General features: G+C 42.3%; 3 protein-coding genes across 3 annotated transcripts in view; 1 reads left to right on the forward strand and 2 right to left on the reverse strand.

The window, feature by feature from the left end:
- The window catches only part of arid4a (AT rich interactive domain 4A (RBP1-like)), a 22,195-nt gene extending 3,798 nt beyond the window's left edge, over nt 1-18,397 (reverse strand). Inside the window, exons 1-20 of the mRNA XM_024437045.2 lie at nt 17,782-18,397; nt 16,768-16,815; nt 16,301-16,411; nt 15,008-15,073; nt 14,373-14,463; nt 14,097-14,176; nt 13,877-13,974; nt 13,390-13,522; nt 12,941-13,020; nt 12,663-12,739; nt 11,691-11,887; nt 8,736-8,808; nt 8,103-8,197; nt 7,610-7,707; nt 7,101-7,350; nt 6,560-6,813; nt 2,509-2,673; nt 1,785-2,053; nt 1,441-1,509; nt 1-1,121 (exon numbers count right to left, since the gene is read on the reverse strand). The exon at nt 1-1,121 is cut by the window's left edge and continues 196 nt beyond it. Of these exons, the coding sequence (XP_024292813.1) occupies nt 1-1,121; nt 1,441-1,509; nt 1,785-2,053; nt 2,509-2,673; nt 6,560-6,813; nt 7,101-7,350; nt 7,610-7,707; nt 8,103-8,197; nt 8,736-8,808; nt 11,691-11,887; nt 12,663-12,739; nt 12,941-13,020; nt 13,390-13,522; nt 13,877-13,974; nt 14,097-14,176; nt 14,373-14,463; nt 15,008-15,073; nt 16,301-16,411; nt 16,768-16,773 (3,333 nt within the window). The 5' untranslated portion in view covers nt 16,774-16,815; nt 17,782-18,397. The remainder of the gene's footprint in view (nt 1,122-1,440; nt 1,510-1,784; nt 2,054-2,508; nt 2,674-6,559; nt 6,814-7,100; nt 7,351-7,609; nt 7,708-8,102; nt 8,198-8,735; nt 8,809-11,690; nt 11,888-12,662; nt 12,740-12,940; nt 13,021-13,389; nt 13,523-13,876; nt 13,975-14,096; nt 14,177-14,372; nt 14,464-15,007; nt 15,074-16,300; nt 16,412-16,767; nt 16,816-17,781) is intronic.
- A 1,663-nt stretch (nt 18,398-20,060) lies between these two features.
- Nucleotides 20,061-35,542, reverse strand: psma3 (proteasome 20S subunit alpha 3). The gene is made up of 10 exons (XM_024437046.2): nt 35,402-35,542; nt 33,506-33,588; nt 33,279-33,402; nt 29,926-30,027; nt 29,341-29,487; nt 28,508-28,573; nt 28,371-28,417; nt 28,182-28,249; nt 26,344-26,408; nt 20,061-20,280 (listed from the first exon to the last, which is right to left on the reverse strand). Exons 1-10 carry the CDS (start codon nt 35,420-35,422, stop codon nt 20,236-20,238), a joined length of 768 nt encoding a protein of 255 aa, XP_024292814.1. The 5' UTR covers nt 35,423-35,542; the 3' UTR covers nt 20,061-20,235.
- Nucleotides 35,543-36,028: 486 nt separating this feature from the next.
- On the forward strand, nt 36,029-114,958 carry mipol1 (mirror-image polydactyly 1). The gene is given in 15 exon segments (XM_024437047.2): nt 36,029-36,182; nt 50,124-50,215; nt 61,325-61,412; nt 62,386-62,465; nt 70,501-70,771; nt 73,982-74,120; nt 75,102-75,207; nt 78,795-78,924; nt 84,191-84,224; nt 84,679-84,743; nt 84,745-84,847; nt 89,435-89,542; nt 94,417-94,520; nt 103,340-103,594; nt 113,997-114,958. Coding segments are annotated over 14 exon segments (1,560 nt in total). The 5' UTR covers nt 36,029-36,182; nt 50,124-50,205; the 3' UTR covers nt 114,064-114,958.
- Nucleotides 114,959-120,544: the final 5,586 nt, after the last annotated feature.

The raw sequence follows: 120,544 nt of genomic DNA on the forward strand, positions 1-120,544 counted from the left end.
GGGGGAGAAGACCCGTGGAGGAGCAGCGCCCCCCGAGGACAGAGGAGGGTTGTTGTGGGTCTGGTGGGAGGAGGCATTGGACGGAGGGGGAGCATGGACCTTCCCTTGACTCATCATCATTAGGAGGTCTTCTGCTAAGGTCTTGTCCTTCTCATCCAGGTCGTCCAGATCCACCTCGTGACAGACCAGGGCCTCAGGGCCGATCTGGGGCATCACCTCCTCCTCAACCCCCGAGGCTAGCTGCTCCGACCTGGGTCGACCTCCTGCTTCACCTCCCTCTCCTAGACCTTGACACTGCACCTCCGGAGTGAGGGCAGGCATCTCTGTTTTACCCTTTGCTGGCGTCAGGCGCTCCTCGCCTCTCTGTCCCCCCGCCTCCAGCCTCCACTCTGGCGAGTCAGCGGGCCGTCTGGCTGGCGACGCCATCTTGGTCGTCTCTTCCATCCTGTCCAGACGCACCTTCTTGTCCGGCGTCCTCTGCTCAGTGGCTTTACGCTTGGCCACACCTCGCTCCTCCCTGCAGATCTCCTCCTCCGTGGCTGAGTCTGTGTCAGAGTCCATGGTGGGAAGGTCGGGGATGCTGGGAATGTGCTCAGCTGGGAGACAATGAAGGACCACCATGGGCTCATCCTGCCTGTTCAGGGTGCGCGGGCAGGGAGACGACTCGGTCTCAGTGTTGTTGGGAGTGGTGATGGTGGTTTTGGTGGGCGTTTCAGAACCAGTGTCGTTGTTGGGGTTCCTCTCTGGCTCGCGAACGTTACTTCTACGTGCTGCTTTAGACCTGGGGGATTTCGGGGTAGGGGGGTCCTCCTCCTTAGTTCTGTCGGGTTCAGGAGTCATGGGGGGCACCTGGGGCTGCTCCTCAGCCTTCTCCTGCTCCCTCCTCTCAGGGAGCGTGTCCTCCTGCTGCTCCTTCTCCTGAGGGCTGCTGGGGGGCTGGTCCTGGGCTGTGACCTGGGCTGCAGCGGCGGCTGCTGCCTCTGCTCTTCCTCTCTCCACCCTCCGGTCCTCCTCCTCCTCCTGCTTACGGGCCGTGGCGGGGTCCGTCCTCTCCGCCCACGCAGGCTTCTTCTCAGGAGAATCCTCTGACTCACTGTCCTCTGACGAGTTCCCCGATTCTTCTACCAGAAGTAGAGAGGGGGGTCATCAAGGGTTAGCTTGCATCCATCAAAAGTCCAGGCTTCAACCCTTAAAATAACAATTACTTCCCAAACACCAAGGGTGTTCTGCAGTTTTCCCAGACAGATTAATTGTAGTCCTGGACTCAAAATCAATCTCCACTGAAAAGGGCTTCATAGTCCAGGACTAAGTTTAATCGGTGTCTGGTAAAACCAGCCTCACATGGCCAGAAACGCCCTCTAATCATTCTTAGATGTGGACTATCATAGTTATCCTAATTAAACTAGTGACTATACTGCATCTAGAGGCATGTTGACCTACCATTGGAGGTAGAATCCCTGTCCGAGTCATACATCCCAGAGGTTGTTCTTGTGCGTCGGCGAGGGGTACCTGTTTACACAGACCGACAGACAAATCAAATCAATAGATTCACTATTCTACATGACAGACAACGATATCAGTTCTATATAATAATACATTTCGGTCTGAACATTGTATAAGATAGCAGCCTGCTGAACGAGCCCCACGGTCTTACCCTCTCCATAATACTGATGATCGGTGCAGATTAAAGTGAGGAGGAGAAAAGGAAGCCAAGGTTCAAGATGCACCCATGCATGGTGTCATGTTACATGCTGGTACCTAAGTACAGGTGTCGGGTCTCTTACCCTCTCCGTTGGGCAGGGCTGATACATCAGATTTGCTCTTGCTGCTGGAGCGCCCCTCACTGCTGGGGGTCTTGGAGACGCTGCGGTTGGCGCTGGCGGAGGTGGTTCTAAGAAGAGGGCGACCTCGCTTCAAGCCACACAGCTTCCCCTGCTTGTCATCCTCCTTCTCGCCTTCCTCTTTATTCTTCACTTTCTTTTTCTGTTTCTTTTTTGTTCCGCCCTTGTCGACAGGCCAGATTATCCGGTCTGCTTTGACCCACTCATCATACCTAGAGGGGAAATTAAGCCATTAACCCTATAGCTAGACCCACTCATCATACCTAGAGGGGAAATTAAGCCATTAACCCTAGAACTAGACACACTCATCTCTCAGTTTATACATATTTTTATTTATTTTACTAGGCAAGTCAGTTAAGAACAAATTCTTATTTTCAATGACAGCCTAGGAACAGTGGGTTAACTGCCTGTTCAGGGGCAGAACGACAGATTTGTACCTTGTCAGCTCGGAGGTTTGAACTTGCAACCTTCCGGTTACTAGTCCAACGCTCTAACCACATACAATAAACATACTAGCAAAATATTACATTTAAAGTCAGTCACTTCAAAAACAGATAAAGGTGGAAAAGTAATACTGAAAATACTGCTGTGATCAAGACAGCGAATCATAAAATCCCTATCAACGCTTTCAGGTGGGTGAAAATGGAGGTATGCGTCCGTGGGTTACCTGACGTTCCAGCCGTAGTAGTGAACTAGGTAGAGGACATCTCCTCCATCATCGTTCTCTGCCTTCTTGATGTTGGCCTCGTAGATCTTTTGGGTCTTCCCTCGACCGTACTTTACCTTCACCTTAGTCCCTGTTACGGAGTCTTCAGAGTCTTCGTCCTCACCCCTGTCCCCCCCACACACACACGGTTAAAGGCTGTCCCTGAGAGCCTTCAAATCTTACGGTGCACAGTCACAAAAATAAAGCTATCTAACATCCAAAAGCAGGTTATTAAAACACTGCCAATACTGTGGTGTATTAACTAGGAACCAAACTGGGAGGGATTAAACTGAACTTTTGAAACTTTGTTGCAAATGTTTTCAGCTGCATAACATTCTGCTAGTTTTCTACAACGTGCACTAATGAATGCACACCTACTTCAAAGTTTGTTCAACATAAATGGAGCAGCTGAGCTGACCTCTGTCCACAAAGATGCAAAAGCCCAGGGTTCTGATGGAAAGGAGTAGAACACATTGCTTTACCCTGATAGTGCAACTAAGTAGCTTGGCATATGCAGAAATTGCACCGCCATTTCCTGGTTGCTAAAACTCTTAGTTCACCTAATTTCAGTTTGTGACAAAATAAGCTAGTATAGTGTAGAGCAGGTATTCCCAAACTGGGGTATGTACACGCAATGTCATCGGGGGTACGCAAAATAAATATGTGATTCACATTTTAATTAAAATAAAAATATTTTTTTCCCCTTCACCTTTTCAAACAGTCAATTTATATTTTCCAATGGGGCTATACATTTGGGTAAGGTTTTTTCTCTCCCCCCCTCACCTGTGTAGCCTCGTTTCAATGCCAAAATAAAATTAAACCATCTAGTGTTAAGCTAAACAACACAATATTAAATAAAAGGTAGCCTAGTGAAATAATGAACATCCAATCACATTAACTTTTACTCTCTCATGGAAATTCCACTAACGTTCCGTATGTAGCTGCTGCTCTTGTTGGTATCTGTACATATGGCGCAAAAGCCATGACAGGGGAGTGGTAACGCACGTGCCAGCAGTTGCTCCCGATGCCACTTGGGTACACTGCAGCATCCACCGAGAGGCTCTTGCTGCCAAGGGAATGCCTGACAGCTTGAAAGACGTTTTGGACGCTACAGTGAAAATGGTTAACTTTGTTAAAGCAAGGCCACTGAACTCTCGTGTATTTTCTGCACTATGCAATGATATGGGCAGCGACCATGTAACGCTTTTACAACATACAGAAGAAGTGTGCTGGTTATCAAGGGGCAAAGTATTGACATGTTTTTTTATTTTTACATTGAGAAACGAGCTTAAAGTTCTTTACTGACCATAATATTCACTTGTCTGACCGCTTGCATGATGACGAGTTTCTCACACGACTGGCGTATCAGAGTGATGTTTATTCCCCTCACCCTGAATGATCTGAATCTAGGATTACAGGGACTCTCCAACTATAGTCAATGTGCGGGACAAAATTGAGGCTATGCTTTAAGAAGTTGGAGCTCTTCTCTGTCTGCATTAACAAGGACAACACACAGGTCTTTCCATCATTGTATGATTTTGTGTGTGCAAATTAACTCAAGCTTACAGACAATGTCAAATGTGATATAGCGATGCACCTGAGTGATTTGGGTGCACAATTACACAGGTACTTTCCCGAAACGGATGACACAAACTGGATTCGTTATCTCTTTCAGGCCCTGCCTCCAGCCCACTTACTGATATCTGAACAAGAGAGCCTCATCAAAATTGCAACAAGCGGCTCTGTGAAAATTGTATTTAATCTGAAGCTACTGCCAGATTTCTGGATTGGGCTGCGCTCAGAGTATCCTGCCTTGGCAAATCGCACTGTGAAGACACTGATACCCTTGAAAACACGTACCTATGTGAGAGTGGATTCTCGGCCCTCGCGAGCATGAAAACTAAATACAGGCAGACTGTGTGGGAAATTCTTTAAAAGACCCTCTCCAATACCACCAAACATTGCAGAGTTTGGTGTGCTTGAAAGGATGCACATTTCTCATTAACCTGTGGTGAGTTATTCACAATTTGATGAACAAATAAGGTTTAATATGTAAGATGGTTAAATAAAGAGCAAAATTATTGATTATTATTATTTGTGCCCTGGTCCTATAAGAGCTCTATGTCACTTCCCACGAGCCGGTTTGTGACAAATTCGCTCATTCTTATGTTTAAATCATGTATTGTGTGTGGCAGGCTTACAATGATGGCAAAAAACAACATTTGGACTATAAAAAGTTTTGGAAACCACTGGTGTAGCGAATCATTGTACCATCTAAAACTGCTGTGAAATATATTTTGCATAACAGAAAAAATATTTTTTTAGCTGTGATGCTGGTGTACAATACTGAAGACTTAAGTTGGCGCCCCCCTTGGGTTCGTGCCTGGGGGAGATCTTCATGGGCTATACTCTGCCTTGTCTCAGGATAGTAGGTTGATGGTTGAAGATATCCCTCTAGTGGTGTGGGGGCTGTGTATTTGGCAAAGTGGGTGGGGTTATATCGTGCCTGTTTGGCCCTGTCTGGGGGTATTGTCGGACAGGGCCACAGTGTCTCCCGACCCCTCCTGTCTCAGCCTCCAGTATTTATGTTGCAACAGTTTGTGTTTCGGGGGGCTAGGGTCAGTCTGTTATATCTGGAGTATTTCTCCTGTCTTATCCAGTGTCCTGTGTCAATTTAAGTATGCTCACTCTCTCTCTCCCTGAGCCCTAGGACTATGCCTCAGGACTACCTGGCCTGATGATTCCTTGCGGTCCCCAGTCCACCTGGTCATGCTGCTGCTCCAGTTTCAACTGTTCTGCCTGGGGTTAAGGAACCCTGATCTGTTCACCGGACGTGCTATCTTGTCCCAGACCTGCTGTTTTGGACTCTCTCTCTACCGTACCTGCTGTCTCTAACTCTGAATGATTGGCTATGAAAAGCCAACTGACATTTATTTGGTGCTGACCAGTTGCACCCTCTACAACCACTGTGATTTATTATTTGACCCTGCTGGTCATCTATAAACATTTGAACATCTTGGCCATGTTCTGATATAATCTCCACCCGGCAGTCAGAAGAGGACTGGCCACCCCTCAGAGCCTGGATCCTCTCTAGGTTTCCTCCTAGGTTCTGGCCTTTCTAGGGAGTTTTTCCTAGCCACCATGCTTCTACATCTGCATTGCTTGCAGTTTGGGGTTTTAGGCTGGGTTTCTGTACAGCACTTTGAGATATCAGCTGATGTAAGAAGGGCATTATAAAAAAAAAGATTGATGAACATGAAGCATAGAAATAGCACACACAAAACAGGTCTACCGCTTCTTAGACTTGCTTTCAAGTAGAATGATAGAAATGTGAGTTATAGATCTATGTGAAATTGGTCAGGTCCCCCAGAAAGTTACACATTGCCACTTTAAGGGTTTTCTACAGACCCCCTTTCCGTGATCTAACAAGAGTCCTAAAACAATACCCTTGGGCTCACTGTAGAGCCATCCGAACAAGGCCCTCAAACTCAGTGAAGAAGCTCTTCAGTCAGTACTACAAGCACTACTCCAATTTCACGATAGAAATTGGTCATATTCATTAGTTCACACAGTAGCAAACCGTTTTACAACAAAGATGTGAGTTTCTTATTGGACAAGTTCAGATAATCCCTCCACATTTCAGTCAGTTTGCTTCCTAGTAAATATGACCACTAGCTCTGCACGTTACAGCAACAACAAAAAAACTGCAGCACTGCCATCCAATAGGAAACCAATCCTGAAACATGACATCACAAGACTTCAGCAAGTATGTGAAACCACACTGATTGTAATCACATTCCTCCTGTTTGTGTGTTACACAATTCATGACATTCTAGGTCGGTTCAATGGCCACATCCTGACAAGTACAAAATAGAGGAACATGAGAAGATGAACATTTGGCATCTAATAGACTTGATGCCCTGAGGTGACATTTAATTACATAATCTTAAACATTCCATGAATTCTATCACCATTTATTTTACACTGATAGTTCATTAACATTCAACTGTACCTTTCTCCGACTCTCCTCTCGCTGTCTTCCTCATCCTCCAACTCCTCCTCATCCTCAGACTCCTCCAGGCGTCGGCTGCGTCTGTTCCCCGGGGTGTCCCCTCCATCTGACCTGCTGCCATCTCTCGGACCTCCAGTCTCCTCTCCGCTGGTCTCCCCCACACCACTCTGCTCCTCCTTCTCTTTGATCTTCTCCAGCTTTGAGGGCTCCTTCACCTCAGCTTTGATCGGGGTCACAGTGCACCGTCTCCTCCCCTGAGATAAAGAAGAAAGTAAAGTGATTAGTGTCTGTAGAGGAGGAACCCTAGGCTGTATTTCCTCTATTCTTCGCATCCTCCCTCCGGGGCTCCTTCTCAAAACGCATTGAAAGAAGATCCGAGGAAAGAAACAGTAGAACGCTATCTCAATAAAAGAGAACCTACCCTGGTCACACTGACTGACCATGAAACTGAACAGGATTTCAATCTAACAGAGTCCAAAATTGAATTGTCTTCAGTGTCATGTACAAATTACAACAAACAAAAAAAACAACTCTTACTAACCCTGGGAGAAGAGACATCTTTGTCGCTCTCGCTCCCCGACTCTACCTCCTCCTGGGCAGGCTTGTCCTCCATGGCCGCAGCAGACTCAGTTTTGACGGATGGTGTTGGGCCCTGGCACTCCTTCACCTCAGGGATTTGGGCGGCCTTCTCTTCTGTCTGGGACTGGGGAGCTGGCGGATCCTCGCTGTGGTGGATGGTCCTGAAGACGATGCAGGCTGAGCGACAGTACTCCTCGAAGCCATACAAGTACCTACACACAATGTATTAGCACTCCCTCAAGCACAGTAGACATCACTCACAACACTTAGAAACAATCTTGGTGCATAAAAACAGAAATCAATCAAATCTATTTATAAAGACTTTTTTACAGCAACATATTTCACAAGTGCTTCACAGTAATCTGGCCTAAAATACCGTTTGAAGCACAGAAAATTACTCAACAGCTTCAAAAGAAAGAACCATCTGGTAAAGAGAATTTGTAAGTCTGAGTGAAGTGATCAAACACCTACTTTCTATAGGCAGTCTTCACATTGTAGGAGGCAGCAGAGTTTAGGACAGGAATGCCAAGGTCTATGTAGATTTGTTTCCACACAGATCCACTTTCAATCTGCAAAAAAACACCATCACAATAACCATTCATGTAGGCTACTCTATTTCAAAAATATATTCAACAAAAGAAAGAGAGGTACTGAGACAAAACGCTACCAACATCACTTGATCGAGCGAGTCAAAATTGTTAAGTCGTTTTTGCAGGTCTGTTTTCTTTGCCCTCATAGCAGCCGACGTGCAAAACACCAGCCAGACAGACACCCCTTGACCTTGACAGTCCACTAAAAAGCTACACACTGCAATTTTTCTTACAGAGGTGCAGGAGAGGCAATGCAAAGCTGGAGAGAACAGGTTGTTCACATTAGACGACGAGACCAGACAGTCTGCCTGCCGCTGCAGTGAAGAGGACTCAGAAGAGGGAGGGAGAGCAAGCTGTAGAGATGATGCACTCACTTTGTCACAGCCCCCCTGGTGGTAGACTAGCCTGAAGAGCTTGAAGAGGTTCAGATCCTTGTAGCCGAGCACAGGAGGCTTGTTAATTGGCGTCCCTGAGGACGAAAGGATGAGAAGAGCAGAGTGACGTTACACAGAGGAAAAGTAGCCCATTTTAGGGCATTGAAAAAAATCACAGGAGGATCCTTTTTATTTCATGGGTTGTCGTTGAATGAGTGATTAGAATGTATTGGGTTACAAAGACCTACAGAGAAATCAAATGAAAGATGGATGGGGAATTCAGAGCCAGGCCAGGTAGTGTGTGCGTGCAGTAAATTTGTGTGTGCAGTAAGTCATGAAAGTTCGCCAATTATTTCCCATTCTCCCTGACGTGTGCACTTATTCACTCTCTCAAGGATGTAAAAGCACTGGATTGGTGTGGAGAGTGTAAGAAATATGGTGGACATCAATCCAATGGTTTCAAACTCTTGTGGGTTAGTGAGTGAGGTAATGCACAATTCAGGGTTGCATCCCAAAATGGTACCCTATTCCCTATATAGTCCCTGGTCAAAAGTAGGGCACTATATAGGGAATAGGATGCAATTTGGGACGTAGACAGGCTGGAAGATAAATGGGACAGGGCTGAAGGCTCACCTCGATCCTCCATGAACTTATACAGCTGCTGCAGGAAGTGATCCCTCTCCTCTGGGTCCGCCTCATCCTCAGGCTGCAGGAAACATACACCTTGGTTATATAGGCAAATTAGACATGAACTGACAATTACTTATAATAGCCATTATCCTTCATTGAGTGTGCTGCTAATTTGACACGGTCTCGACAAAAACACACGAGTCAAAATATCAACGAAACTAACCTGGTAAAAAGGTAACTGTTTTATTTTTATGATAAAGACAAAAACCATTGTCAGAATCTCTACTGACTAGTCTAGCAGAGTACACAAGGTGACATGCAAGCAGCCAGTCTTGACATAACTAATACATTCCCGTAGCAGTAGCAATGCTACTAGAGCAGAGGAAGATTTCATGTATGCCAAGGCCAGTAGTCAGTCAGGTGCTGAGATTATTTTGAGCTCATGCTTCGCCTCTGAAGTCGTTGCACATTCTGTTATTTGTCAAGCAAAGTCACTTGGGCAAAACAACTTAGTGTGGGTTAAATTCAAGGACAGATTTAATGGTTAAATATATTTAACACTCACTCACTTAAATAGGTAATCCGAAAGCCAAGAGAAACATGTCATCATAACTTCCGATGAATCATATTGTACGGTGTGTTACCTATTCACAGCATCCAGGACCATAGATATGACTCCCTATGTACAGTCCCTTCATAAAGTATTCAGACCCCTGGACTCTCTCCACATTTTGTTACGTTACAGACTTAATCTTAAATGAAGAAAATATATATTCAAAAGTCCTAAGAAATCTACACACAATACCCCATAATTACAAAGCGAAAACAGTTTTTTTCTAAGATTTTTGCAAAATCCATGCATGAGATCAAAGGAATTGTCCGTAGAGCACCGAGACAGGATTGTGTCAAGGCTCAGATCTAGGGAAGGGTACCAAAATATTTCTGCAGCATTGAAGGTTCCCGAAAACAGTGGCCTCCATCATTCATAATTGGAAGAAGTTTGGAACCACCAAGACTCTTCCTATAGCTGGCCGCCCCTCCAAACTGAGCAATTGTGGGAGAAGAGCCTTGGTCGGGTATGTGACCAAGAACCCGATGGTCAATGACAGAGCTCCAGAGTTTGTCTGTGGAGATGGGAGAACCTTCCAGAAGGGCAACCATCTCTGCAGCACTCCACCAATCAGGCCTTTATGGTAGAGTGGCCAGACAGAATCCACTCCTCAGTGTAAGGCACATGGACAGTCCACTTGGAGTTTGCCAAAAGGCACCTAAGGAATCTGACCATGAGAAACAAGATTCTCTGGTCTGATGAAACCAACATTGAACTCTTTGGCCTGAATGCCAAGCGTCACATCTGGAGGTAACCTGGCACCGGTGAAGCATGGGGGTGGCAGCATGCTGTGGGGATGGTTTTCAGCGGCAGGATCTAGGAGACTAGTCAGGATCGAGGCAAAGATGAACGGAGCAAAGTACAAAGAGATCCTTGATGAAGTCCTGAGCACTCTGGAGCAGGTTATCAGACTGGGCCGAATGTTCACCTTCCAACAGGACAACGACCCTAATCACACAGCCAAGACAACGCAGGAGTGGTTTCAGGACAAGTCTCTGAATGTCCTAGAGTGGCCCAGCCAGAGCCCGGACTTGAACCCGATCGAACATCTCTGGAGAGACCTGAAAATAGCTGTGCAGCGACGCTCCCCATCCAACCTGACAGAGCTTAAGAGGATCTGCAGAGAAGAATAGGAGAAACTGCCCAAATGCTACAAGCTTGGCACATCTGTGTCATACCCAAGAAGACTCGAGGCTGCAATCGCTGCCAAAGGTGTTTCAACAAAGTACTGAGTAAAGGGTCTGAATACTTATGTAAATGTGATTTTAGTTTTTTTAATTTCTAAAAAACAGTTTTTGCTTTGTCATTATGGGGTATCGTGTGTAGATTGATGAGGGGAAAAAAATTATAATCCATACAAAATGTGGAAAAAGTCAAGGTCTGAATACTTTCCTGAATGCACTGTACATATATTACTAAACAGATACAGTACACTGAAGTCTAAAATGGAGGAACTAGAAAGGAAAATCAACATGCCATTGTAATCTATGTAGGCTGTGATATGTAATGTGTGAATTATACCTTGACTGACAAAGTGCCCCAGACACAAGCAAATACACAGTGAAGTGAACCAATTTCACTCATGAGAAGCAAAGCCTTTATGACAAGCAGCAGAGGTAGAAAGAACTCGAGTCAGGAGCCTCCACTGGCTCTCAGCCAATCCCCACAGTCCCTCTCTAAAACGATAGGAAGTAGCTGCCAGTTGCTATGGGAACAGTGTCTGAAACCACACGAATGGCCATTTGTCCCAAACTCTGGGAGCAGAAAGAACCATTGTTGTTCCGGAGGAAGGGGCTTTCCCACACACTGGGACTAAGTCCCAAATGGCACCCTATTCCCTATGGGCCCTGGTCAAAAGTAGTACACTAAGAGGGAATAGGGTACCATTTGGGACACACCCAGGGTCTATTGGGAGTCTGGCTCAATCAAGGTGGCTCAGTAGCCACAAGATGTCAGAAAGGGAATGCAATGAATGCATGGTGCCAAGCCAACATCATTCTCAGAGCAGGTGAGGTCACTACAATACACAGCTGAGTTTACATTACTGAGAGCCGGCCCTCAGATAAAGCTTATCACGACAAAATGAATATGCAGCAAAGAGAGGGATAAATTCCTTTCCCTCTCCATAAATGTGTAGCTATTCAAGCAGGTTGTAGTGGTCATTGTTAGTAGAGTATAACACAGGTCAGTAAACAGTCAACACTCGATAAGCTACTGCCTTGTCAAAACTGATAGAAAGACTTTGTTTATGAATATATAAAGGCTCTGGCCTAATCTGCATCTAAAAGGAAAGTGACTTACATGTAGTCTTAAAATATCCCTCCAGACTAAAACAGTGTTCTTCTTACCTCATCATTGGCATCTTCCTTCTCCTCCTCCTCCTCCTTCTCCTCCTCCTCCTCCTCATCATCGTCATCGTCGTCACTCTCCTTTCCTTCTGTGTCCTCCTCGTCACTGCCGGAGGATTCTAAAATCTCACTCATGTCCATCTTCCAACTGTCAGGAACTACCTTGGTCTTGAGGAAATGCACTGCCCCATCCAACCCTGAGAGTAGCCAGAAAAAGGGTACTTTCACACATAGTTCAAATCAGACTTAGATTATGTTACGTTGTTGTTGTTGTTGTCGTCGTCCGTCTCCCCCCCCCCCCATCTGGTCCAGTCGGTTTCACATTGCTAAATGTCCAAACAAAACCACGAGTTCATGCAAGTCATTTGTTTCTTGAAGAAAATCAAGTTCAATCCATCTATGATTACCAAGAAGCATAACTTGTCGCAAACTTCATATTACTTTCGCTTTGGTCTTCCAACAACATTCGGGAGGGAACAGCCACAATAGCCACTCTAACTGGGATGTGAATAGCCTATATCCCCGGTATAGCCTGGATACGATCACAAAATGCGCGGCTACTCACAGAATGTTTCAGAGATAAAGTAATGGTACTACATGCGTTTTATCAAATGCACGCAGTCAAACAACCAATAATACTCCTTGGTTATTTTCCTGTTTGGTTCGGACTGCGTTCTCACCTGCAGCGAACCACACTACGGTAAGAATGGAATCGGACTGAGACCACCTTTTTTGAGCAAACCACAGTGAGTTGTTTAGTGCGCATAGTGTTCACACCAGTCCAAACGAACTGAACTAAGGGTGGAAAATGCGCCAGAGTTTGGAAAAACCACTCCAAACCAATTTGGTGAAAGACCCCTAAGGAAAGAGTTAGGCCTACAGGTCAATTACATCTCAATTCAGTTGAACATAATACCATTCATTTTTTGAACTTACTGGAAGTGTCGAGCTCCCTAGGTGAGCCAGCCTTACCTTTCCTCGGTGAGAACTCAGCTTTAGAGATGCTGTCCATGTTCACTTCATGGATCTCCTTTCTTGCCACAGTGTGACTGAAAAACAACAAACATCTAAATGTACATTCAGATTTAATTTTTTTAAGTACCAATTCTGAGAAGACTTCAACAGCAATTTACATTATACATGTGTATTTACATTGCATGGCAGGGCAAACATATACCAAGACATGTTGGTAAATTAACTGGGAATTCTTGAAAACTGTATGATGTAAAAGTAGGATGCACAACACTTACAATTTGGAGTCTGCAAATGATCTGACTAAACATTGGTCCTTCTTGACTGTCAAGTCATCATTGCAGCTGGGTGATATCACCTAGACAGAAACAATAAAGAACAGCTAGGAACAATCATACAACAAGTGCCAAAGGTCTTGGAGGGTTTTTGACCATTTTGCTTTCAGTTTCACAAGGAGTTGTTTTTCAGGTGGTTGTATGAACAGAACTAACATCTCCATGACACTTCTCAATTAGCAGGTAGGACAAGTGTAGCTGAATGTGAAAGATTGAAACTTCCCTGATCTGCATAACTCTAACTTGTCAATGGCTGCTAAGGTCAAAGGCCATTTAATTATACCATACATATTGAGAGCAAGAGAGAAAGTGAAAGAGAGCAGGACAGAAAGTGAACGAGAGCTGAGAAAGAAACAGCATGTGTAACTGGGGCTGTGCAGGTTGTGACTCACCAGGGCCAGGTACCAGGATGTCCGCTCTGTCCCAGTCTGAACACTGGCCACTTTACCCATCAGGTCATCGTTTAGCCTCCTCCTGTCCTCATTGTCATCTTCACTGGAAGACGACTCCTTGTCATCGTCCGCACTGAGGAGTTGAACAACAGGACTCCCCATCAGAACAGAATCGTTACAGGTCAGAAGCTATAATCCGTCTCCGTCAAAATATTTAGTCTCAGTCAAAAGCTTCTACAGAGCTCTATAGAAGCTCAACGCTGTATCAATCACAAAGGCCTATATGGGCCTATATATCGTGCTATGTTGTTGTATATAAATGACCATGTCTGAATGTATGCAGGCAGAGCATTTAAAGAAGCATGCTTGCTATAGATTAAAATCATACTGGTGAATGTAAGAGTTAATGCTTAAGTCATAAAACTGTATCTAAAGCAAAGAACGGTGTGGTTCCCTATAGCCAAAAGTAAAAGAATTGTCAACTTACTGAGCCTGAGATGACCTCCTCCCTCCGCGGTTTCCCTTCTTCCCGATGACGGGGGTGCCAAAGTGCTCTGGGTTGGTTAGGGGCAGTTGGTCCAATGTCTAGATGTGAGGGAGAGGTGAAAGGAGGGGGCTTAATCAATGTGTTAACGTGTAACATAACAGAGAGGCCAGCAAATCAAATGGCTAAGAAAAGAGTCAGGTCAGAATACTAGTCCCTTTACCTCACTCTCAGCAAAATGTCTTTCTCCCTTCAGACACAGTGACGTCCTGCGGAGTGTCTTCTCATCCCCATCGTCAAACACTGGAACAGATGAAAAACAGCGCCCCTTGCAAAAGTTACACCAAAATATGAGACTTCATAAAGACAAATAGTTATTAACCATTAGGCAAGTTGAGAGAAAAAGGGGGAAATGCAACCAACAAAGACATACAGCCACCCATTAATTAACTGAAGAGCATGCATTGTATATTAGTTTGGGTGTTGTTGCTGTACTTGCCCACTGTGTACCAACTGGCGTCTGTGAGTTTGTTGATGGTTGCCTCACTGCAGATCCCCTCTGCACTCTTCACCTCCACTGTGGAGCCCACCTGCAAAAGGAAACAAAGGGATGAGACTGAGACACCTCATACATTCTGCTCTTTTACTCCCATTTCAACAAGAACTCAAAACAGCAAAAGTTAAGAGACTTCCCCTAAATAAAGAACAACGTGCCTGAGCAGAGTGAAAGCCTATCACATATGTTCAAACAATGAAAGGGGAACCACAGCGCTTCGAAAACATCAGAAAAGAAAAACTGAGGCCATTTTGAACCGTCGGGGAACCATTGATGCTTACAATTGTTGAAAAACAGGTGATCAGTGTGCTTGGCCAGAGCATTAGTCACATGACCATTACAATTAGGTAATATACATAAGCTTTATGTCAACAATACCCAATATGTACCCAACTGTCCCTGTTCTATATACTACTGTCACAAGCACAGCACCATTGTTGTATCCGACAGATCAGATCTTAGAATTATGTGATTAACAGATTATTTATTCTGAGAACCAAAAGGACACTGAGGGCCTAACTAATATTTTCCTTATCTTCCTGTGACAAGTTTGGTGGTGCCAGTTAGTTCCAACTTACCCTTAATGGTCCTTTCACTTGATCATCTTGAACAACTTGCGAGGTGGTGTCTCCTTTGACCATTACCTAGGGAGAGACAAAGAAATAGAATGAATGAGATAAGAAGTTCAGTCAAGGTGAAATAATTCAGTTGTGTAACAGACAAAACTCTTCCCTTCCTGACCTGTCCCCAAAGTACTTTAGATTAACTCATGTATTCAGGGGCTACACATGGCAGTGCTGGAGGACTACGATACAGTAGTAGGTTTGTGCTTATAGTATAACCAGGGAATGGTGCATTCACTTGCAAACTCACTGTTTCCTCATTGTTCACATCAGTTATTTATTTAACTAAGCAAGTCAGTTAAGAACAAATTCTTATTTCAAATGACGGCCTACGTTTAATGTGGAGAAAGTTCAATGGGGCTACCTACCATGCCCCATGAAACAATCAGTCAAGGGAACTCTGACCTTGTGACAATCATAATGGAAGTGACAAAGGCGAATAATGGAGGAGGAGGTCAGGTCACAATGTTGCTACCTGGTGATTGGTGGGGGATCATCTGGTCTTGAAACAAAAACCATCATCAACTAGAAGCAGATTCACCAGTTCACTAACTCCACATTTTCACAATGTGTTTTGAATACAAAACTTAAATTCCTAGTCCTATCCATAGCTCAAAAACATACAAAACAAGAGTTGGCTAATCGAATGTCCAAGCATTATCAGTCCCTATTTAATGTACATTCGTGTGTATTACCAAATGTTAAAGCCAACAGATTAGGTTAGTAATTGAATACAAACTACCTGCTGATTAACAGCAGAATATCCAAACATTCCAGTATTGCCTGTGTTTGTTGTGTTATGATTATGTCATGACTAAATTCACTCTTTTTGAGTGTGTACCTGGTACTATGTAGGCTGTTACAGACTGCCTAATGCTTTATAAAACAAACTGAGGAAAACTGTTCATAGAACAAGTCTCTACTTGAAAGATGCCACTGGCAGACACTAATATCTAGATACGAGAGAAGACGGGGTTCTTTTGCAGCAAAACTGTCACCCGAAACTGGACAATCAGTTTGTCTATATAAACAACATATTGTTATAATATGTGGACATCAACATTTGCTGACATAATGGACCATTCCACGTACTACCTTGTTTGATTAGTGTCATTGTCCCAAATGACACACTACCTATATAATGCACTACTTTTGACCACAACCCTATGTGTCCTGGTCAGAAGTAGTGCACTATAAAAGGTAATAGGCTGCCATTGGGGTGGAGCCATTGTTGTGTGGTGCTCTTACCTTAACCTTCACCATCCGTTTAACAGTCTTGATTTTTGCCTCACAGAAGGCACCTCTGTATTTGGCACTGACCTCCGTCCCCACGGTCAGATAGGCAGGCTCGTTTGCTGCCTGTGAGAAAAACAAATGTGCCATAACATGCATCATTGTACTTACTTCGGAACAAAACAGTTCGGCCACTATTAAATTAAATGTCCATGAAGCATGAACTTGTAACACCCATCATATGCCACATAAACATGAAGTTGCATTTTTCATCTAAATATCTTGTTCAGGAAGAGGTGGTGGTGATGCCTAGATTAAAACGTGGGAACATTTAAATGAATTGTGAAACATTATATGCCTGGCATATTCAAGTTGACATGTTGTTGCCAACCATATACAGTTGACCCTGTCTCTTTGCAAGCTAAGTGAAAGAGGCGTCGGCTTCACTCCTGTTTTCAACTGAGGTTAGCAAAGTGACTTACCTTCATCGTAGACTATTTGAGGGAGTCCAGCTCGATTGGTTTTGATTGCTGTAAAACAATTTAGTAATAGCAGATTATTAAAGACTTGTCAGAATAGCTATAAACGGGAACAAATTAATAAATATACTAGCTAACAAACTAGCTAGCTACTTAACGCATTCTTTTCAAGCTCGATGCAGCCGCCCCCTCCCTCCAGATGTACAAAAATGTGTAGCTAGCTAGTTTTCACTGTATGCTGATTGTTAAAGTAGACCTCAAATAATTAGTCGAAAGCTTTTTTAACAAAGAGGACGTTGCACATAGACAAGAAGAATAATGCGTGTTTCTTCCCGCTTGCCTCGCAATCTGACTGTGTGTGTCACGTCGCCATCATAGCTCGCCGTGCTGCACCATGTCAGGCTGGTGGTTCATTCCAAACTGCTTGAAATAACGTTACAAAGAACATCTGTCTCTAAAATGTGTGCCACACAGTCATCTTAAACAAGGTTGTTTAAGTAAAACAGAATATATAAAACATATCGGCAGTCTTTGTGAAAATAAGGAAAGACAGAATATTTCCCTCAACTCGGGAGCTAAATTTAGCTACCTAGCTAACTTCACCATACTAAGGTTAGCTAGCTAAGAACAGTTTATCGATATGGCGATTTAAACCGCCTTGCTAGTCATTGAGTTTGTCAGCTAGCTAGTTCCGGCATAACATTTCAAACGGTGGTTCTCTTTCGGATAAACGAGAAGCAGGTAGTTCGCGACGATAAAACAAAAAGTATCAGGACAACAATTATTTATTTATTATACAGTTTCACAAAAGGCGCATACATTTCTTCACTGCAAAAACAAGCCGACTGGTCACTGCCATTCAATTCCTTACGGTCTAATCTTGCAAGACAAAAATAAAGAGACATTGAGCTAAGTGTCGTCCGTATTTAACAAAACGGGTGTCACCTTGATCTAAATAGCTTGAACTGTTTGTAATTCATTTGAGAGGAATATTAGCTCATATTTTTTTATACTTACTGCAACGACCCGACTGCTCACCACTTGCTAGAGTTGCAAAGCAATACACGAAGAATAAGCTTGATCCGAAGCTGTGTTTCTCGAAATCAGATTGGCTGCCATGACAGTCGTGGTCAAATCGCAGAAATGTGATTGGTCAACACATGCTTCAAATGCTATAGGACATAACTAATCTGTATTTATGGTTGGTAGAGATGAAATCGGCTCTTTGAGGGAAAAGTTGCCATTGGTCCTCATATACTTGGCTTTTTAATCTTCCAGAACACCCCACGATGGAAATATGATTGGCTTTACCTATCTCTACCCAAGCCTTTCGCTGGTTAGACATATTTTACAATGGACCGCCTATTTTCGACACTGGCTGGAAGCTTCCTTGTCACTCCTAAGGATGGAAATGGACTGTATGTGAAAACACGTGCCATTTCTACACACTCGTTGGATGGTGCTGGCGGTGACTCCTATTTGAACTAAGGAGTTACTAGCTATGTAGTAGTGTGCTGGGGATAGAATGCGATACGAGTTAAATACACAAGATCGATTTGTTTGTGGTCGAGGGCAATGGCGCCGTGTACATGTTTGTAGGACGTCAGCGGGCAAGTTGGTTTACGTAACCGGAAACATGTGCAGGTAAAAGCGGTCCTCGTTATCCGGCTTTTTGGGAAGTCCCTACCCCATTGAAGTTGACATTTTAAATGGTTAGGCTTATGGTAGAGTTTCTAAACATACTGTATTGTCTTTCGTTATGGATAAGGTTAGGGTATGGACGTCCCAACGATCCCGGATAGCACTGACCAGAAAAGCTAGTGAAGTGATTGCTGTCAAATCACTTCACTAACTTGGCTAAGGCCATAGCATGAATTTATCCGAGACAGCATGGCATGTGTTCTTCATCAAATGTACAGATGAGATGAGCTAAATCAGATTCAAGACACTGTATTATCGTCAGGTCTTATGTATTTAGTCTCAAGTGTATCCAAGGATGGAATGGAGAGGAATGGTAGCCAGAGGTGGCGGTCTATGGTAAGGTCAATGTGGAGACTACTGCCCTTCTGGAGTCACTGAACTCATGTCTTAGTTGAAACATCACACTGTGCACTGAAATTGTCTTTGTTCTTACACAACTGGCACCACCAGTAGAAGGATCAAGTAGTAGTAGTCTTGTAAATAATACCTCAAGGACTAAATACATATTAGAGGTCGACCGATTAATTAGGGCCGATTTCAAGTTTATAGCAATCGGAAAAATGTATTTTATACCTTTTATTTAACTAGGCAAGTCAGTTAACACATTCTTATTTTCAATGACTGCCTAGGAACGGTAGGTTAACTGCCTTGTTCAGGGTCAGAACGACAGATTTCCACCTTGTCAGCTCGGGGAATCAATCTTGCAACCTTACAGTTAACTAGCCCAACGCAATAACGACCTGCCTCTCTCGTTGCACTCCACAAGGAGGCTGCCTGTTACGCGAATGCAGTAAGCCAAGGTAAGTTGCTAGCTAGCATTAAACTTATCTTATAAAAAACAATCAATCATAATCACTAGTTAACTGCACATGGTTGATTAGATTACTAGATATTATCTAGCGTGTCCTGCGTTGCATATAATCTGACTAAGCATACAAGTATCTAAATTGACTGAGTGGTGGTAGGCAGAAGCAGGCACCTAAACATTCATTCAAACAGCACTTTTGTGCGTTTTGCCAGCAGCTTTTCATTGTGCGCCAAGCATTGCGCTGTTTATGACTTAAAGCCTATTAACTCCCGAGATGAGGCTGGTGTAACCGAAGTGAAATGGCTAGCTAGCGTGCACTAGTAGTGTTTCAAACTTCACTTGCTCTGAGCCTTCTAGTAGTTCTTCCCCTTGCTCTGCAAGGGTAACGCTGCTTCGATGGTGGCTGTTGTGTTGCTGGTTCGAGCCCAGGGAGGAGCGAGGAGAGGGACGGAAGCTAATACTTGTTACACTGGCAATAAAGTGCCTATAAGAACATCTAATAGTCAAAGGTTAATGAAATACAAATGGTATAGAGGGAAATAGTCCTATAATTCCTATAGTAACTACAACCTAAAACGTCTTACCTGGGAATATTGAAGACTCATGTTAAAAGGAACCACCAGCTTTCATATGTTCTGAGCAAGGAACTGAAACGTTAGCTTTCTTACATATTGCGTCTTTGCATGATTTACGTGAGGCTAAATTGATGTATTATATTAAAGTGTTCATTCAGTATTGTTGTAATTGTGATTATTAAAAATCAATAAAAACAAATTAGTTTAGTATAAACAGTGCTCATCCACTTTTATTTCAAAGCTGTGTAATCCATCAAACCAAATGGGAAAGAAATGGCATGAATGGTCCATTAACTACAAAACATACAAAATAATTTCCGTCTGTTTCTTGTAGAGCTGTCCTGTCCGTAGGTGTGTGTGACAAGTGAAGAAACCGCAGAATTGAGTTTACATGTTGTCTTCTTCAGAGTCATCCTCCTCCTCCAAAGAATCCTATGGTGGAAGCAATAAGCATTGTGAATCAGACACCAGAAAGACAGACTAATGTTACCACGATAGCAGAAATGACTTCAATACCAGATTTAGTCAACCCCCCCCCCCCAAAAAAGTGCAGTTTTTTGAAGAGGTTCTGCCCAGTTGGCATAGGCTACAGTGCATTCATAAAGTATTCAGACCCCTTTACTTTTTCCACATTTTGTTACATTATGGTCTTACTCTAAAATTGATTAATTTATTTTCTGGGGCGGCAGGGTAGCCTAGTGAGCGTTGGACTAGTAACCGGAAGGTTGTGAGTTCAAACCCCCGAGCTGTCAAGGTACAAATCTGTCGTTCTGCCCCTGAACAGGCAGTTAACCCACTGTTCCTAGGCCGTCATTGAAAATAAGAATGTGTTCTTAACTGACTTGCCTGGTTAAATAAAGGTTAAAAAAAATAAAATAAATATCAATGACACCAAGATTGAACTCTTTGTCCTGAATGCCAAGCATCACATTTTTAGGAAACCTGGCACCAAACCTACAGTGACGCATGGTGCTGGCAGCGTCATGCTGTGGGATGTTTTTTAGGGGAAGGGACTGGGAGACTAGTCAGGATTGAGGGAAAGATGAACAGAGCAAAATACAGAGAGATCCTTGATAAAAACATGCTCCAGAGCACTCAAGCCAGCAGACTGGGGGGGAAGGTTCACCTTCCAGCAGGACAACAACCCTGGACACACAGCCAAGAGAAAGCAGGAGTGGCTTCGGGACAAGTCTCTTAATGTCCTTGAGGGGCGCAGCCAGAGCCTGGCCTTGAACCCGATTGAACATCTCTGGAGAGACCTGAAAATAGCTGTGCAGCGACTCTTATCCAACCTGACAGAGCTTGAGAGGATCTGCAGAGAAGAATAGGAGAAACTCCCCAAATACAGATGTGCCAAGCTTGTAGAGTCATACCCAAGAAGACTCGAAGCTGTACTCGCTGTCAATGGTGCTTCAACAAATTAGGAGGTCTGAATACTTATGTAAATGTCAGTTTATTTTTAATAACATTTTTAAAAGAATGTCAACCTATTTTTGCTTTGTCATTATGGGGATCCAGACGGGTAACGTTAGGCTAGTCTACAGTCGTGGCCAAAAGATTTCAGAATGACATTCATTTCCACAAAGCTTGCTGCTTCAGTGTCTTTAGATATTTTTGTCAGATGTTACTATGGAATACTGAAGTATAATTACAAGCATTTCATAAGTGTCAAAGGCTTTTGACAATTACATGAAGTTGATGCAGAGTCAATATTTGCAGAGTCAAAAAAATACCCTTTTTCCAAGACCTCTGCAATCCGCCCTGGCATGCTGTCAATTAACTTCTGGGCCACATCCTGACTGATGGCAGCCCATTCTTGCATATTCAATGCTTGGAGTTTGTCAGAATTTGTGGGTTTCTGTTTGTCCAACTGCCTCTTGAGGATTGACCACAAGTTCTCAATGGGATTAAGGTCTGGGGAGTTTCCTGGCCATGGACCCAAAATGTCAATGTTTTGTTCCCCGAGCCACTTAGTTATCACCTTTGCCTTATGGCAAGGTGCTCCGTCATGCTGGTAAAGGCATTGTTCGTCACCAAACTGTTCCTGGATGGTTGTGAGAAGTTGCTCTCGGAGGATATCTTGGTACCATTCTTTATTCATGGCTGTGTTAGGCAAAATTGTGAGTGAGCCCACTCCATTGGCTGAGAAGCAACCCCACAAATAAATGGTCTCAGGATGCTTTACTGTTGGCATGACACAGGACTGATGGTAGCGCTCACCTTGTCTTCTCTGGGGGAAAAAAGCTTGTCCGGATGCCCCAAACAATCGGAAAGGGGATTCAGAGAAAATTACTTTACCCCAGTCCTCAGCAGTCCAATCCCTGTACCTTTTGCAGAATATCAGTCTGTCCCTGATGTTTTTCCTGGAGAGAAATGGCCTCTTTGCTGCTCTTCTTGACACAAGGCCATCCTCACTGTGCGTGCAGATGCGCTCACACCTGCCTGCTGCCATTCCTGAGCAAGCTCTGTACTGGTGGTGCCCTGATCCCGCAGCTGAATCAACTTTGGGAGACGGTCCTGGCGCTTGCTGGACTTTCTTGGGTACTCTGAAGCCGTCTTCACAACAATTGAACCACTCCTTGAAGTTCTTGATGATCTGATAAATGGTTGATTTAGGTGCAATCTTACTGGCAGCAATATCCTTGCCTGTGAAGCCCTTTTTGTGCAAAGCAATGACGGCACGCGTTTCCTTGCAGGTAACCATGGCTGACAGAGGAAGAACAATGATTCCAAGCACCACCCTCCTTTTGAAGCATCCAGTCTGTTATTCAAACTCAATCAGCATGACAGAGTGATCTCCAGCCTTGTCAACACTCACACCTGTGTTAACGAGAAAAATCACTGACATGTCAGCTGGTCCTTTTGTGGCAGGGCTGAAATGCTGTGGAAATGTTTTTTTGGGATGCATGGCAAAGAGGGACTTTGCAATTAATTGCAATTCATCTGATCACTCTTCATAACATTCTGTAATATATGCAAATTGCCAACTGAGGCGCAGACTTGGAAAATTAATATTTGTCATTCTCAACTTTTGGCCACGACTGTACATGAGATTAAGAGCGAGAATTAAAAGAGCGAGAATACTTGCATTTGTAAAACATCAGTTAAGCGTCTGTCACCAGAATCAGACCCACAATGTTTATTGGAAAGGAGCATCTAGATCACTATGCACTTACCACCCTGTGAAGTTCATAGTTTTTCATCTGTAGCCTAATAAAGTGCATGGTTTCCCTAGTTGTAGTGGGAGGACCACACCCCATAACATCGCGTGACTCCATGCTTACTTCGATATGATGGTTATTCTATCAATATTTGCACATAAAGGAGTTCCCACTGCCATCACAATTTTACCGACAAAAACATCCCACAATGTCGCATGAAAACATGGTTAATGATTACAAAAAAATCTGGTAACGGGTTAATTTTTATGGTAATCAGATACTTTTGAAAAACTAGATTAAAGGATGTTGCGAAAAAGTTGACACCTTTGTTTTCTCAATGACATTCAAATCAGCATTGAAAAAAAGGTGTACGTTTTCCCCCCACCTGAGCGAGCCTGACCACAAGTCAGAGACCACTATGATGACACACATGTATTTGATGGCTCATGGGAAATGAGCAGGAATAGACTTTCGTAGGCTACAGTCCAAGCCATGTCTTCCAATGTTACGACTACTGTCGGCATCAAAATATTATTCAACTTGAATAAACGCTATGAGCTATGGACAACAGCAGTGGTGTAGAATTCGGGCGATATGGATAACTTATTATTGGCATCTGCATATTGCATTGATGTGAATCATACTGCTGCTCTCTCTTTAAGCTATTTGCGCCTTACAGATTGTGGATGGCTGTTCAACCCAATAATGGTTGAATTGAAGTTTAAATTGCCTATGAATCACTTTGTGACCAGTGGATAACCAGGGGGAAATGCACTCTTGCAACAGCTGCAGATCCCAGCCTATGGAATGCAAGTTTGAGGGAGTTCACTTCTAAACTCCTCTGTGGTATTGTGCTCCATACCGTCAGGAAAAAATGTTCAATTTTAAAAGACCCCGAGTGGGGCTTTTATTGAGCAATCGAATTCATGCTGATAAAGTAATAATAATAATCCATAGGAAGTGTTTGAATTTCGCCAGACACAACAGGAACCACGTCATATACAAGAAGTTGACTCAAGTTAGCCAAAAAGCACCTGGATGATCATTAAGACTCTTGGAAGAATGTTCTATGGACATATGAGTCAAAAGTATAACTTTTTTGACAACATGGGTCCCAGTATGCCTGGCGAAAACAAAACTACATTCCACAGTAAGAACCTTATACCAAAGGTCAAGCATGGTGGTGGTCTATCAGAATACAGGAGAATGACAGGCCATCCGTCTGTGAGCTGAAGCACAGCAGCAAGACAATGATCCAACACACACGATTAAGTCTACATGAAAATGTCTAAAAAGCAACAAATTTGGCTATTATTATTATTATTATTATTTATTATTGCGTTTACTTGAAAGCTACCTACACAAATAGCTAGCTAGAACAAAGTGTTAATAAGAAATTCATTTAAAAAGATTAAAAGCAATACAAATAAGTTATCCAGTAGGCATCTACTGAGGGAGCTAAGAGCTGTAGTCAAAGTCCAAACCTAATCCCAATTGAGATTGGGCAGTTCATGCTTGAAAACCCACAAATGTCACTAAGTTAAAGCAGTTCTGCATGGAAGAGTGGGCCAAAATACCTCTACTGCGATGTGAGACACTGATCAACAACTACTACAGGACGCGTTTGGTTGGAGTCATTACAGCTAAAGGTGACAACCAGTTAAGTGTAAGGGGGAAATTAATTTTCCACACGGGCATTGGATGTTGCTTAACTTTGTTTATGAAATAAGTATGTCATTGTTCTTACTTGTTCACTCAGGTTCCCTTTATCTAATATTAGGTTTTGGTTGAAGATCTGATAACATCCAGTATCAAAAATGTGGAGAAAATTAGAAAGGGTTCAAATACAGTGCTGTGAAAATGTAAACTAACATTTATTTATCCTGCAATATTGGTAATTAATTTTTGTCTTCCTCTAATGCCTCTTAAGGGGAAAGTAAGCAGATTACATTCAAAGTTTGGGTAGTCCAAAAGTTGTTACTGATTACAATTTTGCACAGGTAACTTGTAACTAACTGACTACATCTAGAAAGTAACGTACCCAACCCTTCTAACGGCTACACAAAGTGGTCAACATATTCACACCCAGACAGGCATTCCTGTGCCGATGCTTCTTCAGAAAGCTGCAGGATACAAACACTGATGCATTCTGTTATAGTCTTGTAATCATTTGTCCAAATTTATCATATTTTCTAATAAGTTTAACACATTTAGCTCATTTTCAAACGTGAGACATTTGATAGAATTTGTTCCTTTCGCTTCTAATACCCAACCGTTTTTCTTATTATAGTTTCGGTACGCTGTGCAACACTAACAGATACTGTATGATGGTGGTTTAGTGAACCACGCTCGTGTGATGAGTAACCTTGCCTGGGACCTGAAGACTAGTTAGCTCCCTGGGCTAAAACCTAGGATTTAGCTCAGAAGGCTAACAGTCTTGTGGCGCACAGGAAACCCGAGTTCGATCCATAGACATACAGTGCCTTCAGAAAGTGATTCTTTCTGGGTAAGTCTCTAAGAGCTTTACACACCTGGTTTGTACAATATTTGCACATTATTCCTTTTAAATTCAAACTCTTAAGTTGGTTGTTGATCACTGCTGGATTTTCCCCAAACATAACGCATTCTATTCAGGGCATGAAGTTCATTTCTTTGCTCTGTTAATTAGCATAGTATTGTGGAGTAATTACAATGTTGTGTATCCATCCTCAGTTCTCCCATCACAGCCAATAAACTAACTGTTTTAAAGTCACCATTGGCCTCATGTTGAAATCCCCGAGCAGTTTCCTTCCTCTCCGGCTACCGAGTTAACGGAAGGACGCCAGTATCATTCTAGTGACTGGGTGTAATTGATACACCATCCAAAGTATAATCAATTACTTTACCATGCTCAAAAGGGATATATTCAATGTCTGCTTTTTTTACCCATCTACCCTTGTTTGCAAGGCATTGGAAAACCTCCCTGGTCTGTGGTTGAATCTGTTTGAAATTCAGTGCTCAACCTTATAATTATCTGTATGTGTACAGTATAGAGATGAGGAAGTCATTCAAAAAATATATGTTAAACACCATTATTGCACACAGAGTGCGTCCATGCAACTTATCATGTGAGTTAAACACATTTTTACTCAACTTATTTAGGCTCGTCATAAAAGGTGTTGAATACTTAGACTGATTATGGGGTATTGTGTGTAGGCCAATGACACACTCAATTTATTCCATTTTACATTCAGTTTGTAACCATAAAATGTGGAAAGAATACTTTGAAGGTACTGTTGTTTTGAACCCAGGTCACAGAAATGCCATGCAACAAACTGGTTGTCGTGGTACATACCTTAGCATACTTCTCTGCCTCCACCCTGATGTCTTTAGGAACCAGCTCGTGCTTTCCATTTGTCACTGGTGAAGGGAAATGAAGGTCATAAGTTATGCACAACATTGACTTGACTGGATCGGGCGACTGGATCGGGCGATGGCCCGTCACGTAGCTGGCCATGACTGCACATGCATGCAATATATCACTTTGTTATGAGCTGGGTTAACTTTCAGATTTGAGTGGAACACTGCTCACGCCAGGGTTTCCGTTACAAAAATGAGGCGCCGGACATTTGACCGGCATAATTTTAATTTAGCGGACATTTAAGAAATTTACCAGACCCTTTTGGATTGGGTGCATAACCTGATTAGGGCATCCACCCACGGTGCCCAGAATGACATTTCGATTATGGTAATTCATATTAACAGAACGTGCAAGTCAGGATGCAACAATTCCTTCTTACCAAATTCTGACACGCACTTTGATGTGACACAGGCGACACATGGGCTGGCGTGAGGCAGGAGCAGTGATAATGAAAGGCAGTACTAGCCATTGTCCCAAATGGCCCTCTATTCCATATAATGCACTCCTTTTGAACAGAGCCCTATGGGGCCCTGGTTAAAAGTAGTGCACTTCATTAGGTAAAAGGGTGGTATTTAGGACATAGGTATCGTAATACCTGTCCACATTTACTTTTCCTCAGCCAACAAGACCAGTAACAAACAGCGAAATCACTAGCCTATCTCAATCTGCTATCCCCCATAGTAGAAAAGTTGACCTATTCTATTGGTCAGCTTTTTGATAAAGAAATAGCCTATTCCAAAACAGACTCTGGGACAGTTGTGGGATGATAGGTCCCAAATTCACACAACCAATAGGCATAGGCTACATAAAAGAAAATAGAGGGGAAAAAGGAATGAGTGACACAACAGATCAGAATGTTTAGCTTAATGTTGATGAACCATTATTTCTTCACATAAGTACAGCAATGCGCACAAGCGCAAATGTTCATTCCATAATGCAATTAGCAGGAAATCACAGTTATCAAAAGCTCACTGCACATGCCGTCGATTTCATGTGACATATGAAAATATATTTTAGAAATTTAGAGAGAGGGGTGGTTAAATATGCAACTACTAGCATGGGTTGCTAATATGACTAGAAGTGTGCCTTTGGCTCCTGGACAATGAAAGAAAGTTTATATAAAATAATTGCTTCCACAGATAGTCTGATTTTGGCTAGGCTACTTTGAAGCCAGGTAAGACATGCCTCATATGTAGTAAAATGTTCAGGTTTCAAACAATTAAGTATATGTTTTGAAAATGCAAAGCGGTGTGTGACAAGCTGATGATGCCTGCCTTTAGCCCCCCTGCCTTCAGAACAGCCTCAATTCATCAGGACATGGACTCTACAAGGTCTCAAAACATTCCACAGGGATGCTGGCACATGTTGACTCCAATGCTTCACACAGTTGTGTCAAGTTGGCTGGATTGTCCTTTGTGTGGTGGACCATTCTTGTTACAAACGGAAACCTGTTGAGCGTTAAACCCAGCATCGTTGCAGTTCTTGGCAGAAACTGGTGTACCTGGCACCTACTACCATAACCCGTTCAAAGTCACTTAAATAATCCGTCTTTCCCATTTACCATCTGAATGGCACACAATCCTGGTCTCAATTGTCTCAAGGCTTAAAAAAATCCTTCTTTAACCCGTCTCCTCCCCTTCATCTACACTGATTGAAGTGGATTTAACAAGTGACATCAATAAGGGATCATAGCTTTCACCTGGACAGTCTGTCACGGAAAGAGCAGGTGTCTGTTTTGTACACTCAGTGTATATAAGAGAAAGCTGCATTACCTTCTCCAACCCAGCTGAGTTCCAACTCGAACGCTTTGTCTTTCACTTCATCGTGTACAATGTAGATTCTACAAACACCAAAAATACAACAGTACATATGAGTAATACACAGTGCCTTGATTGAAGGCTATTTATGAGAACGAGCAACAGTAGGTGTATTCCTTTAATAATAAAAAAATTTAAACTTACATTTTGGCCACCTCTTTTACCAACTCCCTGCAGGTCATGTCTTTCATCTGTTGATGGCAATGACATACAAAGATAAACAATGAAGATATTCCCATGTTTTATGAAATTGGACAACTTGGCTAAATTAATATTCTTACCTGAAGCTTTTCAATTTCTGTCTTGGCGGCTTGCTTGGCTTTTCCAATAGCACATCCCCAGTAACCCTTAATAAAACAAACATTTCAGTGGCTAACATTTTCACAACAATGATACACATTTCACATCACTTTGAGGCTGCAAGACAACATATAGAGATGGTAAAACAAACATTCCCTTCTGAGAATACATTGCAAATTTCCAAACACCTTAAAAGGTCAATCTTTTTAATCTTACTATTTAAATCCTTTCTGGGTAACAATGAAGTACTTTCAATTAAAATGGTAAAAAATAAAATTTCTCAAGCAAGAATTTTGCTAGGACTGTCTGGGGAGGGAAAAACAGAATACTAACTTATTGGTAGAAAGGTTTTGAACCCTTTCTTATTGGTCTATTCACTAATTTACCGCATGGTGATGTCACCATGGTAGGCCAAAACTCGATAACACCAAAACGTGCTGAAAGCTCATGCAGTCTTTTCAATCAGCTCTTACACTAAAAGGGCATTATAATTTTCACAATATTATTCTAACCTGTATGAAAATGTGATTTTCCTGTGTTTTATATATACACATTTTTGATTTTCCTGTGTTTTATATATACATTTTTGACTGCACTGGGGCCTTTATATGGCAATTTTCCCAGACCCAGATTAAACCTAGTCGAGGAGTAAACCACATGCTCATTGTAAAATCTCCATTGAGAATGCCCCTTACTCCTAGACTAGTCTTAATCTAGATTCGGGAAACCAGCCCTAAGAGTGTAGTGTGACAACAGTAAGTTAATGACATTAGACAACAGTTAGTTTAGTGATAAACACCCAAACCTAACTCACAAATGAGATTCCAGAGGGATCAACCATGTACAGCTGAGGACCATCATCTTGATCGTAAGAGCCCAAGATGAAGCTGCATCCAAACGGCCGCACGGCACTGTATAGTGTGTAGGCATGAACGTACATGGCCACTCTCTCTGAGAGATACTGTAAAGAGAGATTATATGCAATTCAAAGAATATATGACTGTCCATAGGATTTAGGGACAAAGCAATTCAGAATGTCGCCAAAATAGGTCAGCATAGTCACAGTTAACCAGTTGAATCAGGCGTGGTAGTCCTGTAATGGAATATATGGGGCGGCAGGGTAGCCTAGTGGTTAGAGCGTTAGACTAGTAACCGGAAGGTTGAAAGTTCAAACCCCCGAGCTGACAAGGTACAAATCGGTTGTTCTGCCCCTGAACAGGCAGTTAACCCACAGTTCCTAGGCCGTCATTGAAAATAAGAATTTGTTCTTAACTGACTTGCCTAGTTAAATAAAGGTAAAATAAAAATAAATAAATATCAAATATGTGGAACTGACAGGGTAACCAAGGAGGAGTTTGAGGGAAACACTGATGAATAGCAACAGAATTATTTGTTTTACCTTCAGTGGGATGTTGTGTCCATAGTTGGATCTGAAGTTGGAGGCCTCCTCTCTGGCCACCTCAGACAGGGATCGAGCATCAGCCAGTAGTCCAGCCACTGCCTATGGGTAAGAAAGTTAAAGGTAGATTCAGCAATGCACAAAGTAAACAGCAGAATCAGGACTACTTCCACAACAACTAAGAGTGTTAGGCTTGATGCTTAACTTCTCCAGTGTTATGGTCCAGCAGCAATCATGTGGCAGCAGCATGAAACACATTCTTGGCCATACCAGATAGAGTGCATCACGCTTATCTGCAATATCTGTGGTGCTCGTGGCAACGTTGTATAATCGCTGAGTCTCATTTTAATGAGTTAAAGGCAGGTTCAAATGTTATTCGCCCTTTCTATGAGATGAACTGCTTTAAAAACAGGTGAACCCAAAAAAACTCTGGTTGAAAACTGTCTGTTGCATTGATATTCGATATTAGTCAGAAACATTGACACAACTGTAGAAATTGACTACAAAGTGTTAACAGCATAATTTGTCAAAGTCAGTACCTTCCAAAACAAGAGATTTGCGAGATTTATGGAAGCTGTTCCATTCCTAGATCCATTTCGATCATATGTAACCGGTGTGAAATTGCTAGCGGTGCACGCTCGGAGACTTTGAATTAGTCGTTTTCCTTGCTCTGCAACTCTATTCAATCGTACGGCAGAAACTAGACAGACAGACCTGCCCACATTACACAGCGCCTCATACTTGTTTAGATAAGACAACGCGTCACCAATGTTGTGTTGAAAGTAAGGTTGAGTGCTATTACAATAGCATCGTCTATTTACGATGATTGACAGCATTCGTAGATTGTGACGACGTTGTGATGTGACACACGATGGTTTAGCCTATTTGAACTTGACTGGCGCCCCACAGTAAAGAACAGTCTCGCAGCACACAAGTGACATTAAGAGTAATTAGCCTATTTCAATAAAAATGTTATACAGAACGCAAGAGAGGAATGTAGGCTAGACAAAGCGAGAAATTATACCAAAGCATCTCCTTCTGTTGGATGCATGGGCTATAGCCTTTTTTTATAATGGATACTCCTTAACCATCTTGTGTTTCTATTCGATAGGCTCCAACAGACATGGCGCCAACAGATATGGTCACCCTGTTCCAACTTCGCAGTATTTTGTGTGTGTTATTTCGGATTATTTGCTCAGAACATTTCTAGCATTATTACCTATAGCCGAAAATAACTTTTGGATATTAGATCAGCAGTCACTCACCAGCATTTTGACCAAAAATGAGACATTCCTGAATTGGATCCTATGTTCGTACCACCGCCCCCTAAAAGCAAATATGAGGAAAATGCAACCAAAGCTTTATCAACACATCGCCTGCGCAACTCGCTCATCAAGAAATCTTGACCATTGCTACTCCCCCACCCCACCTTTGGCAAATCCAATCACGCCTCCATTCTGCTACTTCCTTCGCTCCTGCGAGCTCTCGTTCTCCGCGGCCGACGTGAAGACATTTAACCGTGTTAAGCCTCGCAAGGCTGCTGGCCCAAACGGCATCCATAGCCACATCCTTAGATTATGTGCAGACCAGCTGGCTGAAGTGTTTACGGACATATTCAATCTCTCCCTATCCCAGTCTGTAGTCCCCATTTCTGTTATCATGAAGTGCTTTGAGAGACTAGTTAAGGATCAAACATCCACCTTACCCGACACCCTAGACCCACTACAATTCACATACCACCCCAACAGATCCATTGGGAAGTGGTGTGGGCGGAGTGGTGCCAGGAAAAAAATGAAGGAGATGATTGTGGACTTCAGGAGACAGCATGCCCCCATCCACGTGGGTAGCAGTGGAGGGTGAAAAGCATCAAGTTTATCTGCATGCCCATCACTGACAAACTGAAATAACCCATCCACACAGATAGTGTAGTGAAGCGCAACAGTGCCTCTTCAACCTCAGAAGGCTGAACAATTCAGCTTGGTAGGACCAAAGACCTTCGCAAACATCTACAGGCGTGCCATTGAGAGCATCCTGTTGGACTGCATCACTGCCTGGTACGGCTACAGCACCGGACGCAACCGCCTCTCCAGAGGGTGGTGCGTGTGGTCAGCCCAAACGCATCACCGGGGGCACACTGCCTGCCCTCCAGGACATCTACAACGTTATTTCCCAAATATTCTAGCCTATGAAGATTCTCCACTAAAGTTGTGGCTTTCAAAAATAACAACAATGAAAGTCTCAATCACAGCTTTATTATAGAAATAATATTGTTCTATTATTTTGCAGGGCAAATAAGCAATTATTACCAGTTCTAAAGACAGACTGATTCTATCCAGCCCATGTCACTACAGTACGATAGCCCGTTCCTCAGACAGTCACTGCTCCATCACAGAGCGCCACACAGACACACTCAAACCTCCAGACTCTATGCCACTCGCCAGTGACTTGATAAGCGGATTTAGTTAACGTGGCCTGCCTGCTCAATGTGCTACTAGCTAGCTTCATTGACAAACAGATTAAACTAGTTTGTGATTTTGGGCAATGATAAACCGTGTGTTTGACAGCTTTCTGAAGTTGTAGAAATGTTGTCAGAAATAAGGGAAGCAGCGGCCGCGTCGATAGTGTCAGGATTGCAGTACTAGGTAGTTTTCATGCACATTTAACTAGAGATACTGCCCCAAATACTTTTAGCTAGATGTAAAATTGCACAACTAAGACCTTTGACAAAAACCTCAATTTATTACAGATTTCTTGATTTTTCTTAGATTCATTCTGACCATTTTGAGAGTGAAATTTTTCTACCATGAGTCAAGAGGGCCAAACATATCACACCCAACCACATCCCCAATACCCAAATCCAGTTTTTCTTAATGAGCAGCAGAATTCAGTCCCCCTCTAAGATCTTTCGAGATTAATATATGGGGTTGACAACGTCATGACAAATGCCCAGAGGTAAAAGTCTGTATTATTGTCACTCTGATCAGTCAGATAGCTAGCAACATTGACTAGAAGCTGGTGTGTGGTTAATTGTAGAAGGCTTGTTTCAGCTAGCTGTATTTTGTTCTTGATACCATCTCCTGTTTTGAAGTGTTTAGTCGCTTGTCACGTCTATGCTAATGTAGCTAGGGTTAGCCAGCTAGCCAACCAATAACTAACAAAACAAGTGCATTAAGTAAATGTTTTTATGTTTTCAATAAAGATTTACAGACAAGCTCAGAAATATAGCTTACATGTTGTCAATAATCCTTTGATTATAAGACACCCCATCTGTTTTTTTGGTTATGTGTGCATCAGTTGTTGGTCAACATTCTACCCGTAATTACACTATGGATGTGGTCTGGATGAATACATACCATTCCTACGTGACGGTCAACATTGAAGATGCGCTTGTTTGAGCCTTGTTCATAAAGTTTGGAGAGAATCAATTTCTCAACACCGAACACAACCCCATCCTTGCATCGGATCCCAATTGCTGTGCTGTAAGGAGAAAGAACAAGAACCAACAAATTGAGACACTTGGGTTATTTTCCATCATGTGTGTACTGCATTGAAAACACTCAAACAGGGAAGGATAATATACCTGCTGTTTTCTACTGCCTTCATGGCATATTCCACCTGGAATACCCTTCCATCAGGTGAAAAGGTGGAGGCAGACAAGTCATACTAGAAAAGGAAAGAGTTTTAGATGTTATATTTTGAAGGCCACCGCTGTTGAGATAACATAGCTACACTTGTGATTGACAGGAACTGCCAGACTTCATACCTTTACATCAAGCTAACCAAACTCAAGGGTGTCAATTTTCAAAATTTTAGCTAGCAAAAACCATGGAAGTAGCTTCATGATAGGCCTGAATGTTAACCCACGACTGTGTGGCCACGCACGACTCCAACACCATCATCAAGTTTGCTGCCGACATGATGGTGGTAGGCCTGATCACCGGCGACGATGAGTCAGCCTACAGGGAGGAGGTCAGTGACCTGGCAGTGGGGTGCCGAAGCAACAACCTCTCCCTCAATGTCAGCAAGACCAAGGAGCTGATCATGGACAGGAAACGAGGGAGGGGGGGGGGCACACCCCCATCCACAGGGCGGTAGTGGAGCAGGTAGAGAACTTCCAAGTACCTCTGTGTCCAAATCACTAAAGACTTAAAAATGGTCCAAACACAGTCATGAAGGCGGCGCGACAGTGCCACTTCCCCCTCAGGAGGTTGAATAAGTTTGGTATGGGCCCTCCTGGAAATGTTTTACAGCTGTCCTAGTGAGATCATATTGACTGGCTGCATCCCTACTTGGTATGGCGCTAGAGGATTGAACGGACAGCCCAGTACATCACTGGTGCGGAGCTCCCTGCCAGCGGGGACCTCTATATCAGGCAGTGTGAAAAGAAGGCCTGGAAAATCCTCAAAGACCCCAACCACCCATCCATAGTCTATTTTCTCTGCTGCCTCACTGCAAGAGGTACCGGTGCATCAAATCTGACACAACAGGCTCTTGAACAGCTTCTATCCACAAGCAATACAAATGATAAAATAGCTACACTGACCGTGTTAACCTTGTATCTTCATTTACCTTTTATTTCAATATTTTGCACCGTCTATGCACACTCACAGGGCCCTACACACTCATTCACATATAATATGCACATACATGACTCTACACACCTGCAAGATGCTGCTACTCTTATATCCTGTTGCCTTGTCCCTATACATATCTACCTCCATCACTCCAGTATCCCGGCACATGTAAATATGGTACTGGAACTGACTTAAATATTTCCTGTTTCCTGATTTCCTGCTTAATTACTTACTTCATTGCGTATCTCATATTTAATATTCCTCGTGTGCTTTTTTTCTAGTAATATATTGTTATTGATTATTGCACTGTTGAGTTTTGAGTTTGCAATTAAGACATTTGTGCATGTGACATTACAATTTGAGTAATCGCATTTTTACATTACAGGTGCCAGCGCGTCTTTCTAGCTTTTTAAAAGATTAAAGAACTTGTAAATATCATGTTGTGAAATAAAACATTTGTTTAGTGATAGGAGAGCAACCAATACCCAACACCATTTGGTTGAATTTGTTTCAATTTCGATTTAGTTTAACCAGCATTGCTAATTTAGCTAGCAAGCTGCCGTACAAGTGAGTCAGCAGGCATGACAACTAGTTAGCTTGCTAGTTCTGTAGTGAAATAACTAACGTTACTTAGGTAGGCATCAGTAACCAATGTAAAATGTGTTTCACTCTACATATGATTATAGATCTTAAACGAATGACGTAATTTAATGTGTTATTGGTTATCTACTACTGTAAAACCTAAAACTACCACAGAGCACCCAGAGTTAGCTAACATTAGCAAGTTGGCTAACTTTGTTGCTAACTTGTCCAAGAATGAGCCGGTGCTAAAAAGTTAACCAAACCTTTCGTTTGGTAGCATACAAATGTATAACGAGCAGTATCTTAGCTATCAAACTTACCCCAGTTCCTATTGAACTCATTGTGTTAAAAACTCCTTTATAACAACTCCGTCTGATGTGTTTCAGCACATCCCAGTCATTCACCAACCAACAAGAAAATGCCTTTACGTACAACAGCAGCCGCACTGAACATGCAAAAATACTGCCACCTCCTGTGGTGGAGTGTAATCGCAGCGGGAGAGGTGGAAGTGCACAACTCATCATAAACATCTACATGAACATTTTATACACTAGTCATACTCATTTTAAAATACTATAGTCTTCAATGTTTAACCTAATTTCAAAATGAAGAGATTTAATCGGTAATACGTTGGTAAACAAACTATGTCGTTCCTAGGCTGGCCTAGAATTGGTTCTTAACTGATTTGACTAGTTAAATAAAGGTTAAATATCTATGTATATTTTTTAAAGTTCAGCAGTTAACTTGCCATCAATTCTGGCTACATTTCCACCTGCAAAGGGCCCTAATCTATAACAGAAGGGTGTGTTTCCGTGTGTTTCTTTACATTCATACATTTAATTCAGTTCCTTCTCTTTTCTCAACATTCGTGGGAGAAGTATGTGTATTGATGTTTATGAATGATTTAGTGGAGCTAATCATCGACTGCTCCCTGGTGGACAAAAGTTATACAATAACAAAATTCCACTTGGATTGTAAACTTCCTCAATCCACAGAAACCACTGTAAACACTGTAGCGAGTTGCTATCAGTTGCGTAAATACTTAAATAGGTTTTTATTGGCACAGATAAACTGGTCTCTGGTCACATTTCTGATTGTGTGGTAAGTGATTCAACAATGTAACGCTATACTGTCTTGTGAAAAGAAAAGTTACATGGTCAGCTAGCTACATTAGCTATTTTTCAATGAAGTTAGCTAGCTAGCTTTGCTTGTTAACTTTAGCTTGATAGCTACCTAGTTTAACCTTGGGGGTGGATCTTTGCTTGACACTCGCGGCTGAGAAAGCAGCATATTCATTTATGATATTTGTACACGTGGCGAATGTTTTTAGATTCGAAATGTGTGCAAAACTTTGATTAAGAACAAGATAGCCACACTAACTCAAAGTTAGGGTTTGGCTATAGCTTCCATGTCAACTATTTGACATATTTTAGGCATGCCACAGCAAATATAGGTATAGGGGTATAATATGCTTGTTATAATACTGCATCGCATAACGTTATTTGGCTGTCAAGAAAGTGTACAATACAAATGGTATCTGATTTCTATAATGTAGCCTAGTCAACTTGAGTTTGGGCAGCAAAACAATGTTGTGCGATGCATTTAGGACTGTACAAAATAAGATATGTTATGGTATGAATCCCTACTTCAGTATGTGAACCCCTCAAACACAGACCAGACTGTTATTTTAGTGGGAAAAAAGTAGGGTGCATAATAGCGATGTACTAGGACATCATTGTTTACTCAGGGAGATTGTTCAATATTGACTTCGAAATTGGACGTCTATGCATTAGGAGTTCAGCAAATGCCTTCAAAACCGGCCACTAAGGGAAACAGTTGGCCCTATTACCATCAAGTAGACTTGGGTTTTGCTAGGGTGTTGTGGGCAGGGATGGTGGGTGTAAGGGATGGGTGTAATCCCATGACTCTGGATCATGCATGGTGGACACAGTTTTTTGTTATAGCCCTATCCAATAACTCTGGATCAGAAGGTTGTGTGTTTGATCCCAGTGGTGGACACTGTTTATTTTATTTTATGTTTTAACCCTATCCCAAACGTTCACCCATACCTTAGCTTCTCTAGGGTATGCGTCCCACCTGGCCAACATCCAGTGAGATTGCAGAGCGCCAAATTCAAATACAGAAATACTCATTATAATAATTCAGAAAAGATACAACTATTTTACATAGCTTTAAAGATTAACTTCTTGTGAATCCAACCACGGTGTCAGATTTAAAAAATGCTTTATGGCGAAAGCATACCTTACGATTATTTGAGAACATAGCCCAGCAGACAAATTATTACAAACAGTAACCAGCCAAGTATAAGAGTTACACAAGTCAGAAATAGAGATACAATTAATCACTTACCTTTGATGACAATCATATGGTTGCACTCAGAAGACATTCATTTATTCAATAAATGTTCCTTTTGTTCGATAAAGTGTCTTTATATCCAAAAACCTCCGTTTTGTTCGCGTGTCTTCTTCAGTAATCCACAGGCTCAAATGCAGTCACAACAGGCAGACAAAAAATCCAAATAGTATCCGTAAAGTTCGTAGAAACATTTCAAACGATGTTCATAATCAATCTTCAGGTTGTTTTTAGCCTAAATAATCGATCATATTTCAACCGGACAATAACGTCGTCAATATAAAAGGTTAACAAGAAAGGCACTCTCTCGGTCGCGCGCATGAAAAAGCTCTGTGACACGGCAGGGTCCACTCATTCAGACTGCTCTTACTCCCTAATTTTTCAGAATACAAGCCTAAAACAATTTCTAAAGACTGTTGACATCTAGTGGAAGGCATATGAACTGAAATTTGAGTCCTAAGTCAATGGATACTGTAATGGCATTGAATAGAAAACTACAACAACAAAGAAATCTTACTTCCTGAATGGATTTTTCTCAGGTTTTCACCTGCCAAATCAGTTATGTTATACTCACAGACACTATTTTAACCGTTTTGGAAACATTCGAGTGTTTTCTATCCAAATATACCAATTTTATGCATATCCTATCTTCTGGTCCTGAGTAGAAGGCAGTTTAATTTGGGCACGCTTTTCATCCAAAATTCCAAATGCTGCCCCCTACCCTGGAGAAGTTAACCATTCGGAAGGAGTGCCTACACTTAACCCTTAAATAGGAAGTTTACCTAAAATCCAACATTTCCCAAGTGATTCCATACATTGAAACCAGTTAGGTGGAGTTTACCTTCTCCCCCTCCCTCTCCGTGCAGTCTAGAACTGGAAAGCTGAGGAGAAAAAAATGGGTCACGTGACGTGTCATTGTGCACTGCTAGCTCTGATCCGTTGTCAGTCGAAGAGCAATTGAGAAATCTACGAATTGTTGAACAATTCTTTGTTTTATTGAAAGCCATATGCTTTCAATAAATCAAAACAATTCTTTGTTTTTTTGAAAGCCGTATGCTTTCAATAAAACAAAGAATTTGTCCACAATTCGTGGATTTCTCGATTGCTCTAGCGACTCCTTGTGGCAGTCTGGGCGCCTGCGAGTTGATGACGGTAGTCAGTTGAATGGTGTTTCCTCTGACACATTGGTGCGGCTGATTTCCGGGTTAAGCAAGCAGTATGTTAAGAAGTAGGCAGCTAGTCGTGTCATGTTTCGGAGGATGCGTGTCTCGACCTTCGCCTCTCCCAAGCCCATTGAGGAGTTGCAGCAATGAGACAAGGTCTAGAAATTAGTGAGACAATTGGGTAAAATCTACAAAAATCAGCTTCTTGATATGCCATACCTGTCAGGCAAAGGATAAATGTTCACTAACAGGGATGTGCACAGAATTTGAGAGAAAGAAGCTTTTTGTGCGTATGGAACATTTCAGGGATCTTTTATTTCAGCCTATGAAACATGGGACCAACCTTTTACATGTGCGTTTACATTTTTGTTCAGTATAAATTGGCCTGTGTGTATTTTTATTAGTCATCATGTATCTTATTTATCCAACACAACTATCACACGCGCACAGGATACAGAGCCTATTTTGAGAGCGATTTCTCCTGAAGCTCCTCAGCTGGTTGCTGCTGGAGTAAAACAGGTGCTTTTATAAGCCCATTCATTGTGCAAAAATTCTAAATGCAATTGTGGGTTAAAAACAGTTTTGGTGCACAATTAAAAATATCTACAATTTTTATTTATCAACTTGTAATTGAAGCGCACCTCCCATTCCCCTTTCAAGTGCAGGCAACAGGCTATCAGCGCGCCACTCACCACTTTACAATGTGAGCTGGAGGCAGTATGCATTTTGAAAACATAATTGTTTGAAACCTGAATGTTTTATTTCATATTATTATCATATTATGAGGCATGCCTTACCTTGCTTCAAAGTAGGCAATAGGCAAAATCCCACCATGGAAACACGGAGGCAATTATTTTTATAAAGACTTCATAGGCGGAGTGTGAGTTTCAATTTTGAGGAAACGTACCATTTATCCTTCCGTTTCTCTAGTTTTGCATGCCAGTTTTGAATTTTCATATGCACATTTTCATGGAACAGTTTAATTTCAATAATAACGTTTTTGATTATCAAAATCATTGTCATGTGGTTAATTATAAAAATAGAAATGAAAATGATAAAAAGGTCAAAGTCAACTAATGCGAGATCACCAGCCTCTGCCATATGAACACATTGATACATCGTGATCCATTGTTGGCTAAAGAAATGAGCGCATGGAACTCATAGCCTATAGGCCAATGCAGCAGTAGGCCTATAACTTTCATTGCTCTTTCACACCAAGGATTGATGATTATCGAGGGGTGTATTGGGTGAAAAGATTTTTCAAATAGCTTACTGTGATGAACAATAGTTTTAATATATTATCATTCGTAATGGATGTTAAACACTTAAATGCATTTCCGCGCAGCAGGCCAGGTACTTCTATGCTTGCTCAGGCGTGTGCATTCTCTCAATGTTATCAGGACAGAGAAACCAGACACGTGCTCATTGCTCACATGGAGCACTCCAAACAAAAGACAACGAAAAAATGTATGATGATTAGGGATGCACAATATATCGGTGAACATATCGGAATCAGACTATATTAGCTAAAAATGACAACATCGCCACCACTACTATCAGTAGCAGTCAAAGCTGTACAAAAAAGTTGGCCACGAATGATGTGTTTACAATACCGAGTTGGTGGGAAAGGATTATTTTCGACCGCAACTTCTGGGGTAGCTAGCTTTAGCTTGGCACCTTAGCTAGCACCAATACAACCAGCCTTAAAACAATGACCAGTAGAAACTGCAGTCATTTTCATTATTCTTAGCAATGATTTAGGAATCCTTGTGAGTAAGTACAGTGGGGCAAAAAAGTATTTAGTCAGCCACCAATTGTGCAAGTTCTCCCACTTAAAAAGATGAGAGAGGCCTGTAATTTTCTTCATAGGTACACTTCAACTATGACAGACAAAATGAGAAAAAAAATCTAGAAAATCACATTGTAGGATTTAAGTATTTGGTCAATAACAAAAGTTTATCTCAATACTTTGTTATATACCCTTTGTTGGCAATGACAGAGGTCAAATGTTTTCTGTAAGTCTTCACAAGGTTTTCACACACTGTTGCTGGTATTCTGGCCCATTCCTCCATGCAGATCTCCTCTAGAGCAGTGATGTTTTGGGGCTGTTGCTGGGCAACACGGACTTTCAACTCCCTCCAAAGATTTTCTATGGGGTTGAGATCTGGAGACTGGCTAGGCCACTCCAGGACCTTGAAATGCTTCTTACGAAGCCACTCCTTCGTTGCCCGGGCGGTGAGTTTGGGATCATTGTCATGCTGAAAGACCCAGCCACGTTTCATCTTCAATGCCCTTGCTGATGGAGGGAGGTTTTTACTCAAAATCTCACGATACATGGCCCCATTCTTTCCTTTACACGGATCAGTCGTCCTGGTCCCTTTGCAGAAAAACAGCCCCAAAGCATGATGTTTCCACCCCCATGCTTCACAGTAGGTATGGTGTTCTTTGGATGCAACTCAGCATTCTTTGTCCTCCAAACACGACGAGTTTTTACCAAAAAGTTATATTTTGGTTTCATCTGACCATATGACATTCTCCAAATCTTCTTCTGGATCATCCAAATGCTCTCTAGCAAACTTCAGACGGGCCTGGACATGTACTGGCTTAAGCAGGGGGACATGTCTGGCACTGCAGGATTTGAGTCCCTGGCGGCGTAGTGTGTTACTGATGGTAGACTTTGTTACTTTGGTCCCATCTCTCTGTAGGTCATTCACTAGGTCCCCCCGTGTGGTTCTGGGATTTTTGCTCATCATTTTGACCCCACGGGGTGAGATCTTGCGTGGAGCCCCAGATCGAGGGAGATTATCAGTGGTCTTGTGTGTCTTCTATTTCCTAATAATTGCTCCCACAGTTGATTTCTTCAAACCAAGCTGTTTACCTATTGCAGATTCAGTCTTCCCAGCCTGGTGCAGGTCTACAATTTTGTTTCTGGTGTCCTTTGACAGCTCTTTGGTCTTGGCCATAGTGGAGTTTGGAGTGTGACTGTTTGAGGTTGTGTACAGGTGTCTTTTATACTGATAACATGTTCAAACAGGTGCCATTAATACAGGTAACGAGTGGAGGACAGAGGAGCCTCTTAAAGAAGAAGTTACAGGTCTGTGAGAGCCAGAAATCTTGCTTGTTTGTAGGTGACCAAATACTTATTTTCCACCATAATTTGGAAATAAATTCATTAAAAATCCTACAATGTGATTTTCTGGAATTGTTTTTCACATTTTGTCTGTCATAGTTGAAGTGTACATATGATGAAAATTACAGGCCTCTATCATCTTTTTAAGTGGGAGAACTTGCACAATTGGTGGCTGACTAAATACTTTTTTGCCCCACTGTATTAGCTAGGTAGCCACTTGTTGTTTGCCTATTGAAATTCAACTTCAGTTCATGAAATTAAATAGATAGCCAGCTACTTAACCCTGTTGCCCAAAGCTAAAGTTATAAGCAGCCAGCTAGCTTCATCTGGCTAGTGAGGTCCTACCAGTCTGGGTTATGTGTTGTGAAGTTAGCCAAAATAAGGATTAGGCACAATAGTGGAATTTGTGGTTTGCCTTCAAAATAAAAGTACCTCTTTGAAAGTGATGCAGAAGGTTACAATTGGTGGAATCATGACATTTTTAGACTAGATAATGTTACACAAGGTTGGAATGTGAAGCAATGAAATGGGGTATCGGTCTACTCGGTGACACCCACAGAACACAACTGTGAAGAATTTACGCAAATATTAGCGTTGTAGCTCTTATTGGCAGGACTGTGACTTTGTGAAATCACTATTGTGTGTATTGACATTGATATTGCACTGTACAGCTTTACCTAAGGATTGGGGATCAATGAAATGGGGTATCAGTCTACTCAATACCCAATATATTTTTTCCCAATGTCCTCCTCAGAGTTATCATACTCTAAAACATCCAGGCAGTATTGTTTTTCTTCGGGAATAGTGTTCAATACACATAAGTTGACAATAAATGTGGCTCAATTCACAGTTGCTTCAGTTGCATAATAGCTACTATGCTAATGTACTCTGGGTGTCACTGAGTAGACTGATACCCCATGTCATTGAGCCACAATCCATAGGTAAGGCTGTACAGTGAAATAAGTATGTCCCCAATGCAATTCTAAAGTCTAATACATCCAGTGTGATTTCAACAGATTTTTGTCAAATTAACAAATTATTATCTTTTGTTGATTTTATATAACAACATTCCAACCTTGTTTAGCATGATCTATTCAATTCTGGCATAATTCTACTATTTGTTGTCATTTGCATCACTGTCAATGATATGCTTTTATTTTGAAGGCGAACCACAAAGTCCACTATGGTGGCTAACTTCACATAGATGGGTCCGACCACCATTAATCAAATACGAACTGTCTTATAAATTAGGGTTATTTTAGATGATGACACCTATCTATATAGTAGGCCAGCTAACTATAGCTACTGAAACAGATGATGTCGTTTTGCTATGTTTTTGGGGAAGAACATTGTTTGCATCCATGAGCGAGCTAGCTTTTTTATGACCAGCACTGTAGGTGCGCGATAAAACTTTACCAGCATCATAGCATACGTATCGATGAATCGTTGTGACATATGAAATACGAGTAATAGTGTAATCAATGTGTAATAACTATGAAAAAAATGAATGAACGCATTAAATTATTATTTGACGTGCAGTCATATTCAGGTCCTGATTGGTCAACAAGCTTATTTGACACGTCAAATAGTATTATTTGACACGCAAAGACTCAAACAGCTTTCCATAGTATGAAAGATCCTGGTTGAGAATGAAACAACTGAAGAAATTAACAACGAAACAGCACATCAAGTATGTGAAAGAAATAGGTTTTGATTATGTTTTACTGGTAATGGGGACATACGTAAATGCCAACAAAATAACTTTTTGGTGTGTGTAACCTTTATTTAACGAGGCAAGTCAGTTAAGAGCAAATTTGTATTTACAATAGCGGCCTACCCTGGCCAAACCTGAACGACGCTGGGCCAATTGTGCACCGCCCAATGGGACTCCCAATCACGGCCGGATGTGATACAGCCTGGATTCAAACCAGGGACTGTAGTGAAGCTTCTTGCACTGAGATGCAGTGCTTTAGACCGCTGCGTCCATGTGTGTGTTTAACTATTTAACTATACTAGAATGATTAAAAGGCCTAAAAAATGTTAAATATCGGTATCAGGTTTTTTGGCAAGGAAAATATTGGATATTGGTATCGGGAAAAAAATTCATATCGGTGCATCACTAATGATGATGGTTATGAAATAAACCAAAACTTGTTTCTCAAAAGTGTAGAAGGTTGTGAACTCTGCAAACAATGTTTCCACTCTGAGAATGAAAACTGTAAATGACTAATTAATCGATGCATTAACAGAAATGAATGTAACCAAATGATGGGGATTAACGTTACATTTACTACTGGAGATGGGTTGGGGAACTGATCAAAATCAAAAGGCACAATTCACACAATGAAACAATGAATGAGAAGGAGACAGTTAAGCCATTCTGGAGAGAGACTCCCCCATATCTTCGCCACACACCCCTCCCCTTCTTCTTGTCTCAACATTTTAAATTATACTCTGACACATTATCTTCACACATATTTTAGAAGCTGTTCACTGACAGCCACAACTCAATAATCAGCTAGTCCTATTGCCACGCGCGATGCCCAAATTACAGGCTTCACAAATAGGCATACGATCTTGTGATTTGAAATAATCAACAGCTATTTTTTTTCAATGAGCTAATGGTCCTTGATTCCTCTGTGGTTAAGTCATGCTTTCTGGTAAAGTATTTTCAATTATTTTAATTGTTTCTGTATATACGAGTAATGATTATTTTGGCAAATGTATTTCAATTTAGTTCCCTCTTGGACCCACAACTATGCCATTAGACTCCCCCTCTTTCTACGTTTTTCATCTCTGTCACATATGGAACTGCTATCAGGTGTGCAGTTTAGAATGGTGTTTTCCCACGAATTGCATTTTGGCAAATGTTTGAAAATGACATTTTATTGGCTGCTTTGTTACATGAGTTGCATGTTCTGTTAAAATGTATTACCATAATGTAAATGTGATTTCTGAGCAGTGTCATTCTAAGCTCCGTGGATGAACGCCCTAATGGGTTATGCACCCAATGCATATGGTTCTGGTAAATATCTCAAATGGCTTGTAAATTTAAATCTTCCCGGTTACGTTGTCAGGCGTCACATTTTCCTAATGGAAACCCTACCAGGGTGTCAAAAACACTTCGAAATTTGACGTTTGGAGCAGCTTCGAAATTTGGCATTTGGATAAACGTGGATAAACGTCTAATACTGCAGTGAGACTGTGAGAGCTTGTTGTGTTTACAAACTAGTACCTCAGAGAGAGAGAGAAAGAGAGAGAGCCCAGAGAGCTGCAAGTGAGGTGGTGGTACACATACAGTTGAAGTCGGAAGTTTACATATGCCTTAGCCAAATACATATAAACTCAGTTTTTCACAATTCCTGACATTTAATCCTAGTACAAATTCCCTGTCTTAGGTCAGTTCGGGTTACCACATTATTTTAAGAATGTGAAATGTCAGAATAATAGTAGAGAGAGAATGATTTATTTCAGCTATTATTCATCACATTCCCAGTGGGTCAGAAGTTTACATACACTCAATTAGTATTTGTTAGCAATGCCTTTAAATGTATTAACTTGGGTCAAATATTTCAGGTAGCCTTCCACAAGCTTCCCACAATAAGTTGGGTGAATTTTGGCCCATTCCTCCTGACAGAGCTGGTGTAACTGAGTCAGGTTTGTAGGCCTCCTTGCTCGCACACGCTTTTTCAGTTCTGCCCACATGTTTTCTATGGGATTGAGGTCAGGGCTTTGTGATGGCCACTCCAATACCTTGACTTTGTTGTCCTTAAGCCATTTCGCCACAACTTTGGAAGAATGCTTGGGGTGATTGTCCATTTGTGCAGCTGCAAACCGTAGTCTGGCTTTTTTATGGCAGTTTTTTATGGCAGCTTCAAAACTGCCATAAAAAAGCCAGACTACGGTTTGCAGCTGCACATGGGGACAAAGATTGTACTTTTTGGAGAAATGTCCTTGTTATGTTTGGAGGAAAAAGGGGGAGGCTTGCAAGCCAAAGAACACCATCCCAACCGTGATGCATGGGGGTGGCAGCATCATGTTGTGGGGGTGCTTTGCTGCAGGAGGAACTGGTGCACTTCACAAAATAGATGGCATCATGAGGAAGGAAAATGATTAGGCAACATCTCAGTCAGGAAGTTAAAGCTTGTTCGCAAATGGGTCTTCCAAATGGACAATGACCCCAAGCATTCTTCCTTGCTGAGCGGCCTTTCAGCTTATGTCACACGTTTTACTGTGGATATAGATACTTTTGTACCTAAATCCTCCTGCATCTTCACAAGGTCCTTTGCTGTTGTTCTGGGATTGATTTGCACTTTTCGCTTTTCGCACCAAAGTACATTCATCTCTAGGAGACAGAACGTGTCTCCTTCCCGTTATGACAGCTGCGTCCCATGGTGTTTATACTTGCGTACTATTGTGGTACCTTCAGGCATTTGGAAATTGCTCCCAAGGATGAACCAGACTTGTGGAGGTCTACAATTGTTTTTCTGAGGTCTTGGCTGATTTCTTTTTCTTTTACCCCCTTTTTTCTCCCCAATTTCGTAGTGTCCAATTGTTAGTGGTTACTGTCTTGTCTCATCACTACAACTCCCGTACGAGCTCGAGAGAGAGACGAAGGTCGAGAGTCATGCATCCTCCGAAACACAACCCAACCAAGCCGCACTGCTTCTTAACACAGCGCGCATCCAACCCGGAAGCCAGCCGCACCAATGTGTCGGAGGAAACACTGTGCCTAGCGACCTGGTCAGCGTGCCCAGCGACCTGGTCAGCGTGCCCTGCGCCCTGCCCACCACAGGAGTCGCTAGTGCGCGATGAGACATGGATATCCCTCCTGGCCAAACCCTCCCTAACCCGGACGACGCTAGGCCTATTGTGCATCGCCCCATGGACTTCAGCCTGGGCTCGAACCCAGAGTCTCTGGTGGCACAGCTAGCACTGCGATGCAGTGCCTCAGACCACTGCGCCACCCGGGAGGCCCCGGCTGATTTCTTTTGATTTCCCATGATGTCAAGCAAAGAGGCACTGAGTTTGAAGGTAGGCCTTGAAATACATCAACAGGTACACCTCCAATTGACTCAAATTATGTCAATTAGCCTATCAGAAGCTTCTAAAGCCATAGCATCATTTTCTGGAATTTTCCAAGCTGTTTAAAGGCAAAGTCAACATAGTGAATGTACATTTCTGACCCACTGGAATTGTGATACAGTGAATTGTAAGTGAAATAATCTGTCTGTGAACAATTGTTGAAAAATGACTTGTCATGCACAAAGTAGATGTCCTAACCGACTTGCCAAAACTATAGTTTTGTTAACAAGAAATGTGTGGAGTGGTTGAAAAACGAGTTTTAATGACTCCAACCTAAGTGTATGTAAACTTCTGACTTCAACTGTACAGGGTGCATGCATCTTTCTCATTGGCTGTTCATGACAGGTGAATTGAGTTGATAAAACATTTTGACCAGGATGTTCTTTTAAGATGCTGTGAGACGTGTAGTCGTGGATATGTATCAAATTGCAACTGAGGTGCCCAGAACAGTAGCTATTCAGTGTCACTACAGCACCCAGGTGGAATTCCAGTTGGCTGATGGCTACAAAAATAAGAGCTTACAATGTTAGAAATGCATTGCAAAGAGCTAAGCACCAGATATCAAGCTTAAAAAAGGAGCTCTCGGTGAAGTAAGTACCACAGCTCACATGTTGCAATAGCCTACTTTTGTTACAGCTAGGCAGCCTACTTGTCTTCTGAGTTGATATCATGCATGCCGTTGGTTCAGAAAATGTAGAAATGATAGCCTAAAATTGACTGTCAGATTGATTAAAGGTTGTTTTAATGTTTGATTGTAGTTTTGAATACTTTGTGAAGTGCCATCAAGGATTTAAGTAGTTGTAGTTTACTTCAAATCCATAAAGATACTTATTCTTATCATACAAGTAGGCTTATCCAAAGTGTTGGGAAATTGGCAATGATCTATAATTACTAACTGTTAGCCTATATTGAATGATAAGAGTTTTAGGATTAATTTGAAGTATAAAGGCTAATGATAATTTGTTATGTTTGAAATGTGATACCTCGGTTTCTTGAAATGTGACACCTCTATTCTCAGATAACACAGGCCAGACAATGCTCAAAGAGAGAGGGAAGCTAATAATACAAGATAAACTTGTGGTTGTTGATAAAGCCTGACCGATATACAGTGCTTTCAGAATGTGTTCAGACCTCTTTACTTTTTCATCAATCTAAACACAATACCCCATCATTTCAAAGCGAAAATAGTTTTTCAGAAATGTTTGCTAATAGATTTTAAAAAACTGATCACATTTACTTAAGTATTCAGACCCTTTACTCAGTACTTTGTTGAAGCACCTTTGGCAGCGATTACAGCCTCGAGTCTTCTTGGGTATGATGCTACAAGCTTGGCACGTCTGTATTTGGGGAGTTTCTCCTATTTTTCTCTGCAGATCTTCTTAAGCTCTGTCAGGTTGGATGGGGAGCGTCACTACACAGCTATTTTCAGGGCTCTCCAGAGATGATAGATTGGGTTCAAGTCCGGGCTCTGGCTGGGCCACTCAAGGACGTTCAGAGACTTGTCCCGAAGCCACTCATGCTTTGTCTTGGCTGTGTGCTTAGGGTCGTTAACCTGTTGGAAGGTGAACCTTTCCCAGTCTGAGGTCCTGAGCAGGTTTTCATCAAGGATCTCTCTGTACTTTGCTCCGTTCATCTTTGTCTCGATCCTGACTAGTCTCCCAGTCCCTGCTGCTGAAAAACATCCCCTCAGCATGATGCTGCCACCAACATGCTTCACCGTAGGGATGGTGCCAGGTTTCCTCCAGATGTGACGCTTGGCATTCAGGTCAAAGAGATCCATCTTGGTTTAATCTGACCAGAGAATTTTGTTTCTCATGGTCTGAGAGTCTTTTGGTGCCTTTTGGCAAACTTCAAGCGGGCTGTCATGTGCCTTTTACTGAGGAGTGGCTTCCGTCTGGCCACTCTACCATAAAGGCCTAATTGGTGGAGTGCTGCTGCAGAGATGGTTGTCCTTCTGGATTCTAGAGCTCTGTCAGAGTGACGATCGTGTTCTTGGTCACCTCCCTGACCAAGGCCATTCTCCCCCGATTGCTCAGTTTGGCCGTGCAGGCCAGCTCTACTATCAGTCTTGGTGGTTCCAAACTTCTTCTTTTTTATGGAACCTTTACAGTGAGGGAATAAAGTATTTGATCCCCTTCTCTAATTTTGTACGTTTGCCTACTGACAAAGAAATGATCCGTCTATAATTTTAATGGTAGGTTTATTTGAACAGTGAGAGACAGAATAACAACAACAAAAATCCAGAAAAATGCATGTCAAAAATGTTATAAATTGATTTGCATTTTAATGAGAGAAATAAGTATTTGACCCCACAGAGGTCAGACGATCACAGAGGTCAGACGTTTCTTGTAGTTGGCCACCAGGTTTGCACACATCTCAGGAGGGATTTTGTCCCACTCCTCTTTGCAGATCTTCTCCTAGTCATTAAGGTTCTCCTTTGTTGCATTGGTCGTGTGTTTTGGGTCATTGGCATGCTGGAATACGCATCCACGACCCATTTTCAATGCCCAAGCCTCATGGCTTGGTTTTTGCTCTGATGCACTGTCAACTGTGAGACCCTATATAGACAGGTTTGTGCCTTTCCAAATCATGTCCAATCAATTGAATTTACCACAGGTGGACTCCAATCAAGTTGTAGAAACATCTCAAGGATGATCAATGGAAACAGGATGCACCTGAGCTCAATTTCGAGTCTCATAGCAAAGGGTCTGAATACTAATGTAAATAAGGTGTTTTTATTGTTTTATTTTTTTGTGTGTAGATTGATAAGGAATTGTTTTCATTTAATCCATTTTAGAATAAGGCTGTAACGTAACAAAATGCGGAAAAAGTCAAGGGTCTGAATATTTTCCGAATGCACTGTATATCGGTATCAGTAAGTTTTGTCCCCCATAAAATCGGTATCGGACCCCAAAAAAACATAACGGTCCGGCTGTTGACATGAGAATTCGTCATAATGGTTATGTATGTCTTATTAATGTGTTATCAAGTCCTTCAAATAAAGTGCTGCTAGTATTTCCTTATGTCATCTGAAATTATAAGAGCAGCATGGTTGTAAATCTGAGGCCCCCCACCTCAGTCAGGGCACATTGTGAGGGAGATTAGTCAGACGCCGTAATCTGAAAAGCATATGACCTGCTTGATTTGCCACATCAAATCCCCTGAGAGGAAGTTAGTGAAGTCTCAAAACAGTTGAACTGAACTAGTCTGGGATTCTTCTCTTCGAACAGAATGCATGAAACCCAGAGGAGATTCTAACATTCAAACAAGTTAACTCTCATTCATTCCCAGGAAGAGCTGCTTCTCTGAGAGTGAAGAGGAACGCAGTCTGTCATGGACACACAGCAAGGAACTCAAAGACTCCCTCGTTGATATGTACAAAGGTAAATACAAATGTTCAACTATGTATTCTAGTTATTAAGCCAATGTTACACATGTCAGATACTGATTTCCCTGTTGTTATTGTCGACTTTTTGTGAGAGTGGATGTGTAGCAGAATGTTCAAGTGGGATAAACCAGTCTGGAAACGTTGCAGTATGTTGTTCTATAAAGATTGAATTGTTCTGTTAAGATAAGGTGTAAGACAACCAGAGTGTTTATAGTGAGTCCACTTCATAAGGGAGTCAAGAACACATTCTGAAGTGTAGTTCTAAGTCCTCAACTCAACCACTGTGCATTTTTCTATTTCACCACTGAGTTTCTAAGGCTTCTGAGAAACCGTCCTTTCCTTTTGACAGTAGAGACCAACGTGTGTAAGAATTGAATCTTGTGCGGATGATTTTGGCGTTAAATGTAATGTATTCAGAAGAGAGTGTGATGGTTTGGAAGGAATTACCAAAAAGCGCTGTTGGAGAAATGTTCGACCCAAGTTTCTCCTCAAGAGGGCACACTTGCCATTTCAAATCGTTGTTTGAGAACTTTGGCAGGAAGGAAAACTGAGCCGGAGTTGGACCATCCTTTCTAAAACGTAATAAGTGAAGTTAGACCTTTTTCAAGCCTATTGAAGTGCTCTAAACTGTGGGTGTGACTAACATATGTGTTTTCTGAACTAGCCTATCGAAGTGCTCTAAACTGTGGGTGTGACTGACATATATGTTTTCTGAACTAGCCTATTCCATTTATTGACAAATATATCAAGTCTCTCTTCAAATGCAAAAAGTTGCATTGTCCTTGATTGGCTGCTAATCTTCAAAATAAATAGAATGGAAACAGGGAGCCATAGGCATAGACAGTCTGAACACCGTAACAAATACGTTTGCCAAAAACCTTTTATTACAATTTATTTGACTTAAATGAATATTTTCATCCATATTTTCCAAAACCTTTAGGCCTGTTACTCATTATTGTAGATCATATTAATCCACAGATGTTGTGTTGGTAGTCCTCATTTAACAGTGTTCATCTTCATGACAGTGTGAAGTGTTTAAAAAAAGTCGTTTAAATGATAAATGTTGTCCATTCAAAGAGAAACCACCAGTGGTTATCAAGCATAGGGGATTGCTGCAGGACTGGTGGGGGACAAAAACAGGTAGTAGCTACTGCAGCAATCAAGAACTGCCCCAAGGCTGGTAGCCTATGCTTTTTCCTGTTACAGTAGAGGCTAGTACAGCTGAATAGGATAATTCCCAACGGTAAGCGCTCTATGTTAATTGAAGCTGTTTTGACCTAGCGGCAGGTTCGTTGCGTTACTGATATGCAGATGTTCCTGCTCCAGCTCTGCATGTCCTACAACATCCTAGTGCAGGAGGGTAGAGCCCAACGACTGGAGCAAGATGTAGCCCAACACAAATCCTGATATTAATATATAAAGAGCCTTAGAGGAAGGCGTGTCAGCTTGTCTGTGACCGGTACCTTGTCAAAAACTACACCTGGAGGCATTGTGGCTCACATTAATGTCAGCCCTGAGCCCCTGCAGGTACCCCATCAGACCCCATCAGACACTGGTGGACATACACAGATAAAGAAAGCATACAAGGATGACAGGCAGATTCGCTCCTAGGTCCCAGCCTCTTGTGTTTCAACCTCTGTGAGACATGAAACCGTCACAGTGTCTCAATCAAGTCTAATCTGTCTTTAGGGGTTCATTTAATCTCTAGTTATTAACCTTTTCCTACAGAGCCTGTGTCTGCGAGCAGCGCTGAGCTCTCAGTTCTCAGATCCTACTCGCAGCCGTTCGTCATCACGAAGCAAATCCCTGATTCTCTTTAAAACAAGAAACACTTTGCTACGTGGGTCTGTCTGACTCACTTTAATGAGACTGATTCAGGCAGGTGGAACCATGGGTGTCAAATATCCTAACTTGTCTGAATCTTGGACATGAATATGCTTTGAGGATTATCACGCGGTTCTTTCAGATGATTATGTGTCCATCCATAGTTAAGCAACAGTCAGAAATAATCAGAGTTGTTCCTACTTGTCAAAAAAAAGGTTAACTTAACATGTTCTGCAAATGGAGAGAATTTGCTGTCTAATAAATATGGGTTATCAGAAATCAAATAATTGTGCCTTTTTTCTAAGGGTAGTTAGGAAATGCTGCTTAGGCCTGCCCTATTTATTATGTATTATTATTAGTGTAAATTGAATAAATATGTGTTTGCCTTGACCACCGATAAGTGGATGTTCAATATGAAATCATAGCTCTGTATGAATTTGAGAGTCTAACATTTCCCAGCGACGTAGCTAGCTCTGTTCCAAGTCAAGTGGCCGGGCTACCATTACACTGGACTGAAACACATAGCATCCAGAAGAAAGCTTTTTGAACTCACGTCTGGTATGTCTAATTCCTGTGTATCCATCTGTCTGCTGACTGCTTTTTCTCCCACCGGACGATTCAAAGTGCAGCCTGCCTTCAAGCCCGGGCCAAATAACAAACAATGTGAAGTTTCCTAGGGAGTTGAATTGGCCCTCTGAACAGGGAGAGAAGAGCTACAGTCACAGAGAGCTTTGTTCTTAGCAGGTGGATCGACCTCTGCCCTAACCCTTACTCCCTCCTACTTCCCCCGCTCTTAGCATCAGTCTCCCAGGCAGGAAATGTAGTGTTTAAACCCATTGGGTCAGTGATACTAACAGCAGCTGGTAGCGGTGTGGAAGAAACCGTTTGGTCTCTAGTCTTCCCCCATCATTCACGACCCTCTGCGATGTTCCTCCAACACCCACCCACCCAGCCTCTCACTGACTCCCCCCTCCACCGGGGCAAGAGGCGCGCTATCGGCACGTTTGGGCTACCATGTGGGTCTGATTGAAGTCCTGAAATCCTTGGAATTGAGTGTGGTGTGGCCTAACAGGCCGCCCCGCTTCCTAAGTGGGTGGTCTCACTCTGAGCGGTAGGCAGGCACAGGGATTCTTAGCCTCTGTCCCTCTTTGTCTCCCTGTGTTGGTTTAGGGAATAGACACAGGGTGGGCACTGTTAAAACGGTGCCTGGGGTGATTATTCTGATCTGGGAGAGACCACAGCACATACATAGACTCACACACACATTGTTGTTGTACAGGTTTTGGATATTTTTGTGGTTCACTAAACGAAACATCTTAATTATTGAGTTATGTGTAATATAGCCTTAACCTTCCTTGTTGAAGGTAGCTTCTAAAATGAAGCATCTCTGGTGATGATGGATACCCTGTTGTAACTTTAGCCAGCTGCCAGGAAGGGAATGGTGTCCAGTCCAATGCCTTGTTAAGGAATTTAAAATAATTCACCAGGAAATCAGCCTATTGTTTAGTCTCTGCTCGGCCTCAATAGCATTGCAGCAATGTTGTGCAAATGCTGCATTGCAAGTCCCCCTCAATTGTGATCACACACCTGATGACCGCCTATGAACCATAGAGCAAAACAAACAGGGCTGGCTTTGCACAAACGGTCACTACTGTGACCCGTGCTCAAACATCAAGTGCTAATGAGGACCTCTTGGTTGTGCTGCTGCTGTCAGACCTGGGTTCAAATAGTATTGTTTTTCTTTCACATGCTTTAAGCTGTAGTTGATTGAGCTTGCCAGGAATACCAGGGGTGTTTGGACTCTTTGGGCCTATCCCATTGGTTCCATTGTGCCAGGCTAGCTCAGTCAAGCAATTTGAAATGAAACCAATACTATTTGAACCCAGGTGTGATTGGTTGGTTGTGCTGATGTGATCAGCCACATTCACCCCCCAGAGGAGCTCTGCAACGCACAATGGTGCTGTACGGCAGTTTTGACAGCTAGGAAAACATGTATTTAAATCCAACTTTGAATATTTTTGTAACCTAAACCCCACCTCCCTTCTTCCCCTTATCATTATTATTAGCTACTACAACTTATAGCAAGGCATCTTAGACACTGAAACCTTTTCCCTTTTCCTTTGGAAAGAATCCTGGAATGTTTGAGGCTGTTTCCCAAATGGCATCCTATTCCCTACACAGGGAATAGGGTGCCATTTTGGCTATGGTAGGGCTCTGGTCAAAAGTAGTGCACTATGTAGAGTGTAGGGTGGCGTTTAGGACGCTGGCTGAGTGTTGATTCTAGAGCTGGGCCACTTGTCTCCTGCTGGTTGTTCTGAAGGACAGGTCGAAGCCAGAGCATCACTCATCCTTTACAAAAGCGCTTCATTTGGATTCCGTCCTAGCGCATAGCAAAGGTTCCTGTTTATAAGCATGTTAGTAGAGGGATTTTCTTAACAAAAGAAAACACCCCAGTATAAAGTCCTCCTTAACACTAAAATAATGATTGTGTGTGTACTTGTGTGTATTGTGAATCCTCACATTGAAATGTAGTGACTAATGGATTGTGGGGCTAAAAGCAGATGAAATAATAGTTGGACAAATTATGTTCATTGAGGGTACTACTAACTTAGTCCTGTAGTAGTGAGTAATTTAGTGCTGCCTAACAGTTGCATAAAGAACTCAATTTACCCTAACCTGTGGATGTCACAATATTGCACCATGCAGGTATAGAGGGAAAGGTGAAAAGAAGGTAAGGATGTGAAACTGCCTGTCAAAGCCCAGCCACGTCATGTGACCCTGAGTTGACTCCTGAATGCAGGCGGACCCACCCACCTATCCCTCCTCAGTAGTTTCTGTAGAGTGACTAATAACATGTCCGTTCTTGTGACATGCCACTCTTTACAAGTTTCACAAGCCTGTCGGTTACAATGAGGCTTTGTTTGGTGTTGTTACTATGACACAACATAACACTTTTGCACTTACAACCATATAATTACATATTAGAAGTATTTTGAGTCTCCTGACCCATCCTGAGTTTATTCCCATTGTTTGGCATCATTTATTCATTATCTTCATGAAAATATCAGGATTTTGATGGTCAATTTATCAATTATGTGAAACAAGCGTTCCAATAGAGAATGTGAAGGAAAAATGACGTTTTCATTTCCCAACAAGAACTAATGTAGCCAAATATGCCGGAACGTATTATCTACTTATGGATAAGCCGAGGTTGTCTGACACAGATTTAGTCTGTTCTGAAGTGCTAGTGTTAAGGTAAGGTAAGCAAGGAAAGACCAGGGATGAGTCCTAAATGCCACACTATCCCCTCTAAAGTCCACTACTTTTGACTTGAGCCTAATACTCCCTAGTCACAAGTGAATATGGTGCCATATGTAAAGCTAGTTTGTTGTGCTCTGGAATACAAACGGTTTAGAAATCCTGGCTAACTAGATCTAGACATTTTAGGTAGGGATCCATTGGAGTCCTGTCTTGCTGAGTGCTGATGAGTAGTTAGCCCTCTGGTTGATGCTTGATAGATCGTCATTATTCAGGCTTTACATTCCCAATAAAGCCTCTGCTAAACCCAAAGCATTGAATATATAATCACATGTGGTCGCTGTAATTCAAATAAGCACATTGGATGATGTGAGTGACAATAATTAGAAATCTGATTATCTGCACTGTATTTGCACTCTTGTTAGCTTAGCTGATAAGATTTGTCTTCCTCATTCGTCCAACAGTATTAAGAATTTAAACAAGTCCTTTATAGTGACTAAGGCCATACACACTATGATGGGTTTGTGTTATCATGTACTTTTAGCCAAGCTCGATTCACTGTGTAAATGGTGTGTTTTGGATAAATGCTATTAGACAGCGTTCACATTGATTCAAATGCAACCTCTTTTGAATTTTACCTCAGACATTAATCTTGGCTTTTTCGTCACTGGTTGTCAGTGCTCCCGAGTGGCGCAGCGGTCTAACGCACTGCATCTCAGTGCTAGAGGCGTCACTACAGACCCTGGTTCGATTCCAGGCTGTATCACAACCGGCCTGTGATTGGGAGTCCTATAGGGTGGCGCACAATTGGCCCAACGTCGTCCAGGTTAGGGTTTTGCCAGGGTAGGCCGTCACTGTAAATATGAATTTGTTCTCAGCTTGCCTAGTTAAATAAAGGTTAAATAAAAACAAATCTTCTGAAGAGCTTACAGTAGATTTTTAGAGTACTGGTAAGCATTGACTTTTCACTTCCACAAATAGACTTGATATGAAATTGTAACTATACGTATAGCTAGCCATAGTTTACTTTTCAAGTTACCATCACAAAAAAATCCCGTATCCTTTTCCTAGGCCTACATACTGAGGCTATGCATCATTTTTCATAAAGCCCTTGTGAAAACAGGTTCACTATTTCTCATAGTCACTTTATGTGCAGAGGCTTTAGGATCACCGTTACGTTTTCAACCAGGGATACAATGCAGTAAGTACAATCAGACAGAGCGATGCCTTTTTCTCTCCTGAGTGTGAGATAAGATATTCAGGGGCTGATCTAGCAGTCTGCAGCAGGGTTTCGTGCTCTAAGCTATTCACTCTACACAGCTGTCACACCTACAAGGGATTGGGAAGGGTGGGCTTGCTTCCTTGGCTCCCCCCAAGCCTCCCGGCTCCCAGATTTTTCTCGCCAAAAATTAGCTGGATCTTTGTGAAAATGAGGCACTCATCCTGGCTGATTCTGCAGGTCACCCCCCTAATGCTGGAGGATCAGCGCTTCCCGTCCTGTTGACAGACTGCCACCCAGACTGGATCCATCCTGCGGAGGATCTGCAGTGGTGCGGCTTTCACCATACATTCCCCAGGGCTCAATTCAATTATCACTATCACTGAGGCTGAGCCTCCGATAGATAGAGATCTCGTGGTCCAATATCCTTCCTCTCAGGGCTCCCAGTCTACCATCAGAGAGGCACTAAGCCCAGGTATAGTCCTAATCAGGGTGTAGGCACACATTCACACACCTTGATTAGTGAGGTGGTTTAATAGGGCAGCTCTACTGGGTGGATGTAAACTATTTGACCAAAAGTTTTACTTTCCAATAGTCTTTCACTTTGACGTAGCAGCATAAGTTTGAGGGGGGTGAAAGTTCTGTAAGAGTGATGAGACGCAGGTTCATCATCAATACTTATTTGAGGTGACCTCTCTCTGCCTGCACCGTGGTAGTGGTGTTGTCTGAGGTTGACCTTTGTCAACTTAGCACATTGTTTTGGCAACAAATATGCATTGTCTCCTGAAAGGTGGCGTCACTTGTACACAGCACTAGTACCTCAAACAAAGTTATGCTGTCTGACGTAAGACAATGACGAAAATGTCATTCGCTCGGCAATCACGAGTTCTCTTAGAAGTTGTAGCCACACATCTATCTAGCTTTAGAACGTAGTTATGTTATGATGTATATCACTTGACAGTGAACACATGTAACTAGCTATGTCACCGTTTCAGGCAGGACTCTGGCGGCTGTGAAACGACCTCAACAGAAAGCTCTGCATCACTCGTCGTGGTCGGCCATTGTGTGTTCCCTCTTTGTTCGCCTCTCACACACCTCCTGCTCTCTCTTTGCCCTCCATTTATCTTGTGGGAATGGTTAATATTACACACAGATCAATATTTGTCCCTTCAGAGGTCCTCAAGTTGAGTGTTTTTTTTTTTACCAGTCTATTCAGCATTTTGTCAGTTCTGACGGTGGATGAACTATGAAATGGAAAGGTGCTAAGGTCAGTTACTGCATGAAGGCTGAAATGTGCCCTGGCTGGCTCGGTGCTTCATTGTCCATACCTATTAATGTCATGGAATTCCACCCTGTATTCGCCTCTTTTTAAAAGACCCTTTACAAATGACCTGTTCGCTTTCTTTTAAGAATAGCCCCATGTCCAAATATGTATCACTGGCATGTAGACCTATGTAAGAACCCTTTGTGGAAGTTTTGAGTGAAATGTTGTTGAAAGTTTGAGAAAAGATCTTTGCCATCATTTGGATTAATGACTTAAACCCCCCCAATAATTGTCTAACTTTGTTGTTCTAAAAAGGTTCTTATTTTATCGGCACATTAGGCTTATGTCTCCTGATAGTTTCAGAAAGAATCGGTTAGCTTTCACTTATTTCTTTATGGTAAACATAAAACGTGTACAGTATTTGAAAAACTAGTGATTCCATACCAGTTGATTCAAATGAGAAATTGGTTGCATTTCTTGTATTTTTAGCATGAATAATACATGTAAACTATATAACCACACTGTTATTGCAATAGTCAAATCAATAAACTACATAAATTAAAGTGTATTACATTTAATAAAACAATTCCACATGCCATAGATGGGCCTTTTGTGGAGCAAAATAGGAAGAATGTATCCAAATCTTTTCATCCCAGGGAAGTCAAGTCCATCACCTGCCTTGGAACAGGCAGCCCATGACAATCAACTGTCTCAGCAGGTGCCTTCTCTGGGTGTTAGTGTTCCATGCCATATAAGATGTATGTTTACCTAACCACCTACTACATTCTCCATCCATCTGCATTTTACTGGACCAAAAACCATAAGCACGCCGCTGCACAATTAAACCTGCTTTAAGTTCCTCTCCAGATTAATGTCTGTATCAAAATTCATAAAGAATAGTGGGAAGATTTGAAGCCTGAGCTAGAGGATTCACAGGGATTTTGTATGAAGCCCATTTAATCAGGATAACACTGTTATTAATATTCATCAAGTCAGCTGGAATACAAATGACTGTGGAATCTGGAAACTTTTGCAGCGGAAAATGTATTAAATGCAGCTTAAAAAATTAATGGAATTTTGTTTATATTAGGGGGTGAGTGGGGGGAATGCAAAACCCGGTATTGGTTGACTGAGATTGGGCTTAGATATTTCTTTTTGAAGAATTCCATCTTTGACAGACTTCAAAGGCTTTTTCAATGAATGCGATGCATGAATGGTCATTTAAAAGGATTTAAAGACATTACGCTGCAATAATTGTACATGAATAATAAGTAGCCCACAGAGGCAATTAGCTCAAAGTCTACAAGGCAAGAATATGAAGATCACAGAAAGACAGGAAAGGACAAAGAAAATGAGAAAAGTTTGAAATGCCGGATAAAGCTGGTTTCATCATTTAAAGGCTATTGTCATGGATTTTAAACCAGCACTCTTTCACCATTGTTTCAATTACAGGCATCTGTTTGTCTCTTAAACGTCACTGAATTGAAACACTAGTATATGAATTCTAATCCAATTCATGAATCGGGATAGCTTACAATTTGAGTTAGGGTTCTCTTTAAGCACCCAATTATGTTCTGTTGACCATACCAGGCACTTGTAACATGATTGATCAACATGCATACTATTTCTGAAATACATTTTTAAAAAGTGCCCAACCCTGCTTGTGGGAAATAATGACCTTGACAAAGAATGACCATAATATAACTGCGAATCATGATTGGATTGATTGGTTCACATTTATTCATTGATAGGCAGGTCTTTGTATCTCCCACATAACCTCCTCCAAGTGCAACATTAAGCTTTAAAAGAGCAACTCCCAGACTCTCATCTCGTGGTGCAAAACTTCTATGAAAGGATAGAAATAAAGTCTCTTTTTGGGGGCGGAATGGATTATTGGATCATATTTCATTAAGGCTTTGTTTGGTGATTCACTGTGTGGAAACCCACGTCAATCAATGATTCAAGTTCGTATTTTGTCGAGCTGCGCCCTTTGCCGTTCCAATCCCATCTCGGTTCCTTCATCCCCCCCATCCAAAATGATGAGAACATCAAAAGGTCAGGTTTGTATGCTCTGTTTTTCTGCTTCTCCTTTATCAAAGCTACTTTCTCATGTTCATGTTAAAGGATTACCAATCTCCTGAGCCATACCTACCACTGCTACCAGCCGTACCGGCTCAAAAGTCCCTCTCCTTCTACCAAATCCTCCCCCAAAAGACTAGCTTTTGCCCAGAGTCTATCACTGGGATTAATGGAGCCCTGTTGTTTCTTCCACAAAAAGCCAGTTGTCCGTTCACGCCTCACCGTGTCAGAGCTGAATAGCGTGTGAGCAGTGTGTGAGCAGTGTGTGAGCAGTGTGTGCTGGCTTACAACACAGGGATAACGTTCCACTGGCATCTGCCCTAGAGGTCACCCACCCGCCAAGCACCCAACCTCCCAAGAGCTTTCTCTTTTTCCCACTTCTTTCTTGTTCACTCAATCACTCTTTCTCCCTCCTCTCCTGGATCTGTCTCTAGGTCTCCTTCTTCACCTAAACTCTCAGTGGTTGTGGACCCACAAAGTCATATGCCTTGTTATATCTGTCTTTCAACAACCCTAGCCCTCTTCTAGAAATAATGTTTGGGCCATCTGTATACCCTAAAGAGAAGGATAGAGACACTTTCTGGAGATTCTAAAGTGATTTGTATATCTATCAATATCTATATGGTTCATACAATAGAAACCACTTTGTGCCTCTGAGGTTGCCCCACCTTCAGAATGCTAGCCCAGCTCCCATGCTGCATCTGGAAGGATTCTGTTGAAGTCGCTTACTGCAGTGGGTGTATTCTAATTGTCTTTTGTCTTAGCCCTGTCACCACTAGATGGTAGCCCTCTCCTACAGTACACACACACACACACACACACACACACTGTCTAAGAGCAACAGGCTCCCTTCCTGCTCCCTCCCCCAAACAGTGAATGTCAATGGTTCCCTTAATTGCTTCCAGTCAGTGTATTTGTTGCTTGCTTATGAATTAACTTGCAGTTATCAGAACCAATTTAACAGCCATCCTTTAATTACACCTGAGTAGAGGCTGAACTTTAATTGGTGGGGCTTCCTAACGAGCAAGGAGGATCTGATACGGGGCTTGAGCGGTATTAAATGACTGTTTACTTTCCTGATAACTAAAAGCATTAAATGATATCTGCGTGACAGGATTATGATTTGTTAATTGCCGGCATACATTAGTGCCTTGATAAACTGTTAGTTAGAGCAATGGTACGCAGTGGAGAGATAGGGGCTAGATGATGAGATGACTTAAATAAAGCACCATTTCACTCTGCAAATGAAAGATGTCGGTCTTGTTTTGCTATACTCAGGGAGGTTATTAAAGATCCTCTCTCTGCAGCAGAGGTACCCCTGAGATCATATTGACAGGCTATAATTAATACTAACCTTTCCTCTAGGCTAATGTACTGTAAAGTGTATGCTTCGGTGCCTCCAACGAAATGCATTTTTCCTGATTTTAAATGAATCATATCCATTTCTATATTATTTTCAGCTAATCCTAAAGTCAATGAGGAGCTGAAACAAAGACTGCCCTCCCCAGTAAGGCACCAACGCTCAGAGACCACGCTGCCACAACTTGGGTAAAGATGCCCTCGTATTATTCTCCTCCGCTCGTATGTACTGACATTGTTTGGGTATGGCTTTTCACCCACGTGACAAAAAAACGTTTGTTATAATATTACGGGATGTTTATCAGTGTTACTGTGACGACTCGCTGCAATAATGACTTCTTCTTTGTCGACTTGTGTGTTCTAAATCCTGAGCGAATGTTGGCTACAAAGGCTAAAAATACAAGCTCGTAGTCTTCTAGTTTGTTCATCCTCAGTTGAATGCGAAAACTAAATTGGATACGAATACAATTAGCTACTGTACGGGGAGTGTGTACACTGTACACTATGTCAATGTGTTAGGTACCTTTGTTCCCGCATTGTCGATTGTGTTAACATGATTTTCATTGCACCCTTGTCTTCAAAGAGCATTTTATTTCTCTCAACAACACCCTCTTTCAGACTTGATGCTGTTTGTAAATGTCCACAAAAAGATTAGAAATAGACCTACCACATCCTGTAAAAAGGATGCTATGAGACTTTTCCCAGTTTAAAGATGGTTAAGACTTGCTTGCCGTAGCTTACAGGCTTAGCACTGGGAAGGTCATGCTGCTGTGACAGTGTTGACAGTGATGAGCTCTCTTTTCCCTGACCCCACGACTCACCTGTCAAGTCCCTGCTTGCGTCTCAAAGGGCACCCTATTCCCTATATAGTGCACTACTTTTGACCGGAGCCCTATGTAGGTAGGGCGCCGTTTGGGACGCGGACCCTGTTAGCTACAGCAGTGGCCCACTTGAACATCTGAGCTCAGGCCATGCTCAGCTATAAATTCTACCATACCCATCCATGCACTGCAATATTAATGGATATTAGCAGTAGATTCAAAATAATTTTGAATTAATTTGAGTACATTTTGAATTGTTTCATTTGAATTCTTCATCTAAGTTTCTTCAGAATTTCACCTTTCTTTCCATCAGTTAAAGTTTTTATTTTGCTTTATTTCAGAAGTGCTGACTTGGGAGCCATTTTGGGCACAACATCAAATCAACTTGTACTAGAGGAACCTGACAAAGACTGGCCACAAGGTATCTGACCTTTTTTTAAATTCTTCTTCCTATCTTTCAAGACACAAAATATAGCATTTTGTAAATGGATGTTTTTCTTCAGTGCTTGAGCGCTACGCTGGCTGTATGTACAGTGGGGCAAAAAAGTATTTAGTCAGCCACCAATTGTGCAAGTTCTCCGATTTAAAAACATGAGAGAGGCCTGTAATTTTCATCATAGGTACACTTCAACTATGACAGACAAAATGAGGGGATAAAATCCAGAAAATCACATTGTAGGATTTTTAATGAATTTATTTGCAAATTATGGTGGAAAATAAGTATTTGGTCAATAACAAAAGTTTATCTCAATACTTTGTTATATACCCTTTGTTGGCAATGACGGAGGTCAAACGTTTTCTGTAAGTCTTTCTGTAAGTCTTTATTTTGGCACATTCCTCCATGCAGATCTCCTAGAGCAGTCATGTTTTGGGGCTGGTGCTGGGCAACACGGACTTTCAACTCCCTCCAAAGATTTTCTATGAGGTTGAGATCTGGAGACTGGCTAGGCCACTCCAGGACCTTGAAATGCTTCTTACGAAGCCACTCCTTCGTTGCCCGGGCGGTGTATTTGGGATCATTGTCATGCTGAAAGACCCAGCCACGTTTCATCTTCAATGCCCTTGCTGATGGAAGGCGGTTTTCACTCAAAATCTCACGATACATGGCCCCATTCTTTCCTTTACACGGATCAGTCGTCCTGGTCCCTTTGCAGAAAAACAGCCCCAAAGCATGATGTTTCCACCCCCATGCTTCACAGTAGGTATGGTGTTCTTTGGATGCAACTCAGCATTCTTTGTCCTCCAAACACGACGAGTTTTTACCAAAAAGTTATATTTTGGTTTCATCTGACCATATGACATTCTCCCAATCTTCTTCTGGATCATCCAAATGCTCTCTAGCAAACTTCAGACGGGCCTGGACATGTACTGGCTTAAGCAGGGGGACATGTCTGGCACTGCAGGATTTGAGTCCCTGGCGGCGTAGTGTGTTACTGATTGAGGGAGATTATCAGTGGTCTTGTATGTCTTCCATTTCCTAATAATTGCTCCCACAGTTGATTTCTTCAAACCAAGCTGCTTACCTATTGCAGATTCAGTCTTCCCAGCCTGGTGCAGGTCTACAATTTTGTTTCTGGTGTCCTTTGACAGCTCTTTGGTCTTGGCCATAGTGGAGTTTGGAGTGTGACTATTTGAGGTTGTGGACAGGTGTCTTTTATACGGATAACAAGTTCAAACAGGTGCCATTAATACAGGTAACGAGTGGAGGACAGAGGAGCCTCTTAAAGAAGAAGTTACAGGAGCCAGAAATCTTGCTTGTTTGTAGGTGACCAAATACTTATTTTCCACCATAATTTGCAAATAAATTCATTAAAAATCCTACAATGTGATTTTCTGGATTTTTTTTCTCATTTTGTCTGTCATAGTTGAAGTGTACCTATGATGAAAATTACAGGCCTCTCTCATCTTTTTAAGTGGGAGAACTTGCACAATTGGTGGCTGACTAAATATTTTTTTGCCCCACTGTATCTGTGTTTGTAATTGCACATTATAGGAATATTTTGTTCACTTCAGTATTTGGAAACCTGTGTAAATGACTGCAGATTTCAGAGCCTGGGTGTTCCTGCCTGTTTACCCACTTGCTTTAGTTTCAATGCTGTTCCATGCGATACATAAACATTTATTTACAAGTGTAAATCACTTCCAGCTAGGGTGTCACTTTGCCATCTAATAACCATTACCTAGACCGTCCGAAGTCATATGGCACTGCCACTATTTAGATAAACTGGTTGGAATGACAATGAGCGTTAAACAGAGTATTTACCCATTGATTTATATGTACACTAGATGACTGACAGGGGGGTGCTGTTTTGAAGCCACCGCACCTCCATCTTGGCACTCCCCCACTGTTGTAAATAAAATATTTTGGAAGCTGTAGAAATGCATTTACTAATGTCTACATTTGTTATGCCACATGTATTTTATTACATACACCTTAATGCATACTTTAAATTATATTATGTAAGCTAAAGATAATTTTTTTTTAAATATTTCAAAAAATTCCTTAAAGTTAAACATGTTGAAGTGCTAATGTAAACAATGGTTAAATAAATGTAAATTTGTCCTTGAAACATTTCATTGAAAGACTGTAGAATTCCATTCATTCCTATGGAGGACTGATACTTCTGGGGAGTGCCAATATGGCCGACCGATGGCTTCAAAGCCTCTCATTGGCCAATACATAGCATCAGCATTCCAGGGTTTATATACGTCATTGGTATTTACCCACCCTTCACCAAACACTCCTGATATGTAAATGTATTCAGCTCCTCTGCTCAAATATACATTTGGGCTGTAGCTAAAACGCTTAGTCTTGCTAGCCAAACAGCTATTAATGACATGGCCTGTACGATTATTAAAAGATGGCAAGCAGAGTGGTGTTTCCTGTGGTATCAGGAGCGAGCCGGAAAGGAACTCCAAAAGGAGACGTTTTTGCAAGCAAAGGCTGTTGGCCCTACTCATCATGGGTACATATACTTCTTCCTAAATGTCCTCCCATACTTGTTGGTGTGTGCTATCGGCCTCCTAAGCATAATCATTTATATGATTTACTTGAATCGAATGGCTGTGATCACAATGTATTTGCTGATAGGGAATGTATTCTGCTTGGTGATTTTAATACCAATGTGCACTTATCACCCAAGAAAAGTTAAATGACCTGTACAACTTTGATCAGTTATTTGGACTAAAACAACTGATTGTTGAGCCAAACCCAGGTGTGAATTGACAATAAATCAACATTGTATCAGATCAAGAGAAAGTCTGTCAGTCGGGTATCTTAAATATTGGTTTTAGTGATCATATGGTAAACTACTGTACCCGTAAGAAATCAAAAATCCTACTGGAGCCAGGTAATAACCACATGAAGGTACGGTCTATGAAAGGAACGTTTTGTAGAAGTACTTGGAATTTTGGATCGGTCTCATGTACTAAACTGTGATGATGTTGATCAAACGTGGTATCTTTTTAAAGATCTTTTTCTGTCTGCACTCGACTCTCTGCCTCCGGTGAAACAAATTCAAATCAAACAGCGGTCAGGGAAATGGATCACTTCTGAGATCTTAGACCTCATAAGGGAACAGGATCGCTACCTGGCCAAATTCAGAAGGACAAATCTACAACACGATTATTATGGTTATATCAACTGTAGAAACCAGCAAAATGGATAAGGACAAATCCCAACAATACAAATCAAATTATATTGGTCATATACACATGGTTAACAGATGTTATTGCGAGTGTACCAAAGTGCTTGTGCTTCTAGTTCTAAAAGTGCAGCAATATCTAAGTAATACCTAACAATTCCACAACAAATACCTAATACACACAAATCTAAGTAAAGGAATGGAATAAGAATATATAAATATATGGATGAGCAATGTCAGAGCGGCATAGGCTAAGATGCAATAGATAGTATAGAATACAGTATAAACATATCAGATGAGTAATGCAAGATATGTAAACATTATTAAAGTGGCATTATTAAAGTACATAGACACTGTTAATGAGAACTTACACCAGCCTCGTAAACTGTGGAACATGTTAAAGGACATTGGCTCATAAACTCCATAAGGTAAAATCTTGTAGTATTGGCCTGGATATTGATGATGTTTTCCATGACCAGGAAAAGGTTGCAAATCATTTTAACACATTTTTTACCACTATAGCCTCATCTCTGATTAAGAAGTTACCGACCTGTTCTGGACACTATGGCCAGTCTTTCATTTAACAACTTTTACCATAGCAATTGTATCACAAATGATTTGTTGGAGCTGTGTCACCGCTAAAATGATAATGCATATTGTGACACTATATTGGAAACTACAGGCCTGTGTCGATGCTCAGCACCTTATCCAAAGTTGTTGAGAGATGAGTTTTTAATCAATTTGAAGGATACCATCTCGAGCACAAACTTCTTTATGAACTCCAATCTGGCTTTAGAACCGCTTATTCCACGGATACTTGCCTTATCCACCTTTTTGACCACATCAAGCAGGAAAGTGAGATGTGGAAATATACAGGTTGCAGAAAGCTTTTGACACTGTGGACCATGATATTCCCCTGATGAAACTGAAATGCATGGGTCTAAATGATGTAACAGTGAATTGGTTTGGGTCTTATCTGACCAACAGAACACAAGTATGCAATGTTAGTGATGTTCTGTCAGAGGCCAAAGAAATATCCTCTGGAGTACCACAGGGATCAATTTTAGGGCCTCTCTTGTTTCTTATATACGTTAATGATATGCCAGATACAGTAAAGCGCAAACTCCTGCTTTATGCTGATGATACAGTTTACATAGAGGAGACCCTGAGTAAGGAATTGCATTTTGTTAGAGATTGGTTAACTGACAACAAATTGTCGCTACATTTGGGAGAAAAACTGAATCGTAGATTGCTTTAGGGCTGACAAGATAAAGGAAAACTGTGCAGGCAAGGAGATTGAATCTAAAACAAGTGTAACTTATCTTTGTATGTCCCTAGATCAATCCCTTTCTGGAAACCTGATTTCTGCTAAAATTCTTTCTAAAATGGCGAACAAATAGAGATGTTTATATCTATATCTACACTAGATATTTTAAGTTGTGTAAAGTACTTAAGTAAAAAATACTTGAAAGTACTACTTAATTAGTTTGTACTTTAATATTTGTATTTTTGACATCTTTTACTTTTCACTCGATACATTTGCCTTGACACCCAAAAGTAGTCGTTACATTTTAAATGCTTAGCAAGACAGGAAAATGGTCTAATTCACACACTTATCAACATCCCTGGTCATCCCTATTGCCTCTGATCTGGCGGACTAACTAAACACAAATGCTTCGTTTGTAAATTATGTCTGAGTGTTGGAGTTTGCCCCCGATGATTTGCTTAATATAAGGAATTTGAAATGATTTTTACTTTTGATATTTAAGTATTGTTTAGCAATTACATTTACTTTTAATACATAAGAATATTTAAAACCAAACACTTTTGGACTTTTACTCAAGTAATATTGTACTGGTCGACTTTTACTTGAGTCATTTTCTATTAAGGTATCTTTACTTTTACTCAAGTATGACAATTGGGTACTTTTTCCACCACTGTATTTTAACATCAAAGTTAAGAAACTGCTTGTCTCAACCTTGATTCAGTGTCATTTTGATTATGCCTGCTCTGCTTGGTATAGCGGGCTATCAGAAAAGCTGATGCAGGTCATGCAAAATAATGTTATCAGATATATGCTGAATGTCTCCCCTAGGACCCACATAGGGGTACAGGAGTTCCGGGAGGTGGGCGTGTTGCTTTTGGAGTCCAGAGTGGACCAACTTAAACTTAATCACATGTTTGACATCTTAAATGATTGTGCCCCAGGTTATATGAAAAACCACATTGTTATGGTCTATAACCAACACAGTTACAATACCAGAGCTAGTGTTAGGTCTTGTAAAATCCCAAGAGTAAACAGTACTGCGAGGAGCACGTTTTTCTATACAGGGATTTGTCTATGGAGTAGCTTCCCCCTGGGGATCAAGCAAAGAAAAAGTAGAAATGGTTTTAATTTGGACACGGTTGTCTAAGTAAGAGAAACCGTTCCACTGCCCCTTGTGCCCCCTACTGCCGGTCAGGTGTATTAATTTGAAGGATCAGTATGATGTGTAATAAATAGATTGTTTTAATGTGAAATGAATATGGTTGATTTTTAAGGTTAGGGAGAAGTGCTGTGAATAGTGACACTTTTTAGGATGTCAATATAATTCAATGTATTTATGGTTGTTTGTCATTTTCTCTTGTCTTTTAATCATTTATATGTGCTATTGTTTTTACCATCGAGGACCAATTTGGAGACGAGCGTTTTCATGAATACTTTTAAGTGATATCCTCTGGGTCCACATTGTACATTTTGTTGTATATGCCTGTTACACAAAATAAATTCAATTCAATGTGTCTTCTTGACTTTTACACTATTTACCACATAAAACGTCACATCTATCCTTGCAGCCCCAGTCTTTGAGTAGATGTTTCTCATCCTTGAAAGGAGAATCTCCCTCAGTTTTTCCCCATAGGAAACAGCCAACAGCCCATCCACTGTCAGATTAAACAACACCAGCTCTCACCATTGGGAAATGCCATACTTTGTGGAGGCAGTTGTCTTTGTGGGGACCCGTCACGACCAGAATGTTTTTGTTTTTTTAAGTGGTAACCCAGGTTTAGGAACAATGTGTCCCATATTTTCAGTGTGACAAAGGGGGCTATATAAGCGCATTTGGTGTTATTCATGTTTGAATGTACTGTTTGCATTGGTGAGTCTTAAAGAGAATACTAATAATTGTCTGCAACAATCCAGAGAGGAGGACCCTGGCAACAACGATACGAGGAGGCGGCAGACCTCCCTGATCTCCACTTCAAAACCTGACCTTTTGCAAAATAATTGTCATCGCTAAGCTGGAGCTTCTTTTGGACATAGTGGGGCAATACTGCTCATAGGCTTCTCCATCAAAACGCATTTATTAACACAACAGACTGCTGCTTTAAAAAAGCAAAACGTTTGATGTAATGTTTGATGCTCTTTAAACCAGCTCATGTTTGAATTCTACCATATTTGAATTGCATTGATGTTTTATTCCTTAAAATATATTTCGTAATCATATAGAGGAGTCATTTTTCGCTTGAACGAGGAGGTCAAGTTGGAACTTGGAAGGCAATCATACTTTAAAGTACTGACGGGAGGTTCGGCTCTTTTTACTATCTCGGATCTTTTCTACTCTTTCAGTCAAAAGAACGACTCTTTCGACTTATTTCGTTCATTTGATTCAGTCATGCCCATTACTCAGGACCCCCTTACCGGTGAACGATGAACTCAAAACTCGAAAGAGTCATGATTCTACAAAGCCTCTGACAAGTTGTTCACCATAGGTGGCTTATTTGAGCTGTCATTTGTGACTGAGACTTGTAAACGTGTGCTTTAAACAAGGTACATTTGTTGATTTCTAAGCATACCAATAAGATTATGTCTTGATACATTTGAAACAAGGCCTAGCTGAGGCCGCAACCGGATTAGATTGTGAACGACTCTTGGCGGAATGCATTGCTTGACTGCAGTGAGGGGTGATAAGCAGCGCAATGTCATTTGCGAACTGCAGGCCCCCAACGATTCAATCTCAAGTTGGAGTTTGTTGAGCAGAGGCTGTGTATGTAATGGTTCTACAAAGCTGTGTCCATCACATTCAATAATCAATGAATTGCGTTCGCTCTTCCACCATGCCAGATTAATTATCAGTTCTAAACATGTATTTCTCTTTTCTATGTTCATAACAATCATAACTTGACTTTTTTGAATACGACTTTCTCGAAAGCATTTTAGCTTATTTTCTATCAGGATTGAGCATTAGAATTTGACTAATTAAGGTTAAGTTCCTTGCTCAAGGGCACCTCGGCAGATTTGTCACATAGTCGGCTCGGGGATAGGGAATGCTCTAACTGCTAGGCTAGCTGCCGCCCTTTCTCTCCCTCTCTTCTCTTCTCTTCTCTCTTTCTCTCTGGCTCAGCTCTCAACAGAAACATTTACAGAGCACCATGTAGTTCCCTGCCAGCACCAGTCACCAAGCTTCTTTGTATTCCCTTGTTTCCTCAAGAAGCCCCCCCACCCCTCCCCAAAATGACTGAAAATAGCCCATTCCACCAGCTCATAATTCACTGGGTCTTTAAGTGGAACAATATTGTCATGGTCGGTGTTGAAGATGCTCTTAGATGTTTTATTTCTATTCACACGCCACTAATGTCCGTTTATTTTCTTACCACATGTTCATTTAAGCATTTTACTGTATTTTGCACAGTGATTGATGTGTAACCATTTTCCCACAACTTCCGAAGGATATGGAACAAAACATTTAGCAGATGTTGCCTGTTTTTTTAGTTTTTTTTTTAGCATTTGTACCCTATTAACCTTAATTCATTCTGTCATCTCGGTAACTTTAGTCCCCCAGTATTTTAGACCCATAGAGGAAGAGAGTCGGACATCCAGATCTCCATCACCCCAGGCCCACCACAGGAGATCTCCATCACCTCAGGCCCACCACAGGGCTCCAGACACAGGCAGGAGGATGGAGGAGGAGAGGACCTCCAGCCGGAGCCCATTCACCCAGGACGGCTACAGGTCAGAGGGTCACAGCCAGGGGTCGAACGGCAGTCCTCCAGTCTACAGAAGACACCTCGTCCCTCCAGACTCCAGCCAAGCTCTCCAATCAAGGTGAGCTCTCTTAGAGCCCAATCGTAACTAACGCTGTAGTCAGAAATACGTAAATCGTATTTTGGTCAACAGGTGATTTTCGCAAAAAACAAGTTACGTGCACGGCTCCCAGAAACACTTTAACGAGAAACACATACAGTGCATTCGGAAAGTATTCAGACCCCTTGACTTTTTCCATATTTTGTTACGTTACAGCCTTATTCTAAAATGGATTAAATAATTTTTTTCACTCATCAATCTACCCATAATGACAAAGCAAAAACAGTTTTTTATTTAAAAAAATCCAATTTATAAAAAATAAAAAACACCACATTTACATATGTATTCAGACCCTTTACTCAGTACTTTGTTGAAGCACCATTGACAGCGATTACAGGCTCAAGGCTTCTTGGGTATGACCCTACAAGCTTGGCACACCCGTATTTTGGGGAGTTCCTCCCATTCTTCTCTGCAGATCCTCTCAAGCTCTGTCAGGTTGGATGGGGAGTGTCGCTGCACAGCTATTTTCAGGAATGATGAAATGATGGAGGCCACTGTGTTCTTGGGGACATTCAATGCTGCAGAAATGTTTTGGTACCCTTCCCCAGATCTGTGCCTCGACACAATCCTCTCCGAGCTCTACAGATAATTCCTTTGACCTCATGGCTTGGTTTTTGCTCTGACATGCACTGTCAACTGTGAGACCTTATATAGAATTGAATTTACCACAGGTGGACTCCAATCAAGTTGTAGAAACATCTCAATTATGATCAATGGAAACATGATTCACCCGAGCTCAATTTCGATTCTCATAACAAACATTCTTAAGTACTTATGTAAATAAGGTATTTCTGTTTGTTTTTTTAATACAAACCTGTTTTCGCTTTGTCATTATGAGGTATTGTGTGTAGATTGCTGAGGAAAATGTTTTATTTAATAAATGTTTGAATAAGGCTGTAATGTAGCAAAATTTGGGAAAAGTCAAAAGGGTCTGAATATTTTCCCAAGGCACTGTACATGTACCTGTGAAGGAGTATCTGTACCCACTATAACACTTGGCAATATTGGCGCATGAAGATGATGTAATAAAGCGCCACTCCAGTCATTTTGTTTCCTTGTGTGTGGTCTGTCTGGTAACAAGAGCTGTTTCTGAGTGACCTAAACCTGTGTTTCTACAACATAAAGATGTGCTACTGTGTCTTTGTCCTCTTGTAAAGATATTCAATCAAAGGTCACATGATTTGGCATCTGATATGATGGTCTAGATAGATAGATAGATATAGTGGGGAGAACAAGTATTTGATACACTGCCGATTTTGCAGGTTTTCCTACTTACAAAGCATGTAGAGGTCAGTAATTTGTATCATAGGTACACTTCAACTGTGAGAGACGGAATCTAAAACAAAAATCCAGAAAATCACATTGTATGATTTTTAAGTAATTCATTTGCATTTTATTACATGACATAAGTATTTGATCACCTACCAACCAGTAAGAATTCCGGCTCTCACAGACCTGTTAGTTTTTCTTTAAGAAGCCCTCCTGTTCTCCACTCATTACCTGTATTTACTGCACCTGTTTGAACTCGTTACCTGTATAAAAGACACCTGTCCACACACTCAATCAAACAGACTCCAACCTCTCCATAATGATCAAGACCAGAGAGCTGTGTAAGGACATCAGGGATAAAATTGTAGACCTGCACAAGGCTGGGATGGGCTACAGGACAATAGGCAAGCAGCTTGGTGAGAAGGCAACAACTGTTGGCGCAATTATTAGAAAATGGAAGAAGTTCAAGATGACGTTTAATCACCCTCTGTCTGGGGCTCCATGCAAGATCTCACCTCGTGGGGCATCAATGATCATGAGGAAGGTGAGGGATCAGCCCAGAACTACACGGCAGGACCTGGTCAATGACCTGAAGAGAGCTGGGACCACAGTCTCAAAGAAAACCATTAGTAATACACTACGCCGTCATGGATTAAAATTCTGCAGCGCACGCAAGGTCCCCCTGCTCAAGCCAGCGCATGTCCAGGCCCGTCTGAAGTTTGCCAATGACCATCTGGATGATCCAGAGGAGGAATGGGAGAAGGTCATGTGGTCTGATGAGGCAAAAATAAGGCTTTTTGGTCTAAACTCCACTCGCCGTGTTTGGAGGAAGAAGAAGGATGAGTACAACCCCAAGAACACCATCCTAACCGTAGAGCATGGAGGTGGAAACATCATTCTTTGGGGATGCTTTTCTGCAAAGGGGACAGGACGACTGCACCGTATTGAGGGGAGGTTGGATGGGGCCATGTATCGCGAGATCTTGGCCAATAACCTCCTTCCCTCAGTAAGAGCATTGAAGATGGGTCGTGGTTGGGTCTTCCAGCATGACAACGACCCGAAACACACAGCCAGGGCAACTAAGGAGTGGCTCCGTAAGAAGCATCTCAAGGTCCTGGAGTGGCCTAGCCAGTCTCCAGACCTGAACCCAATAGAAAATCTTTGGAGGGAGCTGAAAGTCCGTATTGCCCAGCGACAGCCCCGAAACCTGAAGGATCTGGAGAAGGTCTGTATGGAGGAGTGGGCCAAAATCCCTGCTGCAGTGTGTGCAAACCTGGTCAAGAACTACAGGAAACGTATGATCTCTGTAATTGCAAACAAAGGTTTCTGTACCAAATATTAAGTTCTGCTTTTCTGATGTATCAAATACTTATATTATGCAATAAAATGCAAATTAATTACTTAAAAATCATACAATGTGATTTTCTGGATTTTTGTTTTAGATTCCATCTCTCACAGTTGAAGTGTACCTATGATTTTTTTAAATTACATACCTCTACATGCTTTGTAAGTAGGAAAACCTGCAAAATTGGCAGTGTATCAAATACTTGTTCTCCCCACTGTAGGTAGGTAGGTAGGTAGGTAGATAGACAATAATATGAGGCATTGCTGCGCGGAATCATATTCCTGGCTACAAGAGGGAAGTAATCTACATGGCAATACACTGCTGTAATACCTTAATATTACCTTAAAGGTCAACTGTATGATTTGCCTAATATAACAGAGTAAATAAAGACACTGTAATATGCCTGAAATAGTGCAGAGTGCATCCCTTGCGTATTTGATAATTGCGTGTCTGTTTCGTTGGAGACCAGGCTATAACTAATTTGTGTTGCCGTTCGCTCTCAAGTTTTAATATTGTTGCTCTCTCTCTAATCAAATTATTTTTTTCCCATGATGCAGTATAAAAGAAGACCAAGGAAACATTAAAGTTAGCAGTAGTTCCTTTGACTCCAAAAAGCAAAGCCTCGTCCTTGACAAAGAGAAGAATATTGCCTTCCTGCTGAAGGAGCTGGATTCACTCAGAGAGCTCAATAAGAAGGTAGGTTGAAATGTTAAAGGAATCTTGCCCTGCTAGATACAGGTCCTAGCAAAAATACATGGCATTTGTGGTTCCAGCTTTTTTTTTCACTCAAATGTCCTTTGTCGTAACTTGTCCTCTTCCTCTTTAAATAGATGATTGTGTTGTGTCTGTCACAGCTGCCAACTATTGAGTGTCCACCTCTCTTGTCCACCTCTATCTTACCTGCCATGTCCAAAGCATATGACTAGCTGGTTATCCTGTCCTGTCCTGTGTTTGGTCTGGAGCATGCCCAGTGTCCCTCTGTGCACAGGCTGCCTTCTTGCAAATGAGCGCCTGTTAGAGAGGGTGTAGCCACAGAGAGGCCCTCTGAAATGGCTATAATTGATGCCTCTGGTTTGCAAGTAGCTGTGACTCCTGACAGAAAGTCAGGAACAGTTCCCAAGAGTCTGTTTTTGCTGGCAGGGCCGTGAGAGCCGACTCTGAGGACTCAACTGAGGCATGTTTTCAAAGTGCGGGGGGGACACACACACACCAACTCGGAGCAAAATATTTAAGACAGGAGGTTAAATCTATCACTAGGTCTTGTAAAATATCACTCCCGACAAGATTTATAGGAGTTCAATAGCAGTGCTTCTTTTTTATTGGCGTCTGAAATAATGTGATGTAGAGGCTCGATTGTATAACTTGTTATAGAATGCCTGAGTGATGGTATCTATACAGTATTCTGTTTGTTAAATGGATGGTTGTCACCACCCGGGAAACTACAACAGTTAATTAGTATGTCGTCAAACTGCAGGATGGAGTCAGGTGTCTATCTGGTGTTTTGCATGAGGTTTCTGCTACTGTCTGTGAGTGAAGCAAGTTAGTGACTATGTCTGGACAATTACCGACAGGCTCTGCAGCTCAGCATTGGTTGGGGTCAATTCCATTTTCAATTCATTTCTCAATTCAATGAATCTGCCAATTTTGAAGTCTCTCTGGTTTTGTGCTCTCCGGCAGCTCCAGGACAAGTTGGCCATGAGGGAGAAGGAGTTAGAGAGCAGGCTGGTGGATGCTGAGCTCATGCAGACTCAACTGGATGCCCGGGCCTGTGAGAAGGCTGGAGGTATGTTATGGAGGGGGGAGAGGCTAGGGGAGAGAGGACAGACCCTGGGCCTGTGGGAAAGCTGGAGGTACGTTATGGAGGGGGGAGAGGCTAGAGGAGAGAGGACAAACCCTGGGCCTATGAGAAAGCTGGAGGTACGTTATGGAGGGGGACAAACCCTGGGCCTGTGAGAAAGCTGGAGGTACGTTATAGAGGGGGAGAGGCTAGGGGAGAGAGGACAAACCCTGGCCCTGTGAGAAAGCTGGAGGTACGTTATAGAGGGGGAGAGGCTAGGGGAGAGAGGACAAACCCTGGGCCTATGGGAAAGCTGGAGGTGCGTTATAGAGGGGAGAGGCTAGGGGAGAGAGGACAAACCCTGGGCCTATGGGAAAGCTGGAGGTACGTTATAGAGGGGGAGAGACTAGGGGAGAGAGGACAAACCCTGGGCCTATGGGAAAGCTGGAGGTACGTTATAGAGGGGGAGAGACTAGGGGAGAGAGGACAAACCCTGGGCCTATGGGAAAGCTGAAGGTACGTTATAGAGGGGGAGAGGCTAGGGGAGAGAGGACAAACCCTGGCCCTGTGAGAAAGCTGGAGGTACGTTATAGAGGGGGAGAGGCTAGGGGAGAGAGGACAAACCCTTGGCCTATGGGAAAGCTGGAGGTACGTTATAGAGGGGGAGAGGCTAGGAGAGAGAGGACAAACCCTGGGCCTATGGGAAAGCTGGAGGTACGTTATAGAGGGGGAGAGGCTAGGAGAGAGAGGACAAACCCTGGGCCTATGGGAAAGCTGGAGGTACGTTATAGAGGGGGAGAGACTAGGGGAGAGAGGACAAACCCTGGGCCTATGGGAAAGCTGGAGGTACGTTATAGAGGGGGAGAGACTAGGGTAGAGAGGACAAACCCTGGGCCTATGGGAAAGCTGGAGGTACGTTATAGAGGGGGAGAGGCTAGGGAGAGAGGACAAACCCTGGGCCTATGGGAAAGCTGGAGGTACGTTATAGAGGGGGAGAGGCTAGGGGAGAGAGGACAAACCCTTGGCCTATGGGAAAGCTGGAGGTACGTTATAGAGGGGGAGAGGCTAGGAGAGAGAGGACAAACCCTGGGCCTATGGGAAAGCTGGAGGTACGTTATAGAGGGGGAGAGGCTAGGAGAGAGAGGACAAACCCTGGGCCTATGGGAAAGCTGGAGGTACGTTATAGAGGGGGAGAGACTAGGGGAGAGAGGACAAACCCTGGGCCTATGGGAAAGCTGGAGGTACGTTATAGAGGGGGAGAGACTAGGGTAGAGAGGACAAACCCTGGGCCTATGGGAAAGCTGGAGGTACGTTATAGAGGGGGAGAGGCTAGGGGAGAGAGGACAAACCCTGGGCCTATGGGAAAGCTGGAGGTACGTTATAGAGGGGGAGAGACTAGGGGAGAGAGGACAAACCCTGGGCCTATGGGAAAGCTGGAGGTACGTTATAGAGGGGGAGAGACTAGGGGAGAGAGGACAAACCCTGGGCCTATGGGAAAGCTGAAGGTACGTTATAGAGGGGGAGAGGCTAGGGGAGAGAGGACAAACCCTGGCCCTGTGAGAAAGCTGGAGGTACGTTATAGAGGGGGAGAGGCTAGGGGAGAGAGGACAAACCCTTGGCTATGGGAAAGCTGGAGGTACGTTATAGAGGGGGGAGAGGCTAGGGGAGAGAGGACAAACCCTGGGCCTATGGGAAAGCTGGAGGTACGTTATAGAGGGGGAGAGACTAGGGGAGAGAGGACAAACCCTGGGCCTATGGGAAAGCTGGAGGTACGTTATAGAGGGGGAGAGGCTAGGGGAGAGAGGACAAACCCTGGGCCTATGGGAATGCTGGAGGTACGTTATAGAGGGGGAGAGACTAGGGGAGAGAGGACAAACCCTGGGCCTATGGGAAAGCTGGAGGTACGTTATAGGGGGAGAGACTAGGGGAGAGAGGACAAACCCTGGGCCTATGGGAAGGCTGGAGGTACGTTATAGAGGGGGGAGAGGCTAGGGGAGAGAGGACAAACCCTGGGCCTATGGGAAGGCTGGCCGTAGGAAGGGTCAGACAGTACAATAGAGTACATTGAGGATAATAACATATCAAATAAAGACTATTATCTGAACAGTTATAATTTTTTCTGCGCCGTAATGTAAAGTGATGGCCCATAGGATTTTCAAGATGGCCTAAAGGCAAGCAATGTCTACAAGATGAAGTTAGAACGTCGTTCTCCTCAGACATTTTATCCCTGATGAACTTTGGTAGAAGTAAAACGGAGATGTCAAGTGTGGAAAATAATTACACATTTGTTTTACATGCAACTTGAGTATCAAAACGAATTGTAACTTACTAATCGTATTTGTTAATGTAATTTAACCGCTCCCAACCTTCACTGAACAAATATTAGAATTTAGCTGAGCAAATAACTTCTTTTCTTTACTATTGCTTTTCTTCTTAGGTGAGAGCCCTCCCAACCCACCTAATAATTAAACAAAATACGGTACATCGAGCTGCACAATTAGCAGCTCCAATTGTGCCTTTAATAAATGTAAAGTGTGTGTCGTGTAGCCTATTTGCCATCCTCATATTAATATGATTTGCATGGCTCAGGGAGGCGATGTTTAATGAGCAAATTCCAGCTAAAATGCTATATTGATTTTCTTACTGAACTTTGTAATGGCTTACGGCGAGGCTCACTGTTTATCATTAAGCCATCTCTGAGACGGTAGAAGAATTAGCTATTGATGGATCTCAGGGGCTCTTTCGTAGTGGGATTAACAAAGGGATCTGAAGACAGTGGTAATCCCAAAATCTGCTGGTTTTAAGGCAGCAGGCATACAGCGCAGGAATTTCGGGACCCGGGTCAGGTGTAAGCTGAAGGGAAATCTCTCCCTGCCAGGCTACAGAGTCTGTATCAATAAGAAAAGTTTTCCCTCCATGAGTGGGACAGACACTATTACATAAAAGAACTCATGGATGGACTATTTTTCTTTTTGTCTAACTCAGTATGTGCTCTTCATAACTCAAACTCAATTTGGCAACACTTTAGACAAATCATTTCACAGCTCACTCTCACTAAAACCGGTCTAGTTTTCAGACATTAGAAGAACACAATGTTTTTGGATTGAAAATGTTTGTTCAACCTTGTTTATCAAATCAAACGTCTTGACTTAGGGTTAAGGACTGGCCAATCTCTTAACCATTGTGAGATGATGAGTGCTTGCTGATGTTGTGACAATGTCGACCAACTGCCTGACTCTGAGGCGCAGACACTGTGCCTTTATTGCTTGGGGCAACTATATGTCCAGCCTCTGTGGAGATCACCTCAGCAGTTCACTTCCCCACAAAATGAGTTTGACTGGAGTTAATACCTGTGCCACAGTGTTTCAGTGGCAATAACTTTCTTCCACAGGGAGCTTATCGTTGTTATTGAGCAGTAACTGATGGTCAGAAACTAAGAACAATGCTTTCTATCTCTTTATATCTATCTCTCTTTCTCTTTCCCTCTCTCTCTTTTACTATTTCTCTTTTTTCTATTTCCATTACTACTCTCTCTCTCTCGCTTGCTTTCTCTCTGTCTCCCCTCTCTCTCTTTCACTGTCTCTCTCCTTCAGCCCTAGTGGAGGAGATATACCAGGCTCAGAGGGATAGGGACCAGGCAGTGATGGCCCGGTTGCGTCTGGCAAATGAAGAGAGGGATGAGGCCCTGCTCAGGGCCAAGCGACTGCAGCAGGCAGTGGCTGAGTATGTACTAAAGCACCATAACATAGTAAACCACAATACAGTAAACCACAACACACCACAACACAGTAAACCACAACACACCACAACATGGTAATCCACAACACAGTAAACCACACCACAACATAGTAAACCACAACACACCACAACATAGTGAACCACAACACACCACAACATAGTAAACCACAACACACCACAACATAGTAAACCACAACACATCACAACATAGTAAACCACAACACACCACAACATAGTAAACCACAACACATCACAACATAGTAAACCACAACACATCACAACATAGTAAACCACAACACATCACAACATAGTAAACCACAACACATCACAACATAGTAAACCATAACACACCACAACATAGTAAACCATAACACACCACAACATAGTAAACCACAACATAGGAAACCACAACACACCACAACATAGTAAACCACAACATAGTAAACCACAACACATCACAACATAGTAAACCATAACACACCACAACATAGTAAACCACAACATAGGAAACCACAACACATCACAACATAGTAAACCACAACATAGTAAACCATCACAACACATCACAACATAGTAAACCACAACACATCACAACATAGTAAACCACAACACATCACAACATAGTAAACCACAACACATCACAACACAACACATCACAACATAGTAAACCACAACACATCACAACATAGTAAACCACAACACATCACAACATAGTAAACCACAACACATCACAACATAGTAAACCACAACACATCACAACATAGTAAACCACAACACATCACAACATAGTAAACCACAACACATCACAACATAGTAAACCACAACACATCACAACATAGTAAACCACAACATAGTAAACCACAACACATCACAACATAGTAAACCACAACACACCACAACATAGTAAACCACAACACATCACAACATAGTAAACCACAACACATCACAACATAGTAAACCACAACACATCACAACATAGTAAACCACAACACATCACAACATAGTAAACCACAACACACCACAACATAGTAAACCACAACACACCACAACATAGTAAACTACAACACATCACAACATAGTAAACCACAACACATCACAACATAGTAAACCACAACACATCACAACATAGTAAACCACAACACACCACAACATAGTAAACCACAACACATCACAGCATAGTAAACCACAACACATCACAACATAGTAAACCACAACATAGTAAACCACAACACATCACAACATAGTAAACCACAACACACCACAACATAGTAAACCACAACACATCACAACATAGTAAACCACAACATAGTAAACCACAACACATCACAACATTGTAAACCACAACACACCACAACATAGTAAACCACAACACATCACAACATAGTAAACCACAACACACCACAACATAGTAAACCACAACACATCACAACATAGTAAACCACAACACATCACAACATAGTAAACCACAACATAGTAAACCACAACACATCACAACATTGTAAACCACAACACACCACAACATAGTAAACCACAACACATCACAACATAGTAAAACACAACATAGTAAACCACAACATTGTAAACCACAACACATCACAACATAGTAAACCACAACATAGTAAACCACAACATTGTAAACCACAACACACCACAACATAGTAAACCACAACACACCACAACATAGTAAACTACAACACATCACAACATAGTAAACCACAACACATCACAACATAGTAAACCACAACACATCACAACATAGTAAACCACAACACATCACAACATAGTAAACCACAACACATCACAACATAGTAAACCACAACACATCACAACATAGTAAACCACAACACATCACAACATCGTAAACCACAACACATCACAACATAGTAAAACACAACACATCACAGTAAACCACAAAACACCACAACATAGTAAACCACAACACACCACAACATAGTAAACCACAACATAGTAAACCACAACACATCACAACATAGTAAACCATAACACACCACAACATAGTAAACCACAACATAGGAAACCACAACACATCACAACATAGTAAACCACAACATAGTAAACTACAACACATCACAACATAGTAAACCACAACACATCACAACATAGTAAACCACAACACATCACAACATAGTAAACCACAACACATCACAACATAGTAAACCACAACACATCACAACATAGTAAACCACAACACATCACAACATAGTAAACCACAACACATCACAACATAGTAAACCACAACACATCACAGCATAGTAAACCACAACACACCACAACATAGTAAACCACAACACACCACAACATAGTAAACTACAACACATCACAACATAGTAAACCACAACACATCACAACATAGTAAACCACAACACACCACAACATAGTAAACCACAACACATCACAGCATAGTAAACCACAACACATCACAACATAGTAAACCACAACACATCACAACATAGTAAACCACAACATAGTAAACCACAACACATCACAACATTGTAAACCACAACACACCACAACATAGTAAACCACAACACACCACAACATAGTAAACCACAACATAGTAAACCACAACACACCACAACATAGTAAACCACAACACACCACAACATAGTAAACCACAACACACCACAACATAGTAAACCACAACACACCACAACATAGTAAACTACAACACATCACAACATAGTAAACCACAACACATCACAACATAGTAAACCACAACACATCACAACATAGTAAACCACAACACACCACAACATAGTAAACTACAACACATCACGGAGCAATTCAAGATTGAATTCCGTGACAATTCAGGAAATAAACAGAAATGAAAGTTTCCTCATTTTCTCATCCCTGGCATATTGACCCACTCTGCTTAACTAACTCACCTCTCCCGCCTCTTCTCTGTCACAATCCATTTGAATTCAGCCAATTCAAACTTACATTTCAAGGAACATTTGAATTTCAATTGATTTTCTGAAATGAATAAATGGAAGTGGTATTGTTGACCCCCAACCCTACCACACAGGATCACTCTGATCAATTACAGTAAGACACCTATCTCCCTCCCTCTGCTCTCACTGTCCTTCACAACACCAGCAGTACAGAGACAAGTTGGGAAATAAATAGGAGAAAGCAGTCTATGAGATAATTGTGAAAAGCATTACATTTGTTCTCTCTCTCTGCTAAACTCTTTGTTATTTCCTCACTTCCCCATTTTCCTCTTCTATGGAAGTGGGGACGGAGGGTTTACTGACAGCTATAATGGGTCAGTCTGTTTACTTGCCATTGCTTAGGCGAACTCCGCTTTGTTCTTCAGGCTAGTCGACAAGGTGAATGGAATGGCGGTTCAAAACAAGTGGGGGGGTGGAGAAAAATGCAATATCGACTGGTTTGGGAATATATCGGAGGGGTGTGACATTTCATAAGAGTCCCCTCGCCCTCCGTGCGAGGTTGTCAGTCAAGAGTTGCACTGTATAGGAAATCAATCAAGTCCTTCAGACCAGCAGATCTTTACCAGCCTGTCTGAGAGGGCTAATTAATGTGATCTTTTTGTTTTGTTTAGGTGGTTGTTCGACTGGGGTGGGGTATGTTCTTAAGGTCCAGGACCTTTCAAATTAAAGCTGCATTGTCCACTAGGAAAGGCGGGCAGGCAATATTAGCTGGTGCAGTTTAGAAGTAATTACATTTCTACTTAAGGGAATATATAACTTTCTGTCGGAAGCAAATCTATATTTAAATAAGCCTGGGTTGGTGTGCTGGTGGGTGTGAGATCCACTTGCATAAATCCCATTGTTGTTGTTTTTTTATATATCCAATGCATTGTTTACTCTCAAAACATTTGTCAAACACATTTTCTATCTCAAATCACATTTATTTGATATGTCCTTTTATTGGAATGATTCAAATGATTTAAATTGGCTGGACTTATTGGTTGGCATGAAGCGCTTTCAGCCTAGTATTATGCCAAATAGCCTGGCAATCTAATTAGAAGAACAGCACATTTCATCTCTTCAACGGCATCTCCCAGCCTTCCTCTTAGAAACAAAAGGTAATTGATAGCCAAGCACAATCCCATTATCTTAGCTGGAATATGGAAAAGCCTGTTCTAAACCTTTATTTTCCCAGGCAGGTCAGTGGCAGGCCCAGTATGATTGAGTATGTACCTTTATAATGGGAGGTGATCCGTGTAATGCCTTTGTAAATGAGCTGAAGAATTTTGTTTTTTTTTTCCATGAGAGGAGAGGATCGACTGACTGGCCTCCTGGGGGAAATCACATTGGCACTTTGTAAAGGTGCAATCAGCATTCTGGTCCCAGCATGCGTTTTCCCCGCCACTGTTTCAGTAAAAAGCTGAGGCCCTTTTCAATTGCAGTGTACTATAAAGGGAATGGGGTGCCTGGGATGCATACAGGGAGAGGTGCCTCGACAGGTAAACGTTTAAACTGGGCTGTAAAAGAGCCATGTCCCGTCCTGATTGAAGCCAGATGAAAGCTGGTGTTATTGATATGCTATATGAGTGTTATTTTGATTAATACAATTTTGTTGTAAAATCGCTTCAGTCTCAATTTATTTAAAAAACGAAAACATTTAACAAGCAATATCATTTTATCGTTGTGTCCCCTTGGTAAACTGGTTTATGTCTGGTTGTTATCTAGAAAAACACTCTGATGAAGGTAGATTGAGACCAAAAATGTGGTTAAATAAGATCCCTTAAACTTGTTAGAAGCATGAAGATTACCACGACCAGTGTGCTGGAGTTGTTCTTCTTTTTGATTGTTAACAAGAACAATGTACTGAGTGCTTTGAGGTGGTCCATAAATCTCCTGGCACACCTCTGTAATTACAGTAGTCGTTTCTCTGTGGTCCTTCCTCTGCTCAATACTGCACACCTACAAATGATTCAACACCTCATCTCAGCACATATGAACAATTGATCCCAGTAGTCATTATTAGCAGTAAACATGAATATACAGGGCATTACTGGATGAATAATGGCTGGGGTCTGCTGGCACTTTTCATATGTTGGGGGGTGTCTTTTGTTCTGATCATCGACTCTGAAAACCTCCGGAACAGAACGCAATTATTGGATGTGAGGAAGATTTGGGAAGTGATCTCATTTCGCCGCACTAAGGAAAGACAACTCTCTCTCTTCTCTCTCTCTCCCCCCTCTCATTCTGTCCTCTCTCCCCCTTTCTCTCTCTCTGTCTCTCTCTCTTCCCCCTATGCTCAGCCTGGAGAATATTAACCCGGAGGAAAGCGACGCGGTAAGCCCTCCCCTTAGGAGCTCATGTGGGCTCACTTTTTTTCTCTCACCAGAATGTCCTCAATAAAAAGGTCTTGGGGAAACTAAGGACAACTAAGCACATTTCAACACTATGATATTGTTATTATATTTTGTTAACATCTCCTTAAATAAAACATATGACTATAAATATATTGTTATTATTGGCTTATGAAGGCTTGACATTTTTAACATGAATTCAGATATATCCTACATGTGCACACACCTATACACCACGTCTGAGAACTGATATTTGTGCACCTGTAGCATCTGCATATTTATTACATTTTTGTTGTTTTGTATGTTTTTTTATTTTGGTCAGTTTCTGCTGTTGAATTAGGAATGATGTGTGTGTTGTGTGTGTGTGTGTGTGTGTGTGTGTGTATTACACACACATGCGTGTCGTGTGTGTTGCACCTGCTCGTCGTGTGTGTTAGGACCTTGAGGAACTGCTGAACAGGGTGAACAGTGCAGATTCAGCGCTGGGGATTGAGCGGAGCGGGGGTGATCGTGGACCGGCTGCAGAAGGTCCGGGAGAGAAGGAGGAAGATTACAGCAGAGGAGATGAATGCTGTTATAGAGGAGAGAGAGACAGCACTGGCCAGGGTGGGTCTGAACGACACTACGCACACACACACACACACACACATACAGTCGTTATAGAGGAGAGAGACATGTTTCAAAAATTAACCACAGTGTCTCTCCTCTGAATAATGTAATAAATTGCTATCTCCAGCACTATTGGCATCTCCCCCATTTTCTCAATTTTAAAATGCCCTTTGATTGGAAGTCTATTTTGCCGATACACACTGACACACATAGGCAAACACGGCTCACCTAACTAGTTCACATGTACACAAGGCAAGAAATCTCTCCCCCCCCCCTTAGACAGACGCAGGGGTTGTGTCTGACATTGTCTGTTTTGATTCAGTAAAACCAACTACTTGATTCACATTGGAGGTTATGGTCGTGTAAACGCAAATGTTTGATACATCCATCTTACCTGGATATTTTCAAGGATTTAAAAACAAACAAGCAGCCTGACAAATATTGACATCCAGATATTATACCTCAACATTCAAATTCCTGGTATTTGCTTGGATATCTGGGATGTTGATATATAGACTAGACCGCTCATGTAGTGATTCAGTGTCCTGTTTTACAACTGGGTTTGTTTGAGGAGAGTTATGCAGACAAGCCACCGTTTTGTGCCAATGTGGAAAAACAAGTCCATATATTAAAGCTTCCAATTGGCTCATTCATCCCCCCTCCTCTCCCCTGTAACTATTCCCCAGGTCATTGCTGTAAATGAGAATGTGTTGTCAGTCAACTTACCTGGTAAATAAGGGTTAATAAAATAGGAACCTGTCACAGCCCCACAGTATTACTGTTGACCAAAATATCAATTGGGAAATCCCCAAATTATAATTTCGAGCAGGGGTTCCAAACCTTTTCACTCAGGCCCCCATTGGGGAACTTCCCGCAACCCCCGTGTGTGTGCGCCACGTCTATTTCTATAGGCACAAACACTGTTCATGACACACTGTTCACACCCCTCTTCTTGGCTGAGAGAAAATGTTGTATGTAGACAGTTTACGTATGTTCTGTAATTCTACACATTTTGCCACGGGGTGCAGAGAACATTTAGCAGTTTTAAAGCTCATGTCCTGCAATTCGACACATTTTGCCATGTCTTATGTGTGTTCATGTGATATCTGAGTGACTCAAACGTTACAACAAAAAAATTGGCAAAAGAAACTGCAACAAAATTCAAATTTGACGACATAGGCTAGTTGATCTGGACATTTCTGACAAGTTATAAATAGCTCTCTAAGGTATGCAATGACTAACATGACAAGAGGAACTGATGATGCACTACCCAATTTAGAAATTGCACCTTGTGCCTTCTACTATTCCAACTTCCAAGAGTAAGCTGAAAGCCGGACTTCCTTAAAAAATGTGTCCGTCCATACATCCATCTATCTAGCAAAAATCACCATGTCAGACACTCACTCCTCTTTAGGAAGGTGTGGTAAGAATGTCAATCATAGCTCAGAGTTTTCAGCAGGACACTACTGTGCAGGGAGTCATACGGTCATGCATTCATCTGGGTGGGTGGTCGCAGACAGAGCTGCGAACTGTTTCTAGCTGGAGTTTGACATTTTTCTCTGTAGCCTGGATTTACCAGGCATATTATGATTGGGATGCTTCCTTTCTGCTTCCCTCCCTGTGGGTGAGCTTCATGGATCTCTGTCCCGTTCAGCCCGACGCCGGGGCATTAAAAGGCAGGCATCAGACGTATGGAGAAGAAAGGCCTCCGCAACTCCACTATGCCTGCGTTCTAAATGGCGCCCTATTTTCCTATATACTGTAGTGCAGTACTTTTGACTAGGGCCCATAGGGCTCTGGTCAAAAGTAGTCTTTGATATAGGGAATCGGGGACCATTTGGGACTCGCCTATATGTAGACTGAACAGATTCAGCTTCATGGAGGTCACGCTGCTCCGGAGCAACACTTCCGACTGGTCTAAAGCTAGTCTAGTTTCATGTGCCTGTAGACTCTCTCTCTGTGAAGAAGGCATATTGGTTTATAGGGCTGTATGATATGCTGATTCAGTTTAGACAGGATCTCTAATGGGTCCATTTTAGTCAATGGGATGTGTAATAAACAGGTATTTCTAGTAACTTTTCTAGTAATGCCAGGTTAGCTGTATTGGTCCAACTTAGCTACTGTTATACGTTTCAGTCATAAAATTAGAATATGGTTTCAGTATTGTTTCACTGTGTTCTGAGACTCAGTAACAGAAGAACCACATAACTAGAATGAATAGAACAGGCGTCCCTATTCAAGTCAATGATGGCATAATTGGTGAACTGGCAGCCTCATTCTATTTCTATGAAAAGAACACTCCTGTCCTCTCCTGCTCATTTCTCATCATTGGTTCAGTCTCTTCTCTCCTCTCTCATCCACCTCTGTTAATTATGTTGTCCCAGGTGTTCAAGCCATTTGATGAGGCTTTTTTTTACAATGCCTAAATCAAAGACTGTATGTGGACTTTGGGGGGACTTCCCTTTGTTCAAAATACAAGCTGGTGCGATCAAGTTTTACGCTCCAGAGAAGTTCTTCAAAAAATGAGAGCCTAAATCTGATTTGAAAATGTGTTGATTCTCCAGATTTGTACACATTTACAGCAGTGCTCACACATTTTAAAATCTAGTAATCAGCTGACCAATGCAATGACTCAAGTTCATAGAAGTCAGTCAATGAATTTGAGGTTGACTCAAGTTTTGAGGTTGTCAATGAGGGAGATGTCGCCAGTCTTCTTAATGCCTCTGACTTTAACACAAGGCTGAGTGGGAGCAACCAGCCGAGCTCAACCCTAGACTACAACCATATCTCCGCAAAACCCCGGGCTAACATCACATTCACATCTCCTGGAAAGAATATTGCCCCTGCTTTTTGCGGAGGGCAAAAAAAATAATCTTTGGAGCAATTTTAAAAGTAGGTTACAAATGCCTGTTCCTAATCCCTGTGAGGCGGGGATGGTCTCCACACTCTATCCTGAAGGATTTCTGCGTCCCCTGCTGCTCTTCCTATCCCTCTCTTCATCTCGAAGGGATTAGCCCACTGCGACTACCAGAGGGCCGCTACACCCACCAGCCTGCTGGAATATGAAAAGCTGGATAAGTGAAGGGAGGGAGGAGGAACAGGAACACATCTATTCTGTCCTATACCCCCCCCCCCATTCCCTCTTCTTATTTTCTCTCTATAAAGTGAATGCTGCAAAACAAAGGTTATTGATTTGTTAGGTACCTGGCAGTATGGTTACTTTATGCATTAGTGAATATTGTTCTTTGGTGGACTAGTGTACATGTTAAAAACTGAGAGCTGACCTTTTGCTATGTTCTGATTTGTCGCCTTTCATTGCCAGATCCACATATTTTCCCAGCGTCGATGATGTGTAATTGAGTGACGAGCCTCTGATTTGATTGACCGTGTGATGCACGTGTGTTTTCAGGCATTATGCGCCGAACATATGTAATGCTAGGTACGTGTAACGCTGTCTGCTCCGTCCTCCATGTGTTCCGAAGGAGTGATGTGTTTGGGTGCCGTACTGTAGCCCCAGGAGTGGCCTTCCTAGCCTGCCTGGGAAGAATAGAGAGGTGCGCTCCTTCTCTCTGTGTTCAGATTGAAATACTTTTAGCCCAAAACATCTGTTGCCTGTAAGCCATAACTCACCCTGACACTAAAGAGAAGCTTTGTGTTTTGTCTGGACCAGGGAACTATTATTCCAGACGGCAGAGGAAGAGGATGAGGGACGAGAGCAGCGAGCGGGGCTCCTAGGCTGTGCCCGCCTGCTCTTGTTTGCGGGAGCACTTTGGGGTTTTTTAGGCAGCTGGATGTCGAAACATTGCGACTTGTCAGGGTGAGAGGGATGGTTTACATTCCTGGTAAGTGTCCTTTAGTCTTAGAATGTGCACATGGAGAAGAACACATATAGGCTGGTATGAAACAACTCTGGCTTACAATAACACTGAGACGTCCTGACTGAGCCGCGGTCTGTGCCACGGTCTGGGTGTTTATACTGTCTGTCTGTCAGTCTGTCTCAGTCTGTCTCAGTCTGTCAGTCTGTCAGTCAGTCAGTCTGTCAGTGTAGCCTGCAGTGCCTGTGGGGAAAAAGCAGGGGAACTGCTGACATCAGAGTAGATAACAATCACATAGTATGTAGTAATTGACGTTGTGTCTGTTTATGGTATTGAAAAAGATACCTTTTGGTAATTATTTTTAAATACTTTTATGAAAGCTTCATTGTCATCAAAGTATATTGCATGTTATTAAGTCATTAAATAATGTATTTATAAATGCTGAAGAATACAGATCGACACATACATTTGTGGTATGAAGTGGTTGTTTTTTCAGAAATAGACCAGTGAAAACAAGATGTCTCTGATCTTTTTCAAACGGTTGTAACTGGTCGGTTTGGCCTATAAATTCTCCATTTCTCTTTGTCCTTCATGACTCATAAGAAGCTACTCTGCCAAGGAGTAGAAACCGAGAGCTACTGGTGGGAAAGACTGGCTGAAGCATGTATACATTTAGCTCTGCCTGCCTGGCATGCCGAGGCTTTCACTGCACTGCTATGGGCGAATTCCCTACTAATGTATTTCTCTTCCTCTGGCTCTTCTTCCACAGTGCAAGCGGCTGGAGCAGGATCTCCTACAGGCGAGAGAGCAGAGCCAGACTTCAGCAAACAACTTGAGACACCTGACTGCCGAAAACAATCAAGAGCGTTCTCGGAAGGTAAATCAACTCCCCCCTTCTTTTTGCCCCTCTCACAGGAGAATCCTTGCAAATTAAGGCTTCGAGCAGCACAGGTTCTCCTTCTCTAGGGTCACGTTCCAAATGGCACCCTTTTCCCTATATAGTGCACTACTTTTGATCAGAGAGCCCTATGGGCCCTGGCCAAAAGTATTGCACTATAAAGGGAATAGGGTGCCATTTGGGCCTAGAACCCCGTGTATGAATACATGGGGTTGTGTACATTACTGTGCCGAGCTCACTGCTGCTGTTTGCCAACAGGTCTTATATGTCCTCCCCCACTCCTACTACAGTATGCTGGGGTCTTACTTAGATACCAACCCCTAAAACCAGCCCTGCCCCCACACTCACACACCACATTTCTATTTAAATTTTCCTCACAGGTAAAATGGTATTGTTTATTCAACCACTCACTGTTTGCTTGTTTTTTGCCCTTATTTGGCTTGGTGATCTAAAGCGATAGAGCTGTTGGTTGGGTGATCCAACCAACAATTTGATGGGATTTAGAATGACATCATCAACAAGGGGCTAGGGCCTTAATGTCACACACACACACCAACACACAAACGTGTCCCCTCCAGTGAGGTACAGGGTAAACACAAGACTATTTGATTTCTTCCATTTATCTGATGAAGCAGAGCCCCCTATGCTTAATGCGGAGAGAGTGAGCTGTAAACATGCTCATTAGATAGGGCTAGCTAGGTGAACGGTATCACCCCACCGATGAGCCTGAAGTAGCAAGGTTGCCTGAGAGGTCAGCTGATGGTCCCATTACAAAAAGGATTCTCTGAGGATACAGTAGATTACACTGCTATATGTTTGCAGCCAGGCCTATTCTGACTAGTGCTTGCCTTGCTTGCAGGTTATTGCTCTGTCTGTAGTCATTCACTGCTCTCTCCTCCTTGTCCTTTGGCTGACTAAGCTCTCGAGTCACCACCATTTGGAATTGATAGAAAAAGCAATAAGGCACATAATTACCACATAGCTAGCTCCCTTATTGTTGCCTCTGACCTATTCCAACAGCTACATTTTATACATTATATTATACATTATTTTATACATTATTTTATACTTTATATTCTCATAATTAACATTTGCTTTGATGACTACTCTCTCGGGGTGTGTTTGCCACATTTTTGAATCCTTATATTTCACTAATAGAATTCATGATCATGAAAATCACGGCAATATTTGTTGGCCAGTATGGTGAAACGGACACACCCGCTGTTTGTTGATGAAAACAATGAACACGTTTGTGACTAGGGAGCATTGTGGTCGTTTTATTTATTTCAGATGACTATGATGAGTTCTTCTGCTTTAACTCAATTATCAGAACCTCCTTCCAGTCTTCTCCTGCTCTTTCTAAAGGCTGCTTGCTGTCAGTATCTGTACTCTTCTTTATTTCTCACACGGTTTCTCCACTGATGGCTTATTAAGAAATATATTACATTTTGTTATTAATGTAGCACTTGGTTTTTCTATAAATCCCCTTAATTATAGATTGTCTCCTGGGATTACAGAGCAGGGTTTTAATTTCAAATGAAACGGGAACAGCTGTCATAAAATTAGTCAACAGGGGCGGGAACAGATCCACAAAACAATTTAAAAACTCGCAGGTCTTTGATTCGTCAATTGACATTTTACTTTAAAGGAACCAGCTGAGAGAAAATTACTTTTAAATTGATTTCAAAATAGAAAGGTCAGTGTCAGAGGTCTCAGTCTTCTGCTGAAATTCATCTTGACGTGCAGAAAATGTACTCATTTTAAGTCTATTTTTTCTATAAATGCATGAATGGACTCTCTGTATACTCATAGCCTAAATGGTTTATTTTCTAAAGAATTAGAGAAACAGGGACAGGGAACATGGCCAACCCAACATTCCCAATTTGTTTACATTTTAAAATCCCCAGACTTGCATTTGATTATGATACCAAATTCTTCCCTAGCATGACTAAGTAATGTCAAGTAGAAGTGTCGTGGAGGAGCAGGCTGAATCTGAGCTGCTAAGGTTAGCTAGACGGAGGAAGCAGTCGTAATGATTAACTGCATTGGCGAGGCGGGGAGAGGAGAGGAGCATTGCAGTGCGATCATTCTGGGCTGTCAGTGCTTGAAAGAAAAGCTGGTGTGCAAACACAGGTGGTTCAGGGCTAGGGCAGCCACTACAACAGACCACTTGAAATGACCTGAGCATTGAGAGCAATGAGAACCCCTCAACCCCGGCCTTCTCCTCTCCACCCCTGCCATTTCAGAGGGCCCTAAAGTCACAGACATCTACTCCGCTCAAGACAAGCCCACACACACTCTCTCACACACACACAGGGCTTTGGGACCCACTTACAGAGTGTCCTTGAGAAGACTGAAGAACTGGTTCTCTCACAGGCACTCATAGATGAAAACATGATCTGTGTTTTATATACATTTCTATTCACACTGAGGTGGGAATAATACTGTGAAATTGTGAAAATTGGCTTTTGGTGTAAGTTTGAAATGTTTGGGATGGGGTTTTGGCCTGTCTGGTGACATCACTGTGCGGTAAATTAGTTCATAGACCAATAAGAAGAGACCAAACCTCTCTACCAATAACAGCTCATTTTCAGTGTTCCCCTCCCCACTCAGACCACTTTGAAACTGTACTAGCCAAATTCTTGCTTGACAAATTGCTCTTTTTGTTTCTTCTTTTTTTTTTAAACAATCACAGTAAGCGACGTAATTGCTACCCAGAAATGATTTGATATTGAGCTAGAAACAGCAGCATTGGACCTTTAAAAAATTAAAACAGGATCTGAAACCTACAGCTTGATACTATTATTTGTTGAAGACATTATCATGAAAGCACAGTCATCATACACTTGCTCATTAACTAGCCCTCGGTTTAATGTGAATGCAGGTACGTTACTTGTTGCTGCGGTCTAGTATGTCAAGGGCTTAGTTGCCAGGTGTCGTCTCTGGCTGTCGTTATCTCTATGATTGATGTCCATTAGCAGCTGATTCAGACTGGAGGACAGGAGGAGGAAAGGCAGTGCAATTTGACACGAGTTTAAATTCAATGATTCTAATTGGCCACTACAGATGAATAAGGTTACGGAGAATGTCGATAACATAGTCCAGAATCAAATATATATTAGATCTTCTATTTATATCCATCAACAAAGTCCACATCAGTCAATAGTTTGTCGTGTGTCATAACAGATGCAGCCTTCCATAGATTGATCTTCCCAGTTCCCACCGAGTCAGAAATGCCAGCCAGTCCCTGCTGCCAATCTGTTGCACTTTGGCCCCATCCGCCCCACCACCGGCTGTATGCCCTGCAACCTCCTGTACTGTACCCTCTAAAAGGTCACGCTAGTTATTCTCCTTCACAGGACTGCCTGCCTTCATCATCACAACAGGTTAACCCGCTACTCTGTCAACCTCATTTGGATATTATTCTAATGAATGCTGATATAATACATATGATTAAAAGAAACTGGCTTTGAAGTCGAGCTCTCCTCCCTGTTGGTGAAAAGTACATATTGACTTTAGAGGTTGGCCTCTTTTTGATGTTCTCTTTGACTTGGGAGACCTTGCTGCCAGTAATTAGAAGGATGGTTCTGGAGACCCGAGGGGGAAGCTGCATGTACTTAGTTAGGCCAAAGGTGTTTATAGCAGCAGACCCCAGCCCAGCCCAGTGCTAGTATGGTTTCAGCCTCTACAATCCTTGTCCAAGTCATAAAAGGCTTAAAAAATTAGTTGCATTTTTCCACCCGACAACATTTTTTATTTATGTTTTACTTTTTAACAGTTAGGTACTTTCTAAATATGTCCAATAAGAACACAGATTTCCCTTTTTGCAGTGCCCTACTGAACATAACCCTTTTGTCCAATTCTCTTCTCCTCACAGATTTAGACAAAGCCCCTCCTAGCTCTCTCCCTCCTCCTCTATCACACAGAAGCTATAGATATTGCGGTCATTTACAGTATGGCCCTGTCTGCCTTGTTTATTTAAACCTCCTCCATTGTTCCCTCCTCTCCCAGCTGTTGAGACCATCAATACATCTGTTTCAACGGCTGCTAATTAGCAGGGTCTTTATTGTGGGCCAGGTTTAACCACAGGGTTGCCCAGGACACATTCACTCACACACACACACTGTTTACCCAGCGTCCCCTGCTCCCACCCACCGCCGCAACCAGTCCCGCCGGCCTCCCTTCCCGGTAGGCCCTCTGAGTAGGTGCTGAGTGGAGAGACAATAGCATGAATGGGATCCCCTCAGAGCATCCTCATTGTGTAGGATGCTCCCCGTGTGCTGCTGGGACTGCTGGCGCTCTACATGCGCTGAATTAAAACGCAGTTAAAAGACATCCGCTGCTACGCTGCAGACATGGATAGTTCTCTGTGTGAGAGGAATCAGTGGTCTTACATTTGCAGCTTCGGCCTCAGTACGAAAACTACTGCGAGAACCCGTAAAGAAGTGATAATTCAGCTGCATTTTAACATGATTTGGTTTTGAGTAAACTACTTTTTCCAGTGTTCAAAAACGGAATGCATAAGATGTTTTTATGAAAAGTGTGTTAACTTTGTCAAATCAAAGAGCATTTGTGAATGTCTTCTTTCAGAAAGAGAGAACCATTGATGAAAAACATTGATTCAACCACCCGGGCACAATGTCACTTGACTGCTACAAGCTATGTTTGTCAGACTGTGATGGGATGTGTGTGTGTCTGTTCCTTGTGTTTTTACCAGAAGGTGCTGGAGATAGCCATATGTGTTCTACACAAAAGATCAGTGATGTTACAATTAGTAATCATGTTCGATCTATTCATTGCATTTCTATCTGCGTCATTCTGAACAGTCTGTCTGTCCGTCCGTTGTGTTGTAGTGTTACCAGGAGGACGTAGAGGCGGTCCAGAGAGAGAGAGACAGGGCCCTGGAGCACATTCAACGGCTGGAGGAGGAAATACAAACACTGCGAACGTACCACAGGTGACACACACACACACTCTTCCCCTTTTAAAAATGCTACACCTTCACTATCATCTGCATAGACGATTCAAATATAGGAATCCCTATCTGCATAAGTGAACATTCACAGTTGATAGGAATATATGGTTTGTTGCTGCTTGGTACATTGATATGATTTCTGCTGTGGATATTGGATATTTAAAGGCACAACAGTGAAATATGATCAGCGATATATTAGTCTGCTTCGATGTGACTTAGCAGGATCTTAGTGGGAAGTCATTTGTGTCATCATATCTATAATATAACAATATATATTGTATATATATAATATAACAATTGTAAAATACTGACCCTAGTAATAAAGTATTATATTCCAGTGTAATTTTGAATCCAATTCTGCACCAATAATACAGGCAGCAGGGAGAGTGTTACACATTCATGGGACCATAGATCCTTTCAATTGTATTTGGCTGAAAGAGCTGGGGGTATCACACCTCATTTTAACTTCTTAATCAAATACAATTCTGCACAGCAAGACAGATCATCGTTCTCCCACTTATTAAAAATGAGAAGCATGTTCTGAGCCAGCTCTCCCTCCAACGTACTCAAGAAAATCCATATTAAGAGTTAAAACTGGACCTCATATGCAGTGTTTGCTCTGGATTGAGATAGCTAAAATATGTAATTACACTCTAGTTAGACTTATAATATTAATCCGTGGGAACTTCTTTATCAGACGTTTTGGAAAATACAGAAAAATAAGGAAAGGTTGCTTTTTATTTGTCTCAGCTTTAATCCTCCAATGACAGTTTTTGTCATTTGTCACTCAATGGAAGAAATGAACGCCTTAAAAAAAAAGAGACAAAAAACATGGGACACTTGAACTTCCAGCCGTGTAGATGTCCTTCATTGTGTATTTTCCGTTGGCTCAGAAAGTAGCCGTTCTGGTTTGGTAAACCTGACTCCTGTTCTTAATGTTTCCCATATTCTGATAGTACGTTTTGTTTTTGTTTTTTTTATCTGCATCTCATCTGTCACGTGGTTGAGTGTTTGGCTGGCGTTGGTTAACACATTGTGACAGATCTATGGTCCTATTCCCACTACGAGATACGAAGAAGAGTCTGAGGAGCAGGGCGACAAAAGAGAATTCTACTTTCTAATTCTACCACGTTACATCGTTGCCTTAACTTTCGTTGTGGATGGCAACCGAACATTTTGGTTCGAGGCTCAAATTGACTGTAAATATCACTGTAGCCCCTGGCCATTAAGCACAAACTATTCAACAATGACAGAAACCTTTCTTCTCAAACATATGACACTATTGAATAATGTAATCAAACCATATTACACTCTTGAATAATGCAACAATTTACATGCATGTATGTGCAGACAATTAAAGGATTTATTTTCTCGTCTGTATGCTACAAGACAAAATTACTTTAAGGACTCTATAAGAGTTACTATAAGGGCGTGTCTTCATCAAGTAATGTTAGCCTATCACAAATGATATCTTTTTATCAATATCATGCAAATCATTACATATGGTAAAAGCAAATTGCGACTGAAAATGCAGGTATGAGTGAATTCACCACAATAAGCTGTTTTATATGGAAGCCCATACCAGCCACAAAAAAAGAAAATGTTAATGATTTGTAAATGTGCACAATTAGTCTGTGCTTCAGTCTGGTCAACTGTAGACTACTAATAACAACCACAGCTCCAGGTAGCTTAGAAACACCTATGCGCTCTGATCACATGGGGGCCAGGGGAAACGTAGCATCATGTTTTTATAGCCCAAGCTACAGTATGTATTTATAGCCTAAAATAGGCCCATTTATTTGTATTCTGAGAAGATGTGAATGTGATCAAATTTGGTTTATATTCACACTTCAGGTGGCTAGGCTACCTCGGCCTTTTTAATCAATATTATTGACTTTAATTAATCAATTAACACAATAGTGGTGACATACTGTATGAGTATATTTTTAATTACAGATGCAAAGGCCTATACGATGCAACCCTGCATAGGCCCATATAAAACCGTTTTTTTACAGCTGATTTATTACTGTTGTACGCTGCAACTTGGGTCTGAAGTTGGCTGTCAGGAAAAACTCTGGGCCCCTGGAAAACAATTCCCTCCCCCCACCTCTGAAATCACCACACAATGTGGGGGGTGGGCGACTACATTTGACATGTTTTTGGGGATGGGCTTCCATTGTTTTATTTGGCTCAGTGCAGCCGGCAGCTAATGTGACATTTTCAGAATGTCACAGGCTGTTACTACAATTTCATGCAGGAACTTAATAAAGTTTCAAATATTAGGAAAATGTCTATAGATTTCAGCTGTTTAAAAAAACATTTCTCTGCTATTACCATTTATACTGTAAGAATGTTGGCTCACCGTGACAATTTTGTTCACACTGCCCCGCTCTAAGGGGGCAACTGTCTGGGGTAGTAGGCAAGACGTAGCAAGCACGCAAGTTTACATTTGAGTAATATGTGTAGCCAACGGTATTTTTACCAGAAGTGTAGTAAATGGGAAGAGGCTCTATGAGAACACTAGTAGGATTTTCTGAAGCCCCCCCACCTCACCCTGGCTTTACTCCTAGGACACTGAGGACGACATTGTTTTCTCCTCTTCTCAGACAATTTGCTTTGTGTGAAAACGAGAGAAAGAAAGCGCGAGATAGAAGAGTGGGTCTTGTACTGGTCCTGTGGTGCTAGACCTTTATGTGGGGAACCAGCCTTCGAGGCCCAACAAAGCCCAGAAGAGAAGATGGCCCGGCTATGTGTGTCTGTTTGCTCTGAGGATTCACTGGCCCTCTCCATTGTGTCCCCAGGATAACAACACACCCAATCATATGAAATGGAGGCAGCAGACGTCAAATAAAAATAAAGAAGAAGAGAAGGGGCCAAAACGCTAGCAACCAGCCAGCCTACCCCGTCAAAACACAGACTCACATTATGGGGTTCCATGTTCAGAGAAACCCCTGTTGATAAAAAGCAAAAATAGGGAGAAATGTACTAGCCGATGGGGGCCAGTTGTTTTAAAGGGTTGACGTTGGAGGTGCTGGGGGCGGTGGGCTGAGGGAGAGGGGAGACGGCCGGTGCTTTGTTTGAGACCCAGCCAGACCAGGGCTGTGTTCCAAATGTGTCCTAAATGCCACCCTATTACCTACATAGTGCACTACTTTTAACCAGAGATCTATGAGCCCTGGTCAAAAGTAGTGCACTACATAGGGGAATAGGGTGCCATTTGGGACTGAACCCAAGGCTGCTGGAGGGAGTCAGTCAGCCCAAGCAGGACACGTATTAACACTCCGGACGGACAGACAGACGGCTCCCTGGGGAAGGCTGATTATAGCGGAGGCTGAGTGGGTCGCACTTTAACACCTAAAAACTCAATAGTCATTTGCTTGGCTAGCAGACGGAAACAAGACAGGCTGCCTAGAGTTTCCTACTGGGGCTTCACTATATACGTTCATATCTGCACAAAACCCAGATGAAGGCTCCACATTGGCTTTAACAGTAAAGAAGTATTTTTATCAACTTCCACTGTCCCTCGGGAGTTACTGAATTTCCTCTTCACTTTCACGGGGCAATTTAGGTTCATTTTAAAGTGATACAAAACGTACGTCACCATCAATCCTGCCTGACTGAGTAACAACAAGGAAAAGTGAACCATTGCCTCAGACTCAGGGTTAGCCCTTCCTTTTCAGTCTGTGCTGCCCAATACATTTGGCGGATTGTCTGGGAGCCCTCCGAGCAAGCTAAACTCCATCGAGATAGAAACGGAGGAAGTCATTCAAAACGCACAGCAGCACCCTGGCAAACTCTCGAACCTCAAACCGAAATTGGTTTGTGTTCCTATATCGTAGGCAGATGATAGACACGCGTTATTTAGGGACAAGCCAGTATAAACAGCATGGACACTCCTCCCAGTGCTGAGAGTGTCCCACTGTGATTTATTTCTATGGTAGTAGGAGCCAAGATATCCTGGTCCCAGATCTGTTTGTGCTGTCTTGCCAACTGCTATGGTCTTTAACATATTGTCATGCCAAACATGACAACGACCATAGTAGTTGGCTATACAGCATAAACAGATCTGGGACCAGTCTAGAGCCAAGGTACTGAAGGTGGCTATACTCCCAGTTAATGTGGTTTGGCTTGGGATACTGTACATGTGTCATAAAAGGTGAGGTGACTTGGCTGCCTCTCAGAGGTAGGTGACACAAACGTTATCCTGTCCAGTACCTGGTGTACCTGTCTGGTAACAGGAGGGGTCTGTGACCAGGCCTTCTCTGCTGACCTTGTGGTTTATTTGTTTAGAGCCCAGAGAGATAAGTTTCTATTAAATGGCATTTTACATACCCAGCCCTTAACAATCCCCCTCCACACTAACCATTAACCATACATACATCCTAAAATGGCACCCTACACCCTTATATAGTGCACTGCTTTTTACCAGGGCTCATAGGGCTCTAGTCAAAGTAGCACACCATAGAGGGAATAGGGTGCCATTTGTGATATACCCCAACTCTAGAATTGGAGGGCAGGTTCGTTGAGCTCTAGCGTCTGTGCGGTGTTATCTGATTGGGGGACTTAATGGCTAACTGTTCTGCGTTGCAGACTGTTCTATGGGTCACTGGCAGAAACTGGAGCAGAAAGCCACCATGTTCAGAAACACAGAGTGAATAGTCATGAGCATCCTATAGATAGACACAGACGCACAAGAGCAGGTGGGGAGATAAGAATGAGGAATCTGGAGCGGAACTTGTTGTAAATACTGTACCTCATGACAAGAAAGTCATGGGCGCTTACTAGACCTATGTCTCACTCCAGCTGGGTATTTGGATGAATAACAGATGGATGAAATGTGATCAGATCAGTTACAACAGGAACTTTCTAGCTAGATTAAACGGACACTCGTCCTCATGAATGGAACGTGATCAGCTCTAACAGTACAGTACATGCATGGCCTTGTGCTTTTGTTGTTGTTGTTCCAAGGAGTACTTCCCATGGAAGATGTCAGCACTATTAAATATTGGTGCTGAAATCCCCTCATTTTACTTTAATGTGATCCCAGTAGCAGATTTCAGTTAGAAACACAACTTCAAATGACCTCTCATCTGGTTTGTGGTCTCGTTTAACCACTCTCTCTCTCTCAATAGGTAGCTCTCTGTGTCTCCCTGGGAGAATCTCAATTGTCGTCCGTCCTCTCCTTGCCTCTTTTTGAGAAAGGTCATCGAGGAGAGGAAAGGTTTCATTGCATGAAATGAGACTCCTCCACTCACGTGTCACCAGGCAACTGACGTTTACAGGGATGAAATCCCATAATAACGTTGTGAATTGATCAAAACGAATGTCGCTAGTTGTGCAATACATTTTACAGATACAATGATAAGTAGCGTATTGTTTTTAAATGTGTGTGAACAACAACTTATTCAAAGGTGGGCTGGCGGATTTGAAAACACTTCTGAAGTGCGAGGATACTCTCGTGCATCCTCTGCCGAAGTAGGTAATTAAGGAGGGGAGAAGACTCCTATGTTTGCCTACTAACGAATTGACACTCTCTTCGACCACTTATCGGTTTCCGGGGCACAGAGGAGTCGAGGAGAAGACAGATATTTTGCCCAATTCAGAATCTCCCCCTCCATTCTCTCTCCCTGCTTCGTTCGCTCTTTCGCTCTACCAGGAAATGAAAGTGAACAGTTTGAGGACAAGGTTTCTCTTTCCTGTTGATTGGTTTCCATGTGTGTTGTAAAGGGAGGGGTATAGCGTAGCTGGGGGGAGTCGAGGCGCGGTTGCCAGGGTCAGATAAGATAATCCATATTTAAGCAACACTCCCCCTCCCTCCTCTGTCCTTGTTTGTCACTGTCATCGGACCTTCAGACCCAATATGTTTACATTTAATTAAACAAAGCACACAAACTTTACATCACTTCCAATAGCTATCAATAGCACAGCTGAATTGATTACCCTCAGCTCTGAAAAACAAGAGGAAGCATTAAACAGGAGCTTCATCTTCCCCCTCTGAAACTCATTACAGGCCAGAATGACTGATATGATTTTAAAGCTATGTCCACACGCCTACCTGGAATGGCAGCAGAGACCTCTGGTCATTAATCTAGATTAGATTGTCAGCCGTCAGTGGACAACTGACTATAATGTCGCTCATAGAGCTAATGGAGGATAGAAAGGGTATTGTTATCTGACAAAAACCGTATTACCTAGCTCAGGGCTCTCCAACCCTGTTCCTGGAGAACTACCGTCCTGTAGGTTTTCACTCCAACACTAATCTAGCGCACCTGATTGTAATAATTAGCTGGTTGAGAAGCTGAATCAGGTTAGTTACGACTGGGGTTGGAGTGAAAACCTACAGGAGAGTAGCTCTCCACGAACAGGGTTGTAGAGCCTTGACCTAGCTAGTTACCTGCCCCTTCAATGAATGGGGTTGTTTTAATGTTTAGCTTTGAATTGATACTTAACTCTGCTGAGGTACAGTGATTTTTTTAATCAAGCAAGTTGTGGAAAATATATCATATAAATCTTTCAGTTATAGAAGTGGAATGCCCTGGGGTTATTGCATACTATGTTATATTGCAAGTCAAGGATTGTGTCATCCAATGGCCTTCACCAGATTGTTCAATGATGTTGATGATTATTATTTCTATTTTATCTCTGTGCGTCAATAACAGTGACTTGAAACTCTTGCTGAATTAAGGATCATATATTGGTCTTTGGAGAGGAGAGAAAGCGAGAGCCTCATTATCCAATCTCATTTTTAATCATATTGCCAGTGAGACATATTTTTCAAATATATTTTTTCAATTGATTGGACACATTCTTGTGGGATTGTCCAAAAATATGCATTGGAATTGGTTTGGGTTAATAACTGAACTGGTGACGGGCAAGGGTATCGTTCCTGTACTGTAATCGAGTGAAGAATGGAGTAATACATCTGTAATAGGATTTGTCCCAAATGGCTCCCTGATCCTAGTTGGGCTCCTGAGTGGCGCAGCGGTCTAAGGCACTGCATCTCAGTACTAGAGGCGTCACTACAGACACCTTGGTTCGAATCCAGGCTTTATCACAACCGGCTGTGATTGGGAGTCCCATAGGGCGGCGCGCAATTGACCCAACGTCGTCCGAGTTTGGCCGGTATAGGCCGTCATTGTAAATAAGAATTAGTTCTTAACTGACTTGCCTTGTTGAAATTAAATTTTAAAAATCCCTATATAGTACTTTTGACCCATTGACCCCAACTCTGACTATGTATGCATCCCAGGTAAGGGACCATTTGGAATGTATACATAGTCAGAGTTGGGGTCAATGGGAAATGTTTGGTTTCCTCTCCTTCCCAATAGATCATGGGTTTTGTCAGCCCTTTACGAAGGTGAAGAGTACCCTACCACCCTACCAAGCTCTATTGATAATATAACCACACCGATGTAGTGTTTACCTCAATCGTTCTCTATTTGAGAGCTGCTTTCTCTCTCTTTATTTGAGAGATTCTCTCATCTCATTGGAAACACCTGTCTGCTTTCACCTTGCGCTCCTATGTCTCAACCAGTTTGATGCTCTCAGTCGCACACGCACACACACACACACACTCGGTCACACTCGTTTGATGCTTTCAGTCAGTCAGTCCCGTCAGTAATGTACGGTAATATATTCCACTGACATTCTGCTGCATTATTGCCTCCAGATATTGTCTCATGTAGTGACATAGCGTTTGAATATTAAACGTGTCTCTTTGCCACGGGGTGTTAATACAGAATAACGTTCCCTACTGTCAGTTAAACTGCAGGCATGCTTTCATTGGTTAAGGTCAAGTTTCTGTCTGTTTGTGTTAGGAATGTGTCCAGCTGCACTCTGACTGCAAAGTCAGAAGTGTAGAGGAAAGGAGACTTGTTGGTTGGAAGCCTGTTCAGTGCATCATCCCTGTAATGCACTTTCAAGCTACAAGAGCTACTATTGTATCATTGCAGCGACTTCACATCCTTCCTTTTTCTACAACCTATGCTGTACTTGTTGTAGCTGAGGTTGTTTCCAGTAGTTGTGCCTCTTTGGTGTTCAGGCGACCCAGCATGTACAAATATTTTCCTCCCACCGAATTCAAAGCCAAAGGATCATATCAATGTGTCAATCAAATATAATGAGAACTGCTTTTTTCAGAGTGCCTTGTTAACAGTCTTAACGATAATGTTGTTAGCTGACACCCTGTAGCTTCCTGAAGTACTAGTATGTTGCTGGTGATGTGCTGCCGTTCATAGTTTTACTGTGTAACATTTTAGTATCTGTGTGATGATCGATTATTGTGATGCCAGGGAGAATTCAATTAAGCAGTGGTGGGAAAAGTATCCAATTGTCATACTTTAGTAAAATTAAAGATGCCTTCATAGAAAATGACTTAAGTGAAAGTCACGCAGAAAAATACCACTTGAGTAAAAGTCTAAAAGTATTTGGTTTTAAATATATTTAAGTATCAAAAGTAAAAGTATAAATAATTCAAATAGCTTATAATAAGAAAATCAGACGAAGCATTTGTGTTTAGTGAGTCCTCCAGATCAGAGGCAGTAGGGATGACCAGGGATGTTCTGTTGATAAGTGAGTGAATTGGACCACTTTCCTGTTCTGCTAAGAATTGAAAATGTAGTGGAGTAAAAAGTACATTATTTTCTTTAGGAATGTTGTGAAGTAAAAGTAGTCAAAAATATAAATAGTAAAGTACAGACAAAAAACGACTTAAGTAGTACTTTAAAGTATTTTTACGTAAGTACTTTACACCACTGCAATTAAGTATCATCTCATTTAATTTATCTTATCTCTCCCTACAGCTTGCACCAAGCCCAGTGTGAGTTAGGGGCCACCAGTCAGAGAGAGCAAGGGGCCTCATATCTCAGCTCTCCATCCCAGACCCTCCAGACCAAGCCCCTTCAGTCCAGGGAAGCCCCCTCTGTTCTGGTCAGTCCCCCCCACCAGCAGCCCCTCCTGGCTCAGCTCCAGAGAATGGCCTCAGAGCACCAGAACACCCAGGCCCAGCTACAACACTCCCAAGAGGCAGCGAGGGAGGCCAACGAGAAAGTACAGAAGTGAGTAGCTAACTAGAGTACAACTCTGGTTTTACAGACCCCTCAGTAATGACTAGCCCATGAAAAACTGCTACTAAATCAAATGTACTTTCTCGACATCTGAAAATGAAGGTCAAATCCACCACCGCCAATTTAGTTTCACTTAATATAGATATGTTTTTTTAACCCCCGCCATGTTGCCCCATGACAAGAATTTGGTAAACGCATGCTTCTCCCTAGCCCCTGCAACAGATTCCCCACCCTTCCGATCCCCAAATCCTTCTCGCCCCCCCATGACTCTTGCTGCACCCTACCCCCATCCTCTTGACTTGTGCTAGGGGTGTCCATGCTGAAGGATAGTTGGTTACTAGTTGTCTGGGAGGCCTTCTCTTCTCAGTCCCAGCCTGATCTCTGCTGCTCCTGCATCCTCCCACAGTCACACTGGGGCCACCCGCTCCCCGCTAAACAAACAGCAGTCGCCCTGCTCATCTATTTGCCTGGTGAATTAACAGGGGGGATGGTGATGGGGGGGTGACAGTTCTCAGCACTGGGAAAGCTGAAAGGCTTCCCCCCCACACCCCTCAGATTGGGAGGGAGAAAAGAGGGGATTCTGGTTGGTATTGTGTTTAAACGATCCTCACTGGAGGGCCTCCATTATGCTTGGAAGATCACACAGTGTCTTCTACAACCTTCACTCTAAATGTAAAAACTAACGCACACTTCCCGTTTGAAGGCAACATTTTCAGTCCACTGGCTCAACTGCTCTTGCAGTGTGCAGACTGGGAATAGTTTGGAAAACTGCAGCTAGCAATTACTTTGCGTGCACTGAACTGGTACTGTTACTGATGTTCTGCACTTTTATGGATTTTTTTTTGACTACTGGTTCCTAGTGTAGGCCAACAAGGTAGTGTTAACAATTTCAGAGCATGGCCTGGGACTGGGACATCTTTCAGTCAGATCCTTTCCCAGAAAGAGGCCTGTCAGGGGGGTTAGATGTGTCAAGGTGTGGAGGGTGGGTAGAGACTGCGGCCCAGGCCAAGGATGAGCAGCAGCAGCATCAGAAGACAGTCACACTCGACCGTTAACTGACCCCCAGATGGATGGCTCTGGTCCTGCTGGGATGCATCCCAGATGGCACCCTATTCTCTATAGTGCACTAGGGCTCAAGTCAAAAGAAGCTCATTATATAGGGAAATAGGGCACCATTTGGGTTGTGGTGGTGTGGGAGTCAGTGGGAAGCAGCGCTGACGAGGGCCCCGTCGCACGGCTGTGAGAAGAATGCACGAGGAGCCGAGTTACCTCGCTCTCTCCCCCCTCACCCCTCATCACCCCCTAGAGGACACGGCTTGCCAGAGGAAACGGAGAGGCGGCCCAGAATGTGGCACCTGAGTGCCGGGGGCTGACTGTCCTGCAGCTCCATTGATGGAGGGGCTGAGCAGAATGTCTAATGACCTATCCGAAGCTGCCTGCTGAATCAAAATTGGCCATGGAGGAGACGAAAGGACACAAAGACCCTTTTCATCAAGAGGTGGTGGTCCTCGCCCACTAGTTACGGGCACGCTACTTACTGCTGTCTTTCTCTCATCATCATCATCATCATATCTCAGAGCCTTTGCTGCTCTACAGTGCATTCGGAAAGTAGGAGCCTTTTTTTAACGTTACAGCCTTATTCTAAAATGATTTTTTATTTATTTTTAAATGTCCTCATCAATCTACACACAATACCCCATAATGACAAAGCGAAAACAGGTTTTTAGATGTTTTTGCAAGTGTATAAAAATAGCATCAAATTGATCAGAAATACAGTGTAGACATTGTTAATGTAGTAAATGACTATTGTAGCTGGAAACGGCAGATTTTTTATGGAATATCTACATAGGCTTACAGAGGCCCATTATCAGCAACCCTCACTCCTGTGTTCCAATGGCACATTGTGTTAGCTAATCCAAGGCTAATTTATCATTAGAAATCCTTTTGCAATGTTAGCACAGCTGAAAACTGTTGTCCTGATTAAAGAAGCAATAAAAATGGCCTTCTTTAGACTAGTTGAGTATCTGGAGCATCAGCATTTGTGGGTTCAATTACAGACTCAAAATGGCCAGAAACAAAGCCCTTTCTTCTGAAACTCATCAGTCTATTCTTGTCTAGGACTTGTGAGGCGTCTGTTTCTCAAACTAGACACTCTAATGTACTTGTCCTCTTGCTCAGTTGTGCACCGGGGCCTCCCACTCCTCTTTCTATTCTGGTTAGAGCCAGTTTGTGCTGTTCTGTGAAGGGAGTAGTACACAGCGTTGTACGAGATCTTTTGTTTCTTGGCAATTTCTCTGATGGAATAGCCTTCATTTCACAGAACAAGAATAGACTGATGAGTTTCAGAAGAAAGGGCTTTGTTTCTGGCCATTTTGAGCCTGTAATCGAACCCACAAATGCTAATGCTCCAGATACTCAACTCGTCTATGTGACCCCAAACTTCAGTTGGTGTTATGTAACTTTCTTATGAGTCATCGTTGTAACTGTTGAACATTGCATTTTCGATGCCATGTGTAACTGTATTAATTATTGATTATATACTGTATATGTACTGTTTAAACACTTTCTGAGCTTTAAAACCTTGATAAATACGAACAAGTGCACCATCCATCCAGTACAATGCACACTCTACTGAAACACTGGTAGCTTATAGTTTACTGCTCTATTGCAAGAAGAGTCTGATTTGGCGTTGTTTAGAATGAATGCGAAGAGCTGCGTGTTTACTCCATCTTATTCCAGCTATAATTGTTGGTTTTGTGACACTGAATTCTTAATCAGGATTTATGTTTTCTCTGGCTGCTCCCCGGCGTGTGTGTTTGGGTTTACTGGCCACCCTTGGTAAACAGTGTTGTTCCAAATCCCCACCAGTACACCTTGGACAGAGACACACACTAGCTGGAACTGTCTAAACGTGACAGAGAGGCTAATGCATATATTTAAAAATGCAACGAGGGGCTGCACCATTTACACACAAGGGGGACAAGGTGTGTGTGTGTGTGTGTATGTTTGTGTGTGTTTGAGGGGGGAGGGGGGGGATTTCTTGCCTCGTGTTCATGTTAACTAGTTAGGTGGGCCGTGTTTGCCTGTGTGTATCAGTGAGTGTTGGCCTGTGTGCGTGGCCTGTACATTCAGTGGCTGGAGTGTTTGCATGGCCTTTGTGACTTGGACCTTTCTTAAACATTAGCAATCCTCTTGGCCTTATTTTCTCTCCCCGTTGCTAATATGTTGATCTCTCCTCCACAGCAAGCTGATGTTACACACAGCGCTAGCCGCCGTGTCATCCTCACCACGCATAAATAAACACAGGTTTGCGGTGGCGATGACTCGCCATGTTGAGGAAAACAGATGGAGAATAACTTCCGGACAGACAATACCTGGGTCAGACCACTCCCAGATGCTGCCTGATTACCAGCCAGTCGGTAGAAACCCTTGGCAAAGCAGATTGGCAGGTCACAGCTTAGACAGTCTCGCAGGCAGCGCAATTCTCTGGTTGCGTCCCAATAATCTCTCCATCCTGCTGAAGTGTGGCCTCGTTCACTACCCCCCACAAATTTAGTGTTTGTATGTATACCAGTCATTTCTTTTCAAATCCATGAAGGGAAGTGAACCAGTGCACACTTTGGGGGAAAGGAGAGATCATTTTGACGCACCCTCAGGCTCTTATCAGATCATTACAACTGAGCTGCTGAGGGAAAACAACTAGTGCACCGTGCATCAAAGATGAGAAGACCGCACTCCCTCAAAAATATCAGCGATGGGTCTTTCTTCCTTGTCCCTCCTTGTGTAAAGGGGTTTGTTATTTCAGGGTGTGTGCGTGCGTGGCACATGCACAGTATCAGGAATTTAAGAATAATTCATCAACATCCACTCCCCCACCTTACAAGTCAAGGTTACATTTAAAAGGTAACTTTGATATAATATGTGATTTTTGTTACGGTATATATGAAAAATCTAAGTGAAAATTATTTTTTTTGCAACTATTACAATACAGGAGCAGTGTAGCCTTTCCACTTGTGTCAAGTTTATTATTTCCGTATCAGTGATGTCACGGGGAGGACGGGGATAAGATTTTCATGGAAAGCGCTTCAAATCCTCACTCTATAACGAAAAGCCTGCTCTATGCTGGGGTTCAGTCCCGGCTTTCTATTCTAATTTCATTCACAGTTGGAGATTTTCCCTGTCTAAGTGCTCCCAAAGTTTTGAATTCTATGGAAGAAGAATGTTTGCACTTGGAAGAAAACTTCCATTGCTTCATCAATTATTAAAAGAACATTTCTTTTCACATTTTGTTCACTCGTCACGATGTGCTTGTGTCCTTCATGATTGAAGGGCAATTTTTGCTACATGTAATCTAGTTAATTTCCTCCTATTTAGCACCATGCTCTTCACCTGTCCATGGTGCTCCTGAAGATACCATTTAATTTGGCTTTATCTAATTCCCTTTAGTGATATTATAACCATGGAATTCAACTCAGCCAAAAAAGAAACATCCCTTTTTCAGGACCCTGTCTTTCGAAGATAATTCGTGAAAATCCAAGTAACTTCATAGATCTTCATTGTAAAGGGTTTAAACACTGTTTCCCAGGCTTGTTCAATGACCCATAAACAATTAATGAACATGCACCTGTGGAACAGTCATTAAGACACTTAACAGCTTACAGACGGTAGGCAATTAAGGTCACAGTTATGAAAACTTAGTAGAAAGTTCTCTTTAGTGTCCTGACTCTAAAAAACACAAAAAGAAAGATGCCCAGGGTCCCTGCTCATCTGTGTGAATGTGCCTTAGGCATGCTGCAAGGAGGCATGAGGACTGCAGATGTGGCCAGGGCAATAAATTGCAATGTCCTTACTGTGAGACACCTAAGACAGCGTTACAGTGAGACAGGACGGACAGCTGATCGTCCTCGCAGTGGCTGTTCTGCAACGTGTAACAACACCTGCACAGGATCGGTACATCTGAACATCACACCTGTGGGACAGGTACAGGATGGCAACAACAACTGCCTGAGTTACACCAGGAACGCACAATCCCTCCATCAGTGCTCAGACGGTCCGCAGGGCTTGTAGGCCTGCATACTTCCGGCGCCGACAGAGATGGCCGCCTCGCTTCGCGTTCCTAGGAAACTATGCAGTTTTTTGTTTTTTTACGTGTTATTTCTTACACTAGTACCCCAGGTCATCTTAGGTTTCTTTACATACAGCCGACAAGAACTACTGAATATAAGATCAGCGTCAACTCACCATCAGTACGACCAAGAATATGTTTTTCGCGATGCGGATCCTGAGTTCTGCCTTACAACCAGTGTAACCGAGTGGATCACATGCAGCGACCAAAAAAAAAAAAAACGACTCAGAAAAAGAGGGAAACGAAGCGGTCTTCTGGTCAGACTCCGGAGACGGGCACATCGTGCACCACTCCCCAGCATTCTTCTTGCCAATGTCCAGTCTCTTGACAACAAGGTTGATGAAATCCGAGCAAGGGTAGCATTCCAGAGGGACATCAGAGACTGTAACGTTCTCTGCTTCACGGAAACATGGCTCACTGGAGAGACGCAATCCGAAGCGGTGCAGCCAGCGGGTTTCTCCACGCATCGCGCGGACAGAAACAAACATCTCTCTGGTAAGAAGACGGGCGGGGGCGTATGCCTTATGGCCAACGTGACATGGTGTGATGAAGGAAACATACAGGAACTCAAATCCTTCTGTTCACCTGATTTAGAATTCCTCACAATCAAATGTAGACCGCATTATCTACCAAGAGAATTCTCTTCGATTATAATCACAGCTGTATATATCCCCCCCCAAGCAGACACATCGATGGCTCTGAACGAACTTTATTTAACTCTCTGCAAACTGGAAACGATTTATCCGGAGGCTGCATTCATTGTAGCTGGGGATTTTAACAAGGCTAATCTGAAAACAAGACTCCCTAAATTTTATCAGCATATTGATTGCGCAACCAGGGGTGGAAAGACCCTGGATCATTGTTACTCTAACTTCCGCGACGCATATAAGGCCCTGCCCCGCCCCCTTTCGGAAAAGCTGACCACGACTCCATTTTGTTGATCCCTGCCTACAGACAGAAACTAAAACAAGAAGCTCCCACGCTGAGGTCTGTCCAACGCTGGTCCGACCAAGCTGACTCCACACTCCAAGACTGCTTCCATCACGTGGACTGGGAGATGTTTCGTATTGCGTCAGACAACAACATTGACGAATACGCTGATACGGTGTGCGAGTTCATTAGAACGTGCGTTGAAGATGTCGTTCCCATAGCAACGATTAAAACATTCCCTAACCAGAAACCATGGATTGATGGCAGCATTCGTGTGGAACTGAAGGCACGAACCACTGCTTTTAATCAGGGCAAGGTGTCTGGTAACATGACTGAATACAAACAGTGCAGCTATTCCCTCCGCAAGGCTATCAAACAAGCTAAGCGCCAGTACAGAGACAAAGTAGAATCTCAATTCAACGGCTCAGACACAAGAGGTATGTGGCAGGGTCTACAGTCAATCACGGACTACAGGAAGAAACCCAGCCCAGTCACGGACCAGGATGTCTTGCTCCCAGGCAGACTAAATAACTTTTTTGCCCGCTTTGAGGACAATACAGTGCCACTGACACGGCCTGCAACGGAATCATGCGGTCTCTCCTTCACTGCAGCCGAAGTGAGTAAGACATTTAAACGTGTTAACCCTCGCAAGGCTGCAGGCCCAGACGGCATCCCCAGCCGCGCCCTCAGAGCATGCGCAGACCAGCTGGCCGGTGTGTTTACGGACATATTCAACCAATCCCTATACCAGTCTGCTGTTCCCACATGCTTCAAGAGGGCCACCATTGTTCCTGTTCCCAAGAAAGCTAAGGTAACTGAGCTAAACGACTACCGCCCCGTAGCACTCACATCTGTCATCATGAAGTGCTTTGAGAGACTAGTCAAGGACCATATCACCTCCACCCTACCTGACACCCTTGACCCACTCCAATTTGCTTACCGCCCAAATAGGTCCACAGACGATGCAATCTCAACCACACTGCACACTGCCCTAACCCATCTGGACAAGAGGAATACCTATGTGAGAATGCTGTTCATCGACTACAGCTCGGCATTCAACACCATAGTACCCTCCAAGCTCGTCATCAAGCTCGAGACCCTGGGTCTCGACCCCGCCCTGTGCAACTGGGTACTGGACTTCCTGACGGGCCGCCCCCAGGTGGTGAGGGTAGGCAACAACATCTCCTCCCCGCTGATCCTCAACACTGGGGCCCCACAAGGGTGCGTTCTGAGCCCCCTCCTGTACTCCCTGTTCACCCACGACTGCGTGGCCATGCACGCCTCCAACTCAATCATCAAGTTTGCGGACGACACAACAGTGGTAGGCTTGATTACCAACAACGACGAGACGGCCTACAGGGAGGAGGTGAGGGCCCTCGGAGTGTGGTGTCAGGAAAATAACCTCACACTCAACGTCAACAAAACTAAGGAGATGATTGTGGACTTCAGGAAACAGCAGAGGGAACACCCCCATCCACATCGATGGAACAGTAGTGGAGAGGGTAACAAGTTTTAAGTTCCTCGGCATACACATCACAGACAAACTGAATTGGTCCACTCACACAGACAGCATCGTGAGGAAGGCGCAGCAGCGCCTCTTCAACCTCAGGAGGCTGAAGAAATTCGGCTTGTCACCAAAAGCACTCACAAACTTCTACAGATGCACAATCGAGAGCATCCTGGCGGGCTGTATCACCGCCTGGTATGGCAACTGCACCGCCCTCAACCGTAAGGCTCTCCAGAGGGTAGTGAGGTCTGCACAACGCATCACCGGGGGCAAACTACCTGCCCTCCAGGACACCTACACCACCCGATGCTACAGGAAGGCCATAAAGATCATCAAGGACATCAACCACCCGAGCCACTGCCTGTTCACCCCGCTGTCATCCAGAAGGCGAGGTCAGTACAGGTGCATCAAAGCTGGGACCGAGAGACTGAAAAACAGCTTCTATCTCAAGGCCATCAGACTGTTAAACAGCCACCACTAACATTGAGTGGCTACTGCCAACACACTGTCAATGACACTGACTCTACTCCAGCCACTTTAATCATGGGAATTGATGGGAAATTATGTAAATATATCACTAGCCACTTTAAACAATGCTACCTTATATAATGTTACTTACCCTACATTGTTCATCTCATATGCATACGTTGATACTGTACTCTATATCATCGACTGCATCCTTATGTAATACATGTATCACTAGCCACTTTAACTATGCCACTTGGTTTACATACTTATCTCATATGTATATACTGTACTCGATATCATCTACTGTATCTTGCCTATGCTGCTCTGTACCATCACTCATTCATATATCCTTATGTACATATTCTTTATCCCCTTACACTGTGTATAAGACAGTAGTTTTTTTTTTTTGGAATTGTTAGTTAGATTACTTGCTCGTTATTACTGCATTGTCGGAACTAGAAGCACAAGCATTTCGCTACACTCGCATTAACATCTGCTAACCATGTGTATGTGACAAATAAAATTTGATTTGATTTGATTTGATTTGATTTGTTGTAAGGCAGGTCCTCACCAGACATCACCTGCAACAACGTGGGCACACAAGCCCTCAGTCCAGCACAATCCCACCGTCGCTGGACCAGACAGGACTGGCAAAAAGTGCTCTTCACTGACGAGTCGTGGTTTTGTCTCACCAGGGGTGATGGTCGGATTCGTGTTTATCGTCGAAGGAATGAGCATTACACCGAGGCCTGTACTCTGAAGCGGGATCGATTTGGAGGTGGAGGGTCCGTCATGGTCTGGGGCGGTGTGTCACAGCATCATCGGACTGATCTTGTTGTCATTGCAGGCAATCTCAACTCTGTGCGTTACAGGGAAGACATCCTCCTCCCTCATGTGGTACCCTTCCTGCAGGCTCATCCTGACATGACCCTCCAGCATGACAATGGAACCAGCCATACTGCTTGTTCTGTGCATGATTTCCTGCAAGACAGGAATGCCATGGCCAGCGAAAAGCCCGGATCTCAATCCCATTGAGCACGTCTGGGACCTGTTGGATCGGAGGGTGAGGGCTAGGGCCATTCCCCCCAGAAATGTCTGGGAACTTGCAGGTGCCTTGGTGGAAGAGTAGGGTAACATCTCACAGCAAGAACTAGCAAATCTGGTACAGTCCATGAGGAGGAGATGCAAGCAGTACTTAACGCAGCTGGTGGCCACACCAGATACTGACTGTTACTTTTGATTTTGACCCCCCCTTTGTTCAGGGACACATTATTCAATTTCTGTTAGTCACATGTCTGTGGAACTTGTTAAATTTATGTCTCAGTTGTTGAATCTTGTTATGTTCATACAAATATTTACACATGATAAATTTGCTGAAAATCAACGCAGTTGACAGTGAGAGGACGTTTCTTTTTTTGCTGAGTTTATATTATCATTGAACAAGATAAAAACCTCTCAAGTCCTGTGAAATGTTCCTATTTGAAAATACACAAAATATTCTTTAGTCAAAGCCAATTTCCCTACATCTTTGACCATAACATAATTCCAGTTGGATGCTTTTTAACCAAATAGCTAGGAATATTAATATTGACTCTTGTAAAAAGAAAAGAAAAGTACAACCCGCCAATAAACATGTGTAAAATCACATCCATATTTCAGTAGCAGATCCATAATAGTTTGGATAGGTTAAAATTAGAATGTGTGATGACTGCATGTTTTGGCCAGCTTCACATGTCTTGTTTCCAGAGAGCCAAAAAAGCAATGTGCTGTTTCATCCCTCTCTCACCCAGCCTCTCGCTCCAAAAGCATTCCTCTCCTGTCTCTCACCCGCCCATCAATTCACTGTGATTTTCATCCTGTCAGGGAATCATTTGCTTTTCTTTTCAGCCATAAGGACACCATTATTGTCCTGCCTCTCTGCCAGGAAAAACACTACATCAGAGAGAGAGAGAGAGAAAAGAGAATCAGTGTATTTCAATGATTTGTACAGTCGGTTTGGTCTGACTACCACTTAAAGAAGCATCTATATCCTACCCCCGGTCTGCCTTGTAACAAGTGTATCCTTGTGTTAGTTAGGGTGTGCTGGGAACCACTGCACCAGGAGAGGTGCATTCATTCCCCACACCCTCTCTTCATCTTTCTCTTCTCCTCTTCCTTACCCCATCTCCCTATTTTCCTCACCCTATCTCCCCATTATTACTCCCCCTCCTCCCTTCCCCTCTCCCCCTCTTCCTCCCCTGTCTCCCTCTCTTCCTCCCCATCCCTATATTTGGGGTTCCTCTACATGTCATTAAAGGTCATTAAAGAGCACTATATTAAACCCATGTATTATAATGAATGTTATTCTCTTTGTCACCGTGCAGGTTGGAGCGGCTGGTGGAGGTGCTGAGGAAGAAGGTGGGGACAGGCAGCGTCCGGACAGTCATCTGACTGAGACTACGTCGGGGGAAGCAACAGTGAGTCCACTCAGTTCCTGGCTCTGTCCTGAATGGCACCCTATTCGCTATAAAGTGCACTACTTTTGACCAGTGCCCTACATCCCTATAGGCCAAAAATAGTGAAGGCAATAGGGTGCCATTTGTGATGCAGCCCCTGTCTGCTCTGCCCGAACTGTAGCAGCCTGAGCGACTGTCCAGTCGAACGGCCACATCTGGTGTCCAGGCTGCCTCCCTGCCTGCCCAGACCCGGGCTGTTGTGTTTAACGCTGTGTAAACACACCCAAGCCTTAACTGGGCAAACAGTTGTAAGAAGTGCAGCACTCCAAAGCCTCATTCCAGGCTGGGCTCAAACTGAATCGTAAACTGTTTAACCACTTGGGTTGTTGGTTTGTTGCTGCCCACTCTCTTTTTCCCTCTTTCTTTCTTAAATTCTACATTTTACCTTACTAAAAATCATGTTACATTTGTTTTGTCATCAACTAAATTGTGTGTTGCTGTTTGTGTTGCTGCCTATCTCTGTTACAAGGGAGATGCCTATGTGCCTTACTTTTATTGATAAAATATGTATTCTCTTTGATATCCCAGATCAATACAGTGTCCTGACATATACAGTATTTCATTGAAAAGGTTAGTGCTGTATTGTAAAGGTTGCTGGTGCTGCCTGGATTCGGCGTCGATGCTGCCGCGGGCCAAATAACGTGATTTATATAGTCAACTCCATGATGCTCTCAAATCAAATCAGTCATGGCATTTGTGATTTGAAGAACATCACCTATCAACTTCCTGTATTCTTGCATCTGTTGTATTATAAAGTTAGTATTGCTGTGATAGTTTATGGACATTTTATGGTGTGAGTATTGTATGAAATAAAACATATAAACAACTGATAAAAATATGCTTCATCCTTTAATCTGGTAACTCAACACTATTTACTCTACTCAAAGACAAAAGGTGTGACATTATTAGTGGGCCACTAAAAATTTTGTTTTATTCTCTGGACTTTTTTTCTTCATTTTTATAAAGTACTTTCTCAACTCAGTCACGACCATTATATCCCTATGGATTGATATAAACTTCTATTTGAAGATAAACCTGTCTTTTTAACACTTCTGTGTATATAAGGTTCAGCTCTCAAAGTGTGCTAATTTAGAACAGGTCTTAAAGAGTAAAAAAAAATAAACCCGCTACCTCTGATATTCATTTTGTAAGATCCATATGACAAAACTCTCTAAATTACACAACTGTCGTATTTGTTCTCTCGCTGACTAAAGGTTTCATGAAGCAATATTAAGTTTTTAGAAGTATTCAAAGTAGGTCAAAGTATATAGAGAGGGGTATATTTTTGTAACTCCAGTAGTCCATGCATATCCATTTCATGGAACTTGAACTTCTTTCTAGGCTTTATATAATTACATTTTAAGCAGAGCTTTAAATCTCTTTTAATACATTTGTATTTTGTCCATAGCACTATTATTTTGGCTATTGTCATATCCTAATTGGCCAGAGTTTGACAAAGGCATTGCACACTAAAAACAAATGGTTCTATATAGTACCACATAAGGGTTGTTTTGCTTTTAACCATAGTGGATCCCTTTTTGGGGCTATATTGAACCATTTTTTGAAGGTCTATAAAGAACCATGATCATATGGTTCTAAAAGGAACCTGTATGGTGCTATAAAGAACACTTTCCTAAGGTTCTATAAAGAACCATTCAAAAAAGGTCATATATCGCACCAAAAAAAGGGTTCTGCTATGGTTATAACCCTTTTTGGGGCTATATTGCGCCCTTTTGTATGGTTCTTTATAGAACCTTTATGGAGAATGGTTCTATACAAAACATTTCTCAATCTCAAGGGTTATTTGTGGATCCTTTTGAAGAACCATACAGGGTTTGTTATTCTGGTCAGCCATATTATATTGTTAACATTCTGTAGGTGTTATTATTGTGTTAATTGACAAGTTGAATTAGGTGTGGTAGCTCTGGAACAGCTGGGGCTCCCTGAGTAGAGAATTGAGAACTACTGATTTAGTCAACTGTTCTTAATGCATAGAGATCCTGTTAAATTATTGGAGGGGCTATGTCATAAACCCTCAAAGTTCTAGAAGAACGGTGTGAAAATGGCAGCCAAATTGGTCAGGGAGAAATCCAAACTAGTCTAATTGGAATTGTTGTTTTCCTGGAAAGCTGTGAGTGCTATTATATGATACAATATCAGTAATTGTTGCATTTACAACTTGTCTAAGTCTTGTCATCAACTGATTTTCTGGCAGTGTATGGCTGTGGATTGACTGCATTGTTTGAATGGAATTTTGGCAGTTAATTAGAAAATGTATTGAATCATTCCTCTTAAACTGGCTGTCTAGCTAGCTAACAAACATGCAGTGTAGATACATACTTCAAATTCATTATTTAACACTATCTTATCCCAGCACTGGCAAACATGGCACGGTTGACCAACTCCCTGACCAACATGGCTAACCTTTATCCCATCATAACAAGGTTCATGTCCATTCTAGTATTCCATGGGCAAGGGTGAGTCTTTCACAAGGCCAATCACTGGCCATAGTGATATATGACATGTGATGGCAAAACACAACAGATGAGAAACTGGAATGACAATCACTCACACTTGCACAAAAAGAGCTGTGAGCAAACCATGCCCCCAAATATCCAAATGAGCTGCTGCCCCAACATTTTAATTATCACTACATTTTAATTAGCACTAAAAGAGCAAATAACCCTTTTGTGAACTGCAAAGGACCTTTGAAGGCCTCAAATGGTTCTTTGCATCATTATGGTTCCACATAGAACCATCCTTCCCAAAGAACCCTTGAGGAACCATTTTTTCTTTGTGTGTACTGACTTTGAGAAAAAGATGTTGTGGTCTAGAGATGGATGCAAGGAGAGAGGCACTATCCATGGATATATTGCTCATTTATCAGTCTCTCATTTTCCTGCACCAAAAACCTCTCTCTCTCTCTCTCTCTCTCTCTCTCTCTCTCTCTCTCTCTCTCTCTCTCTCTCTCTGTCTCTCTCTGTCTCTCTCTCTCTCTCTCTCTCTCTCTCTCTCTCTCTCTCTCTCTCTCTCTCTCTCTCTCTCTCTCTCTCTCTCTCTCTCTCTCTCTCTCTCTCTCTCTCTCTCTCTTGTCCTACCTCTCTGTGGTCCCTATTTGCATACTAATAGTTTATAAACATGAGGGCCGAAGAGATCAAGCGACCTTTACTACAGATTATACACCAAACAGTTAAATTCGCATCGTGTATGTTCCATTTTTCTTCAATTGATGCGTTGACCCTAACGAGCCCTACATTCCTCCCGCTGTCCTTCGATTTAAAAAAAAAAAAGCTATGCCCGTGGTGAGATTTGTGTGCCCATACAAGATCGATTATGTAATCAGAACTTGTGTTGGATGGTTGGATTCACGGTTGCCATCAAGTTGCAGTCCAAAGACAGGAGGGGTAGGGTAGAGAGTACCCTCCTCTCAGATAATGCTCGAGCGACAAACTTGTCGATTTCATCTGTGCTGGTAACCGTGGAGATAGCACAACGTGGGTGTCCCCACTCTTAATCCCACAAGGTCCTCTACAATGTACTCCGTCAAATAATCCGCCTTGTTCTAAATAGGGAGGCAAAATCTTTCACTTTGTTGAAATCTGAAAACTTTTGATATCCCTGGTTATCCCCAAATCGGCCACGCCTCCAATTGTGCGTTACGCGTTGTTATGATGATCGCACACACTAGTACAAATAAAATGCCTAATGTGTAGGCTAGCCTATAGGTCTCAATTTGTATTATGGTTCAGTTCAATATATCTTGACTAGGCCTATAGAAGCCCATTTGATATTTATTTTGAAATTATTTTGGAGTCTGATCCTTGATTTATCCTGTGTAGTTTACTATCTTGGTCTCGGTGTAAAGGATTGTACACGGGTGCACCATAAAGAAGGGGAATCCCGATTAACCCATTTTGAGAACCAATCGCATGATGAAATGACTACAAAACAACTTTTTTTTATACGCTTTAATTAAAAACGTGTTCAGGCAGCCCAGTTGTGAATGAAATGCAGAGAAAAGCGTGACTGATCCTGTTGCTATAACGACAACAAATATGTCCTGTCTTTCCTTCCACTTTAACGCACTCCATCCATCCATGTATTCTTTGTGGACCTTCTTTTCTAGTAACAATGTATGAAACTGGGGGCTAAATTGGCAATAAAATGACAATGTTCATGAAGCACATATGTTGTAAAGCCTTGGCCTATGTGAAAAGCATGCCATTTGGAGAGAAATGTGCCTATTGCACAATGATAAAAAGTGGGCCATAGTTCATTCTCCTGGCTATCTCGTTGTTTACAGTGTTGCATAATATGGTTAGTTGTTCTTTTGATATAGGTAGGCTATGCATGGTTTACATTTTTAACTATAGATTATTTGGGCGTTCCGTATTAGACTGTCAAATTGTTTAATATTTAGTTTATATAGCAAATACTGTTTGTTCATAGTGCCACATCTTATTTTATTTAACAGACTGGTAGCCTAGTATTTAATATTTCGATAGCTGGTATACATTTTTAATACCTTCCATTTGTCTTCGTCCTCTGCAAAACCTGATGCATAGCACTATTCTGTATCCTCCTTTGTTTGTTCGAACTTTTCCCGTTACCCTGCAAAGAGAGCAACCAACAAAAAAAAAACCAATTGGGTTGTCCCCTTAGTGTGGCCTCAAATGGATTAATGAAGACACAAAACACCATGGTCTCGTAGCAGGCAGGCAGGCCGAGGGACCACCAACCTGACAGTCGATGTATATTAGGAGGACACAAAGCCCTAATAAACTTCTTCCGTATAATTTTTAATGGAAAACCAGCTGCTTCTAAAGCTGATTTCGGATAGAGATCTCTCCCTCTTCTCCCTCGGCCTTTGAAAGCTCCTTTCTTTCGTCTTTGAATCTGAAGGGGTATTGCTTTGCTCTTTTCGTTGGCCAAGCACAATTGTGTTATTGGAGATAATTAATTCAATCCCCATCAAAAGGTATTAGAAGCGCCTTGGCCCTGTAGTGGCTTTCTAAACTCAGAATGAAAAGACGGAGAAGAAAGGTCTACGGGTAGGCTCGCTGATGGTCGCTTTTGAAGTAAAGGGGTCTGCGCATTGTTGTCGAAATTTTTGTCCATAAGGGTGAAGAAAGCGCCAGGGCTTTTGATGGGGAAACGTGAAATGCCACATAAGTTGGAAAACAAGGCGCTGCTGAAATCTCCATGCTGGACACTGCCTGCTGATAACATATGTCACACATTACTAAAGGTTGGACGACTTGAATAATGTAGTTCAAATTTAATGTGTAGAAAAACACGTATAACCTGTACGCCAAGGCAATTGAAAACTAGGCATATAAATAATAATAATAGCCTAATCATAATAAGAATAACATGTTTATTATTGTAATTATCGACGTGTATATAATAAACCCTTTCAGGGTAAGAATATGTCTATATAATTACTACTAAATGTACCTTCATAAGTTATTAATTCATATTATCTTAAAGGGCATAAAGGCGTTGATATGTTGGTTTAGACTATTAAATACTAAAGTGAACAGCTATTATGGGTTTCAATGTGATATGCTCTTACACTAAATTATACACCGTGTAGCCTAGAAAAAAACACCTCGTTGCCTTTTTCAGGTGAAATGTCGAACATAATGCATAATATTCTATATAAATGAATATTTATCTCTTGTTTGAACGTTGAGGTATGCCCTAATAACAAAGATTTCAATCAGAGTCAAGCACAAAAGTCACTGACAGGTTTGCTCTGTTTTTATTTGCTGTTGCACGTTCGACACAAGGTGGTTTCCATACTGGATCACACGCTGCAAAGTCTTTTTTCAACAGCTGGGCAAACTAATGAACAAGATCTGTCCAAAGTTCAAACATTTCTCATGGAAACGCGGAGTCCTTTTCTCCACAAATTGAGGATGATGTTATTGGAATCTGCTAAGAACACTTTGCAAGAGAGTTTTAATATAGGAGAATAAATACATGAATCACTCGGTGCATTTTGGATGATCTGCTGGGGTTGATCTGACCATTTTAAAGGTTTATTGCCAGGCATATACTGGTCAATACCATATTATTTGCCTCCAACATTGTACAACTTCAGATACAGTAGGTCTATGAAGTAGGTTATAATGGGCCCATCAAATAATGTCGGTGGGGTCCTTGATCCAAACGACTTCACAAATAATCTAGATCATATCTGGAGTAAGCGTGTTTCTCCGTTAAATGTGTCAATTTGTGGTCCATGCCCTCTTTGATAGTCTTGTCGTTCATTAATGAACACTGTCATTATGGCAAAATGACTGTAATAGCATATATCGCAATCATTTTATTGTCAAAATGTATCATCTTGAGGTGAAAATAACAAAAATGCAATAGTAACGTTGGCCTAAATTCTTCCGGGAAAAATATCC

This window comes from Oncorhynchus tshawytscha, linkage group LG11 (assembly GCF_018296145.1).
Source record: "Oncorhynchus tshawytscha isolate Ot180627B linkage group LG11, Otsh_v2.0, whole genome shotgun sequence".
NCBI classification, from domain to species: Eukaryota; Metazoa; Chordata; class Actinopteri; order Salmoniformes; family Salmonidae; genus Oncorhynchus; species Oncorhynchus tshawytscha.

Bases quoted from the DNA above. Each gene is read 5' to 3' on its own strand.
- psma3 (XM_024437046.2), bottom strand. From the start codon at position 35,422: ATGAGTTCAATAGGAACTGGG. The intron at 29,488-29,925 runs GTAAAACAAATA...CTCTCTTTACAG, and splicing joins GACACAACATCCCACTGAAG to TATCTCTCAGAGAGAGTGGC. The intron at 28,574-29,340 runs GTGAGTTAGGTT...TGTTTTATTAAG, and splicing joins ATCCCTCTGGAATCTCATTT to GGTTACTGGGGATGTGCTAT.